The sequence below is a fragment of the Jaculus jaculus genome, chromosome 3 (assembly GCF_020740685.1).
Source record: "Jaculus jaculus isolate mJacJac1 chromosome 3, mJacJac1.mat.Y.cur, whole genome shotgun sequence".
NCBI classification, from domain to species: Eukaryota; Metazoa; Chordata; class Mammalia; order Rodentia; family Dipodidae; genus Jaculus; species Jaculus jaculus.
The window spans coordinates 150,203,344-150,346,028 of NC_059104.1; the positions used below are offsets into that span (position 1 = coordinate 150,203,344).

The 142,685-nt window shown below is 45.4% G+C and overlaps 2 protein-coding genes and 1 non-coding gene across 7 annotated transcripts in view; 2 read left to right on the forward strand and 1 right to left on the reverse strand.

The window, feature by feature from the left end:
• Positions 1-6,217: 6,217 nt before the first annotated feature.
• Znf592 (zinc finger protein 592) lies at positions 6,218-73,733 on the forward strand. The gene is made up of 10 exons (XM_045145010.1): positions 6,218-6,256; positions 30,884-30,989; positions 43,921-46,165; positions 61,229-61,407; positions 66,563-66,739; positions 66,982-67,141; positions 67,255-67,542; positions 67,786-67,898; positions 68,513-68,648; positions 69,839-73,733. The coding sequence occupies exons 3-10, from the start codon at positions 43,940-43,942 to the stop codon at positions 70,364-70,366; spliced, it is 3,807 nt and encodes a 1,268-aa protein (XP_045000945.1). The 5' UTR covers positions 6,218-6,256; positions 30,884-30,989; positions 43,921-43,939; the 3' UTR covers positions 70,367-73,733.
• On the reverse strand, positions 51,472-51,578 carry LOC123459613. Its single transcript, XR_006636372.1, has one exon. It is a non-coding gene; the product is annotated as a U6 spliceosomal RNA (small nuclear RNA).
• Positions 73,734-90,749: 17,016 nt separating the features above from the next.
• Positions 90,750-142,685, forward strand: part of Alpk3 (alpha kinase 3) — a 52,930-nt gene continuing 994 nt past the window's right edge. Inside the window, exons 1-14 of one of the 5 annotated variants that reach the window (XM_012948699.2) lie at positions 90,750-90,910; positions 98,160-98,198; positions 103,019-103,140; positions 118,772-118,889; positions 119,469-120,702; positions 128,672-130,748; positions 132,345-132,492; positions 132,813-132,940; positions 133,059-133,094; positions 136,261-136,541; positions 137,152-137,240; positions 137,930-138,153; positions 141,493-141,541; positions 142,108-142,685. The exon at positions 142,108-142,685 is cut by the window's right edge and continues 994 nt beyond it. In XM_012948699.2, the coding sequence (XP_012804153.2) occupies positions 90,765-90,910; positions 98,160-98,198; positions 103,019-103,140; positions 118,772-118,889; positions 119,469-120,702; positions 128,672-130,748; positions 132,345-132,492; positions 132,813-132,940; positions 133,059-133,094; positions 136,261-136,541; positions 137,152-137,240; positions 137,930-138,153; positions 141,493-141,541; positions 142,108-142,453 (5,037 nt within the window). In that variant the 5' untranslated portion in view covers positions 90,750-90,764 and the 3' untranslated portion in view covers positions 142,454-142,685. Of the gene's footprint in view, positions 90,911-93,727; positions 93,871-98,159; positions 98,199-101,783; positions 102,934-103,018; positions 103,141-110,529; positions 110,664-118,771; positions 118,890-119,468; positions 120,703-128,671; positions 130,749-132,344; positions 132,493-132,812; positions 132,941-133,058; positions 133,095-136,260; positions 136,542-137,151; positions 137,241-137,929; positions 138,154-141,492; positions 141,542-142,107 lie in introns of those variants that run through there. The other 4 variants (XM_045144934.1, XM_045144935.1, XM_045144936.1 and 1 more) reach the window with 4 other exon arrangements.

Below are 142,685 nucleotides of genomic sequence, written 5' to 3' on the forward strand. Positions count from 1 at the left end.
ACCAGGATGTAAACTCCACAGAGCCAGGAGGCTAATCTTGTTTCTGCTTAAATCCCCAGGGCCTAGCAGTTCCTGGCACAGGATAGGTACCACCTAATTATTTGTTGAATATATGAAGTTTTGCTAGGAAGGAGAAATATAGGATAATAACCTATACTGACAGAATTTGTAATGTTCCAATTCAATATAACTTAGACACAGCTTTGCTTAATCTCTTCCCTGGCTTAGAGTCTAGTTCAGTATCTTAATGAAACGGTTCCATTTATGGTTGTCAACCTTGTCTCAGCATGACTTTATCTTCCCTGTCTTTTCTACTGGGTTTACCTGCTTCCCAGGTTTAAATCTATATACATACATACATATACATATATGTGTAACATATGTTATTGTTAATATTTATATATGTATATATTATATATGTGTATGTGATGTGTGTGTATATATGTATGTATGTGTGTATATGTATATGTATGTGTATGCATATGTATGCATATATATATATATATATATATATATATATATATATATATATATGGAATGATTTTTTGTGTGTGGCTTTTCGAGGTAGTGTCTCACTGAAGCCCAGGCTGACCTGGAATTCACTATTTAGTCTCAGGCTGGCCTTGAACTCAGTGATTCCCCTATCTCTGCCTCCTAAGTGTTGGGATTAAGGGTGTGTGCCACCATGCCTGGCTTAAAAAATATATACATTTTTTTTTTTATTTTTCAAGGTAGGGTCTCACTCTGGCTCTGGCTGACCTGGAATTCACTATGTAGTCTCAGGGTGGCTTCGAACTCTCGGTGATCCTCCTACCTCTGCCTCCTGAGTGCTGGGATTAAAGGCGAGCGCCACCACTCCCGGCTTAAAAAAATATATTTTATTTCTTTGAAAGAGAGAAAAAGAAAGAGAATGAGAATGGGCATGCCAAGGTCTCTTGCTGTTGCACATGCTGAACTCCAGATGCCTGTGCCATTTTGTGTACCTGGCTTTACATGGCTACTGAGGAATTGAACTGGGCCAACATGCTTTGTGAGCAAGTGCCTTAACTACTGAGTTATCTCCCCAGCACCCTTTCTAACTTATTTATTTTGGTTTTCGAGTTAGAGTCTCTTTCTATCCCAGGCTGACCTGGAGTTCACTATGCAGTCTCAGGCTGGCCTAGAACTCATAACAATCTTTTTTCCTCAGCCAACCAAGTGCTGGGATTAAAGGTTTGTGCCACCAAGCCTGTCAGAGAGAAACAATGGGTGCACTAGGGCCTCTGGCTACTGAAATGAATTCCAGAAGTATGCCAAGCTTTTGTTTGTTTTTTAAGGTAGGGATTCACTTTAGCCCAGGCTGACCTGGAATTTACTATGTAATAGGGCTGGTCTTGAACTCACAGCGATCCTCTTACCTCTGCCTCCCAAGTGCTGGGATTAAAGGCGTGTACCAACATGCCTGGCTGAGCCCTAGGCTTTTGTTTTTAATTTTTGTTTTTTGAGGTAGGGTCTCACTCTGGCCCAGGCTGACCTGGAATTAACTATGCAGTCTCAGAGTGGCCTAGAGCTCACTGGAATCCTCCTACCTCTGCCTCCCAAGTGCTGGGATTAAAGGCATGCGCCACTACACCTGTTTTGTTTTTTTTTTTAACACTTTTTTTTCTAATATTTTAATTTATTTGATAGAGAGAGAGAGGGAGAGAATGGATGCGCCAGGGCTTCTCACCACTGCAAATGGACTCCAGATGCATGTGCTACCTGTGTAGCTGGCTTACGTGGTTCCTAAGGAATCAATCCTGGGTTCTTCGGCTTTGCAGGTGAGTGTCTTAACTGCTAAGCCATCTCTCAGGGCCCAGCCCTAGCTATTTATTTATTTGAGAGAGAGAAAGAGTAGATAGAGAAAGATTGAGCATGCAGGGCCTTGAGCCAGTGCAAACGCCAGATGCATGTGCCACCTTGTTGGCTTATGTAGGTCCTGGGGAATTGAACCTAGGTTCTTTGGCTTTGCAGGCAAGCGCCTTAACCACTAAGCCATCTCTCCAGCCCAAGCTCTAGCTTTTTAAAAATTTATTTGAAAGCACAGAGAAAGAGAGAGAGAGAGAGAGAGAGAGAGAGAGAGAGAGAGAGAGAATGGGCATGACAGGGACTCTAGCAACTGCAAACAAACTCCAAATGCATCCTACATTTTGTGCATCTGGCTTTACATGGGTACTGGGGAATCAAACTTGAGTTTTTAGGTTTTGCAGGCAAACACCTTAACTGCTGAGCCATTTCTCCAGCCCTACTTCTAGGTTTTTCTTTCTTTCTTTCTTTTTTTTTTTTTTTTTTTTTGGTTTTTTGAGGTAAGGTCTCACCCTAGCTCAGGCTGACCTGGATTTCACTATTTAGTCTCTGGGTGACCTCGAATTCATGATGATCCTCCTACCTCTGCCTCCCGAGTGCTGGGATTAAAGGCGTGCACCACCATGCCTGGCTCTAGCTTTTTTTAAACTCTAGATGAACTTGGTTTTCTAGGTTGTGATAGTTTTTTCTTTATATCTTGGGGATTGAATTTAGGACCTTGCACAAGCTGGGCAAGTGCTTTACCACTGAGCTATGCCCACAGTCCCAGTTCTTACAGGGTTATTCTGCTTTTGCCCTTTGACCCACTTTCCACCCTCCACCCTGCTGTTGGTGTCCAACGGCTGACCTTCGCAAACAGTTCATCTGGGCTTATTTGCCCTTAGGTATTTTGTTGGGTTCAACCAGTGGGAGATACTATAGAGAACTGAGAGAGAAAGAAAGGGAAGCAAGACAGTGTGCCTATAAGTTCCTGTTGGCCCTCCCTCTTAAGAGTTACAGGAGCACTGGTAAACTGTGCCATCTTTTTGGCCCTTAGGCTTCATAAGCATTTATAGGCTTTTTAAGGAAAATGTCTTCCAAGCCGAAGCTAGACCCAAGGGTGCTTCATGAGTCCCTGTCTCTTTCCCTATCTTTGTACATTGTTTCTCTTCAGTTACAAATTTTAAGAGTTCCATCTGTTTCTTGTTGTTTTTTGGCTAAAAAAGCAGAAAAGATGCACAATTGTATCTTTTAAGAGAACAATGAATCACAGGATTCTTCCTTTAAAGTAGTTCTTGGTACAGGCTAGCAAATTGTATCTTTAAATATGTAATCAAATGTTTCTAATTTACCAACCCTGTTTATACACTTAACCTTACACAATGCTGCACACCATCAGCACCCCCCCCCCTTTTCTTTGTTTTGTTTTTTCAAGGTAGGGTCTTGCTCTAGCCCAGGCTGACTTGGAATTCACTGTGTATTCCTCAAGCTCAAAGTGATCCTCCTGCCTCTGCCTCCTAAGTGCTGAGATTAAAGACATGTAGTACCAAGCCCAGCAGATTATTTTTACTAATTAATTTGCAAGCAAAGAAAGAGAGAACAGGTGTACCAGGACTTCTACCAATGCAAACTCCAGATGCATGCGCCACTTTGTGCATATGTCTTTATTTGGGTAGAGGGGAATCAAACTAGGGTCATTAGGCTTGGCAGGCAAGCAACTTAACCACTGAACCATTTTTCCAACCTTTCCAGTTGCTTTTTAAAAGGATTATGCTAATTTACATGGTCACAGCTTTCTCTGAATATACATTTCATCATCTCACTAGCATTGGAAAGTGCATATATACTATATATTTTTTTCTTTTTCTGTTTTCTTGGGGGGGGGTGGTAGGGTCTCACTCTAGCCTATGCTGACGAGGAACTCATTGTGTAGTCTCACGCTGGCCTTGAACTCATGGAGATCCTACCTTTGCCTCCTGAGTGCTGGGATTAAAGGCATGTACCACCGTGCTCACCTTTTGTCTGGTGGTATGTATTCACTGCACTTAAATTTTATTTATTTATCTTTGTTTTTTTTTTTTTTTTTTTTCAAGGTAGTGTCTCACTCTAGTCCAGGCTGACCTGGAATTCACTATGTAGTTTCAGGGTGGCCTCGAACTCATGGTGATCCTCCTAACTCTGCCTCCCCAGTATTTGAATTAAAGGTGTGTGCCACCATGGTCGGCTGTTTTTAATATTTTATATTTAATTGAGAGAGAGAGAGAGAGAACACGTGTGTGTGTGAGCAAGTGAGTGAGCACACACTCCAGGGCCTCCAGCCCCTGCAAACAAACTCCAGATGCATGTGCCACCCTGTTCACTTGGCTTATGTGGGTCCTGGGGAATCAAACCTGGGTCCTTTGGCTTTGGAGGCAAGCAAGCACTTTAACTGCTAAGCCATCTCCCCAGCCCTGTACTTAAAATTTTAAACGACAGTGAACCTACTTGGCCTTTGAGGGTCATCCAGGAAGCTGGTCAATGGAAACATGAATGCCTTCCAAACTCAAAAATTTTATCTTGGGGCTGGTAAGATGGCTTAGTCGTTAAGGCGCTTGCTTGTGAAGCCTAACGACCCAGGTTCAATTCCCCAGTATCCACATAAGGCAGATCACAAGGTGGCACATACGACTGGATTTTTTATGTAGTAGCTGGAGAGCCTGGTGGGCCAATTCTCTCTTGTTTCTCTTTCTCCCTCTCTCAAATAAATAAATATTTTAAAAAACTTACCTTCCATTGTCTTTCTTAGCTTTTGAGATAGTGTCTCTCCATGTCTTGCCCAAGCTCAATTTGAACTTATTGTCTATCCTCTTGTCACAGACTTCAATAGCTGGGATAACACCCATCCACTCGCTACCACACGTGGTAAAAATACATTCATCTTTATGCACTCGTTACATCTTGTAGGACAAGTACCCTTTTCTCTGGCTTCTACTTCCCTGCCTCCCACCCTCTGTTGTGGGATATGTACCCCAGTAATTATTCAAGCTCCTTTTGGCTCCTTTGAATTGTCTCCTTCAAATTGGAAAAAAAAAAAAAACAAAACTAAACAAACCTTTCCTTTACTTCTCCTTGAGCTAGGAGCCTAGTTTTCTCTGCTTCTCCCTGCCAAACTTCTGGAAAGAATCATCCCCCTTAACGGCCTTCATTGCTTCATCACCAATATACTACTCTATCCAAGTCTACAGCTTAGTCAGGGCCTGGCGCATCATAGCAGGCCCGGAGTGAATGTTAGGTTCCAGCTCTTTTGCAAAATGTCACCTCTTTCCCGAGTTTCTGCAGAAAGGACTTTGTCCATGCTTAGCAGTCGATGCCCACCAGCAAGTCATCAGGGCCTGTCTGCCTATGCCCCCATCCCGTCATCCCTTTGCCTTCGTGCCAGGTTCTTGGAAGGTCCTGCCCGTCTGGGCCACTCCTGCCCGCCTCTCCACAGTCCTCGCCCTGCAGTCACAGCTTCCCCGGTCACCCAAGAACCATATCCAGTCTCCCCTGCCGAGGTTCCCCCCCCCCCCCACCGGGTCACCAAGTCCTGCAACCGCCCTCGCCTCTGGTCCCTCGGAATGGCCCGAGGCAATAAATATGTCAGCGTGTCCCGAGCCCCCCGCCCCCGCCCCCAGCCTGTCCTTCTACCCGGTCGTGACCAGACACGTAGGTGGCACCTGAGCGCCAGGTCCACGCCAGCGCTTCCCCCCCCTCCCCGCTTCTTTTCACCGGACAGTCGTGACTAGGCCCCACTCGGCCAGAGGTGAAGAAGGGGAACGCCGTCCCGGCTCCGGAGGCGCCCGTCGTCCACCCGGGGCGGCGGCCGCGGCCGCACGTTTCCCCCGTCCGTCCCCCTAGCGGGCCGCCCGCGTCCAGTCAGGCCCCGGAGGCGCGTCCGCACGAGAGGCCCCGGCCGCGGGGCGAGGCCGCGGGAGGGGACGGGGGCCGCCGCTGGCTCCCGTTCCGGGTGTGTGGCGGGGCCGAGGGAACCGGAGGAGGCCGGCCGGGGCCGGGACAGCGGCCGGGGGTCGGGAAGAGCCCCGTCCGTCCGTCCCCGCCCCGTCCCCGCCCCGCCGTCGCGCTGCCGCTCGGGGCCGCCTCAGGCGGAAGGCGTGGAGGCCGGGTCCGGGCCGGGGCACCCGCCCCCCCCCTCCACCCCGCTTCAGCCGTACCGCCCTGGCCGGTGCCCAGGTCCCGAGTCGCCTTCCGCTCTCGCTTTCTCTCTCCCTCCCTCCCTCGTTCCCTCCCTCCCTCCCCGCCCGCGGCCTCAGCCAGGTCCCGCCGCCAGGCCGCCTCCCGCCCCCGCTCCGCCCCCGGAGCTGCAGCCCCGCCCGCCACCGCCGTCGCCATGTTGTGGCTCCCGCAGCCGGTGCTGGGGACGCGCGCGGCCGAGCCCGGGGCCTGCCGCCGCCGCCGCCGCCGCCGCCGCCGCCAGGTAAAGCGCCCCTTCCTCCTCCTCCTCCTCCTCCTCCTCCTCCTCCTCCCCGCCCCACCACCTCAGCGCCGTCGCCCGGGTAGGGCGAGGCCGCCGCCCCGGCCGCTCCACTTCGGGCGGCGAGCCGAGCGGAGCCGGCACCGGGCCCTGTCCGTGCTCGTCGCGGCCCGGCCCTGGTAGCCCCCGCGGACCCCGAGGCGGCAGCCGCTCCCCTCGCCCGGCCCCCCTCCCCCCGACCGACCGCCGCCTGGCGGGCCCCGGCCACCACCCCGCCCGACCCCACCCCGCCCCCCTCCCCCGGCCCCGGGTCGTTGGCTTCTTCCGCCGCCCGCCCGCCTGCCTGCCTCTCCCGGGAGGTCCGGGCACGCCGCCGCCGCCGCCGCCGCCGCCGTCCTGCGCGCGACCGGGCGGCTGCTTGTGGACGTCCCACCCCCCCCCTCCCCCGGTCCGGGTCGGGATAACGGTGCACTTTACCCGGCTGGGACGTCCTGTCAGCCCGAAGAGCTGGCGCCGTCACGGGACAGACACTTGGAGCGTCCACCCTCCTTGGCGTCCCCTCGGTCTTCCCCTTCCCCTCCGCCCGAGTTCTAAGCCCCGGGGAGGTTTCCCCCCACCCGAAACAGACAGGTCTCCCCGAGGCTCCGGAATAGGGGGCGGGGGTCCCCAGTGAGTGACCAGGCCCGTTGATCGGGATAGAATTGGTCTCTGCAGGGACTTTTCCTGCCAACCTAGGGGGGTGGGGGAGAGGCTTCCGAGTGACCTGGGGGAGGACAGGGTAGCGTTTGCTGGACAGATGGCCTCCTGGCCTTGGATCAGCATTTGTGAGGGGGAGGGGTCCGCATGACCTTAGGTATGCTTGCGTATGACAACTGCAGGATTATTGGAGCCGATCAGGGATTTTTTTTTTTAAACTGTTTTTATTGAGTAGGCCAGAGGTGGCATTACAAGTCCTGGATCGAAATATAAACGCACAGGCCCACCCAGGTTTCATGTTTGACATCCAGGACTAGCTGAGATAGGACTGTCTATAGGAGAGTGGGACTTGGGCGTTAAAAGGGTGATTTGGTCTAGGGGCTTGCCCACTTGCCGCCTGCCCTGTGTTCACATAGGGGACTGTTGGGTATACAGTGTGTGTCCGCACAGGATGTGGACAGATAGGTGCTTGGCCTGGGGTACTCAGTGGGATTTCAGGGATTTGTTTTCTAAACTGACAGGTATATCAGAGAGTAAAAGAGATGGGGGGAGGGGTGCTGGTGTTAGCGCTCCTCTTTTGACCATTTTCCACTATTTCTATTGGTTGTGGCTTTGGTTCATTTAGTAAGTTCCTGCTGCCCTCCATCTCACCAGACTGGCCACCAAAACTGTGGGCTTGAAGGACCTTTACTGCCTCAGCTGCCCTAGTTGTTGGGACATCAGCAAGGGCCAATTGTCCACTGTAATTTTTTTTTTTTTTTTGACTATTTACTATGTGTGATTGAGCTGAGTTTTCAGGATATGGTGGCAAACCAGGAAAGTACTACGGTTTTCATTTTGGAGTACTTAGCTTTGTGGCAAAGTCTAGTAATAAAGAAAATTCATCCAACAACAAATATTTGTGAACAAATAAGTGCCAGACATTGCTTTAAATACAGTGAATAAAACAATAAAAAAAAACAACTGCCTTTGTGGAGTTTTCATTCTAGTGCCAGGGAAGATAAAGTTTATATAGTATGTGCTGTAGTGTGTCACAAAACATTAAGGCTGTGGGGACAAAACAAAGCAGGGAAAAAGAAACTGAGGTGTTAGGGGTGGGCGTCTTTTTGTTGTTTGGGTTTTTTTTTTTTGAGGGGGGTATTCTTTGTATATATAGTCTTGCTGTGCCCAGGCTGGCCTCCTTTTTATAGATCCTTCCTGCCTCAGCCTTCTGAATACCAGGAGCATGGGGTGCCACCACCCCTGATCAGTGGGTGTTGGATTGAATTAGAGTAGCCCAGTAGGGGACCCCTAAGAAGGTGTCTTTAGTTTTTAGGCTTGTTTGTTTTTGCAGTGCAGGAATTGACCCAGGGTCTCACACGTGCTAGGCACTGGCAGTGCTGTGGAGGCCCAGCCCCGAGGTGTCTTTGGAATAAACTTTGAAGGAAGTAACAAACCAATAATTTCAAACTGCAGTGAGTATAAGGTGAAGAGTAGGGACTTGGTTTGAGTTGGAGCCTGAGGGAAAGCTTCCCGTTCAGGTCACGACCCAAAGGTTTAAGAGTTAACCAAGTGTGGAACAGCACTGAGCTTGGCAAGGTGGAGGAAGTGAAAGAGGCCCTTGGGGTTGGAGGAAGAAAGGGAGAGGGGTGAGGGGAGATAAAAAGTCTGTGGAGAGATGGGCCAGGTTAGATCACCCAGGCCTGGAGGATGTGTGTGTATGTATGTGTGTGTGTTGGGGGGGGGGATTGCTTTTCCACTTCAGTTTGGATTGTGTCTCCAAGGTAATTAGAAATATTTACATTTAAAAAAGGTCTCTGGCTCCCATGGGGGAATGTACTTAGAGATAAGGGGTAAGGTCTAGGTTTCTGTGCTGAGTAGCCTAACTCCCTGATATATTTAAAAAAGAGTCAGGGATATCTTTCCTCTGTGAGTGCTTTACCCAGCTCTTAGGGAAGGGGAAATGCCTCTTAGATGGTAGAATTGATGTGATTTTTTTGTTTATTTATTTATTTGAGAGCGACAGAGAGAGAAAGAGGCAGAGAGATAGAGATAGAGAGATAGAATGGGCACACCAGGGCCTCCAACCACTGCAAATGAACTCCAGATGCATGTGCCACTTTGTGCATCTGGCTTACATGGGTCCTGGGGAATCCAGCCTCGAACCGGGGTCCTCAGGCTTCACAGGCAAGCGCTTAATCACTAAGCCATCTCTCCAGCCCTTTTTTTTGTTTGTTTGTTTGTTTTGAGGTAGGGTCTTGCTCTAGCCCAGGCTGACCTGGAATTCACTCTGTAGTCTCAGGGTGGCTTCAAACGCATGGCGACCCTCCTACCTTAGGCTTCCAGTGCTGGAATGAATAATTTTTGTATATATTATATTTAATAATCCTCTGTACACCCTGGAGAAACAAGGTTGTCATACCCATTTTACAAGGAAACTAATGCACAGTAGATAGGTGATTTATCCAAGGTCACATTTGTAACGTAGTATGAATTCAAACCCAGGTCGGCTTGATTCCAGGGCTTTGGAGTTTACATTTTTCTTCTGCGACTTACTAACCTTAAGACCTTGAAGTGTTTAACCTCTGTTATGCCTCAGTTTCCTTATGTTCAATGCAAAGTACCTACTTTATAAGGTTGTGCCAATCAAATTAAGCCATGTAAACAGCTTAGCGCTTAGTTCAAATATTAGTTGCCTCAATTAAAATTCTAAAATATCCAGTTATATTGTGATTGTTTTGTATGAAATTAATTCAGTTTTGAATTTTGTGTAACTAGTTCTTTCTCCTTCCCTTTTTCTCTTAATAATGTAATGCCAAGTTCCATGTGATCAATCATTTAATATTGGTATCTCATTTCCTGCTTTGATACTAGGCTAGAACTTGCAGATACAAAATGAGAACCCTTAGATACCATCTCCTCTGGTATCTAGGAGAAGTCATATATTTTAAAGACTGAGCTATAATCTGTACTTAAATTCTATCTCTCTCTCTCTCTCTCTCTCTCTCTCTCTCTCTCTCTCTTTTTGAGGTAGAGTCTTGCTGTAGTGCAGGCTGACCTGGAATCCACTATGTAGTCTCAGGGTGGCCTCGATCTCACGGGGATCCTCCTACCTCTGCCTCCCGAGAGCTGGGATTAAAGACGTGCCACTACACCTGGCTAAATTCTCTTATATTGTAGCGGGTAAAGAACTGTAGGAAGCAGGTTGTAGGGACACAGGTATGTAATCCCAGCACTTGGGAAGTGGAGTCAAGAGGATCAGCTACAAAGGGAGTTTGAGGTCATCCCGGGCTACATGAGATGCTGTCTCAGAATCATCAAAAGGGCTGGGGAGATGGCTTAGTGGTTAAGGTGCTTGCCTGTGAAACCCAAGGCGGCTTGTTCCTATCTCCAGGTCCCACAGATAGCCCGATGCACAGTGAGGCGAGCATGCAGTGTGGCCCATGGGCACAAGGGGGCGCACACATGTGGAATTCATTCACAGCAGCTAAAAGGCCTGGCATGCCCATTCTCTCTCTCTTTGTGTCTCTCAAAAATAAAAAATAAAACAACAACAACAACAACAAAACAAACAAACAATATGTTGGCAGCACAGTAACAATGCCTGGGTAAGTTGGGAAGGCTTCAGGAAGGCGGTGACTTTTGAACTGGGCTTCGAAGGAAGAATGGAGTTTTGCAGGCAAGATTCAGTAAAGGACATTCTAGATAGAGAGTTCTGAATGAAAAAGCATGGAGCTGTGGAAAGACATGAGTGTTTAAAGATGAGGCTGGAAGGCAGAGTTAGGGCCACAAAAGACAGGTCAAGGAATTTGAATTTTATTCTGTAAATACAATACCAGAGAGTATTCAATACAGAAAGTTCATTTCATGATGGGCGTGGCAGCTGGGGAGCCTTGATACCATTATCACTGGAGAGCTGCTTTGTTTCTGTGGGCTCATTGGGCTTTGTGATCTGGGTCTTAGCTTTGTAGCTTAGAAATTGGGTTTTGTAGGATTTTCAGGTGATTGCATCTAGGCAGACTGACTCACTAAGCAAACTTGAAAGAGGTGATTGAGTAAACTTAGAATGCTAACTGACCATGGGAGATGAAACTGTAGAAGGACAGATGCTTCTGTCCTTTGGCCATTGTCTCCCCCTCCCTACCCTCTCTTGGCCAGGCCTGGGACAGCTAACAAACTCTTTTCTCAATTCCTGTTTGTCTTTCTCAGGCCCCATGAACCTTTTTCTTTCTTCTTCACTATTTAATGTAATCAATAATTATTACTAATCGGTGAAATGAATGATTCTGAATTGTTTGGGTGGAATCCTGTGATTGTGAAACTTAAGAGGAAGAATAACTTGAAAAAAAATACCAGGAGAAGTTTCCTATAACTGTGTCAGTGGAGGAGGTATGCAGATTCGGAGTGGCCAAGTAGTGGTGTGGGCAGATGTATTGGGTTGTTCTGGGAGCTGTGGCTTATGAATGTTTGCAACTAGTAGGGAGCTTTTGCTTGCACTTGAAGAGAGGTTTGTTTAGAGTCTTCAATTCCCTACACATGGAAGACAGAAGATAAAGTAATAATTTGTGTCTTCAACTGAGCCTTTTCATGGGTGACTGGAATCTCCTTGAAGTTTGAACTTCTTTTTACAATTCTTTCTGTTTCTGTAATACTGGGAAGAATGATAAATGCTTGAGGGTTCAGAATCTTTATTTTTCGTAAGTGAAAAACAAATCCAAATAGACTAACCCAGATTGTTTGTTCATTTTGGTTTTGGTTTTTCAAGGTAGGGTCTCACTGTAGTCTAGGCTTACCTAGAACTCATTACATAGTCTCTCAGGCTGGTCTCAACTCACAGTGATTCTCCAACTTCTGCCTCCTGAGTGCTGGGATTAAAGGTGTGTGCCACCATGCCTGGCCTAACCCAGAATATGTATTTTTCTTTTAAAACTAAGAAATTATATAAGAAGTACATATTCATGTGAAAAAATTAAGAAATACAGACAAAATGAAATAAAACTTGCTGATAAATCCTATATGTAGAGTACTGCTAACAGTTTACTCTTTGTTTTTTGAATTTTTTGAAAAAAGGTCTCGTGTAGCCCAATCTATCATGAACCTTGCTATATAGCTGGACTTCACTTCTTTTTTTTTTAATTTTTTTTTTTATTCATTTATTTGAGAGCGACAGACACAGAGAGAAAGACAGATAGAGGGAGAGAGAGAATGGGCATGCCAGGGCTTCCAGCCTCTGCAAACGAACTCCAGACGCGTGCGCCCCCTTGTGCATCTGGCTAACGTGGGACCTGGGGAACCGAGCCTCGAACCGGGGTCCTTAGGCTTCATAGGCAAGCGCTTAACCGCTAAGCCATCTCTCCAGCCCTGGACTTCACTTCTTAATATTATTTATTTATTTACTTGCAAGCAGAAGGAAAGAGGTGTGTGTGTATGGGTGTGCCAGGGTCTCTTGCCACTGCAAATGAACTCCAGATGCATGTGCCACTGTTGTGCATCTAGCTTTACATGGGTACTGGGGAACTGAACCTGGGCTGGTAGGCTTTGCACAAGCAAGCACTTTTTACCACTCCCTAGCCCTGGACTTCTTGATCTTCCCAAATGTTGAAGTGTTGGAATTACAGGAATGTTCCAGCTTAATTTTTGTTGTTTGTTTTTGAAGTAGGATCTCACTCTATCCCAGGCTGACCAGGAATTCACTATATATTCTCAGGGTGGCCTTGAACTCTTGGCGATTTTCCTACCTCTGCCTCCTGAGTGCTGGGACTAAAGGCATGTGCCAGACACCCGGCTTCCAATTAATATTTTGTTACTTTATTTTTTATTTATTTGAGAGAGAGAGAAAGAGGCAGATATAGACAAAGAATGGGTGCATCAGAGCCTCTAGCCACTGCAAATGAACTCCAGATGCATGGGTTACCTTGTGCATCTGGCTTTATGTGGGTACTGGGGAATCAAACCTGGGTCCTTAGGCTTCACAGGCAAGTACCTTAACCACTAAGACATCTCTCCAGCCCTTGATACTTAAAAAAAAATGTTTATTTATTTGCAGAGGTAGAAAGGAGACAGAGGATGGGCATGCCAGGGCTTCCAGCCACTGCCAAACTCCAGATGTGCTTTATGTGGCTACTGGGGAAGTGAACCCTGGTTGTTAGGCTTTGCAGGCAAGCACCTTAATCTCTGAGCCATCTCTGCAGCCCTTGATACTATTTATAAGCAGAGAGAGAAACAGAGAAAGAGAGAGAATGGGCGCATCAAGGTCTGTAGCCACTGCAACTGAGCTCCAGTTGCATGCACCCCTTTCTTTTTTTTTTTTTTTTTTGGTTTTTCAAGGTAGGGTCTCACTCTGGTCCAGGCTGACCTGGAATTAACTCTGTCATCTCAGGGTGGCCTTGAACTCATGGCGATCCTCCTGCCTCTGCCTCCCGAGTGCTGAGATTACAGGCGTGCGCCACCACACCCGGCTGCATGCGCCCCTTTCATGCATTTGACTTTACATGGGTACTGGGGAATCAAGCTTGGGTTGTTAGTTTTTGCAGGCAAGTGCCTTAACTACTGAGCCATCTCTCCAGCCTGATACTTTTTTTTTTTAATTAATTAATTTACTTATTTGAGAGAAAGAGTCAGAGAGAGAGAGAGAGAGAGAGAGAGAGAGAGAGAGGAGAGAGAGGGGAGAGAAAGAGCATGCCAGCGCATCCAGCCACTCTAAATATATGTCCCACCTTGTGCATCTGGCTTTACATGGCTATGGGGGGATCAGACCTGGGTCCTTTGGCTTTTCAGTGTTAACCAGTAAGCCATATCTCCAGTCCTCCATCCTGTATTTTTTGTTTGTTTCTCGAGGTAGGGTCTCAATATAGCCCAGGGTGGCCTCGAACTTATGGCGACCCTCCTACCTCAGCATCCTTAATTTTTTTTTTTTTAACTTATTTGAGAGCGACAGACAGAGAGAAGGAGGCAGATAGAGAGAATGGGCACGCCAGGGTCTCCAGCCACTGCAAACCGAACTCCAGACATGTGCGCCCCCTGTGCATCTGGCTAATGTGGGACCTGGAGAATTGAGCCTCGAATCAGGGTTCTAGGCTTCATAGGCAAGCGCTTAACCACTAAGCTATCTTTCTAGCCCCTTATTTTTTTTTTTAAATATTTTACTTATGTATTTATTTGAGAGAGAGAAAGAGGCAGAGAGAGAGAGAGAGTGAGTCACAGAGACAGAATGGGAGAGAATGGGCATGCCAGGGCCTCTAGCCACCTCAAATTTCAGACGCATACGCTACCTTATGCATCTGGCTTGGAGCTTCCCCTTGAAGCCTGTAAGCCAAAATAAACCTCTTTTTCCCAAAGCTTCTCTTGGTTGGGGGATTTCTACCAGCATTGCGAACCTGACTGCAACGCATGGGTACAGCAATTCTCCTACCTTGGCCTCCCAAATGCTGGTATTAAAGGCTTGTGCCACCATGCTCAGCTAACTTTTTTTCCTTTTCTTACAAAAATAGGACCATCCAAGATAGTAGAGTATTCTAAAAGTTGGTGTCCATGAGATAGAGCAATTGCATGTACCCAGAACTTGTATGTGTTTCCTCTGTGGGCATCTAGTCTAATAATGCTTGTCCTTCACTTTGCTCTAGGAGTGTAGAATAATGAGTTATTTATTCATTTGAGAGAGAGAGAGGCAGAAAGAGAAGGAGGAGAAGGAGAGAGAGAGAGAGAGAGAGAGAGAGAGAGAGAGAGAGAGAGAGAAAGAGAGAAAGAATGGCTATACTAGGACTTCTAGCCATTGCAAATGAACTCCAGACACATGCACCACTGTGTACATCTGGCTTAGGTGGGTACTGGGGAATCAAACTGAATCCTTAGGCTTTGCAGGCAAGTGTCTTAACCACTAAACCATCTCTCCAGCAACCCCCACCCCGGTTTTTTTTTTTTTTTTTTTTGAGGTAGGGTCTTGCTCTATTTCAGGCTGGTCTGAAATTTACTATGTAGTCTCAAGGCAATTTGAACTCAAGGCGATCCTCCTACCACTGCCTCTGGAGTGCTGGGCTTAAAGGGATGCACCACCACGCCTAGCTTGAATTTTTTTTCCCCCCAGAGTAGGTTCTCATTCTAGCCCAGGCTGACCTGGAACTCACTTTGTAGTCCCAGGCTGATCTCCAACTGACAGTGATTCTCCTACCTCTGCCCCCCAAGTACTGGAATTAAAGAAAGGCATGTGTCACCACACTTTGCTTTGGATAATGAATTTTTTTTTTCAGCCAAATTTACTTTTAATTGGCAGTAGGAAGGTACATATTGAAATGACATATCTGATCCAGTATATGCTTCTAAGGAAAATTAGTGAACATCATTCAAGTTTGGTATTACCAATAAACAATTGGACTGTCCTCTGCTCATTAAGTCTGTTATTATTTCCATTTCAGATTCTGAAGATGTTGTCTCAACAGATGATGGTTGCTCTCTTGTTCTCCTTAACATACTTCAGGAGACAGACAGGATGTGATGTCTGTGACTGTGACTGATTACAGAAAGCCTGCCATAGGTTGAGCGAGGAGGAGTATGTGTGCTTCTGGCCAGGAGCACATTGATTCCTGGCCTTGTGTCAGTATGTGTATGGGGCAGGGTGTCACTGACTTGAACATATCTGGTTTTGAGAGCTCTAGAATTAACTGAAACTTTTAAATAGTCCAGAGTAAAAATAAGGAACTTCCATGAGGGATTAGAGTTGCAGCACCAAGTAAGGGTAAACAAAGTGCTTGCCTTGCAAGCATGGTTACCTGAGTTCAGTCTCCACTACCCATGTAAAGAAGCCGGGCATGGTGGTGCTTGCTTGTAATACCTACCCTGGGGAGCAAGAGACAAAGAAGATTCCTGGGACTGTCTGGCCGGCCAGCTAGCCTCATTGGTGTGCTCCAGGCCCATGAGTGAACCTGTCTCAAAAAAAGAGCAGCAGGGGGATAGATAGCATTTCTGACCTCCACACGTTTGCATGCACACATACACACATGCACACTTGGGTGCATGTATATCACACACACATGTATGCATATATAAAAGAATCATCCACAAAAATAAATCCACAGGGGGAAAAAAGCGATAAATCTACAGGTTCATTCAGAGGATGCAAGAGGTTCACTTAGGTCTAACTCAGAATAAACATGCTTGTACTCTGGAGGACAAAGTACTGTGAGATCTCTACCTCTGGGGGGAGTTTGTGTGGTGTCTTTATTCTTTATAACTTCTTTCTATCACTTGAATTAATTAATTTATTAAATTGTTTCTTTGGGTAGGGTCCCACTTACTCTAGCCTTGGAACTCACTCTGTATCACCAGGTTGGCCTCTCATTTACAGCAGTCTTCCTACTCAGCCTCCCCAATGCTGGGATTGAAGGTGTGTACCACCACAGCTGACTCACTGGAATTTTTATTTTTTTAAATTAATCACTTAAATTAATTTTCAAATATTTAATTTAAATTAATTGAAATATTTAATTATTTTTTTTTTCTTGGGTTTTTGAGGTAGGGTTTCACTTCAGCCCAGGCTGACCTGGAATTTATTATGTAGTCTCAGGGTGACTTCAAACCCACGGCGATCCTCCTATCTCTGCTTCCTGAATGCTGTTATTAAAGGTGTGCACCACTACACCTGGCCCCTCAATGAATCTTTAAAAATATTTTTATTTATTATTGGTTTGCAAGCAGAGAGAGATACAGGCAGGCAGATAGACAGACAGAAAGACACACACACACACACACACACACATACACACAATGGGAATGCCAGGGCCTCTTTCTACTAAATGAACTCCAGATGTGTGCACCAGTTTGTGCATCTGTCTTTATGTGGGTACTGGGGAATCAAACTCAGGCCAGCAGGCTTTGCAAACCAAGTGCCTTTAACCACTGAGCTATATGTGCAGCCCCTATCACTTGGGTTTTATAAAGGCTTTTATGTATCTCATCTTTACAAAAATAACCAAATACCCAGTAGTTGATTTTGGAGACAAATACTGAAGACCTTAAAGCAAAAAATCAAACTGCCTACAAACTGTGTCTCTATACAACTGGTAAAATGTTGCAGTTGGCTACACCTCTGAGGGAAGATGCTTTTATTAGATATGTATTCTTGGTGGCAGCCCTGTCAGGTTCATTAGGCTAGCACCTCTGACTGGGATAGTTCTTGAATCTAGAGAGCTAAGGAAGCATAGTGTGATGAGTAGGATGTGACTTGTATGATTCTCTCCCCCCAACCCCACCAAGGTAGAGTCTCACTCTAGCCCATGTTGATCTGGAACTCACTCTGTAGTTCCAGGCAGGCCTCAAACTCACAGATCCTCCTACCTCTGCCTCCTGAGTGCTGGAATTAAAGGTGTGCCTGTGTGTATGTCTCCCCCCTACCTCCCCCGGGTGTGTGTGTGGGCTCGGGATTGAGTCGAGGGCCTTGTACTGATTTACATACCCACCAACATTTTTATTTATCAATTTATTAGAGAGAGAGAGAGAGAGAGAGACAGAATATGAGAATGGGCACACCAAAACCTCCTACCTCTGCAAATGAACTTGACAAAGAAGCACTTTGGGTATCTGAGCATTGGGGAAATGAACCCATTCATCAGGCTTTGTCTAAACTGTTTCTCCAGCCCATATTTACTTATTTATTTGTTTATTTTTGAGACATGGTTTCTAGCCCAGGTTGGCCTAAAACTTGCTTTGACTTTGAACTTTTCATCCTCTTGCCTTCACCTCCCTGTGCTGGGGTTATAATCATGTATTTTCACATCAGGCTTTAAAATTTTTTATTTGCTTATTTGAGAGGGGGTAGAGGGAGGAGGAAGGAGGAAAAAGGATGGGTGCACCAGAGCCTCCAGCTACTGCAAAGAACTCCAGACGCATGTGCCACTTCGTGCATCTGGCTTTACGTGGGGAATTAAACCTGGGTTGTTGCGCTTTGCAGGAAAACGCCTTAACTGTTGAGTCATCTCTCCAGCCCCACATTAGGCTTTTCCTTTCCTTTTTCTTTCTTTCTTTTGGTATGCACATGTGTAATAGGCAGATGTGTATATGATTGAGGGCAGAAGAGAACAGTCTTCTCCATTATTTCCTTGAGATGGTGTCTCTCACTGAATTTGGAGCTGCCATCAGACTAGCTGACCAGTGAACCCCAGTGACTCCTGTCTGCTCACCATAGGTCTAGTGTTACAGGTGTATGTGGCCACATCCAGCTTTTTACCTGAGTGCTGGGGATAGAATTTAGGCTTTCTCAGACCCTCATGCTTGTATAGCAAGTTCTCTTATCCACTGAGCCATCTTCCCAGCTAGCCAGTTCTCTCTCTCCCTCTCTCCTATTGTCTCCCTCTCTTTTCTTTCTTTCTTTCTTTTTTTTTTTTTTTCAAGGTAGGGTCTCACTCTAGCCCAGACTGACCTGGAATTTACTGTGTAATCTTAGGGTGGCCTCGAGCTCACGGTGATTCTCCTGCCTCTGCCTCCTGAGTGCTGAGATTAAAGGCATGCACCACCATGCCCGACCCTCCCTGTCCTTTCTTCTCTCTCTTCTCCCCTTTTCCCCTTCCTCCCTCCCTTCTTTCCTTCCTTCCCCCCTCTCTTTCTCTCTATGTTTTTTCTTTCATAAGGTTTTGCTATGTAGCATAGGCTACCTTCAAACTCATGGTCCTCCTGCCTTGGCCTCCTAAGTTTCAGGGTCACAGGCTAGTTTAGAACTGGCAGCACCTCCCCCCCAACGCTGCCTCCCCTGGGCTGGGATTACAGGTGTATACTATCTCTAAGTTTCTGATGTGGCCAGGGACCCTCTCCTGTGGACCCACTTAATTCATTCTACTACATATCCCTATGGAAGATAACAGAGATCTTACTATTATAACTTGGAGACCAAGAGGCTTAAAGTACGGGTAAAGCATGTGTAAGCCCCATGCATTCCTGGGAGTTCCCCACTTAGCAGGAACAATTCCTTCCTCCTTCTAGTCTTTGCATGTAAGAACATTGTATCCATACTGCCCAAGTCAGGTAGGCTGTGGCTTCACTTATATTCCCAGTTTGCTGCAGTTTACAACACTCACCTTTCTACTAAATCAGTTTCCTAGTCAAATGTGTTCCTTGAGAAAGCCAAAGGACAGAAACCATAGCAAGGAATTTTGAAGGTACGTGTCCACTGTAACCACAACCCGTATCTGGACTATCTGAGGGTTGAAAACACAGCTGAGGCTGAGTTTTGGCTTTCAGAGGAGAAGGAAGTGCATGGGTGTGCACTAAGCAGCTGTTCAGGTTTTTATGGGCTTGAAAGGACTGCTTTCTGTCTTGGCTTTGTTTGACAGACCTCTAGCCCTGAATTGCACAAAATGAGGTTGTAAAATGACTTCACTGATTAAAAAAAAACAAAAAAACTTCAGGCCCTTAAAGATATCTAGATGTATGATCAATATTACTGTTTTATTTCTTCCATTATATCCTTTCTTTCATTCTTTCAAATTTATTTTAGAGAGAGACAGTGACAGCTTGGGCATGGCAGGGTCTCTTGCTGCTGCAAATGAACTCTAGGTGTATGTGCCACTTTGTGCATCTGGCTTTATGTGGGTACTGGGAAATTGAACCTGGGCTGACAGTCTTTGAAAGCAGGCTTTTTAAGCTGCTGAGCCATCTTTCCAGCCTTCTTTCTTTTAATTGACAACTTCCATAACTGTAGACAATAACCCATGGTAATATCCTCCCTCCCCCCACTTTCCCCTTTGGAATTCCATTCTCCATCATATCCCCTTCCCCTGTCAATCAGTCTCTCTTTTATTTTGATGTCATGATCTTTTCCTCCTTGTAGGTAGTGCCAGGCACTGCAAGGTCATGGATATCCAGGCCATTTTGTGTCTGGAGGAGCACGTTGTAAGGAGTCCTACCCTTCCTTTGGCTCTTGCATTCTTTCTACCACCTCTTCTACAATAGACCCTGAGCCTTGGAGGGTGTGATAGAGATGTTTCAGTGCTGAGCACTCCCCTGTCACTTCTTTTCAGCACTATGTTGCCTTTTGGGTCATCCCAGTGGTCACTGCCATCTGAAGAGAGAAGCTTCTCTAACCAAAAGTGAGAGTAGCATTAATATTTGGGTATGAACATTAAGAGAAGTACTTACTGAACGTGCTCAACCACGTTTATTGCTGCTCAATTTATAATAGCTAGGAAATGGAACCAGCCTAAATGTCCCTCAACTGATGAGTGGATAATGAAGATGTGGCACATTTATGCAATGGAGTTCTACTCAGTGGTAAAGAAAAATGAAGTTATGAAATTTGCAGAAAAATGGACGGACCTGGAAAGGATTATACTAAGTGAGGTAACCCAGGCTCAGAAAGCCAAGCGCAACATGTTCTCTCTCATGTGTGGATCCTAGCTACAGGTGACTGGGCTTCTGTGTGAGAATGAAAATACTTAGTAGCAGAAGCCAGTAAGTTAAAAAGGAGACATAAAGGGAAGAGAAAGGAAGGGAGGAGGGTACTTAATAGGTTGATATTGTATATATGTAAGTACAATGATTGTGACAGGGAGGTAATATGATGGAGAATGGAATTTCAAAGGAGAAAATGGGGGGGGAATTAACATGGGATTTTTTTTATAATCATGGAAACTGCTAATAAAAATTAAAAAAAAAAAAGAGAGAAGTACTTACTGAACTGGGCATGGTGGTGCACGCCTTTAATCCCAGCACTTGGGAGGCAGAGGTAGGAGGATTGCCGTGAGTTCAAGGCCACCCTGAGACTCCTTAGTGAATTCCAGGTCAGCCTGGGCTAGAGTGAGACCCTACCTCAAAAAGCAAAAAACAGAAAAAAAAAAAAAAAAAAAGAGAAGTGCTTACTGGGTCTTTACAGGCTCTCATGTCTTTAAAGTTCCTATGTAAAATCAGGTGTCATGGCTCATTGGGAGGCTGAGGCAGGAGGATTGTCATGGCTCAAGGCCAGCCTGGAGTACAGAGTGAGTTCCAGGTCAGCCTGGGCTAAAGACCCTGCCTCAAAAAAGTCCACCCCCCCTTTCTTCCTCCCTCCCGGTATTTGAGAGAGTAGAGAGAGAGAATGGACGTTCCGTAGCCTTCAGCCACTGCAAAGGAGCTCCAGATGCATGTGCCCCTTTTCAGTATTTTGAGGTAGTATCTACTCTAGCCCAAGCTGGCTTTGAATTAAGGGAGATCTTTATACCTCAGCTTCCCCACTCAGTGCTAACCAAAAGTGAGAGTAGCATTAATATAGTGCTATATTATATATATATAAAAAATATAATAATATAATATAATATAAAATATATAATATTATAATAGTGCTAGCATATAAAAGGCATGAGCCACTATGCCCAGCTATTTTTCTTTTTTTCTTCCTCCTCTCCCTCCTTCTCTCTCCCCTTCTTCCTTCTCTTCTCCCTTCTTCCCTCCCTCCTTACTTCCTTCTTTCCTTTCCATTTTTAAATTTACATTTTATTCTATTGTCTTATTTATTTGGGAGACTGAGAAAGAGTCAGAAAGAAAGAAATACAGAAAGAGAGAGAGAGAAAAAAATGGGCATGCTAGGGCCTCAAGCCACTGCACATGAATTCCAGACAGGTGTGTTACTTTGTACATCTGGCTTATGTGTGTACTGGAGAATCAAACCTGGGTCCTTAGGCTTCACAAGCAAGTACCTTAATCATTAAGCCATTTCTCTAGCTCCTCTCTTTTTCTTTGAGACAGGGTCTCACTGTGTAGCCCCAGGTAGGCTTTGAACTGATAATCCTCCTGCCTCAGCCTCTCTGGTGCTATTATTATGAGTCACCTTGCCTAGTACAAGAATGTTTACTTGTATTTAAGATCTTGCAGAGGGCCGGAGAGATTTCTCAGTGGCTAAGGCTTTTGCCTGCAAAGCCTACTGACCTGGGTTCAGTTTTCTAGTACCCACATAAGCCAGATGCACAAGGTAGTGCATGTGTCTGGAGTTTGTATGTAGTGGCTAGAGGCTGTGGTGTGCACATTCTTTCTCTCTCTCAAAACAAAAAACAACAACAACAAAAATTCTACAAGAGTTTTTTTTTTTTTTTCTCTCCCTGCACCATTAACAATCTACAGTCAAGTATAAAGTTTACCCCCTTGGCCCAGCCCAGAGCTTGGTGCTCTGTGGAGTATAGGATGCTCATGTTGTAAAATGCATTTTGCACTTAGGACTTCTCCCACTGCAAGCAAGTAAAGAAATATATACACATACAAGCTGGGCGTGGTGGCGCACGCCTTTAATCCCAGCACTCGGGAGGCAGAGGTAGGAGGATCACTGAGAGTTCGAGGCCACCCTGAGACTACATAGTGAATTCCAGGTCAGCCTGAGCCAGAGTGAGACCCTAACTCGAAAAACAAACAAACAAACAAAAAAAAGAAATATATACACATACATACATACATATACATACATACACACACACACACACACACACACACTACACACACACACACACACACACATATTTTTTTTTTTTTTTTTGAGGTAGAGTCTTGCTATAGTCCAGGCTGACCTAGAATTCACTATGTAGTCTCAGGCTGGCCTTGAACTCACAGCAATCCTCCTACCTTGGCCTCCCTAGTGCTGGGATTAAAGGCGTGTGCCATCACACCCACCAAGTAGAGAACAATTTGTTTCTAGACTAGAAGTGTGTTAAGGGGGCTTTTCTTTCTGAGGGTGGTGATTACTGTCCACTAATCTGAGGTGGCTGGGATTACCTTTGGGAACATCTTTAGCACCCAAGTTATCAAGTGGCCATTTGGGAGGAGAGAGGTAGGGGAAGTTGTATAATTTCACCTTTCATTAGTTCACTTGCTCCCCCAGTCCCTACCCTTTTCACTTTGGGTGCAGGCCCTTTAACATGCTCAGAAAGAACTTTACCACTGAGCCATACCTCAGCCATTTGTCTCTTAATTGTTCCTTACTACCCTCATTCTATGCCATACTCCATTCCTCTGAGCCTGAGACTTTAGTATTTCCATCTTCAGAGTCTCTTTTTTCAAATATTTACATCCCCTGCAAGAGGTCATATTCTTAGTAGTTGTAGTTCACCATCAGATAGTAAACTAATTACCAGGAATTAATTATGTTAACAGAGAAAGACTGGGACCCATACAGACACTTGGGTAATAGGCCTCTGAAGAGAAATACTCTTACATGGCCGGAGAAGTAAGGGTAGGAAAAGGGTTTTTGTTTCTGAGACAGGGGCTCATGTAGCTCAGGCTGACCTTGAACTCCTAATCCTGCCTTCACCTCCCAAGTGCTAGAATCACAGGTGTAGGCTGCCATGAATAGCTAGAACTTTGCATGGCTGTCAGTTGCTGAAGGCCCAGGCTTCTAAGCCACCTCCCTTCTGTCACCACCCTTCTGACACTAATCCCACCTGGTGTCATCTGTTGATTGGGGTGTGAGGTACAATGTGGCTGGCATTGGGTATGAGGACTTTGAGGCATTTGAGATGAATCTTTAAGACTGGGAGGGGGTTGGTTATTAAAAAACAAAAACCAATTAACACACAAAAAAAGGAAAAAGAAAAACCAAGTAACAAAAAACAGCTGGAAAGATGGCTTAGTGGTTTAGGTGCTTGCCTGTGAAGCTTAAGGACACAGGTTCGATTTCCAAGTACTCATGTAAAGCCAGATGCACAGGGTGACATGTGTCTGGAATAGGCCGGGTGTGTGGTGCATTCCTTAGTTCCAGCACTCAGGAGGCAGAGGAAGGAGGATCGCCATGAGTTCAAGGCCACCCTGAGACTACATAGTGAATGCCAGGTCAGCCCAGGCTAGAGTGAGACCCTACCTCAGGGGAAAGCAAAACAAAACAAAACACTGGTTGGGTGGCACATGTCTTTAGTTCCAGCAGTTGGGAGGCTGAAGTAGGAGGATTGCCATGAGTTCCTGGCCAGCCTGGGCTAGAGAACCCCATTTAAAAACAAACAGGTCATAGCCGGGCATGGTGGCGCACGCCTTTAATCCCAGCACTCGGGAGGCAGTGGTAAGAGGATGGCTGTGAGTTCAAGGCCACCCTGAGACTACAGAGTGAATTCCAGGTCAGCCTGGGCTAGAGTGAGATCCTACCTCAAAAAAAAAAAAAACAAAAAAAAACAAAACAAAACAAAAAAAAAAACACACCACAACAACAAAAAAAAACAAAATAAACAAGTCTGGAGCGATGGCTTAGCAGTAAAGGTGCTTACCCAGGTTCAATTCCCCAGTACCCACATTAAGCCAGGCGTAGATGGTGGTCTATGCACCTGGAATTCACTTGCAGTGGCTATGGGCCCTGGCGTACTTATTTTCTCTTTCCTTCTCTCTAACACATAAATAAATAAAATGTTTAAAAAAACAAAGGTATGTATACTCAGTTAAATAAATTTGAGAACAAGCTGGGCGTAGTGGTGCACCTCTTTAATCACAGCACTTGGGAGGATAAGGTAGGAAGATTGCTGTGAGTTCCAGGCTAGCCTGGAGCCATGGAGTCAGGTCAGCCTGGGCTACAATGAGACCTTGCCTTGAATAAAACCAAACAAAACAAAAATCTGAGAGCATTCTTCAGGGAGAAAACAGACAGATCTTATTCTTTCCAGTGACTGATAGATGATAGGTCAAGGAGAGTGATTTTTTAAAAATTTATTATTTTATTTTATTATTCATTTGACAAAGAAAGAAGGAGGGAAGGAGAGAGAGAGAAGAGAAGAGAATGGGCACTCCAGCCACTGCTGAAGAACTCCAGATGTGTGTGCCCCCTTGTGCATCTTGCTAATGTGGGTCCTGGGGAATTGAACCTGGGTCCTTTGGCTTTGCAGGCAAATGCCCTAACTGATTAGCCATCCCTCCAGCCCTGAGAGTGATGCTTTTAAAATGTTAGAACACACCATTCCTCACTTGAAAGCCTCTTGCAAAGTAAAATTCAGTCTGCAGTGGCCTTCCATCCATTAATCAGATCTGCCTATCTCCATCCTCACCCCTACCACTCCTGCTTCAGGGCCTTTTTGTCTCTGCCTAAAACACCTTCCCCTGTATTCATAAGGCTTGTTCTCTCACTTCCTCCAATTTCTGCAATTGAGAAAGGCTCCCCCCCTCTCTTTTTTTTCCATGCAGGGGCTTGCTCTAGCCCAGGTTGACCTGTAACTTACCCTGTAGCTGGCTTCCAACTCACAGAAGTCCTCCTGCCTTAGCCTTCTGAGTGGGATTAAAGGTGGGAGATGCCACATGTGGGGAGAAAGGCTTTTTGACTCCATGACATACGAATCTGTGTCTTTCTCCTAGTATGTTGTCAGCTACACATGGTAGGAACTTAGTCTGTTCTGGAGCAAGGTTGGGCACATGGTAGGTGGTCAGTTAGTATTATCTTTTCTTTCTTTTTTTTTTTTTTTTTTAATATCTTCCAAGGTAGGGTCTCACTGTAGCCCAAGCTGACCTGGAGTTCACTATGTAGTCTCAGGGTGGCCTCGAACTCACAGTGATCCTCTTACCTCTGCCTCGCAAGTGCTGGGATTAAAGGCGTGCACCACCATGCCTGGTGAATATTGTCATTTTAAATTTTTATTTTAATTTTTGAGATGGTCTTACTTTGTAGTTCAGGCTGGCCTCAGCTCATAGCAGTTTTCCTGCTTCATCCTCCTGAGTGCTGAAATTACATCTGGCAACCAATATTGAGTGAAAGTAGATGAGGTGTAAGGAGGAGCTAGGAAACAGGGACCTCCAGGTTGATGATTGGTGCACTATAGCTATATTCTTACTAGGCATCTCCACCTATACCACCAGAGAAAAGCTATCCTTTCTGGTCTGCTGAAAGCTGTTTCCTATGGGTGCAGCAGTCTGCTTGGGGCTATCTTATGAAAATATATGAACGTGGGCTGGAGAGATGGCGTAGTGGTTAAGGTACATGCCTGTGAAACCTAAGGACTGAGGTTTGATTCTCCAGGTCCCATGTGAGCCAGATGCACATGGTGGCACATGCATCTGGAGTTCGTTTGCAGTGGCTAGAGGTCCTGGTTGTGCCCATTCTCTCTCCCTCTCTCTGTCTCTAATAAATAAATAAATAAGTAAAATCTTAAAAAAAAAAAAGAAAAGAAAATATATGAACATTAGGTACTACCTGACGTCCATTTGTTTCATCACCTTTCACATCTTCTCTTTTCATAGTTTTGTTGTCAGGACAAATTGTCTTCAACTCATAAACCTATTTTGGGAATTAATTGACTGGAAACACTTATTTTTAAATGGTTTCTGTTTCATTTGGCTTCTAGCCATTGTTTCTCAATCTTTTTTTTTTTTTTTTTTTGAGACAGTTTTACTGTGCAGCTCAGGTTAGCAGCATCAAACTTGAGATCTTCTTGCCCAGTCTTCTGAATCCTAGGATTATAGGAAGGAGTTACTATGCTTAGCAGCAAGTCATGTTTTGAGATTGGTGATTTTGATATGTGCATTACTTTCTTGAATAAATGTTTGAGGGATTCTTATATGCCAGACACTATTCTGGGGACATAGTGGGAAACAAAGTCATGGAGCTCATATTCTAATGATTTTGGATTTATAGGTAGTAAACAAAAAAATATGTATGAGAGTTGGTGAGATGTATATAAAGGAAAATAAAGCAGGTATGATTGATCAGAGGCTTAGTAGGAAGGCAGATTTCCTTTCTGTGGTACTAGAGCTTGAACCCAGGGGCCTCACAAATGCTAGGCAAGCACTGTACTACTGAGTTACATCCCCAGCCCTGAACTTCTATTTATTTACTTGTTTATTTGTGTGTGGTGTGTATGTATGTATGTAAGTTCATGTGTGTGGGCACACGTGTATGTACATGTGGGGGCCAGAGGTCAATGTTGGGAATCTTCCTTAGTTGTTCTCTATCTTATATCCCTTTTTTCCCCAGGGCAGGGTCTCTCTCTACCCCAGGCTGACCTGGAACTCACTGTGTAGCTCTAGGCTGGCCTTGAACTCACAAGATCCTCCTACCTCAGCATCCCCAGTGCCGAGGCTAAAGGTGTGTGCCACCATGCCCAGCTCCATCTTATTCTTTGACACAGGGCCTCTTTGCTTTTTTTTTTTTTTTAATACTTTATTTGTTTAAGAGAGAGGAGACAGAGAGAGAGAGAGAGAGAGAGAGAGATTGAATGGGCATGCCAGGGCCTCTAGCCACTGCAAATGAACTCCAGATGTATGCACCACCTTGTACATCTGGCTTATGTGGGTTCTGGGGAATTGAACCTGGTCCTTGGGCTTTGCAGGCAAGTGCCCTAACTGCTAAACCATCTGTAGCCCTGAGACAGGTCCTCTTACTGAACCTAGAGCCCACTGATTTGGAAAGACTGGTTAGCCACTGAGCCTCCAGTACTCCCGTGTCTACCTCCACAGCACACCACCATGTCCGACATTTTATATGGGTACTGGGGATCCAAACTTAGGCCTTCATGCTTGAGTGCAAGCACTTTACCTGCTGAGTTATCCCTTCAACCTCTGGATTTCCTTTTTTTTTGGAGGTAGGGTCTCACTCTAGCCCAGGCTGACCTGGAATTCACTATGGAGTCTCAGGGTGCCCTCGAACTCACAGCAGTCCTCCTACCACTGCCTCCTGAGTGCTGGGATTAAAGGCATGCACCACCATGCCCCATGATTGGATTTCCTATTTTAAATAGAAAAATAAAGCATATTATTTGGGAGGCTGAGGCAGGAGGATGCAAGTTTAAGTAAGACCAATCTGGGTCATTTAAAGACTTGGTCTCAAAAGAGAGGGGGGGGGGTCAGAATAATCATTGAGGAGATGAGAGCCAGCTGTGGAAGTGTCTGATGGAAGAAAAGTCAGATGGAGGGAACGAAGCAAATGTAAAAGCCCTGGTGGCCAGAGAGTGCTTAAGGAGTGAGGAAGGTATGAACTCTGGAACTTAATTAGTTTGAGCTGGAAGCAGGCATTAGGTCTGCTGCCTAGGTGTTTCCAGTGTGCATCCTGGCTGAGTATTACTGGTTTAAGGGTTCAGTAAGCTCTTTCTCCAGCATTTAATGGAGATTCAAATTCTTACTGTGAGTAGGAGCAGTCAGCCCCTCTGATGGGAAGGCTAAGGCAGAGTCCTGTGGTCTTCCCAGGAACAACAGGAGTCTCCCATAGTAACAAAAATTCTTTGGTTTATATATCACTTCTGGTTTGATTACCTCACTTCTCTGGGCCTCATTTTCCTTGCTTGTAGAGTGAGTGGCTTAAACTTAATGTTTTCCTAGAGTTTCTTTGGCTCTGACAGACTTCATGTTTCTAGTATTGTAAAAACCTCTAATCTCGAATGATATTCTAGAACAATGTTTACTAATCCTGGTCTTACAAAACTCTGAGGTATGTCATAATTACGACAAGGACTGTAGTGAATGTCTCAATACCAAACTGAAGGAAAATTTGTGCTACATCCAGTAGCATCCTAGGAAGATAGCATGTTGGGAAATAGAAATATGAAAGTTGACTCCCCAGTTTAGAGCTCAGAGTACAGAAGCATCTTGCTCCATGTAGGCAGGCAAGAGCCTGGCCCTCCTTTGAGTACTACTGTTCTTTCACTCACTGGTAAGTTCCTTATGAAGTAAGAATAGTAACTTATAAACTGTGAAGTTCCCGTACATCCAAGCCTGAGTCTCTAATCCGGATGATCCAGGAGAAGTAACCAGCCTGGGTCAGTAAAGCCTGACACTACTCAGATCTGTTAGGCCCTCTCTGCAGCCAGGCTGTTTAGTGTACATCAAACACTGGCTGGATAACCTGACAGTGTCTCATGGCTATTGCCACTGAGGTTAGCCTGGAGTAAATAACCAGGTACACTCATTGGAGCACCTTAGTGTGTATTCACCACTGAACAACAGACCTAACATATTCCTAATCCAGTCTCTGCCTTTTGTCCTAATTTAGATGTTACAGTTTGGGTGTTTTGTTTTATTTTTTATTTTTGTTTTTTTTTGAGGTAGGGTTTCACTCTAGTCCAGGCTGACTTGGAATTCACTATGTAGTCTCAGGGTGACCTCAAACTCACAGTGATCCTCCTACCTCTGCCTCCCAAATGCTGGGATTAAAGACATATGCCACCATACCTGGCTAGATGTTAGTTTTTGCTAGTTTACATTTATTTATTTATGAGAGAAAGAAAAAAAAATTGGCATGTCAGGACTTCTAGCTGCTGCAAATGAACTCCAGACATGTACCACCTTGTGCATCTGGCTTATGTTTGTCCTGGGGAATTGAACCTGGGTCCTTAGGCTTTGTAGGCAAGCATCTTAATGCTAAGCCATCTCCTATTCTTTTTTTCAAAGTAGGATTTCACTCTAGCCCAGGCTGACCTGGAATTTGCTATGTAGTCTCAGGATGGCCTTGAACTTGTAGCAATCCTCCTACCTCTGCCTCCTGAGTGCTGGGATTAAGTTTGCATTTTTGTTTGTTTGAGACAGGTTGTTATATAGCCTAGGCTATACCCTCAAGCTTGCTATCTAGCTAAGACTGATTTTAAATTCCTGATCTTCCTATTTCTACCTCCAAGTACTAGTATTACAAGTATGTACTACTGTGCTTAGTTTTGTTTTTTTTTTTTTTTTTTGAGGTAGGGTCTCCCTTTAGCCAACGCTGACTTGGAATTTGCTCTGTAGTCTCAGGGTGGCCTTGCACTCATGGTGATCCTCCTACCTCTGGCTGGGATTAAAAGTGTGTGCCACTATGACCTCTTATATGCTTAGTTTTATAGGGTGATTGAATACATGACTTTGTGCATGCTAGGCAAGCAGTCTTATCAACTGAGTAACATCCCCAGCCTTTCCTTGTTTTTTGGTACAGGCTGGCCTTGAATGCACTGTCTTACTGACTACTGGGGTTATAGATGCCCCACCATATCTCACTTTCATGCTATCATTTATTATTTTTTTCTTTTAAAAATATTTATTTATTTGAGAAATAGGGAGGGGGAATGAATGGGCACACGAGGGCCTCCAATCACTGCAAACAAACTCCAGACACATGTGCAACCTTGTGCATCTGGCTTATGTGGGTACTGGGGAATCTAACCTGGGTCCTTAGGTTTTGCAGGCAAGTGCATTAACTGCTAAGGCGTCTCTGCAGCCCTCATTCTATCATGTGTAAGCTCATGTACCTAATGGACTGTAAACTAGTGTTTCTAAACACTGGCCAGTTAAATCTGAATTTTGAGGGGTAGTGACCAAGCATTAGTAATTTCCAAAGTTCCCAAGGTGATCCCTCAAGTTCAGTTATAGTTGAAAACCACCTAGTTTTTTTGTTTAAATGTGTTCTGCTGGCTGTTCATATTTCTTCTCATTCTTCTCAATTGCTCAGTGCTTGTCCCCTTAGTCTTCTCCCCATCTGTGATTTCCCAGCTTTTACGTGCTCTCTCCTCTGCTTCCCCCATCCCTGCTCCCTGACATTTTGTTTTCTTAGCTTCAGTAGGTATCTTGAGCACTGGAGGACCTGTGTGGAGGCCTGGGCAAACCAGGGTCACATTGCTTGCTGCTTTGTCCTCTGAGTGCTGCTTCTCAGAAATCTGGAATGTGTGAGCAGGGGAAGGGAAGTTTGCCTGCTACTGAGGTTGGCATAGCACTTCACAAACACATGCATTTGTTGTGTGAAAGGCAATGTAATAAGAGCTTTACAAATATTAACCCATGGAATCCCTTTGACAGCTCCATTTTAAATATAGGAAGCTGACCACAGGTGCAGATTCTTGCCCAAGGTCACATGGCCAGCTGTTAGCTAGGATTTGAACCTAGGTAGAGTCTCTGCTCTACCATCATGCTGTGATAGGTGAAGGGTGCTGGGAAGAGTTTTGGGACCAGCTTTGAATTTATGTTAGAGGTTTTTCTCAGGGTTGTACTACACTGGGATGTTTGTTAATTAGTTTTCTTAAACTCTCTTTCCTTACTTTAAACATTTACTTTCAAACCCATTTAAAAAGCATTTTGTTTTTCTTCTTTCCCTAGGTGGTGTTTGGACACTAGACCATGTGCCTAGGTAGTTTTTCCTTTCTCCGCAGCTCTACTCCCCCAGCAACGCTCACCACACCCTTGTTTTGAGAACCTCACTAAGGTATGATGTCTAGGCTGACCTGAGCTGGCCTTGAAGAGCTGAGTTTGGACACAAGAGAGCTTTTCTGTTCCTTGGGCTTTGTTTTGGTGGTAAAATACACACAACAAAATTAGTAATTTTTATTTTAAATATTTTTATTTACTTGCAAGGAGAGAGAGGGAGAGAGAGAATGAGAGAGAGGAAATGGGTGCATTAGGGTCTCTTGCCCTTGCAAACAAACTCCAGATGCATGTGCCACTTTGTGCATCTGACTTTACATGGGTACTGAGGAATCAAACCCTGAACAGTCAGGCTTTGCTGGCAAATGTTTTTAACCACTGCCATCTCTCCAGCCCAAATATATAATTTTCATATGTAGAGTGGAACTTAAGTTCATTCTCTGTTGTGCATTACCACCATCTCCAGAACTTTATATCATTCTGTATTACAACTCTGTTCCATCAAACAATAGTCTCCTGGGCTGGAGGATGGCTTAGCGGTTAAGGCATTTGCCTGCAAAGCCAAAGGACCCAAGTTTGATTCCCCAGGACCCACGTTAGCCAGATGCACAAGGTGGTGCATGCAACTGGAGTTCATTTGCAGTGGCTGGAGGCCCTGGTATACCCATTCTCTCTCTCTCTCTCTCTCTCTCTCCTCTTTCTCTATGTCAAGTAAATAAATAAAAAAAAATTTTTTGGCCCATTTACTTCAATTTATTAAAAATATTTTTAAAAAAACAATTGTCCCTGTCTGCCTCCTCCACACTCTTGGCAGCTATTATTTTACCTTCATCTATGAATTAGCTTGCTCTGGGGACATCATATAAGTGGAACCATTCAGTATTTATTATGCCTTGCTTATCTCACTTAACATGTGTATTAGAATTTCCTTTTTCTTTATTTTTTTAAAAATTAAAAATATTTTAATTTATTTATTTGCAAGGGGAGAGAATAAGTGTTTGGACATGCCAGGGCCCAACAGGTGGTCTCTTGTTGCTGCAAATGAGCTCCAGATGCATACACCACTTTGTGCGTGGGGTACTGGGGAATTAAATCCAAACCAGCAGGCTTTACATGCAGGCACCTTTAACGACTATGCCATCTTCTCAGTCTTGTCTTTTTAGTATTATTGGTTGAACATAGAGCTTTATGCATGCTAAGCAAGTACTCTACCACTGACCTCATCCCTAGTCCCATTCCTTTTTATTTTATTTTTTTATTTTTTGGGTTTTCAAGGTAGGGTCTCATTCCAGCCCAGGCTGACCTGGAACTCATTCTGTAGTCTCAGGGTGGCCTTGAACTCACAGTGATCCTCCTACCTCTGCCTCCCTGGTATTGGGATTAAAGGCATGTACCACCACTCCTGGCTCCCCCATTCCTTTTTTAAAATAAATATTCCATTTGTGTATATTCTTCAGTTTGTTTAGCTGTTCATTCATTCAAAATTTTTGGGTATTATGAATATTTCTGCTATGAATGTGTGAACATGGGTGTGCAAATATCTTGAGGATCTTCTTCCTGCCTCTCTTCGTGTGTGTGTGTGTGTGTCTGTGTGTTGAGATAGGGTCTTGCTGTGTAGCTCAGACTAACCTTGAACTTATTATTTTCCTGTTTCAGTCTCCTAAATGCTGAGATTACAGGTTTGCACCTCCACATTCCACTACTATGCTCAGAGTTTATGCCCAGAAGCAAAATTGCGGGGACATGTGGTGGTCTGTGTTTAATTTTTTGAGGCATTCCCATGTTATAGTGGCTATACTACTTTATATCCCTTCCAGTGATATATGTGGATTCCAGTTTTTTTTTTTGAGGGTAGGGTCTTGCTCTAGTCCAGACTGGCCTGGAATTCACTATGTAATCTCAGGTTAGTCTCGAATTTACATCCTCCTACCTCTGCCTCCTGAGTGCTGGGATTAAAGGTGTGTACAACCATGCCTGGCCTTGGATTCTAATTTTTCACATTCTTATCAACAGTTGTTATTTTCTTCTGTTAGTTAATTATTATGTCTTGGTGGGGGGTGTAACCTTCATGCTTATCTAAGTTTGAGCTATGGAGTCCACTAGGCAAGTTGTTATTGTCCTGAAAAAATAATTTCACATAAACCTCCATATGTTCCTTACCCAGATTCAACAGTTAATGATTTATGGCCTATCTTGTTTCATGTGTGTGCCCTCCCTGTTCTCTTCTTCCTGTTCTGTGTTATGTTAAGGTAAATTCCAGATAGTATTCATTTTATGTGTTTCAGTATATGTCTTAAAGAGAGAAATATAATGCTTTAATGCTTTGTTGTTTTGAGATGAATCTCTGTGTTGTCCATACTGGCCTCAAGCTCCTGGGCTCATGCAATCCCATCTCAGCCTTCCTCATGCAATCCCGTCTCAGCCTTCCATGTAGCTGGGACTACAGATATTTGCTACCACATCTAGCTAAAATGAGGGCTCTTCATATTCCATTTTGTCTGATGGTAAAAAGGCACATAATGACCAGTGGGCACATTGTTTTCTATCATTCCCTTAGATCAATAGGGATATTACAGTGGACACACATGTGGACACATCTGGATGGATGTTGGGTATGGTGAGAAGCTGCCTTGGCTGGGGCCTTGCTTCCCTGCAGAAGGCTGACCACTCTTAGGGCTGAGCAGTCATGCTGAGAGGATGCTCAGATCTCTATGGAGAGAAAAGAGAAAGAAGGAACCCAGAGAGGTAGAAAGGGGGAGAGAGAGGGAAGGCAGGAGAGCATGAGCATGAGAACACTTAGTATGGAGGAGGGAATGAGGGAAGGGGAAGAAAAAGAAAAGAGAAGTTGAGGAGACAGCTCAGTGGTTAAAGGTGCTTGCAAAGCCTGCCAGTCCGGGTTCAATTGCTCAGTACCCACATATAAGGCCAGATGGATCTGGAGTTTGTTTGCAGTGGCAAAAAACCCTGGCATACCCATATTCATATTCTCTTTCTCTCAAATAAATAAATAATTAAATATTTTTTTAAAAAAGTACAGAGTGTTCTCACCTTTCTGGCTTGCCAGGCATGGTGGCTTATGCTTATGATTCCAGCACTCAGAAGGCTGAAGCAAGATAAACACAGGTTCAAGGTCATCCTCAAAAAAAGAGAAAAAAAGAAAGAAAGAAAACCAACTTTTTGGTTTTATTTTACATAATGAGAAAGTGATGTGTATTAAGTAGAGACATACTTCTAATTCTGAATTTTGGTCTTTTTCTAGCTGTTTATATGTAGTTCATTGCTGGGCAGTGAGCCACAGCTTCCATTCAGTCCTTTCACAAGGATGGCCTGCCCATACTGTGCAGGGCATTTGTGGCCAGCCTATGATACTCAGTGAGTATCTTAGTCTGTTTTCTGTTGCTATAACAGGATGCCATTGACTGAGTGATTCACAAACAGCAGAAATTTATTTGGCTCATGGTTCTAGAATCTAGAGGCTGGGAAGTTCAAGATTGAAAGGCCACCTGGTGAGGGCCTTTCTGCTGTGTCAAGGGTTACTGGGTATGTATATAAGGCAGAAAATCTGGCTGATGTGCTTTTTATTAAGACTCACTTCTGCCTTCCATGATCTGTTCATGAGGGCAGAACCCTCATGGGCCTAATCATCACCTCTCAAAAGCTCTGCCAAGCTCCACTCCTTAATGACACTGTGGCCATTAAATTTTGACATGAGTTGTGGAGGGGAGATTTCAAACCGTAGCAGTAAGCTAGGCCTGTTGCATGCTTGTTTTTTGTTTGAAACACAGTTTCATGGAGCCCAGGCGACCTCCAGCTCCTGGTCTACATGCCCCCACCTCCAGAATGCTGGGATAACAAGCATATGCCCTGCTTGATTTTGATTTATATATATATTTAATCTTTTTTTGGTTTATTTTTATTGATTTATTTGAGAGTGACAGACAGAGAAAGAGGCAGAGAGAGAGAGAGGATGGGTGCGCCAGGGCTTCCAACCACTGCAGACGATTTCCAGATGCATGAGCCCCCTTGTGCATCTGGCTAACGTGGGTCCTGGGGAATTGAGCCTCAAACCAGGGTCCTTAGGCTTCACAGGCAAGCGCTTAACTGCTAAGCCATCTCTCCAGCCCTTGATTTATATTTTTGACCTATAATGAATGGGTTTCTTGAAGCAAAGCCCCGTTATAAGATGAGGATCAATTGTGTATGTGTCTGGGCACTGGTGAAAAAAGGAGAGAGAAGGGGAATGACTGAGTAGAACACATAGGAGAGAAGATCTCCATGAGCTCCAAACTCCTATGGTGATTTTTTAAAATTTTTTATTAACATTTTCCATGATTATAAAATATATCCCATGGTAATTCCTATGGTGATTTAAGGCAACCACAAAGATAGACCAAAACTAGCAGCATGCTCTTTGTATCCTTGCAAATGTTTCACATTTTGAATCTTTGCAACTCTCTCTTGCTTATTGAGGTTGAACCTCAGGACCACATGGTACCTGGGATGGGGAAGGATGGATTGGTCCTAAAAAATGGCTGCTTTCTCCTCTTGGGAACCGAGGTTTGGGTTCTAGTAGGTCTGAAGTTACTGACTTCTTGATTAAATTTTGGGGTTCCCACTACTAAGAGGTGGTGCTTTTACAAGATTCAGCATGAGGGATTCCTCAGTATGGTATATGAACAAGGGGAGTCCTATCTCCCTTTTTTCCTCAAGTGTCTGAGTTCTTTCTCACAAAGTGGAGTGCCCAGGTAGTGCTGACATCTGTTTGCAAATAAAGGTAAAGCAGATGACAAAATAACATGTTTATCTAAGTTTCCAGCTCTGTAGACTTTGCTGTCTAGCCCATTTCTGCTTTTCTTGTCAGCTTTATACTCCTTTATAATTCCTGCTCCCTCTAGTTCTATCCCACTTTGTTTTAATGTAACAGCTACATTGAAGTAAAACTTACATGCTGTACAGTTTCAGTGGGGCTTAGTCTATTCATAGAATTGTATCCCCTTAAGACTCCGGACCATATCCTGTGTCCTCTTCTTCCCTGTGGTTCTCAGAGCTAGCCTTCCACTCGACTGGCATCACATTGATTCCACCACTCAAGACAGATGTCTCTGTTATGGTGACCTTGACCAGTAGGTGTTTTTTCACAGATAAAATATTTAGAGTTAGGGCTTGAGAGATGGCTTGGTGGTTAGGGTACTTGCCTGCAAAGCCTAAGGATCCAGGTTTGACTCCCCAAAGCCTACATAAGCCAGATGCACAAGGCGGCACATGTTTCTGGAGTTTGTTTGCAATAGCTAGAGGCTCTGGTATGCCCATTCTTTTTCCCTCTGTCTAATAAGTAATTTAAAATCTTAGATTTGGGGCTGGAGAAATGGCTTAGTGGTTAAGGCACTTGCCTGCAAAGCCTGAGGATCCAGGTTTGATTCTCCAGGTCCCATGTAAGCCAGGTACACAAGGTGGCACATACATCTGGAGTTCATTTGCAGTAGCTAGAGGCTCTGGCACACCCATTCTCTCTCTTTCTGTGTCTAATAAATAAAAAAAATAAAAATACCTTTAAAAAAATAATAAATTTGGAGTTCAACAGCTCTTGCAAGAGCCTAGGATTCATAGACACAGGCTACTTAGGTAGGTCCATTTCCATTGACAAAGGCCCCATCACACCAGAAAGGTCTTTATTTCTTTTATTTTTTGTTTATTTATTTGAGAGTGATCAGACAGAAAGAAAAAGAAAAGGCAGAGAGAGAGAAAGAGGGGGGGAGGGGGAGAGAATGGGCATGCCAGGGCCTCCAGCCACTGCAAATGAACTCCAGATGCATATGCTACCTTGTGCACCTGGCTTACATGGGACCTGGAGAATCAAACCTGGATCCTCAGGCTTATGTGGGTCCTGGGGAATCAAGCCTCGAAATGGGGTCCTTAGGCTTCACAGGCAAGCGCTTAACCACTAAGCCATCTCTCCAGCTCCAGAAAGGTCTCCATTTATGAAAGAGACTGACAGGTGTGTGGCAATGTGTGTTAAGTATGCATGATGCTGTGGGTTCAATCCTCTAGTACAGTCCCTCCAAGCATAAAATGTGAAAGCTATACACAAGCATGCTGCATATTTAACAAATGTTTAACTGATAACAAACTTCCTTGTAGCCAAGCCTTGTGACACACTCCTTTAGTCCCAGCACCCAAGAAGTCGAGGTAGGAGGATTACTGTGAGTTTGAGGCCAGTGTGGGGCTACCGAGTGAGTTTTTGGTCAACCTGGGCTATAGTGACACCCTGCCTTGAAACAAAAAAGTAAAATAAAATAAAAAAGACAAAATAAACCTTATTTGCCAATCTGACTATTGTTGCATATCTCAGCTCGGGACAGATGTGTTTATGTAATCCCCCCCACACACCTTTTTTTTTTTTTTTGGTTTTTCAAGGTAGGGTTTTACTCAAGTCCAGGCTGACTTGGAATTCACTAGGTAGTCTCAGGGTGGCCTTGAACTCACAGTAATCCTCCTACCTCTGCCTCCTGAGTGCTGGGATTAATAGTATGCACCACCGCACCCTGCAATTCTTTTGTTGTTGTTGTTGCTGTTTGTTTTGGTTTTGGGTTTTGAGATAGGGTCTCACTCTAGCCCAGGCTGACCTGGAATTCATTATGTAGTCTCAGGGTGGCTCATGGTGATCCTCTTACCTCTGTCTCCCAAGTGCTGGAATTAAAGGTGTGTGACACCACGCCTGGTAAGTTTGTGCAATTCTAATGGTGGGTTAATTTCTAGTAAACATTGTGGAGTTTATAAACTGACTAGGGAAATGGGAATTATAAGTGCTGTGAAGAAAAAGCAGAGTAAAGGGGTAGAGATTGGAGATGGGGATACAGGGGTGGTCATGGAGAGGACCTGACAAAGAGACACAGGATTAGGAATTAAAAAGGCATGAAGAAGCCGGGCGTGGTGGCATATGCCTTTAATCCCAGTACTTGGGAGGCAGAGGTAGGAGAATCACCGTGAATTTGAGGCCACCCTGAGACTACATAGTTAATTCCAGGACAGCCTGAGCTAGAGTGAAACTCTACCTCGAAAAACCAAAAACCAAAAACAAAACCAAAAAAAACCATGAAGAAATAAGTCCATAAAGATAGAGGCAAGGGCCTTTCTTGACTTGTCTTCATCTCATTCTGTCTTTCTCTATGTAGCCCAGGCTGTCCTTGAACTCAGCCTCCTGAGTGCTGAGATTATAGGCATATGCCACTGTGTCTAGCAGGCAAGAACCTTTCAATCAGAGAAAGTAGTGAATGCACAGATTCTGAGGCAGGATCATTTCCATAATGCTTGAGGAATAGTAAGGAATCCTATGGGTGCTGTGACAGACTGCATATGAGAGACACCTGGGTAGCACAACAGTGAAGTCTAGGGTTGTGCAGGCTGCAGGAAAGACTGGGTCCTACTCAGGATGAGACAATGCGGTTGAAAGTTTTTGAGGAGAACAGAGCCATGATCTTACATACATTATCAAAGGAGCTTTCTGCTGCTGTGTTAAGTATGTTTGGTATAGACCAGGGTGAAATATAAACTGGTTAGCAGGCCTTGATGGGAGTTCAGGACAGGTGATGATGTATTGCTGGTGGTGAGTAATGGTTGAATCTGGATATATTTTGAAGGTATAGTTGATGGTATTTGATGGATTGGATGAAGGGTATGAAGGAAGGATAAGTTTTGGCCTCAGCACCTACATGGATTATATCATTTGCTGAAGTAGGGATGAGAGAGAGAGAGAGGCAAAGAGAGAGAATGGCTACACCAGGGCCTCCACCACTGCAAGTGAACTCCAGATACATGTGTCTCCTTGTGCATCTGGCTTATGTGGGTTCTGGGGAGTTGAACCTGGGTCCTTTGGCTTTGTAGATGAGCGCCTTAACCGCTAAGCCATCTCTTCAGCCCAGTTTTTTTTTTTTTTTTTTAATTTACAGAATACTTACTAGTTCTTGTAATCAAACCCAGGTACCTAAGATGTACATGTTTACTACAGTGCTTTTAAGTTTAACATTTCTAGACCAATTTAGCTATTAATTTTTTGTACAATGCCAATTCAACATGCTAGACTGGGATTTTTTTTATAAAGTTGACAGCACAGCTAAAGTTTCCTAAAATTCAATACATACATACATACATATATACATATATGGCAATATGCTCTGCGTCAGTAGCAACAACAGTTTTTCCAGGTTCTGCAGTCATCTGAACAGAACTATAGAGACATCCAGCATATGGTCATTTTTAAAAAGCAGTAGTCTGTAGCAGCATTTGAAAGCCATTGGACCCATAATTTCTGAGGTCCCCTCAGCTCTTACATGACTCTTGTCATGCCTGCATAGACTTTTATTTGAGGAAAGTTGTATCTTTGGTTGGAGTGGAAAAGGCATGGCAATGGGAATGGTAGAAAGATATCTTGGACAATACAGACAAGGACAGGTGCATTCCCCAGGGCTTCAGAGAGGTATTGAGGAATGTTTCTAGGATTGGTAGGAGATCATTGCTGTCCTGACACTGGGAGCCTGGTGCATTAGGTCTTGGATAATTGCAGTGAAGAGCCTGACTCAAGCTTTGAAGAGAAAATTCAAAATTCCATCTATTGAAGAAATTGAATTGAAGAAACAAGGCAGCATGAAGGACTCACAGAAGGCATTCCAAAGGAAGGTTCTGGAGCTGAAGCTGGGGAGGTTATCAGGCAGATTAGGGTTTGGTGCTGGATGGGCTGGATTACCATGTATTTCTACTCTAGAGAGGAGAAGCAGCTTGGACCCTGACACAGGTGAGATAAAGAGTCTATGGACGTAGTTCAGTTCTAGTTGGTAGAGTGTTTTCTAGCATGCATAAAGCTCTGAGTTCTATCCACATATAACTGGGCGTGATGGCACATGCCTGTAATCCTAGCATTTAGGAGGTAGACACAGGAGGACCAGAAGTTCAAGGCCAACCCCAGTAACATAATGAATTCCAGGCCAGCCTAGGCTACATGTGACTCTGGAGAAGGTGGGGGAGAGAGTGGTAGTGGGAAAAGAAGGAAAAGAAGAGGAGGAGGAGAGAAGAGGGGAGGGAGCCCTTAGCATGGTTAGAATGAGAGGTACCCTGAGGAATGACTGAAGGTGGGCAGAGAACAGATTTGACTGGTCCTTGTACAAGGCTGAGCTTTTGGAGCTTTAGCTAAGGATAATGGGGATTTTGAGCAGTGATGTCTCTGATCCAATGTATGTTTTATAGCAATTGTTATGATAAAGTGAGCATCTGGAGAGGTAGAGACAGGACAAGACAATTGAATCTTTCTTTCTTTTTCTTTTCTTTTCTTTTTCTTTTTCTTTTTCTTTTTCTTTTTTTTTTTTTTTTGCCTGGGCCTATTGGGACAGCTGTTTTCTATCTTGCTGAGAATCTCTGGCCTGTTTTTTTGCAAATGGTTTGAGCACCAGGTGTCTCATGGAATGCAGCATTGCCCACTAATTCAGAACATCTGTGACTTTGGGTCATTTGTCCTATAAGTGGGTCTAGATTATGTATTCAGGAGAGCTGTAATATGTGTGTGGAAGGATCTGGTCCTCCTTAGGGGTATAGAAGTTTTTTAGTTCTACATGAATTTCTCCTGCATGTTGTAGTCTCATTTGTTCAAGAGACTTGGAGATTCATAAGGTTAGTTTAATTTTCCATGTTAAATCAAGGCCTGCTTGTGGTCTTCTCACAAGTAATTAGTGATAGCATGCTGAGGGGTGGGGTGGGGAGCCAGTTCCTATGGTTCTCAATTTCTTATTATTTCAGCTCTACCACTCCTAGTTTGGGGCTTTGGTCTGAGTCCAGAAATATGGCCCATCCCCATTTCCTTTGATCCAGTTGGTGGTCACTGATTTCCTTTCAATACTACCCATGGAAGCACTCTCTCTCTGATCATTGTTCTGCCAGTCCAAGCTGGAGCTCCTTCAGGTCTTGGGAGCAGCAGTTTGCTTTCAAGCGTGCTTGTTCTCTCTGTCTTCCCCTTGTCTAGCTTCCATTCCAGGTACCAAAGTTGCTCTACCTGACACCCACCTACACAGTCTTCCTGTGGTCTTAACTTCTACTAACCAACCCCCTCTCCTCATTTTCCATCTCTTCCCTTTCCCTCTGTTTCTTTCTCCTTTTCCCCTTCCTTCTGACTCTTCTCTCCCTTGGCATCCTGGCATCTCATTTTGAATTCTTCTTCTTTTGTCTCCCCCCCCACCATTATCCCCTGGGATGCTCCTTTTTTTAAAAAAAAAATAGGCAGTTCAAAATAACTTTGATTTGCATATTTTAAAATGTGAGGTGTGGTAGTTCATGCCTATAATCCTAGCACTCAGGAGGCTGAGGAAGTACTTCTATGAGATAAGACCAGCCCAGGCTACACATTTTCAGCATAAACATGGTATAAAGCATATAATCATGGAAGGTTTTGGGGTGCTGAAGCAGATTTGGGATGTAAGGGCTGACTTGGGAAGGTAGAGAAATTCTTCCATTCTATCACACTTGAGCTATGAAGTTTCATGTGTCAACTAGTTGTAATTATGGTAATTTTCTAATACTGATAGCCTCTTTCTAGGGTCTTAGTTTGCTTTGTCGTAGTTGTTCTTTAGCTCTGTTTCCCCAGATAATGAGAAACAGGTACATTATGTTAGAATAGAATTGCAATTCTGAGCCAGGCGAGATGGCGCACACCTTTAATCCCAGCACTCAGGAGGCAGAGGTAGAAGGATTGCCGAGAGTTCGAGGCTACCCTGAGACTGCATAGTGAATTCCAGGTCAGCCTGAGCTATAGTGAAACCCTACCTTGAAAAAACAAAAACAAACAAAATTACAATTCTGTTTTTTGTATATTAACAGCATTTTGCCTAGCCAATTTGATAACTGTGTGATGCCTTGAGAATCATTGTTAATAGCCTATCCACAGACCAATAGCAATTTCAGAGTAACAACAACAAATTCCAAGGAGTTAAATGTGTTTGGGCTGGACAGATGGCTCAGTACTTAAGGCACTTGCCTGCAAAGCTTAACAGCCCAGGTTCATTTTTTCAGTACCCATGTAAAGTCAGATGCACAAAGTGGCTCATGTATCTGAAGTTTGTTTGCAGTGGCCAGAGGTTCTCATGTGCCAAGACACATTACTTCCCCTGCACCTCCCCTGCCCCCTGTCTCCTTTTTCAAATGAAAAAAAAAAAAAAAAAAAGGCTAAAGGGATGGCTTAGCAGTTAAGGTGCTTGCCTGCAAAGCCAAAGGACCCAGGTTTGATTCAGTACCCATGTAAGCCAAATACGCAAGTTGGTACATGTATCTGGAGTTCATTTGTAGTGGCTGAAGACCCTGGTATACCCATTCTCTATCTGTCCTTCTCTCTCTTTCTCAAATAACTAAACAATAAAAAGTTAAATAAAAATATTTTTCAGCCAGGCATGGTGGCACACACCTTTAATCCCAGCACTTGGGAGGGAGAGGTAAGTGGATCGCTGTGAGTTTGAAGCCATCCTGAGATTACATAGTGAATTCCAGGTTAGCCTGGGCTAGAGTGAGACACTACCTTGAAAAAACCAAAAACAAAACAAAAAAAACCCAAAATATTTTTAAAATATGTTTGCTAGCTGGGGATGGCTTCAGTGGTTAAAGGTGCTTGCTTACAAATGTTTGCTAAATAGATAAAAAATACCTTAGGCGATAGAAAGTCAAGTCTGATGCATGAATCAGAAAATTTGTGGGTTTTTTTTTCTTTTTCGGTTTTTTGAGGTAGGGTCTCACTCTGGTCCAGGCTGACCTGAAATTCACTATGTGGTCTCAGGCTGACCTCGAACTCAAGGTGATCCTCCGACCTCTGCATCCCAAATGCTGGGATTAAAGGCATGTGTTACCACGACCAGCAGAAAATTTGTTCGTCCGTCTGTCCTTCCTTCCTTCTTTTTTTTTTCCTCTCTTTTTCTTTTTTCTTTCTGTCTCTCTTCTTTCTTTCTCTTTTTGTTTTTTTTGGGGTAGGGTATTACTCTAGCTCAGGCCGACCTGGAATTCACTATGTAGCCTCAGGATGGCCTCGAGCTCACGGCGATCCTCCTACCTCTGCCTCCCGAGTGCTGGGATTAAAGGCATGCACCACAATTCCGGGTTTCCCTCTTTTGTTTTTGAGTCAGGGTGTCAGTTTATCCCAGGGTGACCTGGAACTCATTCTTTATCCCCAGACTGGCCTCAAATTTATAGTGATCCTCCTACCTCAATCTCTGCAGTGCTGGGACTATAGGTGTGAGCCACCACGCCTGGCTAATCAGAAGTTTCCTAAAGTGTTGAACAATCTTTAAAAATAATAATAAAGCCAGGTGTGGTGGTACACGCCTTTAATCCCAGCACGTGGGAGGCAGAGGTAGGAGGATCGCCATGAGTTCGAGGCCACCCTGAGATTACATAGTGAATTCCAGGATGGCCTGTGCTAGAGTGAGACCCTACCTCGAAAAACCAAAAAAAAAAAAAAAAAAAAAAAAAAAAAGATGAAGCTGGGCATCATGGTAAAATACCTGTAATCTCAGCAATTTGAAGACAGGAGGGTTCTCATGAGTTTGAGGCTTGCCTGGGCTAGAGTGAGACTTTGTCTCAAAAAATAAACAAAAAAATTTAAAAGCTGAATGATTGGCTCTTTACTAGTGCATATGGTTATGGAGTGAGAGATTGGGACAGTAGGATCAGAGGACACACCCCTTTCTTTTGGCCATGTACCCAGCCAGAAATTTTTAGTTATAAAGGTTTAAGACCTGCCAGAACAGCATTATAATAAGTTTCTCTTCTTTCATCCTTCCCAATCCTTCAGCAGTTTAGAAACCTCTTAGAAAGAAACCCAGATGTGTGATTTCCTGTCATAGAACATGGGGTTATGCATACTAGCTGCATGTATGCAGTAGTATGATGGGTATTCAATGCAGATGACACAGAACCAAGTACAGAGTTGCCTTGGTGGTCGTTGATTCTTTTATCTGTTTCTATTACAGCCTTTGCCCGCATCCAGCCATGGGGGATATGAAAACCCCAGATTTTGATGACCTTCTGGCTGCTTTTGACATCCCAGATCCCACCAGCCTTGATGCCAAGGAGGCCATCCAGACTCCCAGTGAGGAGAATGAGAGTCCGCTTAAGTCGTCAGGCATGTGTATGGATGAGAGTGTGTCCTTGTCTCATTCAGGATCAGTCCCAGATGTGCCAGCTGTGAGTGTCATTGTCAAGAACACTAGCCGCCAGGAGTCATTTGAAGCAGAGAAAGATCATATTGCTCCTAGTCTCTTACACAATGGATTCCGAGGCTCAGATGTGCCTCCAGACCCCCACCACTGTGGGAAGTTTGATTCTACTTTCATGAATGGAGACAGTGTCAGGAGTTTTTCTGGCAAGCTGGAGCCTCCCAAATCAGAGCCATTACCCACCTTCAACCAGTTCAGTCCAATCTCCAGTCCAGAGTCTGAGGATCCCATCAAAGATAATGGGTTTGGGATAAAGCCCAAACATCCTGACAGTTATTTCCCACCCCCTCCTGAGTGCGGAACTGTGGGGGGCCCAGTACTGGAGGCTTTGGCTAAATTCCCAGTCCCAGAGCTACACATGTTTGATCACTTTTGTAAGAAAGAACCCAAACCAGAACCTCTGCCTTTGGAGAGCCAGAAGGACCACGACCAAGGTGGGCAAAAGGTAGTGGAGCCTCACAAAGATCTGGATTCCAGTCGATTCTTTGGGGAAACTTTGGAGTTCAACAGTCACCCTAGCAACAGTATTGGAGAGCACAAGAAGCTTGTCCCAGACCTTAACACTTGCTCGTCTGTTCCCCCTAGGCAGCGTCTTAAGCCAGCTCATTCCAAGTTGTCCTCTTGTGTTGCAGCCTTGGTGGCCCTGCAGGCTAAAAGAGTGGCCAGTGTTACCAAGGAGGATCAGCCTGGCTATACAAAGGATTCCTCAGGGCCCATTAAAGAGGGTTCTAAAGGCAGCCCTAAAATGCCCAAGTCACCAAAGAGTCCCCGTAGCCCTCTGGAGGCCACTAGAAAAAGTATCAAGCCATCGGACAGCCCTCGGAGCATCTGCAGTGACAGCAGCAGTAAAGGCTCCCCTTCTGTGGCTGCCAGCTCCCCACCAGCAATTCCCAAAGTCAGAATCAAAACCATCAAAACATCATCAGGGGAAATCAAACGGACCGTTACAAGGATCCTGCCAGATCCTGATGATCCAAGTAAGTCCCCTGTTGGGTCACCTGTTGGGAGTACCATTGCTGAGACTCCAAGCGAGGTGCCAGGGGATGAGGGCACAGCCCTGCCTGATGAGCACTTTCCTGAGGCAGGCACAAATTCAGGGAGCCCCCAAGGCGACAGAAAAGGGGATGAGACCATGACAAAGGCCAGTGACTCTTCATCTACCTGCCGCAGCTCTGGGCCCCGGGTCCCAAAGGGAGCTGCCCTGGCCTCACAGATGAGCAAGAAACAACAGAGCACAGCACCACAGGCATCAGCCCAGGCTCCTGCCAATCTCTTGCCCAAAGCTGTGCACTTGGCCAACCTGAATCTGGTCCCCCACAGTGTTGCTGCATCTGTAACAGCCAAGTCCTCAGCCCAGAGACGGAGCCAGACTCAGCTCACACAAATGTCAGTGCCCCTGGTACACCAGGTGAAAAAGGCCGCCCCACTAATTGTGGAGGTCTTCAACAAGGTCCTCCACAGCTCCAACCCTGTGCCCCTCTATGCGCCAAATCTCAGCCCACCTGCAGACAGTAGGATCCACGTGCCGGCCAGTGGGTACTGCTGCTTGGAGTGTGGAGACGCGTTTGCCTTAGAGAAGAGCCTGAGCCAGCACTATGGTCGCAGGAGTGTCCATATTGAGGTGCTGTGCACACTGTGCTCCAAGACTCTACTTTTCTTCAACAAGTGCAGCCTGCTCCGGCATGCCCGTGACCACAAGAGCAAGGGGCTCGTCATGCAGTGTTCTCAGCTGCTTGTGAAGCCCATCTCTGCAGATCAGATGTTTGTGTCAGCTCCTGTGACCTCCACAGCACCAGCAATCCCAGTCCCTTCCTCCTCCCCCAAACCTGGCCCCTCTGTGGACAGTGCCAGCCCTCCACTTCCAGCCTTGCCGCTTTACCCAGACCCTGTGAGGCTCATTAGGTACGGAACCAAATGCCCTGAATGTCACAAGCAGATGCGGGATTACATGGTCCTAGCTGCACATTTCCAGAGGACAACGGAGGAAACCGAGGGGCTGGTAAGCAGACCCTCACTGTAATGGGTGTCAGGCCTCTGGCTCAGACAGGTTCCATGATGGGGTGTACAGAGAAAAACCCATTGAAGTGGGCACAGTGATGGAATCTTATGAGTTGTAGAAGAGGACTTGCTTGATGGTTAGTGTCCTATCTGAATATATAGTGTTTGATGCTTGTTTGGCAAAATTGTCCTACCTATAAATGTGCATGAAAATGTAGCAAGTTTAGCAGGAGTGGTGGTATATTTTGTAATCCTAATATTTGGGAGGCTAAAACAGAAGGATTGTGAATTTGAGGCTAGCCTGCTAGTGAGACTCTGTCTCAAAAGAACAAAGATTTCACAAGTCTTTATGGACATGTTCCATGTTCCATTTAACTCTTTGTAGGGTCCATGGTTGGGCCTATGTTTGGGCTCTGCTGGATGGTCTCCTTCTGGCTACTGGCAGATGATTTTGACATGTGCCCAAAGAACTTAAGAATCACTGCTTTGTGCCTCAGTCTAAGACCTGTGCCTTTTTTTTTTTTTTTTTCAAGGTAGGGTCTCACTGTGGTCCAGGCTGACCTGGAATTCACTATGTAGTCTCAGGGTGGCCTCGATCTCTCGATGATCCTCCCACCTCTGCCTCCCAAATGCTGGGATTAAAGGCGTGTGCCACCACGCCCGGCTCTTTTTTGTTTTTCAATATACTTTATTTATTTATTTACATGAGAGAGAGAGAATGGGCATGCCAGAACCTCCAGCTACTGCAAACAAACTCCAGACCCATGTGCCTCCTTGTACATCTGGCTTATGTGGGTCCTGGGGAATCGAACTGGGGTCCTTTAGCTTTGCAGGCAAATGTCTTAACCGCTAAGCCATCTTGTCCAGCCCAGATCTGTGTCTTAATATCTTGTTTGCTTACAGTGGAAAGAGCTGTTTTGCAGAGTCCTTTGGGAATAGGGCCAGAGGAGGGGCTACAATGGAAGGAAGGATAGTAGATGGGCATGTGGGTCCCATGACAGAGGCTTGGGGCATCCCTCTTTCATCCATGTTGTCATCACTCCACAAAAGCAGGGCTTATCCTCCCTATTCTTATTCTTGGTTATGGTTGTTGAGATCTGTTGTTTTTTTTTTTTTTTTTAAGGCACTTAGTACTTAGTGCTGAGAATACCTTTTAGAGCCCTTTGTGTTGGTAACCATCTACATTAGTAGCTTTCACCAAGAAGAAAGTCTCTAACTGGGTGTGGTAGTACACACACACATATCTCAATACTTTGGAGATGGAGGCAGGAAGTTTTTATTGTGTTTTTTTTTTGTTGTTGTTGTTGTTGTTTTGAGGTAGGGTCTTGCTCTAGCCCAGGCTGGCCTGAAATTCACTATGTAGTCTCAGGGTGGCCTTGAACTCATGGTGATCCTCCTACCTCTGCCTCCAAAGTGCTGGGATCAAAGGCATGTGCCACCATGCCTGGTCAGGAAGATCTTGAGTTCAAAGCCAGCCTGGACTAGGAAGTGAGACCCTATCTTTGTTTTTAAATATTTTTATTGATTTTCAGGAACAGAGATGGGGGAGGGAATATGAGAATGAATATGGGTATGCCAAGGCCTCTAGGCACTGTAAACAAACTCCAGATGCATGTGACACTTTGTGCATCTGGCTATACATGGGTACTGGGGAATCAAACTTGGGTCATTGGACTTTGCAGGCAAGCGCTTTAACTGCTGAACCATCTCCCCAGTCCTCTGTTTTGTTTTGTTTTTAATATTTTATTTTTATTTATTTATTTGACAGAGAAAGAAGGAGAGAGAGAATGGGCACGCTAGGGCCTCCGGCCACTGCAAATGCCCCTTGTGCATCTGGCTAATGTGGGTTCTGGGGAATCCAACCAGGGTTCTTTACTTTGCAGGCAAATGCCTTAACCACTAAGCCATTCCTCCAGCCCAAGTCCTCTGTGTTTTTTTTTTTTTTTTTCTTTTCTTTAAAGAGGCCTCAAATGAAATTTTTTCTCGTGACACAGTCAAGCCTGTTTCCTCACTCTTCCTTCCTCTGCCAAGGCTGCAGAAACCTGGGTGGAAAATAGAATAGTGTTGCTATTGGCAGCTGATGAGCTTTGTGTGTTCCTGCATGTTGTGCTGCTCAGGGAATGTCAGCAGGAGGCAGTAGCTCATGGTGACAACAAGGGCAGCAGTCCATACCCAAACAGCTGTGATGTACAACAGACTGGGGTTAAAACAGGGTTAAGAACCTGGCTGTATCAGTGCCTCAGAGGGACCAATTCAGTGACTGCAGAGGTAGTGACAGTGCTGTGTGTGATTTAAGTTGGGCCTGCAAGATTAGGTTTGAAAAGGGAGTGTATAGATTCCAGCTTTGAGGAACACAGGTCTGAGTGAGTTGAAGGAATTGTTGGGTGTGGCTGGCCAATGAGTGCTGGGTAGTGGTAAGAGATTGAACCTGCTAAGTCTACAGGGCTGCTGCTGAGGACTCAGCCTCAGTCTCAGTGTGTAGCATCACTTATGGCCTCTAACCTTTGCCTGTCCCATTTTCCTTCTGATGAGTCAGATGACATGTGGTCACCTACCCTTCCCCCAGGGGCCTCCCTGTTCTTGTTTGTCTTAGTGTACTTGAGTTGGCTATGGGTCATGACTCCTTTTTCTGAATTTTGTGATTGAAGACCTTTGTCAGTAGAGGTCTGGTGGCTGAGCCTGTGATTTTTATTTATTTATTTTTGAAGCCAGGTCTCACTGTAACTCAGGTGGGCCTGGGATTCACTCTGTAGCCCATTCTGGAATCAAACTCTGGATGATCCTCCTATCTTAGCCCCCTGAGTGCTGGGATTAAGGATATCACCACACCCAGCCTGTGATTTTTTTTTTTTCATACTGTTTTTACAGATTTTCTAAAGTCTGTGAAGGTATAAATCACGATAGTCTGGTACGCATCCCATCCTACATTTTCTCTGACTTGTTCTTCCCTATGGGAGCCACATAATGACACACCCAAACGGGTTTGAATAGACTGCCCAGGAAAGCTTCTCTTAGCTGAGCTTGCTTGAATCCTTCATAACATCTCTTGCTGCTAAATGTGGCTTCTGAGTCTCAGAGAGTGGGTAACTCTTGAGATCAGAAACTAGCCTTGATGGCTACTGGGCTTGAGTTTCCCTATCGCAATGTCCAGCTTCAGGCCATACACCCAGGGCAGGAGGTACCCAGATGGGATGGGGAGTGCTACACTGGAGCAGGGGCTATAGCTAGCACAGCATGTTTGGGCTTCTGTTTTCCTCCCGGAAATGAGCTCCCGAACCAGCTGCCTCCCTTCACGTTGACAAAGAGAAGCTTGTCATCCTTTCCCTTACATTCCAAGCCATCTGTCTAGGGCAGAAGGGCAACACAGGGATTATACCTTCTTTTTTTAAAAAAACTTTTTTTGTTTTGTTTTTTGAAGCAAGGCCTTGTGTAATCCAGGCTGCCCTTGGACTTGATAGGTAGTAGCTTCAATCTTCAGATGCCCTCCACCATAATTTTTTTTTTTTTTCAAACAGTCTCTCACTGTACCTAGGGCTCACTGATTCAGCTACACTAGCTAACCAGGAAGCCCTGAGGATGCTCCTGTCTCTACCTTCCCAGAGCTAGAATTACAGGCACTTGCTACCATACCTGATGTTTACATGAGTGCTAGGAATCCGAAGTCTGGTCTTCATGTTTGTGCGGCAAGTTCTTTACCAACTGAGTGGTTTTTGTTCTTTTTGTTTTGTTTTGTTTTAATAGGGTGTTACTCTGTAGTCCAGGCTGGTTTGTTTCAAATTCCTGAATTCTAAGATTCCAAGTATGGGCCAACACATCCTGGTAGTCTATTCTTCTTCCCTCCCTTCTCTTCTCTTCTTAATATTTTATTTTATTTATTTATCTCAGAGGAAGAGAGAATAGGTATGCCAGAGCCTCTAGCCACTGCAAATGAACTCCAGACATATGTGCCACTGGCTTTATGTGGGTGCTAGGAAATTGAACCTGGGTCCTTAGGCTTTGCAGGCAATGCACTTTAGGTACTGAGCAATCTCTCTAGCCCCATTTCTTTCTTTATTCCTCCCTCCCTCCTACCTCCCTCCCTTTCTTCCTTTCTTTTTTATTTTTATTTTTTTGTTTTTCGAGGTAGGGTTTCATTTGCTCAGTCTGACCTGAAATTCACTCTGTAGTCTCAGGGTGGCCTCAAACTCACAGCAATCCTCCTACCTCTGCCTTCTGAGTGTTGGAATTAAAGGTGTGTGTTACCTGTTTTATTTAACTTTATTATTTATTTATTTGAAAGAGAAAGAAAGAGAATGGCACACCAGGGCCTCCAGCCATTGCGAACGAACTCCAGACGCATGTGCCCCCTTGTGCATCTGGTTTACATGGGTCCTGGGGAATTGAACTGAGGTTCTTTGGCTTTGCAGGCAGACGCCTTAACTGCTAAGACATTTCTACAGCTCCCTTTCCACCCTCTCCCCCACCCCCCGGCTCCTTTTCTTTTGATTTTTATTTTTTATTGACAATTTCCATAATTTAAACTATATCCCATGGTAATTCCCTCCCCCCTCACTTTCCCCTTTGAAACTCCACTCTCCAGCATATCCCCTCTCAATCAGTCTTTTTTTTTAAAGTTTTTTTTTTTTAATTTATTTGAGGAAGAGAGAGAGAGAATGGGCATAGGCATTCCAGAGCCTCTAGTCATTGCAAATGAATTCCAGATGCATATGCCATCATGTGCATATGACTTACATGGGTACTGTGGAATTGGACCTAAATTCTTAGGCTTCACAGGCAAGCAACTTAACCACTAAGCCATCTCTCCAGCCCAGCTTACATTTCTTTTTATTTATTTCTTTTTAATTTTTGTTTATTTATTTGAGAGTGACAAAGAGGGAAAGAGACAGAGACAGAGAGGGAGGGGCGGGCGGGAGGGAGGGAGGGAGAGAATGGGCGCATCAGGGCCTCCAGCCACTGCAAATGAGCTCCAGATGCATGCACCACCTTTTGCATCTGGCTTATGTGGGTACTGGAGAATTAAGTCTTGAACCGGGGTCCTTAGGCTTCACAGGCAAGCGCTTAACTGCTAAGCCATCTCTCCAGCCCCCCAGCTTACATTTCTTTTTTTTTTTTTTTCATATTCTACTGCATCTCTTGCTTTATTTATTTATTTATTTTTGGTTTTTCTTTTTTTTTTTTAATTTAATTTATTAGTTTTCTTTTCAGCAAATACAGGCAGTTTGGTACCATTGTTTAGGCTCATCTATGACCTACCCCCTCCCATTGGGCCCTCCTTGTGGATGTAAATGGGTCATGCATTGTGGAGTTAAAAATATGGAACGCTTCACGAATTTGCATGTCATCCTTGCGCAGGGGCCATGCTAATCTTCTCTGTATTGTTCCAATTTTAGTATATGTGCTGCCGAAGCGAGCACAGCTTACATTTCTTAATTGTTCAATTTATACTAGTACTTTTTCTTACTCTACTCCACTAGAACTCCACCCTCTTTTTTTTCTCCTTTTTTTTTTTTTTTAGTTTTTTTCTTTAATGAGAGAGAGAGAGAGAGAATTGGCATGCCAGGGCCTCCAGCCACTGCAATCAAACTCTGGACACATGCCACCTTGTTGTGTGCATGGGCAAACTTGTGCACGTGTCACTTTGTGCATCTGGCTTATGTAGGATCTGGAGAGTTGAACATGGGTCCTTAGGATTTGCAGGGAGGCACCTTAACTATCTCTCCAGCCCTACCCTCTTATTTGTTTATTTATTTATTTACTTACTTACTAGAGACAGCTAGGGAGGGAGAGAATGGATGCACTAGGCCTCTAGCTATTGCAAGTGAACTCCAGACACATGTGCCACCATGTGCATCTGGCTTATGTGAGACCTGGAGAATTGAACCTGGGTATTTAGGCTTCACAGGCAAGTGTCTTAACTGCTAAGCCATCTCTCTAACCTTCTTAACCTTCTTTTTTTTTTTTTTTTAATGTTTTTATTTGAAAAAGAGAGACAGAGAATGAGTGTGCCAGGGCTTCCTGTTGTTACAAATGAACTCCAGGCACATGGGCCACTTCATACATCTGGATTTATATGGGTGCTGGAAAGTCAAATCTGGGCCATCAGCCTTTGCAAGCAGTGCCTTTCTTTAATCATTGAGAAATTTCTCCAGCCCATACCACCTTATTTTTTTTTCTCATGGCATTAATATGTTGAAGGAACTGGGTCTTGTGTCTTGACAATTGTCCAGGACAATTCTGAATTTGATTGCTTTTTTAAAATCTATATCACATATTTTATCTGTAAACTAGAATTCAAACAAAAAAAAAAAAAAAAAAAAAAAAAAACTTGATTAGGCTGTGCATGGTAGTGCATGCCTTTAATCCTAGCCCTTGGGAGTCAAAGGTAGGAAGATCATTCAAGGCCAGCCTGGGACTACAGAGATAGTTCCAGGACAGCTTGGCCTAGAGTGAAACCCTACCTAAAAAAAAACAAAAACAAAAAAAAAACACCCCCTAAACAAAACTTGATTAGATTCAGATTCAGTTTAGGAGTATCCTTCCTAATTCATGGCTTCAGGAGACACAAAGTGCCTGCTGGTCTTACTTTGAATGATGCTAGCCTTGTCAGTGGGTTTAGGTGGTGAGGCTCAGATTTCTTCATCATGAAGCACTTCACCTTTTCCCTCTGATTTTATTATCTAGTAAGCAGTAGAATCTAGTTTTATTAGGAGTTGCAAAAGTGTGCTTTTGAAGTCTTACTCTTTTTCCTATTAGCTGAAGTTTTATATAAAAATCTTCCCTTTTCTAGGCCTTTTGGCTACTCAAAAAATGTAGTTTATGTTGGAAAATAAGATTGTTTGTTTCCTTTAATGAGCAATCTTCAGAGTAGTGACTTGATGCTCTGACAATCTAGTGGTATTTTTATTTATTTACTTATTATCTATTTTGAAATTTTTGTTTATTTATTTGAGAGCGACAGAGAAAGAGGCAGATAGACAGAGGGAGAGAGAAAAGGCGCGCCAGGGCCTCCAGCCACTGCAAATGAACTCGACATGTGTGTCCACTTGTGCATCTGCTAACGTGGGTCTTGGGGAATTAAGCCTTGAACTGAGGTCCGTAGGCTTCTCAGGCAAGTGCTTAACCACTAAGCCATCTCTCCAGCCCTAGTGGTATTTTTATTTTGGGATACGGTCTCATGTATCCCAGGTTGGACTCAAAATTGATGTTTAGCATAGGATAACCTTGAAGTTCTGATCCTCCTGCCTCCACGTCCTGAGTGCTGGAATTACAGGTGTGTACCACTCTACTCAGATTATCCATCCTGGGGATGGAATCCAAGACTTTGTCCATGGGAGCACTCTACCAACTAAACTATATCACCAGTCCCTAATGGTGGTTTTTTTATTTTATTAAAAAATATTTGGGGGGACGGCTAGAGAGATGGCTTAGTGGTTAAGCGCTTGCCTGTGAAGCCTAAGGAGCTGGGTTTGTGGCTTGATTCCCCAGGACCCATGTTAGTCAGATGCACAAGGGGGCACACGATTCTGGAGTTTGTTTGCAGTGGCTGGAGGCCCTGGCGCACCCATTCCCTTTCTTTCTGTCTGCCTCTTTCTCTCTCTGTCTGTCGCTCTCAAATAAATAAATAAAAATTTAAAAATAAATAATTTTTTTTTTGAGTTAGGGTCTTGCTATAGCCCAGGCTGACCTGGAATTCACTATGTAGTTTCAGGCTGACCTCTAACTGTCAGTGATCTTTTTACCTCTGCTTCACAAGTGCTGGGATTAAAGTTGTGCACCATCATGCCTGGAGCTAATGATGATGCACACACACACACACACAATATCTTTCTATTTATTTGGAGAATAAATGGGCATGCCAGGGTTTCTAGCCACTGCAAATGAACTCAAGATGCATGTGCCACCTTGTGCATCTGGTTTTCTATGGGTACTGGGGAATCGGACCTGGACCAATTGACTTTGCAGGCAAGTGCTTTAACTACTGAGCCATCTCTCCAGCCCCCTTAATGGTGTTTTTAAGAGACTCAGTTTTAATATTTGTTTTTAGACTGGTAGAAAGCATATAACAAAGTTTTTGGTTTTTTATTTTTTATTTTGGTTCATGACAGTAGGATCTCATTCTAGCCCAGGCTGACCTGTAATTCATTATGTAGTCTCTGGCTGGCCTCAAACTGACAGCAATCTTCCAACCTCTGCCTTCTGAGTAGTAGAATTAAAGACATGCACCATCATGACAGCAGGTTTCTATATATATATTTTAACTTTTTTTGTTTATTTTTATTTATTTGAGAGTGACAGAGAGAGAGAAAGAGGCAGAAAGCGAGAGAGAGAATAGGCACACCAGGGCTTCCAGCCACTGCAAATGAACTCCAGATGCGTGCACCCTCTTGTGCATCTGGCTAACGTGGGTCCTTAGGCTTCACAATCAAGCGCTTAACCACTAAGCCATCTCTCTAGCCCATGGTTTCTATATTTTTTTGTGTGTGTTTGTGTATGTGTGTATGTATGTGTGTTTATATGTGGGCAAGTGCACATGTATGTATGAGTGCATGTGGAGACCATAGGACAACCTTGGATGTCATTCCTTAGGAACTGGGGTTCCTTACAGGTTCTGGAGATGAAACTCCAGTCCTGATGCTTGTAAAGTAAGCAGTTTACCAACTGAACTACCTCCCCAGCCCTGGAGTTTCCACTTTTTAAAAATTTTTTTATTTATATATTTGACAGAGAAAGAAGGAGAGAGAGACAGACAGACAGACAGACAGACAGACAGAATGAATGGGCATGCCAGGGCCTCTAGCCACTGCAAATGAACTCCAGATGCGTGAGCCTCCTTGTGCATATGGCTAACATGGGTCCTGGGGAAAGGAACATGGATCCTTTGGCTTTGCTGGCAAACACCTTAACCACTAAGCCATCCCTCCAGCTCCTGGAGTTTCCACTTTTAATTGTTCATTTTAATAGTGATAAGTACATTCACAGTGTTGTGCAGCTAATTTCTAAAACGCATTTCATCTTGTAAAATTAAAACTCTGTGCCCATTTGACTCTATGCCCATCCCCCCTCTTCTCAGCCCCTGAGAACCATCTTTCTCCTTCCTTCCATCCACCCATTCATCCATCCATCCACCCACCTACCTACCTACCTACCTATCATTTCATTGAGTCAGGCTCTTATGTAGTTCAGGCTGGCCAAGGATTATCTTGAACTTTTAATCTTCCTACTTTCACTTCTCAAGTGCTGAGATATAGATTTGTGCCACTACACTCAGTTTAGAAGAAATTTTTTTTTTTAAGATAGAGTCTCCTTCTCACCGTTCTATTTTCTGTCTCTATGAATTAAACTATTCTCGATATATTATGTAAGTAGAGTCTTATAATATCTGTCCATTTGTAACTGACTTATTTAACATGTCCTCAGGGTACTTCTTCAATATAGTATTTGTCACAATTCCTATTTTTTATTAGATTAAACTGGGTATATTGACATATACCTATAATTTCCACATTTGGGAAGCTGAGACAGAGAGATCTAAAAAAACACAAGACTCCTTTGTGTATATATATTCCTTGTATTTTGTTTACTCAATTTATGATGGATACTTGGACTTCTGTTTTGGCCAGTCTGAACAATGCCAATATTATGAACATGTGTGCATTAAGTTTGCAAGGAGACAGAGAATGAGAAAGAGAGGAAATAGGCACATTAGTGCCTTTTGCCACTGCAAGTGAACTCCAGGTGTATGTGCCACCCTGTGAATCTGGCTTTACGTGGGTAGTGGGGATTTGAAACCAGGATACCAGGCTTTGCAAGCAAGCACTTTTAATTGCTGAACCATCTCTCCAGTCCCAGTATATTTAAAAAAAATGTTTTTATTTATTTGAGAGAGAAGGGGGGGGAGAGAGAAAGTATGGGCATGCCAGGGCCTCTTGCAAATGGACTCAGGTGTATGTGCAACCCTGTGCATCTAGCTTTACCTGGGTGCTGAATAATTAAACACAGGCCATCAGGCTTTGCAAGCAAGCACCTTTAACTATTGAGCCATTTCTTCAGTCCCCCTAGTATCTTTTTTTCATAATTAAAAAGTATTTTATTTATTAGAGAAAGAGATAATGGATACACCAGGGCCTCTAGCCACTGCAAATGAACTCCAGATGCATGCACCACTTTGTGTATCTGGCTTTACATAGGTAATGGAAAATAGAACCCTTAGGCTTTGCATGCAAGTGTTTTAACCACTGAGCTATCTCTCCAGCCCCATAGTATCTTTTTTAAAAAATTTGTTTATTATTTATTTATTTATTTATTTGAGAGCGACAGACAGAGAGAGAAAGAGGCAGATAGAGAGAGAGAATGGGCGCGCCAGGGCCTCCAGCCACTGCAAACAAACTCCAGACACGTGCGCCCCCTTGTGCATCTGGCTAATGTGGGTCCTGGGGAATTGAACCTCGAACCAGGGTCCTTAGGCTTCATAGGCAAGCACTTAACCGCTAAGCCATCTCTCCAGCCCCAGTATCTGTTTTTTAAGTCAGTGACTCATGTAGCTAAGACTGGCCATGAACTCTCTATGTCACTGTACCTGGCCTTAAACACCTGATACTTTTGTATCTGCTGGGATTGTAGGCAGTGCCATCCTGCCTAGCAAGTATATAAATGTCTGCTTAGAACTGCTTAGGACTTTTCTTTTTTTGTTTTTCGAGGTAGGGTCTACTCTAGTCCAGGCTGACCTGGAATTCACTATGTAGTCTCAGGATGGTCTCGAGCTCACGGCGATCCTCCTACCTCTGCCTCTAGAGTGCTGGGATTAAAGGTGTGTGCCACTATGCCAGCTAGGACTTTGCTTTTCATTCTTTGGGTTATATGCCCAGGAATGGCATTGCTGGATAACTTGGTAAATCTGTATATAATTTTTGAGGACCTGTCATAGTAACTGCACCATTTTATACTCCTACCAGCAATGTACAACAGTGCTGATTTATGTTTACTGTTTTCTGATGCCTTTTTTTTTTTTTCCGGTTTTTCGAGGTAGTGTTTCACTCTAGTCCAGGCTGACCTGGAATTCACTGTGGAGTCTCAGGCTGACGTCGAGCTCACTGCAATCCTCCTACCTCTGCCTCCCAGAGTGCTGGGATTAAAGATGTCTACCATCATGCTGGGCTTTTTTTTTTTTTTTTTTTGATTTTTCGAGGTAGGGTTTCACTCTAGTCCAGGCTGACCTGGGATTCACTATGGAGCTATGGAGTCTTAGGCTGGTGTCAAGCTCACCATGATCCTCCTACCTCCTCTACCTCCCAGACTTCCAGAGTGCTGGGATTATGCCAGGCTTTTTTTTTTTTTTTTTTTTCTTTTTTGAGGTAGGTTTTCACTCCTGCTCAGGCTGACCTGGACCTCTTTTTGGCTAACCTCAAACTCACAGTGATCCTCCTACCTCTACTTCCTGAGTACTGGGATTAAAGGTGTATGCCACTGCACCCAGCTCTAATTGACTTTTATATCTCCTCCTCCTTCATTTTTTTCTTTGGAATTTTGGGGTAAGGTCTCATGTAGCCCAGGCTGGCTTCTCTCTCTCTGCAGCTGAGATGGACTTCCTTCTCTGACTGCTGAGCACTGTGATCACAGTTGTGTGCTACTGTGTGTGTCACCACGCTCAGCACAGTTACTCTCTTTTGATGCTCAATTTATTCTATTTTTGGTCGAGAGCTTCCTTGAGCTTGTTTTTCTGTCCTTTTAACATAATACTTCTTGAGAAACTTCCTAGTTTTAGTCCCAGTAAGGTGTCCTGGATGCATTTCTTTTGCTAACCATAGAATTGGTATTATTCTAAGAAGCCAGGTTTCTTTTAGCGAGGAATCAATTGTATTTTAGAGGCCACAAGTATCTAGTATCTGGGGACTAGATAAGCTTCTTCCTACTGGATTTATCTTCTTGGGCCTTTTCAATAGTCAGAGCTGGGAAAAACGTACTTTTCACAGAAGGAAGGGAAAACTACAAATTTATATTGATACTCATATTTTAAAAATTTATTTGTGTGAGAGACAAATAAGCAGAGAGAGAGAGAGAATATGAGCATGCCAAGGCCTCTAGCCACTGCAAACAAACTCCAGATGCATGTGCTACCTTGTACATCTGGCTTATGTGGGTATTGGGGAATCAAACCTGGATCTTTAGGCTTTACAGGCAAGTCCCTTAACCAGTAAGCTATCTCTCCAGCTTGATACTCATTTTTTAAATGATGGGATTATTTATTCTTTCTTCCCTCTTACCTCCCCACTTCATCCCTCCTACTTTTCTGCTCCTTTGCCTTAGTTTGGGGGCTATTTTATTTACTTATTTTACTATTTTTTTTTTTTTTTGAGTCAGGGTCTCACTTTAGCCTAGGCTGACTTGCAATTCACTATGTAGTCTTAGGGTGGCCTCAAACTCACAGTGATCCTCCTACTTTTGCCTCCTGAGTGCTGGAATCAAAGCATGCACCTACCATGCCTGGCTTATTTTACTTTTTGAGGGGAAAAAAAAAAAAGTTGAAGCAGGCAAGCTATAAATCTTGGAAGTTTTCTGGAGGAGAGAGATAGCTAAGAAGAAGAGAGATAGTCATGCCTTTTGATTTAGGATCCAAGAAAGCAGGTTAAGTTCAGGACTGGAATTCAGAATGCAGCTGCATGGGATGCTGAGCAGGTCTTAGAGAAACAGCTGGAAAACCCAGGGGGCAAGACAAGCATGCTTAAGATTTTGCCAAAGAATAGAGAGAAGAGGAAGAGTTGTACTTTTTGTATTAGAACCCAGAAAACTGGGCAAGTTTTAACAGTGAAGATCTATAAACAACTGCCTTTGCCCCCAACCCCCAGACAGAATCTTATCTATGTAACTGAGGCTGGCCTGGAATTTGCAGACGTCCACCTTAGTCTCTTTAGTGCTAGGCTTATAGGCCTGAGCCCCCCTGCCCAGCTTCATTCTGTTTTTTTTTTTTCTTGCTGCATATTTTAATTTTTTTAAATTTTTTATTTGAGAGCCACAGAGAAAGAAAGAGGCAGAGAGAGAGAAAGAGAGAGAGAGAGAGAGAGAGGGAGGGAGAATATGGGTGTGCTAGGGCCTCCAGACACTGCAAACGAACTCCAGATGTGTGTGCCCCCTTGTGCATCTGGCTTACGTGGGTCTTGGGGAATCGAGCCTTGAACTGGGGTCCTTAGGCTTCACAGGCAAGTGCTTAACCACTAAGTCATCTATCCAGCCCACCTGTTGTTTATTTATTTTTTTAAATTTATTTATTTGCAAGGAGAGAGAGAAGAATGAGTGCACTAGGGTCCCTTGCCACTACAAATGAACTCTAGATGCATGTGCCACTTTTTGTATCTGGCTTTACATGGGCACTGGGGAATCAAACCAGGCTGTCAGGCTTTGCAAGCAAGTACCTTTAACTGCTGAGTCATCTCTCCAGCCCCTTACTGTGTGTGTAGAGTATATGTGGAGTATGATATGATGCCTGCTGTGTATGTATGTGCAGATTTAATGACCTGTGCACATGCATGCTCATCCACCAGTTTCTTGGAGATAGAGCTGCCATTTTTGCTATTTCTGGTCAGCAAGTCCTGGCAATTCTCTGCCCCCTGCCAACCTAAATGGGGTTATGGATATGCATGGCCATGCCCAGCTGTTGATGTGGGTCCTGGGTAATCCAACTAGGGCAGTCTCCAGCCCTCATACTTGCATAGCAAGCACTCTTGAATTGTTAATCCATCTTCCCAGTTCCCTTTCTGGGCTTTTTCATTAAAACAGAGAGCTTAGAGCCAGGGATATAGTTCAGTGGTAGAACACTTGCATAGAATACTAGCACAAAGCTCTGGTTCAGGTCCCATACCATAGGGAAGTGTGTTTTTTTTTTTTTTTTTAAGAGAGAGAAGTGGCCCACCAGGGCCTCAGCCATTGCAATTGAACTCCAGACACTTGCACCACCTAGTAGACATGTGCAACCTTATGCTTCTCTCACCTTTGTGCGCCTGGCCTACATGGGACCTGGAAAGTCGAACATGGGTCCTTAGGTTTCTCAGGCAAGTGCCTCAACCACTAAGCCATCACTCCATCCCAGGAAGGTTTAATTTTGTGTGTGTAAATGTGTAGGGTGTGTGTGCGTGTGTATATGCATTTTCATTTCATGTATGTGTGTGGGGGTGCCCATGTGTTCATATGTGGAGGCCAAAGATTGACATCAATATCTTCCTCTCTTACTCTCTTTACTGAATGAGGTATGGTCTCACTTGATGCCAGAGCTGATTTAGCTAGTCTAGCTAGCCAGGCTGCTTGGAGGATCCCCATCTCCATTTTTCAAGCACTAGACTTACAGGTTGCTGTCACCCCACAAAAAAATTTTTTTTAAATTGTAATTATATTGATGTGCATACTGTATAGAATAACTCACTTAACAAAGCAGTATTTTGATTTTGCATCATAAAGAGAGAGCTTTTCCTGTTTCCTCTAACAATTTTTCCCTGTGAGCCCCTTCATTGAGCAGTCTATGTGTCCCCTTTTTTACTAAGAAGATAGGAAAGGCCTGCCTGGGATTCAAGCACCAGGTAGTCTAGTGCTGTCTTCCTGTAAACTAGGCTCTGCCCATTAGAGGAAAGAAACCCTTTCAGCCCTAGAGGTATACAGGGAAGATAGGGTCAGGTCTGTCTCTATCTAGTAAGGTGGTAACACTTGCTTGAGTGTCAGTATCATTGGTTGCATAATGTCCAAGGGCATCACAAATGTTGGTTTTTGGGTTTTTTGTTTTGTTTTTTCAAGTTAAGGTCTCATCTAGCCCAGGCTGACCTGGAATTCACTATGTAGTCTCAGGGTGGTCTCTAACTCATGGCAATCCTCCTGCCTCCTGAGTGCTGGGATTAAAGGTGTGCGCCACCACACCTGGTACAAAATGCCCCACACAAATATTTTAGAGAGTTGGAAATGAGGATGGTTGAGGAAGGAGAGGAGAATATTCCAACTTTCACCCTAGGAGAGCCACACAGCTCTAATGGGAAAGCCATGGGTCTGTGGCACGTGCATCATCTGCTTTCTTGGTGTTCTTTCCTAGACTTGCCAGGTATGCCAGATGCTGCTGCCCAACCAGTGCAGTTTCTGTGCGCACCAGCGGATTCATGCACACAAGTCCCCCTACTGCTGTCCGGAATGTGGGGTCCTCTGTCGTTCTGCCTACTTCCAGACCCACGTAAAGGAGAATTGCCTGCACTATGCCCGCAAGGTGGGCTACAGGTGGGTGCTACCTGGCTCATTGTCCTGGTATTGCCCAGTGGCCAATTCTTTTCCTAACCTGGAACTTATTTTATACTCAAATTTAGTTTTAAGAGCTCAATAGGATAAGAATGTTGACTAGTTTATAGACAGACATTTTTTATTTTATCGAGGATAGCAAGGGTAAGAGGAAGAAGATTATAGAGTTTTTAAAAACACTATATTAGTCTGGTCATGGTGGTGCATTCCTGTAATCTCAACATTTGGGAGCTGGAAGCAGAAGGATCAGGAGTTCAAGATCAGCCTGTGTTACATGAGACATGAGACATTATCTTAAATAACCAGGCTAGGGAGAAGGCTCGGTGGTTAAAGTGCTTTCCATGCAAGCATGAGAAACTTTGGACCCCAACACCCACATAAAACCTGGGCATGGCAGCACACACCCCTGTTATTCCATTGCTGGATAGCTAGTCTGGCCAAATAGGCAAGCTCTGTGTTCAGTGTGACACCCTGCTTCAAAAACAGTGGAGAAGGCTGAAGAGATGGCTCAGCAGGTAAGGTGCTTGCCTGCAAAGCCTAACGACCAGGGTTTGATTCTCCAGTACCTGTATAAAGCTAGGTACACAAAGTGGTGCATACATATGTGAAGTTTGTTTGCAGTAGCTTGAGATCCTGGCACACCCATTCTCTTTCTGTCTCTGCTTGCAAATAAATAAAAAAGTTAAAAATAGGGTTAGACAGATGGCTTAGCAGTTAAGGCACTCGCCTACAAAGCCTAAGGACCTAGGTTTGATTTCCCAGGACCCATGTAAGCCAGATGTACAAGGTGGCGCATATGTCTAGAATTTTTTGCAGTGGCTGGAGGCCCTGGCACGCCCATTCTCTCCCTCTCTGCCTCTTTCTCTCTCAAATAAACATGTTAAAAAAGAAAAAAAGTGGGCTGGAGAGATGGCTTAGCGGTTAAGCGCTTGCCTGTGAGGCCTAAGGACCCTGGTTCGAGGCTCGGTTCCCCAGGTCCCACGTTAGCCAGATGCACAAGTGCACAAGGGGGCGCACACATCTGGAGTTCATTTGCAAGGCTGGAAGCCCTGGCGCGCCCATTCTCTCTCTCTTCCTCTATCTGTCTTTCTCTCTGTGTCTGTCGCTCTCAAATAAATAAATAAAAAAATTTTAAAAAAAGAAAAAAAGTTAAAATATATTTAAAAAAATAAAATAAAGTAGGTAGAAATTGCAAAAGATACTCAATGTTAACTTCTAGCCTACACACACGCACACACACACACACACACACACACCCCACATGTTTATGCACCCCCCCACAAGTACTCACACATATAAATATGCATACATGTATGTATGTGTGTGTGTGTGTGTGCACTTGCATGTACGTGCATGCCAAGGTTTCTTGCAGCCACAAATGAATGACTGCCTGTCCACTTCTACATGGGTGGCTGGGGAATTGAGCCCAGTCTTGCAGTCTTTGCAAGCAAAGCCTTTAATAACTGAGCCATTTTCCCAGCCCCTGTTGCTTTTTCTTTCTTTCTTTTAAAAAATATTTTATTATTTATGAATGAGGGGAGGGGAGAAAGAGGGAGAGAATGGGCATGACAGAGCCTCCAGCCACTGCAAACAAACTCCAGACGCATGTGCCACCTTGTACATCTGGCTTAAGTAGGTCCTGGGGAATCGGACCTGGGTCCTTAGGCTTTGCAGGCAAACGGCTCAACTGCTGCACCATCTCTCCAGCCCTTCTTTTCTGAGTATGTGTGCATGTTTACGTGCGTGAGTACAGGCAACATGTATACAGGTTAGCCCTTGTCTTCCATCTTGTTTCAGGCCAGGTTTCTGTGTTCATCTCTGTGCTCACCAGCTAGCTGGCCCACAAGCTTCTAAGGCATTCTTCTTCTTTTTTTTTTTTTTTTTAATTTTATTTATTTGCAAGTAGAGAGAGATGGAAGACAGACAGATAGAATGGGTGTGTGAGGGACTTCAGCCACTGCAAATGGACTCCAGATACATTCACCATTTTGTGCATTTGGCTCTATGTGGATACTGAGGAATCAACGGCGGTCGTTAGGCTCTTCAGGCAAGTACCTTAACCACTGAACAATCTCTTCAGCTCCCCAAGGGATTCTTTTAAGTCTGCCTCCCTTGTTGGTGTTGGCTGGGGTTATAGGTGCTCCTGCTAAAGTGTCTAGCTTTGCATGAGTTCAGAGGAACTGAGCTCAGGTATTTACACTTAAATGGTAAGTGCATTAGCCATGGTTTTTGTGAGGTGGGGTCTCATTCTAGTCCCGGCTGACCTGGAACTTACTGTATAGTCTAGGCTGGCCTTAAATTTTTGGTGATCCATCTGCTTAAGCTTCTAGAGGACTAGGATTATGGGGATGAGCTACCTCTGGGCTGTTTTCCTTTTTTTGTGAGTGTATTTGTAGGAGTGGAAAAGTTTATATGTAACTTCTTGAGGAGCTACCAGATAGTTTTCCAAAGCTGTTCTTGCTATCTTTGCCAATATTTGTTAGTTTGACTAAATTCCTTCTTAGGTACATAATTTGCAGATATTTCTTCCCACTCCAGTCCCAGCTGACCTGGATTTTACTCTGTAATCTCAGGCTGGCCTCAAACTCATAGCAATCTTCCTACCTCAGCCTTCCAAGTGCTGGGATTAAAGGTGTTTGTCACCACACCTAATTTAAAGATACATTTATTTATTTATTTATTTTTTAGGTAGGGTTTCATTCTAACCCAGGCTGACCTGGAATTCACTATGTAGTCTCAGGGTGGCCTCGAATTCACTGTGACCCTCCTAACTCTGCCTCCCCAGTGCTGGGATTAAAGGCGTGCACCACCATGCCTGACCTGCACATGCTACTTAAAAAAAATATTTTTTTATTTATTAGGGGAATGGGGAGAGTATGGGTGCACCAGGGCCTCCTGCTACTGCAAACAGACTCCAAATTCATATGCTACTTTGTGCATCTGGGTTTACGTGGGCACTGGGGAATTGAACCCAGGACAGCAGACTTTGTGTCTTTAAGCGGAGGTTGGAAAGAGAGAGAATGTGAGTATGGGCATCTTAGGGCCTCTTGCCACTGCAGGCAAACTCCATGCATACACCACTTTGTGCCTCTGGCTTTACGTGGGTACTGGGAAATTGAACTTGGACTGTCTGGCTTTGCAAGCAAACGCCTTTAACTGCTGAGCCATCTCTCCAGCCCCATGTTTTTACTTTCAATGAAGTTTTTCAAAGAATATGGACTGGATAATATGAACTTTAATTGGCTTTTGAGAAGAGTATATTTATATTATTTCTGTAGAAATTTAGTCAAACTGCACAAATAAATCTGTGTGAGTGGGCATGTGTGAGAGACTGAAAAGGGAGAAAGACTGCCTATCTCATGTGTAGTTGGCCACTTTAGAAATATGTGGGTGTTTTCCTTTTTGTAACATCTTTTGGTATGGAAACACTTGTGGGCCAGAAGTTGTTTTACATTTTTTAACTTTGTTTCTGACTCTGGAGATTGAAACAAGAGCCTATTTTTTTTTTACTTATTTGAAAGAGAAAGGAGGGAGATAAATAGAGAGAGAAATGGGCATGCCAGGGCCTCCAGATACTGCAAACAAATTCCAGGTTCAGGCACCACTTTGTGCATCAGGTTTTAAGTGGGTACTGGGGAATTGAACCTGGGTTCCTGGGCTTTGCAAGTTAAGCCATCTCTACAGCCCTATTTGTTTTTGAAAAGGGTTTCGCTCTAGTCCAGGCTGACCTGGAATTCACTATGTAGTCTCAGGCTGGCCTCAAACTCACAGCAATCCTCCTACCTCTGCCTCTTGAGTGCTGGAATTACAGGTGTGGATAAATTCAGTAATGAATACTCTTCATTACAAATAGCTTTCTAGTTCTGTGGGCTTACTAATTATTTGCCAACATGATTCTGTTGTCAGCTAAGAAACTGAATTTTTTTGTAAGAGTCTCATGCTATAGCCCAGGCTACCATGTAGCTAAGGCTGGCTTTGAACTCATAGCAATCTTTCTATCTGAGCCTTGCAAGTGCTGGGATTATGGCATCAGCTACCATGCCTGGCTAAGAAACAAACTAATTTATTCATTATTTTGTTTTTTTGAGGTAGGGTCTCACTTTAGCTCAGGCTGACCCGGAATTCAATATGTAGTCTCAGAGTGGCCTCACACTCATAATGATCCTCTTACCTCTGCCTCCTAAGTGCTGGGATTAAAGGTGTGCACCACCAGAACAAACCTTTTGTTTTTGTTTTTTTGAGGTAGTGTCTCAGTCCAGGCAGAATCAAAATTTTAAATTTGTTGTTGTTTATTTTTACTTATGTAAGAGTGACAGAGAGAGAAAGAATGGGCGCACCAGGGCTTCCAGCCACTGCAAACGAACTCCAGACATGTGTGCCCCCTTGTGCATCTGGCTAATGTGGGTCCTGGGGATCGAGCTTCGAACTGGGGTCCTTAGGCTTCACAGGCAAGGGCTTAACCACTAAGCCATCTCTCCAGCCCAGAAACAAAATTTTAATGCTACTTCATTACTTTAAATTTAAACGTACACAGCCACATAGATAGTGCAACTACAGAATGGCTCTGTCCTCACAGCAATTCCCCCTGGATAGTGCTACTCTATGTAACATCCCCTGAGCTCAAAAGAGTTTGTTCGAATGTAGCGGTCATTGCTGGGCACACTGCATTGCTGACTATGTATCGGTTGAGGGCCATCCCTGCTGTCTGCGCGGCAGTGCGTGGGAAGGCAAAGGCTTTCTGCAGCTTCCTTCTGAAAGACTCCCGGGGCTTCTGCAGTTGCAACACATTCTAAATTGATGCCATTGCCACTTGCATCATCACTAAACCATCCTCCTCCCTCTCCATTCCCGCCACCTTCTTCTCTTGAGTAGCCTACAGTTTTTAGTATACAAGAGGATGGCTGTTGCAGAAGGGTTAGGATTTCTTTCCATTGTCTACCAGATATGGACTTGAGCTCATGGGGGCTTGGGGTTCCACATTGTACAGATTGCAGCAAGCATGCTGTCAGGATGTGCACGCAGAGGCTGCAGCCTACATGCTGGAGTGAATGTGGGGCCCCTGACATGGCTTGGCTCCTGCCCTGTCACTCGTCTAGCACTACCCCGGGCCTAACCCTCCCCCACCTCTGTTGTACAGGTGCATCCACTGTGGTGTCGTCCACTTGACCTTGGCCTTGCTGAAAAGCCACATCCAGGAGAGACACTGCCAGATTTTTCACAAATGTGCATTCTGCCCCATGGCCTTCAAGACTGCCAGCAGCACCATGGACCACAGTACCACCCAACATCCCACCCAACCCCACAGACCCTCACAGTGAGTGCAACAGCAGGGCAAGCAGGCCCCTGGGGCAAAGAGGGTGGCATGGATACTATAGAAGTGGTATGAATTTGGGTTAGGCACTGAGGCCATGGCAGAGATGTATGGGATCTCCTGAAGATGTCCCATGTCAGGGAAGGATGCTTGCTGGCTCAGGAAGAGTTGACAGGGTGGAAGGGCTGTGTCTTTCTGCCAGTGGAGCCCTAGGCACCTCACACCCCTGGGGCTTGTCTCAACAGGCTCATTTATAAATGTTCCTGTGAAATGGTCTTCAACAAGAAGAGGCACATTCAACAACATTTTTACCAGAATGTCAGCAAGACACAGGCAGGGGTCTTCAAGTGCCCAGAGTGCCCACTCTTGTTCCTGCAGAAACCGGAGTTGATGCAGCATGTCAAGGTGGGGTGCTTTGGTGGAGGAGGCTGGGGAGAAGGGAACATGCTTCAGGCTGGGGGTCTGACTCTGTGCATCTTTCCCCTTGCCCAATCAGTAATCGCTCTCCCCATCCCCAGAGCACCCACGGTGTTCCCCGGAACGTGGATGAGCTGTCAAGCCTTCAGTCTTCAACAGACACATCCTCTAGTCGCCCTGGCTCAAAAGCTCCCACTGAGCCCCCAGCCACGAATGTGGCTGCTCGAGGTAGTTCCCTGCCTGCTGGTCGTTGGGGCCGGACAGAAGCCCATCGGAGGGCTGAAGCCAGACCCCGAATGAGGACTACTGGTTGGACCTGCCAGGAGTGTCAGGAGTGGGTTCCCGACCGAGAGAGCTATGTGTCTCACATGAAAAAGAGCCATGGTCGAGTAAGTGCAGCTACGTGGCAGCACAACCATGGACGGATTCCCTGGGCCTGCTGTCCTATTACCTTAGGACCCTCTTCTGTAGCTGATCCCTTCAGGTCCCTGATGCTTTGGGCAGGGTGGGTACTACAGACCTTGAGGTCTTTGGGTGTGTCTTCCTTTCTGTCCATATCCTCTGAGAAGAAAGATGTACCCAAAACTATCTTAGGGTTCTGTTGCCTAGGGACCTGTTTTTTGTTTTCTTAGATTCTGAAGCGGTACCCATGTCGGCAGTGTGAACAGTCTTTCCACACCCCTAACAGCCTGCGCAAACATATCCGCAACAACCATGACACAGTAAAGAAGGTCTACACTTGCGGGTGAGTCAGGAGGTGCAAATGAGGAGGCCTTCTGAAGTTTGAAAGGCCATTTCTGTGGCCCTACTGGGGCTTTTCTCTGCTGTGAGATCAAGTGCTTCAGGCAAGAGACAATGAGTTCCTAAGGGGAAGATGCTGTGGCTAAGTCAGAAATCAAACAGGTCAGAAAACAGCTTCCAGGGCCTTCCAGGTAGATCCTTGAACCATTCCTATCCCACTCTCCATCCCTGGACTCACTCAGTGGTGAGAGGTCTGACATTTGAACATAGATTTGGTGATGTGACCACATTCCCCTATGCCGACCATCTGCCTAAGTTCTAGGACATGCCATGGCCCTTTCATACGGACTGCTGGTTTAGTACTAGGGCCTCTGGGTGGAGCTGTCAGGGAGTGAGATAATGGTTGAGGGTCTGGTATTAAGCATGTAAGCCTTTTGATATGCTGTTTGCCCCTGTAGCTGTCTTGCTAGCTGGATCTGGTTGGAAATGCCTACACCAGCACCAGATAGTCCAAGAATATGACAGTCTGCCTGCTTGATCATCTCTCCCTTCTGGTATGTGTAAAGACACTTGGGGAACATGAGGGTGGTACTCACCTCTCTGATTGTGCTGCTACAGGTACTGTACTGAGGACAGCCCCAGTTTTCCTCGGCCCTCCCTCCTGGAGAGCCACATCAGCCTTATGCATGGTATCAGAAACCCTGATGTGAGCCAGACGTCCAAAGTCAGACCTGCAGGCAGACATTCCTCTCAGGTGAGTGTGGACTGGCTGCTTTCTAGAGTTGCCTACTCAGTGAAGCCTGGGGCTGGAAAGGCATTAAGAGGGCTACTGAGAGCTGGGCATGGTGAGTAGAGTGAGACCTTACCTCAAAAAAAAAGAAAACAAAAAAAAAAAACCCCGAAAAACTACTGGATCCCATCAGTACTTATGGCCACAAGACAAGCAGAATGACATCTTTCCTCTGGAACACTGCATACATGTAGAGGACAGGACCCACAGAGCAATTGATTGGCCATTTTATTTCTGTTTTCCCGTCACTGTGATCCTGCTTCTGCCTCCTAGCAGTCCTGTGAGACAGAGGCAGGCAGGACTGTCTTCTTGTTAGGGGAAGATCATCACTTCTTTGCTCCTCTGGTTGTGGGAAGCCAAGAACCTGCTATGCTGGTCTCTTTCCCTATTCCCTTAATCCTGTCACATGACTCCATTCTGTTTCTGGTGAGCTTTTGGAGCACCCTGATTGTACTCAGTGGCTAAAGGCACTTTCCTGTAAGGCCTGCCAGCCTGGGTTTAATTCCCTAGCACCCACACAAAGTCATTCATTTGTTTATGGCAACAAATGACCCTCACATATTAGCCAAGTGTTGTGGTACCCTGGAGTAGCAGGATCACCCTGAGTTTGAGACCAGCCTGGGCTGTGTATAGTAAGTTCCAGGTCATCCTTGGCTAGAGTGAGACCCTAACTCAAAAAACCAAGAGAAAAAAAAAAAATGAGAGAGAAAACAGGAGACCGAGGCACTGGGTGTGGCCTCCGACGTGGCTCATAGAGAGAAAGGGAGACCGTGGCACTGGGTGCGGCCTCTGACTTGGCTGATAGAGAGAAAGGGAGACCATGGCACTGGGTGCGGCCTCCGACGTGGCTCATAGAGAGAAAGGGAGACTGTGGCACTGGATGCGGCCTCTGATGTGGCTGATAGAGAGAAAGGGAGACTGTGGCACTGGGTATAGACTCTGACGTGGCTGACGAAGCTAAAGCCCTCAAAGATGGAGCTGCTCAGGCCAGGTTTCATTCTTTCTTTACTTGCTGGTGGATTTGTATTTTTTAATTAAATATTTTAATTTATGTGTGTGTGTGCACATGCGTGTGCCACATGCAAGCACACATGCACACACACACACACATCCAGGCTCAGTCTGGTCTCTGTTTACATTGTATTTCCTTTCAGGTGAACCATCTGAAAAGACCAATAAGTGAAGCAGAGGATGTTCCAAGCACCAGGAATGGTGCAGCTGTCTCTTCCACCAAAAGGCACAAGTCCCTGTTTCAGTGTGCAAAATGTAGCTTTGCTACAGACTCTGGGCTTGAGTTTCAGAGCCATATACCTCAGCACCAAGTGGACAGCTCCACAGCCCAGTGTCTCCTTTGTGGTTTGTGCTACACCTCTGCCAGTTCCCTCAGCCGCCATCTCTTCATTGTTCACAAAGTAAGAGACCAGGAGGAGGAAGAGGAAGAAGAGATTGTAGAGGTGAAGGTCGAGTCAGCAGATCCTGAGGAGTGTTCTGGGGAGGATGTGGCCATGGAAATGAGAGAGAATGGACTGGAAGAATGTGCCAGTGAACCTTTGGTGGCTGACCTAGAGGCAAGGAGATCACTATGCCTGGACCTGGAGGAAGATGGTGCCCAAGATGCTCAGAATCAACCACAGGCCTCTCGGGACCAGGACAGCCATGCACTATCCCCTCCTCAGGTGTGACCAGAGGCTTTGCAGTGGTGGTGTTGGAACGGCCATGGCGTCCTCCATTTGCCCTGCAGACTGTGGGAAATAAAAGGCTGTGCCCCAGGGTTTGTGTGGCCACTGTGATCTGGAGCAGTGTTTGCTCTGAGCTGTGATTCTAGATGTTTCCTAGCCCCAGGAAATGTAGGGTCACCCAGGACCCTCACAGCTCTGAATTTATTTCTGTTATTTATGGCTTTGTGCTGCTTCTTGGTACCCCAATTCTCATCTGTGTCTTTCTAACTCCAGGCTACTCTGTAGTGCAACCCCAGTGCTGTCACCTCAGCTTGAAATCCCTCAGTGACTGTGTTCTTCTGGGTCCCCCCACTTGCTGCCTTTAGCAGGGGACTCCTCAGAGCTCTATTTCCCAGCAGGCCCCAACTCTCCTTCCAGCCTTCACAGCCTGAGAAGGGGGGAGGGTTGAAGGGTACTGGCACAGTCCCTCGGGGAGAGTTCTTCCCAGCCTGGCTTGGTCTCCTTAACTTTCCTTCCTGTCTTCTTTGGTTCTTTTCCTCAGAAATAGTCCTGGGGACTTAATTGTCACACTGGCTCATGTCTCTGGGTGGGAGAAACTTTAGTACACTTCTGCTTGCAACTGGGATCAGCAGGAGGTGTGGCCAAAGTAGGCAGGTGCTGAGAGCCAGCCCCTTTTCAGAAGAAGCTGCAGATGGCTGTCCTCTCTGCTGCTGGCCTGTATTCTCTGAAGTGGGGCTTGGGGCACCCAGATGTTGGGATATTTGTATTCTTGCTCCTGTGCCATTAGAGAGGCTGCTGCTGTAGGCAGGCCAGCCCCTCTTCCTCTCTGCCACACTCATGTTGCTCAGACTATATTTCAATAATAAAAAAAAAAATCTTCTTACCATGCAGGCAGGCTCTTGTATTCCTCTTCAAGTGAGCTGGCCCTTTCTTGTTCCACCTCAGGCTTTTCCCAGTTTTCCCTTGATTGTCCCATCTCTGAAGAAAAACAGTGTTCTTGATGTCCATGGAAGCTCCAGGCTTGGCCGCTTGTTAGGAAACCAGGAGCCCCTACTTCTTGGTTCTCTAGAGAGCAGAGGGAGCACCTCATTATTGGTTATGAGACACCACAGCCTCCCCTGGCCTACTGGCATTGGCTTAGTCCTATTGAAATTTTGGGTAACTTTTTCTCCATAGGGTTTTCAACCTAAAAGACTCCTTTATTGGTGAGGGGTTGGAAAGGAGGAATTGTGCAACCTTCTGACAGCATTCAGAGATGGAATTGCTGCCACTGGCATAGAGAATCCAGATATGACAGAATTTAAATTACATTTGGGAGGTAGAGTTTTTCAGTCATGGTGGAGTTAAGTGCTTGCCCAAGCACAAGGAATACTCTGTGGGAGGTATATTCCATCTTCTGACCCAACTGGCCTGGGGTTGGCCCTAGCAGGATCTAGTGCAGTACAGGGAAATGAGTGCTGGTTGGGTTGTTAGAGGTGATCCTTCAAGGGAGGCATGAATATCAGTTATGAATTAAGTTGGGTAAATATGCCTGACCTTTTCAGAATGTGTTTCTCTCCCCTCCCCAAATGCCAAATTTTTAGTGAAAGGCTAATGGTGGTGGGAAAGGTTGGTGCTTGCTTCAGCTCCAGAGACTGCTGCCTGTACCATTTTTAATGAGTGTTCTTTCTGGCAAGGCTGTCACCTCCCTTTTCCCCCTGCTGGCAGTGAGGCTGAGCCAGCTCTATTGCAGCTGTCTATAAAGCCTGAGCAAGCCTCAATTGTTCCTCTCCTAGTTCCCATTGCAGTGAACAAATATGTACCCTGGCTTCATTCACAAGAACAGGTTCTTGAGGCTGATAAAGGGCTTTGTGGTAGCTGAATTCCTTCTTGTTCAGAAACCATGATAGCTAGAGCACAGGTGGAGGAGGTGAGGAAACTGAGGGTCTGCCTGACACTAAACATGTCTTCCTGGGGTGGAAGAATGCCAGACTGACTGCTCAGTAGTAAGTCTGGGTCATGGCCTGGGTTCTGCCTGCCTTTAACCGACTCCTAACCTCACAGCCCCTGCTCCCAAAATAGAGCGAGTAGCTCCCACCCACCTCTGTCATGGGCTTTCATGAGACCATGAGTGGGTAAGCACTTTCTAGGTTCTAGAGTACTATGTATTTGTGGGGAGAATGCACTTTCGGGCTTGGAGGGTGGGGCACTCTTCCTCTGCTCTCACTTGGATTCTGGATATCAGTTAAGAAGTGGCCTGGCACACCTACCCCTGATCCAGTAATCATAACGATAATAGTATTTTAAGCCCTGCTTATGTTCCCAGCATTTTGTGGGGACTCATTTAATCCTTACATGGATATCAGTTATTCCCTATTTTACAGAGAAGAAAACTTCCCAGGGAAGTTAAATGACAGACATGTTGGGCCACCTATAATGTTGGTGCTGAATCAAGCTTGTCAACCACTGTTCTGCCTTAGTGACCAAGGCTGCTTTGGCTGCTGTCAACCTGTCAGTGGTATGCAGCCACCCAAAGCCCACTTTTCTACTTTCCAAACAGGTAGGGTGCCCTTGCCCTATAGTGTTAGGTCCTCCCTAGAGTCCATCTGTGCCTTGTCACCCCAAGGAGGGCCCTACACATGCACAGGCAGTGTCCTACAACCATCCATTCTCACTGGGGTTTACTTTGTTGTTTGAAGACCATTTCTTGATGACTATCGAGAAGAGGTTGCCTGACTCTCCCAGGGAACACATGAATCTCTCAGAGCCCAATATCTTCTGATCTCTTTCATGATGTTTTTAATGGTTGTACTATCATTTGTCACCATGAGAGAATGCTTGCTGTAACAGGCACTTAACTGCTGCAGTGAATACTCTACTGATCAAGTTAGATAAGATCCCTACCCTCTAGAAACTACCATTGAATACACTGAGGCTTGACAAATGACTAGTATTTATTCTCTAAATGCTTTATCTCTGTAAAATGATATGCCGAATTACCTTGAGCTAACTATATTGTAGAAAAAAAATCTTTCCCCCTTATGTAAACGGTCTGGGTTTTAAATACTTACCAGTTGTGGCCCAAAGTGTTCCATTCTTCTTTGCCCTTTCACAAACTGAGACACCTCTGTCTTTTTCACCACTGTACATTCAATACCAGGTAGCTCTTATTTTTTGTTTGAAAAATTGATACATATATATGGGAAGACATTCAACAATATGAAATGAAAAGTGAACTTCCCGATGGAGGTCAGTCTCCAATCCCCTCGCCAGAGTTAATCACTGTTATCTATATCTTGTGTATCCCCTCTTGAGCAATTCTATGCATTTGCAAGTTTATAAATATGTATATTTATATATCTATTTTTAATACAAACAGTAGCATTCTATACTCAATGTTCTGAAGCTTGCTCTTTTCATTTACATAGTATTTTGGAGATTGTTCCAAACTCATACACTGGGTCAATGTTAATTCTTTCAAAGCTTCTAGTTCAGTTTTTTTTTTTTTTTTTTTTTTTGCATACAATAGTTGTTCAAAGAATGTATGGATGAGGACTGGAGAGATGGCTCAGCAGTTAAGGCACTTGCCTGCAAAACCTGATGACCAGGTTCAATTCCCCGGTACCCAGGTAAAACCAGTATGCATCTGCAGTTTGTTTGCAGTGGCTGGAGGCCCTGATGTGCCCATTCTCTCTGTCTCTCTTCCCTCTATCTGTCTCTGCTTGCAAATCAATAAATAAAAATATTTTAAGAGAAGAATGTATGGATGAATGAGTGAATGCATGTGTGAATGAATCTGAATCAATTGGCAATTGCAACTGCAGCTACAGGTCAGGATCTGACCTGATCAAGGCAGGACCTTCTAGATTCAACAACATGTCCTCTTGCCTTCTTCAAGGGTTCAGGCTGCCATTCACCTTTTCCAGCAGATGACACAGCAGCCTTAGGGAGTAAGTACAGGATGTCTTGGGCCACAAAGCAAAGAGCAGAGCCTAAAACTCTGTGTACGTGTGAAGGTCAGAGGTTGATGTTCATTTTCCTTACCTCCCTCCCCTTTCTTCTCTTCTATTCTTCCTCTATTGGGGGGACGGGGAGGTACATGCCAGGGCCTCCTGCGCCTGCAAATTTCCAGATGCCTGTGCCATTCTGTGTGTCTGGCTCTACATGGGCACTGGGGACTTAAACCTTGGTCTTTAGGCTTTGCAAGCAAGCCCCATCAACTGAGACATTTCTCCAGCCTCATCATATTTTTAAAAATATTTGTGTATCCAAAAATAAATAAATAAATAAATAAATATATATATATATATATATATATATATATATATATATATTCATTTTAGAGAGAAAGAGAGAAAATGGGCATGGTGAGAGCCTTTTGCCACTTCAAACGAACTCCAGACACATGTGCTACCTTGTGTGTCTGGCTTTATGTGGGTACTGGGGAATCAAACCTGGTTTGGCATGCTTTTTAAGCAAGTGCCGTTAACCATTGAATCATCTCTCCAGTCCTCCACCTTATTTTCTTTTTAAATATATATATATATATTTTTTTTTTTTTTGTTGTTGAGAGAGAGAGAAAGGGGCAGGGGAATGGGCACACTAGGCCTCCAGCCACTGCAAAAAAAAAAAAACAAACAAAAAACTCGAGACACATGTGCTACCTTGTGCATTTGGTTTATGTGGGTTCTGGGGAATTGAACTTGGATCCTTTGGCTTTATCAGCAAACACCTTAACAACAAAGCTATTTCTCCAGCCCTTTAAAAAAATATTTTATTTATTTATGAGAGAGAGATTGGGTGCACTAGGACCTCTAGTACCAAAACAAACTTAAGATGCATTCGCCACCTTGTGCATCTGGCTTACGTGGCTACTGGGAAATCGAATCTGGTTCCTTAGGCTTTGTAGGGAAGTGCCTTAACTGCTAAGACACTTATCCAGCTCCTCCACTCTTACCTTTTTGAGACAAGTTCTCTTTCTGATTTACTCAGAGCTTACTAATAGACTAGCTAGCCAGGAAGCCCTGAGTGTCCTCCTGACTGTCTCCTCACTGCTAGGGTTACAGGCATATGTGGGCTTTTATGTGGGTGCTGGGATTCTGAACTCAGGTCCTCATACTTGTGAGGCAAGCACTTTGCCTGCAGAATCATCTCCCCCTGCACCTGACTGTGCTGTTGACATGTAAAGAGTATTAAACCACTCTTCAGTTTACCATGAATTAAACTAGGAAGCTACATTGTCACCTACTTTCCTCTTGGATTTTATAGTCTGTGGGCAAATTAGTTTGGGATTGTCCCCTAAATCCATTCTGCAGGACTGGGTACTTTTGGTATCTTAGAAGGATGAGTTCCTAAGAAGCTCTTTGCCTGTGGAGGCAGTTTCACATTTCTTTGTTTTGTTTTGTTTTGAGGTAGGGTTTCACTTCAGCCCAGGCTGATTTGGAACTCACTATGTATTCTCAGAATGCCCTTGAACTCACAGAGATCCTCCTACCTCAGCCTCCCGAGTGCTGGGATTAAAGGCGTGCGCCACCAGGTCCAGCTCTTTATTTTATTTAAAGCAAGGTTTCACTAGCCTGGAACTCACTCTGTAGCCCAGGCTGGCACATGAGCCTATTGCTACTAAAAAAATGAACAAACACTAGAAATATCACTCTTTTCTGTCTGGGTTATGTGGAAAGCTTGGAAATTGTTCCTGTGTCACAGGCTCTTCAAATAAGCGCCTATAAAAGCTGAGCCCTTTCTAACCTCAAAATCTCTCTATTAATCTCTCCCTCTGTCTCTCTTTTTGTTTGTTTCTTTCAAGATAGGGTCTTACTTTAGCACAGGCTGACCTGGAACTCACTCTGTAATTTCATGCTGAACTCAAACTCATAGCAATCCCCTTACCACTCCCTCCTGAATGCTGGGAATAAAGTGTGTGCCACGATGCCCAGCTTTTTTTTTTCCCCCCTGAAGTAGCATCTCACTAGCTCAGACTGAACTGAAATTCACTATGTACTCTTAGGGTGACCTCAAACTCAGTGATCCTCCTACCTCAGCCTCCCAAGTGCTGATATTAAAGGTGTACACCACCAGGTCCAGCTCTTTATTTTATTTGAAGCAGGGTCTCACTCTATCCCAGGCTGACCTGGAACTCACTCTGTAGCCCAGGCTGGCCTTGAACTCATGGCATTTCCCTTACCTCAGCCTCCCAAGTGCTGTGATTAAAGGTATACACCACTGTGCCTGACTCTGTCTGTCTTTCTCTATCTCTCTTTTATTATTTTTCAAGGTAAGATCTCACTCTAGCCCAGGCTGACTGGAATTCACTATGGAGTCTCAGGCTGGCTCGAACTCACAGCGCTCCTCCTACCTTTGCCTCCTGAGTGCTGGCATTAAAGGTGTGTGCCACTACGCCTAGCTATATCTTCTTGATGCAACTTCAAGTGTCTTTAACAGCTTCTTGCAGAAAATGGCACCTAAGAGTCTCACATCATACAGTGTCTTCCTCTCTGAGCAGATTCATTTTAAAAGTTTGCCTCAGGGCTGGAGAGAGATGGCTTAGTGGTTAAGGAGTTTGCCTGCGTCCCTAGGACCCAAGTAAGCCAGATGCACAAGGTGGTACATGTGTCTGGATTTCGTGTACAGTGGATGAAGGCCCTGGCATGCCCATTCTCCCTCTCTCTCAAGTAAATGAAAAATTTAAAAATAATAAATAATTAGAGCTGGATGTGGTGGTGCACGCCTTTAATCCCAGCACTCTGGAAGCAGAAATAGGAAGATTGCCATGAGTTAGAGGCCACCCTGAGACTACATAGTGAATTCTAGGTCATCCTGGACTAGAGTGAGACCCTACTTTGAAAACACCAAAACAAGAGTAACAATATATGTTTTTTTAAAAGCTTGCTTCAAGCTATTGTGCCACAATTGGCCATACTTCATATGAGATCTTCTTTTTTTTTTTTGGTGGGGGGGTTTGAGGTAGGGTCTCACTCTAGGCCAGGCTGACCTGGAATTCACTATGGAGTTTCAGGGTGGCTTTGAACTCACGGCAGTCCTCCTACCTCTTGCCTCCCGAGTGCTGGGATTAAAGGCATGCGCCACCACGCCCGGTTTCATATGAGATCTTTGAAGAACAAAGTGTCACAAATATTGACTTCCTTCTGGCCTTTGAACTTCCTAGATCTTATTTTGCTATTTTGGAGTCCATGTGGATTCATGTTGAGGTGGCCTTTCCAAATGCTGTGGCACAGGCTTGAGAGGATTTCTGCAGCATCATTAGCTTCAACTCCAGTCCTCAAAGCTCCCCAGACTAGTGACCCGAGTGAGTCACATGACTAGCTCGACAGCTTAGTCAGATACCTGTGTACTGCTTCAGTTTCCTCTTTCCCTTCCTTCTCTTTATTTCACTAAAGTAAGGTTCTAGCTTTGAGCTTAACACAGCCAAATCTCTGATGACCCTACTGCCCATGAGAACATACTGCCTCACACTACAGGCAGCCCTTACTGCAGGCTTACTGTAGTGGGATTTGGGATGGGGGGTGCACACGTTGTTGCTGGTTTTGTGGTCCTGGAGGTTGAACCTAGGGTCACTACACAAATGCAAACCAAGCACACTATCACTGAGCTATATTCCCAGCCATTTTATTTATTTGTTTATTGTTGGTTTTCCAGGAATTCACTATGTAGTCTGTGGCTGGCCTCAAATTCACAATGGTTCTCCTGCTTCTGCCTCCAGAATGCCAGAATGCATGTGCCACCATGCCAGGCTCCTAGCCCTTAAAATATTTTTCTTTAACTTATTTTATTTGTGTTTGTGTATGTATGTGGGGGGTGGGAGATGGGTGTGGTGCACTGGGATCACGGATGCATACACCACTTTGCATCGCCTTTAGGCCTGGGGAATTGAACTCAGGCTGGCAAGCTTTATAAGCAAGCCCCTTTACATCTCCCCAGCCTGTTTTTATTTTTATTTATTTATTTGACAGAGAGAGGGAAAGAAAGAATAGGCGTACCAGGGCCTCCAGCCACTGCAAACAAACGCCAGATGTGTGCACTCCCTTGTGCATCTGGCTAACTTAAGTCCTGGGTAATCAAACCTGAGTCCTTTGGCTTTGCAAGTCAAGTGCCTTAACCACTAAGCCATCCCTCCAGTCCCTCCTCGGCCTCTTTTTATTTTGAAGCAAGCTGGCCTTGAACTCACTCTGTAGCCTAGGCAGGCCTCTACTTTCTATCCTCCTGCCTCAGCCTCTAAGTGGCACAGGCCTGCCCCACTAGGACTGGCTACAATACTTTTGATTGCTTGTCTGACCTCTGTCCTGGAGTTGCTGCAGCCCCCAAACTGAGCCTCAGCTCCAAAAGGGTGGAGCCTCCAAGTCCTGACATTCTATCTGGGGACTGAAGCTGTGGCCACAGCTGTGTTTTGGTCAGTAGATACCAATTAAAGGGTTCCTGGCAACAAGAAGCCACTCCTGACGCTATCCAGTTTGATTGGAAGGGAAATTCGAGGCCAACAGTGGTGCCCAACCAAGTATCTTCCCCGGTCTACTTGCTCCCATTCCATGCCAGCCTGCCACAAATCCAGGCACTTTGCAGAAGACAGGGTTATTCTGTTCATGGGACAAAAATTAGTCAGTAGAGCCCAGAAAACCAACTATCTTCAACTGGGCCTCAGCCCAGGCCTCTCTGCAGAGCAAAGTAGCCTCCGCCTTCTTTCTTCCCTTTCTCTCTCTCCCTACTAGGGTAACCTAGGGGCCCAAGAAATCTAGGCAAGTGCTACACTACTAACCTGTATTCCTAGCCCTTTATTTCATTTCATTTCATTTTGAAACAGGGTCACACTAAATTGCCCAAGCTAGCCTTGAACTTGGAGATCTGCCTGCCTCAGCCTTCCAAGTAGTTGGGACTATAGGCCTGTGCTTCCAAGGCTTCTTTTTTTCTTTAATTTTTTAAAAAAAAATTGTTTGCAAGCAAAGAGAGAGGAAGGGAAAGAGACAAACTCCAGATGCCATTTTGTGCACCTGGCTTTATGTGGGGACTGGGGAATTGAACCTAGGCTGCCAGGCTTTGCAAGCAAGCGACTTTAACCACTGAGCCATCTCCTCAGCCCCAATTTTTTTAAAATATTTTATTTATTTGAGAGAGGGAAAGAGTCAGAGGGAGAGAGAGAATGGGCGCGCCAGAGCTTCTAGCCACTCTGCAAATGAATTCCAGATGCATGTACCACCTTGTACATCTGGCTTATATGGGTCCTGGGGGAATCAAACTGAGGTCCGTTGGCTTAGCACCTTAACCACTAAGCAATCTCTCCAATTTTTGTTTTTTTTGAGGCAGTCTTACTTTAGTCTAGGCTAACCTGAAACTTACTCTGTAGCCTCAGGCTGTCCTTGAACTTACAGTGATCCTCCTTACCTCAGCCTCCCAAGTGCTAGGATTATAGGCATGAGCACTGCACCCAGAATTTTTTTTTTTACCCAGAATTTTTTTAACTTTTAAAATATATTTTCAGTTTTATCTTCAAGGAGAGAGAGAATGGGTGCAGCAGGGCCTCCAGCTACTGCAAAAGAGCTCTGGACACATGTGCCACCTTGTACATCTGGCATTACATGGGTACTGGGGAATCAAACCTGAAGACTAAAGAGATTTGCTTAGTAGTTAAGGTGCTTGCCTGCAAAGCTTAAGGATTCAGGTTTGATTCCTCAGTACCCACATAAACCAGCTACACAAGGTGAAACATGCGTCTGGAGTTTGTTTGCAGCATCTAGACACTCTACCATGCCCATTTTATCTCAAATAAATAAATTAAATTAATGAAAAAAAAGTTTTTTTTTCTGTGTAAGGCATGGTGGCACACACCTTTAATCCCAGCACTCGGGAGGCAGATGTATTATTGGACTGCAGTGAGTTTGAGGCCATACTGAGACTACATAGTGAATTCCAGGTCAGCCTGGACTAGAGTGAAACCCTACCTCTAAAAAACCAAAAACAGCCGGGCGTGGTGGCGCACGCCTTTAATCCCAGCACTTGGGAGGCAGAGGTAGGAGGATCGCCGTGAGTTTGAGGCCACCCTGAGACTACATAGTGAATTCCAGGTCAGCCTGAGCCAGAGTGAGACCCTACCTCAACCCCCCCCCCAAAAAAAAACAAACCAAAAACCCAAAAGCAAAACTTTTTTTTATTTCCAGGTCTTAAATAAAAACAAACTTGAATACCTTCCAGCAATAGCTGCTACAATTATTGCTCACCCATGGACCCTTGGGACACTACTGACAAATCAATCCCCCACCTCCATCACTGCTCTAAAAGTCAAGCTCACTGTTGAGATATTAACTTGATAGGACCTAGAATCACCTAGGAAACCAGCCTCTGCACATGCCTCTGAGATTATTTTAACTGAGGTGGGAAGGCCCACTTTAACTGTGGGCAGCACCATTCCATGGACTGGCGTCCTGGACATGTGAAAAGGAAAGAGCTGGCTGAGCATTAGTATTCATCACTGTCTGTTTCCCCTTCCTCTCCAGATCTGGTCTCATTCTAGCCCAGGCTGACCTGGAATTCTCTATGTAGTCTCAGGATGGCCTCAAACTCATGACAGTCCTCCTACCTGTGCTGGGATTAAAGGTGTGCACCACCAAGCCTACTCTGCTTCTTGATTGCACATGCAGTGTGACCAGCTGCCTGCAACCATGCCTTCCCTACCATGGACTGTAACCTTGAACTGTAAACTGAAATAAACCCTTCTTAAATTGCTTTAGCTAGGTATTTTACTGCCGCAACAAGAAAAGTAACTAATGTAAATGTTCCTAGGTTTTAAATTATTTTTTTAATTCTTCAGCCTAATCCTCCTACTTCAAAAAAAATATTTATTCAGGAGAGAGAAAGAGAGAATGGGCACGCCAGGACTAATAGCCACTGCATACGAACTTCAGACACATGTGCCCCCTTGTGCATCTGGCTTATGTGGGCCCTAGGGAGTCGAACCCAGGACCTTATGCTTCACAGGCAAATGCCATAACTGCTAAGCCATTTCACCAGTCCTCCCCCCCCCACTTTATTTTCCTGTGCTTAAAGGTTCAGCTCAAGACCTTGAGCATGATAGTCAAAATGTTCTACCACTGGGCTATAGCCCCAACCAACCCTTCCATGACTTCTATACCTTGACTTTGCAACCCTCCTACTTTAGCCTCCCAACCTCTACCCAACCTCCTATCTCTATCTTCTTTTCCAATCTTACGTTTTTAAAAAAATGTTTTTATTTATCAGCAAGCAGAAAGAGAGAGAGAGAATGAGCACGCCAGGACCTCCAGCCACTGTAAAGGAACTGAGATGCATGTGCCACCTTGTACCTCTGGCTTTATGTGGGTACTGGAGGAATCGAACCCAGGTCATTAAGCTTTGAAGGCAAATGCCTTATCACTGAGCCATCTCTCTAGCCCTTCTTTTAATTTTTTTCTTATTTGAGAGAAATTGAAAGAAAGAGGCATACAGAGAGACAACAGCTTCTTTTAATGTTTAAGACAAAGTATAGCATAGCCCAAGCTAGCCATTCACTCACTACTTATCCAGCTATAACTCTCAACTCCTGATCCTCCTGCCTTGACCCCATCCCTCACCCCCGTGCTGGGGTTACTTACAGATTTTGCCACCGTGCCCAGCTTTGGGGCCACTTAGTAAATCCTATCCAAAAACCTCTTCAGAAGTAGCCTAGTAAAGAAATGTGAAGCCGGGTGTGGTGGCACTGGCCTTTAATCCCAGCATTTGGGAGGCAGAGGTAGGAAGATCACCATGAGTTTGAGGCCACCCTGAGACTATATAGTGAATTCCAGGTCAGCCTGAGCTAGAGTGAGATCCTACCTTGAAAAACAAAACAAAAATAAATAAATAAATGTGAGGGTTGGAGTGATTGCTCCGTGGTTAAGGGGCTTGCCTGCAAAGGCTAACAACCTGAGTTTGATTCCCCAGTACTCACATAAAGCCAGATGCACAAAGTAGCACATGCATCTGGAATTCATTTGCAGCATTTGGGGGCCCTGGCACCTCCCACTCTCTCTGACCCTCTTCTATCTCTCTACTAGCAAATAAATAAATATTTTTTAAAAAGAAGAAGAAGAAGCTGGGCGTGGTGGCACATACCTTTTATCCCAGCACTCAGGAAGCAGAAGTAGGAGGAGCACTGTGAGTTCGAGCCAGCGTGAGACTCCATAGTGAATTCCAGGTCAGCCTGGGCTAGAGTGAGATCCTACCTCGAAAAATAATAAAAGAGAGAGAGAGAGAGAGACAGAGTCAGGCATAGTGGTATATACCTTTAATTGCAGTACTTGGGAGGCTGAGGTCAGAGAAATGCCATGAGTTCAAGGCCAGCCTGGGCTAGAGTGAGTTCCAGGTCATCCTGGGCTAGAGTGAGACCCTGCTTCAAATAAAATAAAGAGCTGGACCTGGTGGTGTACACCTTTAATATCAGCACTCGGGAGGCTGAGGTAGGAGGATCACTGGTGAGTTTGAGGTCATCCTAAGAGTACATAGTGAATTTCAGTTCAGTCTAAGCTAGTGAGACCCTACCTCGGGGGGAAAAAAAAAGCTGGGCATTGTGGCACACACTTTATTCCCAGCATTCAGGAGGGAGTGGTAAGGGGATTGCTATGAGTTTGAGTTCAGCATGAAATTACAGAGTGAGTTCCAGGTCAGCCTGTGCTAAAGTAAGACCCTATCTTGAAAGAAACAAACAAAAAAAGAGAGAGAGGGCTGGAGAGATGGCTTAGTGGTTAAGCGCTTGCCTGTGAAGCCTAAGGACCCTGGTTCAAGGCTCGGTTCCCCAGGTCCCACGTTAGCCAGATGCACAAGGGGGCGCACGCGTCTGGAGTTCGTAAGCGAGGCTGGAAGCCCTGGCGCGCCCATTCTCTCTCTCTCCTTCTATCTGTCTTTCTCTCTGTGTCTGTCGCTCTCAAATAAATAATTAAAAATATTTAAAAAAAAAAGAGAGAGAGGGAGAGAGTAATAGAGAGAGAGAGAGAGATTTTGAGGTTAGAAAGGGTTCAGCCTTTATAGGTGCTTACTTGAAGGGCCTATGACACAGGTGCAATTTCCAAGCTTTCCACATAACCCAGACAGAAAACAGTGATGTGTCTACTGTTTGTTCATTGTAGCAAAAGGCTCATGTGCACATGGGTATGCACACATACAAATAAATACAAATTTAAGAGCAAAAGCAAAGAGATGCTTTATGGTCAGTGTTTCCATACCACTGCAGGGCTGTGACACCAAAAAGGAGCTGGACCTCTGTGGCTTCAGAACAGAGTTCACATTGGAATAATAGACAAATCTACTTGAAATGAAGTGGGTTACCTATAGAAAGAGCATATTTCATTTCCTGGTGCTATCATGCACGGACTGGGGCACTATCCTAGACAGGGCTGAGGCCTGGCAAAAGCAGGGTGAGGATGGAGTTGGAGGGGGGTTTGATAATGACAAGCTCCCTTTCCTAACCAACCCTGGTTAATCCTGACCCTGTTTCTTCCCTTAGCACTGTGACCACATGTCCTGTTCTGCTCCTCACTTTTCCCCACCCCCAGGCCAGGGGACTAACTCAGCTTTTTAGGAGCTCATGTTAACCCTCAGGCACTGGCATCTGGCCATTCTTGTTGGACATGCCTGGTCTGATCTGTTTCAACTCTAGCCATGGGATTGCTTCTGCCTTGCTCAGGAGGCCAATGTCTGCATTTTATAACCCAGTCCTGATAAACCATTACTGCTTGATAAGGACACTGGGCTCCCGTTGGGCTCCTCTAAGAAGTTTGGTAGGGAAAGGCAGGGTAATATCTCAGGGAAAAGCAAACATTTGATAATCTTCATAGGCTCAGGGGAGGGAGGCCAGGCAGAGAAACACAGAAAGCTATGAGAGCAAGCTGCTGAGAAGGCCAGAAGCTTGCGGGCCTTGGACGGGAACAACACACTTTTAAGCAGAGGTTGGTATGACACAGGGATGATAAAGCTAGCCTTTTCTCCTTCAAAGCTGATGTTCTTGCCCAATAGTCACGTTTTCCTTGTATTTTGCTTGTTTGTTTTGTTTTCTGAGATTGGGCCTTGCTATATAGTCCATGATGGCCTCAAACTTACAGAGATCCTTCTACTTAACCTCTCAAGTGCTAGCATTATAGGCATAAGCCACCATGCCCAGATTCTTGTGGTTTCTTTTCATTTTTTTTAATTAATTTCCATGATTATAAAAAATATTCCACAATGTCCTCCCTCCCCCCTTTCCCTTTGAAACTACATTCTCCATCATATCCCCTCCCCCTCTCAATCAGTCTCTCTTTTATTTTGATGTCATGACCTTTTCCTCCTCTTATGATGGTCTTGTGTAGGTAGTCTCAGACACTGTGAGGTCCATTTTGTGTCTGGGGGGAGCACATTGTAAGGCGTCCTACCCGTCCTTCAGCTCTTAAATTCTTTCTGCCACCTCTTCCACAATAGACCCTGAGCCTTGGAAGGTGTGATAGAGATATTGCAGTGCTGAGCACTCCTGTCACTTCTTTCTGGCACCATGATGCCTTCTGCAGATTCTTGTGTTTTGAAGAAACAGTTGATCATTGGAAATGAAGGTTAAAGGGAAGTTGGTACAAAGGATTCTAAGACAACACTTCATTCTAGTTATAGGTGGCAAAAGATGCTATGAGAGGAAATCCAGATGTCTAAGTAGGAACAGAATCAAGTGTTACTGTCATCTCAGCCACACACAACAGTTTACTTGTAATCTATATACATATATATTATTTATTTATTTATTTTTGGCTTTTGAGGTAGGGTCCTGCTCTAGCCCAGGATGACATAGAATTCACCATGTAGTCTCAGGCTGTCCTTGAATTCACAGTGATCCTTCTACTTCCACTGGGATTAAAGGTGTGAGCCACCATCCCTGGCTAACATTAACTTTTTGACAGATTTGTTCATTTATTTTATTTATTTATTTTTCTTTTCACAATTTTTATTAACATTTCCATGATTATAAAATGTATCCCATGGTAATACCCTTCCTCCCCCCTCCCGCACTTTGCCCTTTGAAATTCCATTCTCCATCATATTACCTCCCCATCTCAATCATTGTAGTTGCATATATACAATACCAACCTATTAAGTACCCTCCTCCCTTCCTTTCTCTTCCCTTTATATCTCCTTTTTAACTTACTGGCCTCTGCTACTAAGTATTTTTCTTCTCACACAGAAGCCCAATCATCTGTAGCTAGGATCCACATATGAGGGAGAACATGTGGCGCTTGGCTTTCTGGGCCTGAGTTGCCTCACTTAGTATAATCCTTTCCAGATCCATCCATTTTTCTGCAAATTTTATAACTTCATTTTTCTTTACCGCTGGGTAGAGCTCCATTGTATAAATGTGCCACATCTTCATTATCCACTCATCAGTTGAGGGACATCTAGGCTGGTTCCATTTCCATTTATTTTATTTTGAGGCAGGGTCTTACTAAGACTTTGAGGCCAGCATGGGCTACAGAGTGAGTTCCATGCCAGCCTGGGCTAGAGTGAGACCCTGCCTCAAAACAAATAACAAACACAGAAAAATCAAGGGGCAAATGCAATGCCATCCCTGAGGAAAGTATAGATGCAGTTACAGTTCATTGTACTTTGTGTCCCTGGGGATCTGGAGCTGGGGTGGGAAGGAACAGGATAGCACAGAGAGGGGAAGCAGGTGGTCTGGAGTTGCCCTAGAGCCAAGTGCAGGCTTGGGAGGTAGAAGGATGATAAAGGCTGGGATTTTAGAAGTGGAAGAATTCCTAGTGACCAAGCTTGAGTGGTAGACATTTGACTGGGTGGTTAGAGGGGAGAGTGAAGGTCTTGGAGAGGACAAGGTCAGTGTGCCTGCTGCCAGGGTGTTGTCTGAGTCGTCAGGGAAACTAGGTGGATGTCTGGGCCAGTCTGCCACACAGCTACACTCAATGAGTAAAACAGTGTTTTGTGTAGACCAGGTGGGCTTTGAACTCACTATGTAGCCAAGGATTACCTTGAAGTTCTGATTCTCCTGCCTCCACCTCCTGAGTGCTGCTAGAATTACAGGTTTTGTGGTTAGAGGTCAAACCCAGGGCTTTGTGCATGGCTAGGCAAGCACTGTACTGTATTTTTGTTTGTTTGTTTTCAAGGTAGGGTCTTGCTCTAACCCAGGCTGACCCGGAATAGTCTCAGGGTGGTCTCAAACTCAGAGAGATCCTCCTACCTTTGCCTCCCGAGTGCTGAGATTAAAGGCGTGCACCACCAAGCCTGGCCTTTGTATTAAAAAAAATTTTTTTGTTTTTATTTTTATTTATTTTTTTGGGAGTGACAGACAGAGAGAAGGAGAGAGAGAGAGAGAGAGAGAGAGAGAGAGAGAATGGGTGTGCCAGGGCTTCCAGCCACTGCAAATGAACTCCGGATGAGTGCACCCCCTTGTGCATCTGGCTAACGTGGGTCCTGGGGAATCGACCCTCAAACTGGGGTCCTTAGGCTTCACAGACAAGCGCTTAACCACTAAGCCATCTCTCCAGCCCTGGATTTTGTATTTTTATTTATTTATTTTTCAGGTAGAGTCTTGCTCTAGCCCAGGCTGACCTGCAATTCACTATGTAGTCTCAGTCAGGCAATCCTCCTACCTCAGCCTCCCATGATCTTTGTTTTTAATAATTTCATGTAGAGGGCTGGAGAGATGACTTAGTGGTTAAGGCACTTGGCTGTGAAGCCTAGGAACCCAGGTTTGATTCTCCAGGTCCCATGTAAGCCAGATGCACATGGTGACACATGCATATGGAGTTTGTTTGCAGTGGCTAGAGGCCCTGGCGTGCCCATTCTCACTTTCTCTCTTCCTCTCTCTGTCTCTAGTAAATATATAAATAAATATTAAAAACAATTTCATGTAGAGGATGGTGAGGAATATGGAGTGGTATGCTGATAGCTCATACATTTTGGACCAAGTATTAGGTCATACAGGTCATAGTTGATGCATGCATCAGAGGGTTGCCCCTTTGAACTTTGTTAGTGTTGGAAGAGAGAGCTGAGTAGGAAGAGGAAATGCTGAACTAAGTAAAAATATAAACTACATTCAAATTCACCTGAACCTTGGTGAGAAGGCACTTAGATAGCTGGGCCACAGAGTCCTGGGTGACTTTACAGTCCTCTCATAGAGAGCTGTATGCCCCATTAACATTAAAGACATCAATAGTCCTATAATTATATGTTGTACTCTGAATTGTATTAAGAGCTTGTTGGAGACAGACATCCAGAGATCATGTGACCCTGGTTTCTAGCATGTATACCTTAGCCTAACACATGGGTAGTTTACAAGATACAAAAGAAGCAAAATTTCAGGTAGGTTTGCAATATTAGAAGGATGGCCCTCTAGATAAGAGATTTTAGTATGTGCACTTCAGGAGACCAAAGAACAAAGATGAATGGCGACATGTGATCAGGAGATGAACTTGGACTCATCAGGAGAAAATGCTTTCATATTGGCCAAAATTCTTTTTATTTTTTAAACTATTCTTATTTATTTTGAAGCAGAGAGAGACAGACAGACAGAGAGAGAGAGACAAAGACAGACAGAATGGGCACATCAGGGCCTCCAGCTGCTGCAAACAAACTCCAGGCACATGTGCTATTTTATGTATCTGGCTATATATGGGTACTGGGGAATAGAAACTGAGTCATTAGGTCTTACAGGTAGGAGTCTTAACCACTGAGTCATTCCTCCAGCCCTTGGCCAGAACTCTTGTATTCCATGGACAGAGCAAAGGAGAAACATTTTTTGGCATACAAGTTTGAGGAAAGTTTAAAAATGGTAAAGCTATTCAAATCAACACATAGCCTGCCATGACATGGAAGGTGGGATTAGCACTTCCAGTGCAGGCTGATGTACCTGGTTTTGTGTAGGTAGCTCCTATTTGGATGGCTCCCAATCTCACCAATCCTGAGTGGCCACCCCCATCCCTCTCTGTTGTGCCGTGGACTCGGTTAGCCTGCTTGGATTGCTGGATCTGGTGTTTTGATCAGTGGTGCTGGATGGCCGGGGGTGGAAGAGTTCTCTGGTGGTTCGCAGCATTCAAATTTGAGGAAAGTTTGAACTGCCCATCTGTAGGAAGGCCAGAGACTAAGCTAGACCTCAGGAACATCTGCAACCAGGAACCTGAAAGCTGTGATAAAGTTGCAGGCCTCACCTCTGTTTCTCTCTGTCATCTCCCTTTTTCCTCACCATACACTGGCCTCCTCCACACAGCAGGAAACATGGCTGCTGAAAGCTCCAAACTTACACCTTACAGCTTTCTGCCATGAGGAACAGGCTTGGGCTGGGGAGATGGCTCAACAGTTAAAAAGCTTGCAAAGCTTGACAGCCTGGGTTCAATTCCCCAGTAAAAAAAATAAAATAAAATAAAGCCAGATGCATAAAAGGATGCATGCATCTGGAATACCTTTGCAGTGGCAAGAGGCCCTAATGTGTCCATACCTTTCCCTCACTCTCTCTCTTTCTAATACGTTAAAAGAAGGAAGAGGAGGAGAAGGAGGAGGAGGGGAAGGGCATGGTGGTGCCCATGGGGTTATGGGTTATGAGATGTGAGAGCAGTAGTCAGTTATTGTAAGGGTGGGATAATAATGCCTCTGGACATTCTCTTCTACTCCGTGGTTCTTTCTGACCCCTCTCACACAAAAGTCCCTGAGCTGTGGTGGGTATTCTTGAAGTCTACTTTAGTGTTGAGCTCTCAGCAGCTTCTGGATTTCTGCTTTGGTATGTCTTGAATATCCTCAGTGTCTGTCTCCATCACCCTGGCACTGGTTGTCAGGATCACCATTGAAGCAGCATGCTTGCTCATCTTGTCAGTTCCTCTGTGATTTCACCTGGGCCCTGGCAGATGTGGGAGGTGTGGTTTATTGCATCGGTTATTGCTGCCTTCTGAAAAAGAAAAAATTCTCCAACAAAGAATGAGGTTGCATATTTATTTATGAGACAGAGAGGAGAAAAAGAGGCAGATAGAATAGACAGAGTGGGTGTGCCAGGGCCTCCAACCACTACAAACGAACCCCAGATACATGTATCACTTTATGCATCTGGCTTTACATGGGTACTGGGGAACTGAACCTGGGTCCTTTGGCTTCACCGGCAAGTGCCTTAATGGCTTAAGCCATCTCTCCAGCCCCTTGTCAAGAACTTAATTGGCACAGCTTGGGTCTGTGGTCAGGAGATGAGATACCATGAATAGGCTGGCTTGAATCAGATGCCAATGCGCAGAAGCCATATATGGGATCATATAGGAAGATAGTTGGCACACAACTGGGGGAAAGCCATCTCCACAAAGAGTAAGCATGTGGATACAACTTAAAGAGCAGAAAAGTTGTACTCCATTGCTCCCAACTTTCTGGCAATTACAGCTATGCAGCTGCAGACACTTTTTGGAGGAGCAGGGATTACAAGGGACATATAATTGGTATTTGGCCAATCCCAATAGCAAGTGCCAGGATTAGGCAGTGTTTTAACATCTTTCTCTGAAAAACTAGAAAAATAATTTTTCTAGTCATCTCACGTGATCCATAGTCCCTCTTCTGCCCCAGGAAAATGAAGCCTGAAGGAGTTGAGGAGGTTCCTCAACTGTGGATCCCATTAAGTATATATACTGGATGCAGGAACTGATGTGTCTTCTGGACACAAGATTATGTATCCGGTAGTTTGGGGCTGGTCGGGACGCAGATCGCTGGTGGAGGCGATTGCGTTTGTCTAAGCTCTGGACCAACAGCCGCTGGCCAGGTGAGGCTGAGCGGCGCGCTCTGGCCAGGAGGGCGGCCTATTTCTGGAACTATCCTGAACTCCCAAGCCAACTCAGAGAACTGCAGGTTTCCCTTCTCTGGGGCCTCTTCCCAGACCCTGCTTCTAGAAGCTTCTCTTGTGAAAAGCAAGCAAACAATAAAACGGGGAGTCAGAAGAAGGTGACGGGAGGCTGGGGAGTCTCGGTCTGTGTGTGTGTGTGGTGGCGGTGGTGGGGTTCCTAGGAATCACAAAGGGGCACCTTCCCGGTTCTACGTAAGGACGGGCCAAGGCCGGTTCCTCTTCGAGGCCTCCGGAGGGTGTCAGCGGGGAAACCACGCGGCCCGAGGCCGGCGCAGCTGCCAGAGCCGCGCGTCGCGGGCCGGCTGAGGAGACGGACGGAGGACGGAGGCTCGGGCATGGCGGGGGCGGGAGAGGCCCCGCGCTCCCGGGAAGCCGCGCTAGCTCGCCCGCCCGCCCGCCCGAGCCGGAGCCGGAGCCCGCCGGGGGAGGGACAGCAGCAGGTGACGGCGGCTCGCCCCTGACGCCGCGGGGCTATAAATAGGGGCGCTCGTCAGGCCGGGGCGGGAGCGAGGGCCGGCGGGCCGGGGCTGGAGGCCGGGCGGCGGCGGCGGCGGCGGCGGCGGCGGCGGCGGGAGGGTCTGTGGCGCCATGGGGTCGCGGAGGGCCGCGAGTCGCGCCTGGGGTTGGGGAGGAAGGTCGGGGGCGGGGGGCGACGACGGCGAGGACGACGGGCCCGTGTGGACCCCCAGCCCGGCCAGCCGCAACTACCTGCTCAGCGTGCGCCCCGAAACCAGGTGAGTCCGCGCCCTTCCCGGCTCCACGCCCGGCCGGGGACCCCCCACCCCCACCCCCACCCGTCGCGCCTAGGCCCGGCCTGGTCTCCCGGGTGGCGGCTGGACCCGCAGATGGACGCCCGCCCCCATCCCCTCACGTGCCCCCGGGGCGGACGGGGCCTCGGAGGCCTGGGTGCCGACCGCGCCCTCGAACTGCCTCAAGCCCGAGGCCCCAAAGGCAGAGGACGTAGGAGCAGGCCAGCATGGCCGCTCACCCTGGCTCCTCCTCGAGGCGGCCTCGGGCCCGAGGCAGTGTGAGAGGCCCGCCGGGGGTGATTTCATCGAGGCTCTCCTTATCTCCCTCACCCCCATACCAGGCTACTCCCTGCGCTGGATTCCACCGTTAAAGATAAGGAGCGGCTGAAATTCCTCTCGCTGCCAGGGCGGGGGTGGGGAGGGAAGCGGCCAAGGGTGCGCTGCTTAAGTCAGGGTAGGAACAAAACCTTGTCGTTCACTAAGGCCTCTCCTCTGGGCCTAGGGATGTGTGTTGTGTCTGGTAAAATGAAGGGGTGTGATGAGGTGCTGCTTGGCCCCTATTCTGGGATGGCATGGGTCTAGGGCTTTAAAGGGCCGAGGGAGTCAGTTACCCTGCTCAGTTTTCAAGAGGATGGGGAGGGAGGGGTAAGATAACCAAGGGCCGAGTGGAACTGATGAGCCCCTTCGTTGGCCTAACAGGAGTTCAAGAAGTGGTGAAGGTTTTGTTTTAGAAGCTAGCCTACCCGTAGATATGAGGACATGCTGACACACAATAGATAAGCATACACACAGACAGACACTCAAAGGCGCAGGCACTCAAGGACATGTGCACTGCCGTGGAGACAGACATTGCCTGCCCCTCTGGGCAGATCAGGTTTGCAGCTCAGTTTACCTCTCCTCTTGAGGGAAATGTGACCGTTTGGCTATTGGGATAGGTGGTGTCTTCTTAACTCCAGAAGTTGGCTTATTGTGTGTTATGCAGAAAACACCTGTTCCTCTGAGGTGCTACTTACACACCAGTGTTCGGTGCTCACAAAAGAACCCCAAAAGACAGGCATCAAGGACATTCAGGAAAAGTCCTGGACACTTCCTCGTGGATTGGCTGAGGCCTATTGACCTTGGAGTTGGAAAAGTTCAAATGTAACCGGAACCTGTTTCTGCATAAACTCGTCAAATGGTGTCACATGTCTGGGGCAGGGCTAAGAACTGGTGTTAGTGACTGAGTCAGACTCAACCAGGTCCCTGGGCTGCCAGGAAAAAAAAAAATGCCCCCTTTCTCAAGTACTGGTTCTATCGAAACATTGCAATGGAATGTGGACATTTATTCTAGTCCTCGGTGAAGCTGACTCCCTCGTGTGAACCTCACATGTGTCTCCTTTGACACAGTGACTTGTCTGGGCTTTGCTTCTATGTCTAGCCTTTGCCAGTACTGGTGGAACAAGTAGAAAAGAAGCAGCCAGATCCTTCTTGGAGACATAGAAATGGAGAAAGGGAAGGAAAGTGGCTTGAAAACAAGGTGAACTGAGGAAGGCATAGATCTGTGTGTTAGGAACCAGGCTGGAGAATAGGCATAGGGCTGCGGCCTGGCTGAGCAGCTGTATAGGACATTTTCATAGTTTGCCAGCCAGAGAGCTGGAGGTGGGAGAGACATGCCTGGCTTGAGTCCTTGGCTCTCAATGAGGATGCTATTAAAAGGAGGCCCTTATTATTTGGAAGCTCAGGACAGGAGAGAGGGTTTTCTTAGTCTTGGGACTGCTTTGCCCTGTAGCTTTTCACTTCCTGCCAGCTGGCTACAGAACCCCCCAACAGGTCCTGACAAGAAGAGCCAGATTTTCTTGGTTTCTGGAAGTGCTTTTGGTCAAAAAGAATTGTGAATAGGGTTGCATTGGGGATTTGAGGTGTGGGGGTGGGGGCGAAATTCCCACTTCTCTGGCAAGATCGTATGTGTGTTGGATGAGGCAGCAGCACTGTGGGTGAGGGGAGAGGGTGAAAGAGACAAGTGGGGGGGATTTCTTGAGGATTTTGTCAGCTGTGTGCAGCTCCAGCCCACAGAGGAAAAAGCTTATACTACCCCAAGGGTTCTGACTGAGAGAGGAAACGTTCTTACTCATTTTGGCTCCAACATTTTCTAGGTCTGCCTTAAACAGATGTGTTGTGAAGCTCTTAGGGCATTGTTTTCATGAACCCTGAGGATGGCCCACCCCTGAGAGCTGTGGAAGTTGGATGGGGCTCCAGAACTGTTGGTCTAGGATGTAGAACTTATTTCTTTATGTATTCCTTATCACCCTCTACCCAGTAGCTCTTCCAGGGGTTTATGGTTCAATATCAGTCTAAGGATATTTCCAGTGCTTACTCAGGTCAGAGGCATGACGATAGTTCCACTTAACTGTCTGCTCAGATAGGCAATTCTTAGCCTTGAGAAGATGTGGTGTGGATAGGCTAGAATGTTCTTATCCAGTGTTCACAGAAACAGTGGAACTGTGATATTACTACAGATGGCTTTGAAATAATCCCTACTTTTCATCTTGGGTTAGGCAAGATGTCTAGGGTGCTTAGGGAAACTGAGGCATCAAGTCAGAACTTTCTAAAGGCCTTTTATGTCCCAAAATAGTTGAAAAGCATGAAGAATGGGAGGTCCCCAGCTTACATGCCTATCCTGGTTCCACTAGGCCTTCTTGCTGTCTTATAAGGAGATCTTTCCTTCCTGAGCCCTGCGTTCCTGTTCTGTAAAGTGAGAGTGGCATAAAAACCTGTAAAACTTTCTAATCCAACATTTAATGCCCCTGATTCTGAACCCCACAGAAGCAGTAGATGGGAAGGTGTCCTGCCTGAGCGAAAGCCCTGAGCCTAGCTCTGGATCAGTCCGCAGTGCTCCAGGAGGTCTTCTGCTCTCTGAAGACCAAGTGCCTCTATAGGCCTGGATTCTTGCTGGCCTAACATATAAGGTGAGGCCTAGAGAAAGCTGTGCAATGGGGCCAGGGCATAAAACAGCCTGAGGAACTGGGGGAAAACTCTATCCCAACTCAATCTCTTGCCTAGGAATTTATCTTTTTCCTCTATAAATTAATAAGTGGACTCTCCCTACTTACCTTCCCAGGGAATAAATTCAAACCCAAAGAAGGAGACATCTCTCAATACTAAGGAGAGAGACAAAGGAAATGTGTGGCCAGGAAAGGATGGAATTGGCCAGTGCCTTGGAATCAAGGGAGGTTTTGCCCATTCAGTCTCCAGAGGTTCCCCTCTGCCCTCCCCCCCAGGCAGGCTCTCACTATATCCCAGGCTGACCTGGAGCTCACTCTGTAGCCCCAGGCTGGCCTTGAACTCACAGCTGGAACTAAAGGCATGTGTTACCATGCCCAGCTCCAGAGAATTAAAAGAAATAATTTATTTATTTGGGAGAGCGAAAGACAGAGGGAAATAGGCAGAGAGAACAGGCATGTCAGGGCCTTCAGCCACCACAAATGAACTCCAGACACATGTGCCAACTTGTACATTTGGCTTACTTGAGTACTGGTGAATCAAACCTGGGGACGTAGGCTTTGCAGTCAAGTGCCCTAACCACTAAGCAATCTCTCCAGGCCTCTCCAGAGATTTTTATTTATTTATTTTTTTTATAAAATTTTTTTTTGTTCATTTTTTTTTATTTTATCTATTTGAGAGCGACAGACAGAGAGAGAAAGACAGATAGAGGGAGAGAGAGAGAATGGGCGCGCCAGGGCTTCCAGCCACTGCAAACGAACTCCAGACGCATGCGCCCCCTTGTGCATCTGGCTAACGTGGGACCTGGGGAACTGAGCCTCGAACCGGGGTCCTTAGGCTTCACAGGCAAGCGCTTAACCACTAAGCCATCTCTCCAGCCCCAGAGATTTTTATTTTGTTGTTGTTTTCAAGGTAGGGTCTCACTCTAGCCCAGGCTGACCTGGAATTCACTATGTAGTCTCAGGGTGGCCTTGAACTCACAGCGATTCTCCTACCTCTTCTTCCTGAGTGCTGGGATTAAAGGCATGTGCCACCATGCCTGGCTCTCCAGAGAATTTTTAAGGCTGTAAGCAAAAGGCTGCTGTGTTCGTGTGTCCTCTTTCCCTCCTTTCCTGGAACAACAGCTCCCTTGGAGGGTGGGGCAGGACCATTCCTGTTTGAAAAAATATTTACCCCTTTTTCATTCTATAGTCCTCCTCTTCCTTTTCTCACAGAACAGTAGTAAATATCTGTTGTATGTCTGGTACTATGTTAGGAGCATAAGAAACTACAAAAACAACCTAGATTTAAAGGTTGAGTGGGCGGGGTTATGTGAGCAGAAGGAGAGAAGTGATAGTCATGGATGTGTACATACCAGTTAAGAACAGGTTTGGCTTCAGTGGAACTTGAGTGTTGGGAAGGAGCGAGCAGTTCAGGGCGGACTTTATGAGCTGAGAAAAGGAGTTTGTTCTGAAATTTTGTACTGTGGGGATTACTGCAGCATTTTTGTCCACAGGAATTTTAAGGCTGATCATGGTGGTGCATGCTTGTCATCCTAGCACTTGGGAGGCTGAGGCAAGAAGGTCACTGTGAGTTTGAGGTCAGCCTGGGCTACATAAGGAGACTCAATCTCAGAAAGCTAAAAAATGCCACGTTACAAACCTGTTAGGCAACTTCTGCTATTGGTGCAATAGAGGCATGGCTTTCATGGGGGTAACCAACTGCTTTCTGATTGAATTTGAAGCCTATTCCACAGGAAGGACTCCATGCCCAGTACTGTGAACCTGGCCAAAAGCTACTATTTATTAAATGTACATGTTGAGCATGTCAAACTGTTTGCTAGATATTCCTATGCTCATAGATAAGTGCTGCTCTCAGCTTTGGTCAGAGAAGCTTCTTTTTGTAGTAGGTGGTGGTTATTGCAGACTCAAAGTGGCAGAGTGCTGAGAATAAGTAATTGTTGAGTGAGTGCTCAGCCCTAAATAGGACATCTGTATCACCCCTCCAAGTCTCAGGGAACATCTTGGAAGAGGGAATGGAAAGACTTTAAGAGCCAGAGGGAGGGGAGGAGTGTTGTAGAATGCTGTTTCCCAGACATGGACATGACATAGCCATTATACTCAGGAGCTCACAACAGCTGTGGTTGCCTGCATGAGACTGGGCCTGTCAACATTCTGTCATGAATGTGTAAGCAGCTCACGAGGCCACACCCCTCCCTGTGGAGCTGTTGGCAGTTAATGGTTGCTGGGGGCAGGGGAGACATTTTCTTCAGTGGTTGTTGTAGTTACCTTTGTGTTGCTGGGACTAAACACTCAATCCAAAGCAGCTGATGGCAGGAAAGCTGTTTACTTTGGCTTATAGTCTCAAGGGGAAGTTCCATGATGGCGAGGGGGCGGGGTGCATGGCATTAGCAAAGGCTGGACATCACCTCTACCACAGCAGGTGGAAACAGCATTAGGAGAGTGAGCCTAACACTGGCAAGGGGAAATTGGCTGTAATACCCACTAGCTCACCCCCAACAACACACATCTTCCAGCAAGGCTACCAGCTGGGGACCTATCATTCAGAATACGGGAGTCTATAAGGGATACCTAATTCAAACCACCATAATGGTATAGCCATTGGTAAGTTGTCCATGCTCCTGTAAACAACCTTAATTAAACTTATTGAGTCACTGAGAAAACTGAAGGGAAAAGGAAAGGAGGAAAGACCTGCAGGTAGAAGGGATGACTCATTGGAAAGAGGAAGGAATTCAGTTTGAGGGGGAGAGGTACAAGAGAGGGTAATGGGGTAAATATGATCAAAATACATTATAATAAATGTATTAAATTGTCAAAAATATATGCAGAAACTCAAAACAAACAACCCAAGCTGGGTGTGATGGTACACACCTGTTGTCCCAGCACTTGGGAGGTAGAGGCAGGAGGATTAAGGGTTCAATTCCAGTCTTGGCTGTATATCAACTTGGAGGCCAGCCTGGAACTATAGAGTGAGTTACAGGTCAGCCTGGGCTAGAGTAAGACCTTGCCTGGCAGGGAGCACCCAAAAAGCTGAAAACAAAAGCAACCCCTCCAAACAACAACAGAAAAACCCAAACCCACAGAGAAGAGTGTATCATATGAGGGGTTCAGGAGGAAGGAGGTTGAGGTCTTCAAATGTGGAGTTACCAGGATATAGATCAGAGCATGCTAATAGGGGTAGAATTTCAGAAAAAAATAAAGGCTAAGAACTGTCGGTTGGATTTGGGAGACAGAGGAAAGGGAGGAATTCAAGATAGCAGGTTTTGAGCTTGATTTTGGGAGAATGCTGGAAGTATCCTGAAACCCTAGAGCACTAGAAGTGTTGGGGAAGGGGATGAGTTCAGCTTTGTGGTCATAAAGAGATGGAACATTAAGCTTTCTGTGGTTAGAAGTACAGATCCTGAGTGCTATTGAATGCCTGGGCTGCCAGTAAAGAAGGGAGAATCGAAGGGAGTGAGTAGGATGGTATCATGACTGTTACCATCTCCCAAAGAGTTGGGGTCTAAAGCCCCACTGGAGATACTTGTGTTATAACACATAGAGGGAGAGGTAAAAGTTGCTCATTCAAAGGTCTGGAGCTCAACTAAGGGACACCCTGAGTGGGCCTTTACCCCCAGTGGAGAATTAAGGCTCTGGTTAGCACCCCAGGGCCGATGAAGAGCCTTCAAGCAGGATGGGTCCTGTGCTGGTTTGCAGGACCTGGGTGCCTCGGCTCCCTGCTGAATTAACTGCTTTGTTTTCCTCATCTTCACTCTTCCAGCTGGTTTGCCTTGCTCTTTAACCATACTTTAACATATTAATGGTAGGTGTTCTCCAAGCCATCAGTCTCCTACTCTGCCTCTGGTGATTTCCAGGAATGTTGTGCTCTCTTCCAAAAGGAAAGGGTTGAAACAGATGCTGTCCCCAAGCTGCTGTGCTGTTGGGTGGGAACAGGTATAGGCCCCCACTTGGGAGCAGTGACTCAAATACTTGAGGTACACCCTTCTCAAAGCACAGCCCTCAGGGGCCTCCTTCCTGTCTAACCAATCTCCTGGATTCTGCTACACTTAACAAGCTCTTGGTTTCAGATATATTGGTGTCTAATGGAGAGGCCACTTGCTAACTGGAGCAGGCCAGCTAAGACAGCTGGTCCCTTTTAATAGAAAGGTCTCTGGGTTCCAGATGGTGGCTGGTTAATACTTCATAACTATTGTTGATTTCGCCTCCTCCTCTCCTTGCTTTTTGGCCTAATGATTCCATTTACTGTTTTTGCTTAGCTTATCAAGCAACCGGTTGTCTCACCCCAGCTCTGGAAGGTAAAAGCATATTGCATTACATTTCTCCAACTGCTTTTTCTTGGATCTGGGTCTTGAGGGGCCATCAGGTGACTGCTTGTACACTAACCAGGCTGCATGGGGGGAGGGGAAGCTGAATGACAATGGGAGGGTATGAGAGGGTACTCACCACGTGAGCATGGGTCTCAGGGACCAGAATTGATGCTTGCATGGGCCATTTGAAAAGGGTACAGGAATTCAGGAATAAAAATGTGGGCAGGAGTCTCACATCTCATCCCTTTGGAACAAACATCATGGAATAAAACAGGGAGTCACCAGTCACATAACCCACTTTTCCCCCTTCTTATATTTTCATGTTTTTTGCCTATGCAACTGCATATCTAGGTTTGATACCTTATCCATCTTCTAATTATGGCCTCTGCCATCACATTGTTTTTTCTGCAGTCCTGTAAGTTTCTTTGTTTTTTGTTTTGTTTTTTAAAGTGGGGTCTCACTGTAGTCCAAGCTGACCTGGAATTCACTCTGTAGTCTCAGGCTGGCCTTGAACTCAGTGATCCTCCTACCTCTGCTTCCTGAGTGCTGGGATTAAAGGCGTGTACTATCACAACTGACTTTTTTTTTTTAAAAGCCACCTCCTCTTCTAAATTTTCCTTTGTTTTGATTCTTTTCTACCCCTACAAACATGACACTCTGTGAAATCAGAGAATACCATATTACTGTATTCTTGCTTGATTCTCTGAATCTGCTGTGGAGCCAGAGTGGGGCTTGTGCAAGCTCATGGTCAACGTTTGCTGGCTGAAAAGCTGCCCTCTTACCTCCTAGGCTGGGGACAGCTCTCCAGCTCTGGCTGAACTTACTGTTACCACCAGAGTGGGAACATTTCCTGGCTATTTTCCATCACTTGGACCCCATCCTAGATGAGTAGATTCAGGAAGAATTGACTACAGTTTCATTGCACAGAAGAAGGTTTCTGACTACCTGTTTTTTAATTTATTTATTTTGCATAGTCTAGGCTGATCTGGAACTTACTCAGTAGCCCTAAGCTGGCCTTGAACTCACAGTGATCTTCCTACCTCTGCTTCCCAATTACTGGGATTAAAGGTGTATGCCACCACACCTGGCTCATTTTTTAAAAAAATATTTTATTTGGGGAAGGGAGGGAATTACCATGGGATTTTTTTTTTATAATCATGGAAAATGCTAATAAAAATTTAAAAAATATTTTATTTGACAGAGAAAGAGGGAGGGAGAAAGAGAGAGAAAGGGCAGGCTAGGGCCTCCAGCCACTGCAAATGAACTCTAGATGCATGTGCCCCCTTGTGTATCTGGCTAACATGGATCCTAGAGAATCGAATCTGGGTCCTTTGGCTTTGCAGGCAAACGCTTTAACCGTTAAGCCATCCCTCTATCCCCCCCATTTTTTGAGGTAGGGTTTCACTCTAGCCCAGGCTGACCTGGAATTCACTATGTAGTCTTAGGGTGGCCATGAACTCACGGCAATCCTCCTACCTCTGCCTCCTTCCCGAGTGCTGGGATTAAAGGCATGTGCCACCACACCCAGCCTGGCTCATTTGTTTGTTTTTTCTTTTTGTTTTTTTTTTCGAGGTAGGGTTTCACTCTAGTCCAGGCTGACCTAGAATTCACTCTGTAGTCTCAGGGTGGCCTTAAACACATGGAGATTCTCCTACCTCTGCCTCCTGAGTGCTAGGATTAAAGGCGTGCGCCACTACGCCCAGTTGCCAATGCTTTCTGTCCCCATTTTCTAAACCACTCAGATATGGGATAAACTCTGGGTATGCTCCATTCAGTCATCTAGAAAGGCTGGAAGTCCACACACATCTGGAAATGGTCTTCCCAACCCTGGCACCTCCAAGTCCTTTTAACTTGGTGATTTCATAATCATATCATGAACTAATAAACACAATGAGAACTGTCTCAAAAAAAATTCTGTGAGTTGTTGAATATGTAGCATGAACATTCACTCTGGAGACAGGGTATCTTTGTGTAGCTGAGGCTGGTCTTGAACTCATGATCCTTCTATGTCTGCCTCCTGAGTTCTGAAGTCTTAGACATGTGCCCCCATGTCAGGCTTTTCCAGAAGGACTTTCTTTGTTTTCTTACTTAATCAGTAGCTGAAGTGGTATTTTTAGACATGTCCATACAACTTTCTACCTTAGAGCCTAAGCTGAATCCTGGATCCAAGCTTACAATCATGAATGAGGTAGGATTCAAATTTTGTATTCAAATTAAGTTGGGCTATTTGGCCTAGAAATTTTCTAGAAAGCGTTGATTGAAATTTAATATTCCTCAAAGTCAGAAGTTGCTATTACTAGGATAGCAACAAGAATTTTTTTGTTTTGTTTTTTGTTTTTCGAGGTAGGGTCTCACTGTAGCCCAAGCTGACCTGGAATTCACTATGTAGTCTCAGACTGACCTCGAGCTCATGGACATCCTTCCATCTCTGCTTTCCTGAGTGCTGGGATTAAAGGTCAAGGCCCCTAGCATTGGCTAGCTCATTTTACTCTAGGCTACACCCAAACTCTAGGAGAGGCTCCTGTGTGCTGAGGACCTCTGAATCCACGGGGGTTTGGCTGTCTTTTACATCTGGCATGTACGGAGCTCTACTATGTCAGGGCTTCTCCTCTGAGGCCTGACCTATCTGTGTGTGTATGTCCTCCTCCTCCATGCACCAGCTTCTCTGGAGATGAAAGTGGAGGGTGAAGCCAGGCTTCTCAGTAAGGGTGGGATGGGGACACTTGGGCTTATAGTCTGGCATGTTCAGGGAAGTCCTTGACACCCCCCCCTTCATCTGATGTCACTATGCCCAGCTATAAGAAACATTTAATTTGTTTTGTTTTGTTTTCCAGGTAGGGTCTCACTCTAGCTCAGGCTGACCTGGAATTAGTCTCCGGGTGGCGTCAAACTCATGGCGATCCTCCTACCTCTGCCTCCTGAGTGCTGAGATTAAAGGCGTGCGCCCAGCATAAATTTTACATATATATAATTTACTAGAGAGAGAGAGTGAGAGAGACATGGAGAAAGAATGGTGTGCCAGGGCCTCCCATCACTGCCACCATGTACATCTGGCTTATGCGAAGCCATCTCTCCAGCCCAAACAACATTTTTAAGCCTGTAAATCCCAGTTACATGGAGGGTTGAGGTAGGAGGATCACAAGTTCTAGGCTAGTCTAGGTAATGCAGCAAGACCCTGTATCAAGGGGGGGTAAAGGGGAGGGAGAGAAAGAGAAAAACATTTTAATTGTTACACTTCCTGAATGTTGGGGCACTGATAGCCTAGACCCTAAAGGTAACTCTATTTCTGAGTGACTTTAAAGGGAAGGAAAAGAATCTTATTACACTGTACAGGATGCAAGGATGCTTGCAGAAAGTGCTGCAGAATGCATCCAACTGCAGGTCTGACCTGATGTCAGGTGCTGTCGGGAGTAATTCCCCAACCTCGGTTAACTTTGGAAGGAGGACTGGTAACTCCCTGAATGCATGGAGGTTTGCATTCTTGTACAGAAGTCACAGCTGTACACCATTAGTCCAGAAGCCTTGATTCTAAATGTTCTTCCTGGGATGCAAACTTCTTTTCTAAAACTCAGGTTCAGACTAATATTCATAGAGAAAACACACTGAGCATGGAGCCCCTCTCCACAAAATGTGAACTGTTATACATGCCTGTTTGCTTGCTCTCCCGTGAATTTTTATCTGCTCCTGGAGGAGAGTCATGGACAGGTAAACATGGCTCCTGGGGCAGACCCTTTCCTCTGAGACCCAGAGACAGACAACTTGGAATGATTTGTTTGTCTACACAGTTCTTTTTGCTTTTGTTCACTGCTGCCCGCTCCTACTTTCCTTCCTGCTGCTCATACAGGGTGTGTGCCCACAGAGGGGAGGAGGGTTGGGCACAGCTTGTGCACCACACAACCTGGCTATGTGGTTGAGCTTCACGCCTGGGAACGCTGTCTTTGCTGGCCCATGAAAGGGTTTGGCATGGTGGTTTGCTTCCTGTGCCCAGGAAGGAGTGGACTGTAATCCCTGAGGATTGTTGGTGAGTTTGGGGTAGACTCAGTAAAGGCCACAGATGCTCCTGAGTTCTGGAAGAAGATGGACTGTTACATGGGAACTAAGAGTTCTGGCTTTCACAGGAGTCAATCTGTTTGTGGCTTGGCAGTCCTGATAGTTGGTTGTGGAGCTGCCAGCCCTGTTTTCGCTTCATGATGCATCCATGGATGGAGCAAGGAAGTCACAGCTGACTGTCTAGTACTGGCCCATATCCCTGTTTGGGATCAAAATTCATTTGAGTTTCTCTTTTCTGACACCCTGCAAATTAGAGTTCCCTTTTGGGTCAAGGCCCCTAGCATTGGCTAGCTCATTTTACTCTAGGCTACACCCAAACTCTAGGAGAGGCTCCTTTGTGCTGAGGACCTCTGAATCCATGGGGGTTTGGCTGTCTTTTACATCTGGCATGCACGGAGCTCTACTATGTCAGGGCTTCTCCTCTGAGGCCTGACCTATCTGTGTGTATGTCCTCCTCCTCCATGCACCAGCTTCTCTGGAGATGAAAGTGGAGGGTGAAGCCAGGCTCCTCAGTAAGGGTGGGATGGGGACACTTGGGTTTATAGTCTGGCATGTTCAGGGAAGTCCTTGACACCACCCTCCCCTTCATCTGATCTGGCTACAAGGCTCAGGTTCTCTTGAAGAAAGACTGTTCAGGTATTGGACCTTTGGCCATGGATGACAGATACATATGGTAAGACTTAAATGCCCTGGACAAGGCCTGGTTGGTGTATATTTTGTAGGGAGGGCTGCTCTGAATAATTCTTTGCCTTTCCTAGGAGCACCTTCTGCTCCATCATTGCTCAGCTCACAGAGGAGAGCCAGCCACTGTTTGAGACTACACTCAAGTCCCGGGCTGTGTCTGAGGATAGCGACGTCAGGTTCACCTGCATCGTCACAGGTAACGAGACTGTTGGTGTGGTCCCCACTAGGGGCACTGCACAGAGCAGGGCCTAAGATAGCTGGAGGACAAACATGGAAGAGTTGGGGGGAAGGGTTTGTGTACTAACCTGTGTAAGGTGACATTTGCTTTCTTAGCTTTCCAGTTTATTTTCCTGTGTGGACTAGTGTCCCTTTATTTTCTTCTGGACCCACATATATGCCTTGCTTTTCTTCAAAAACCTGTACCCCTCCTCAGGCACATTCTCATAACTGATGAGTGAGCTTTGAGGCCATCCTCTAGGACTTCCATTTTATCGTTGAGTCCTTTGTGATTTAGGAGTATTAAGGCTGAAAGACCTGTAATGATTCCAGCTGCAAGCCCTGGAGGCAAATTGTCTGGCTTGGAATTCTGGCTCCTCTTATTCTCAGTATATGGTATAATCAAGTTGTATAACCTATTTGCTGCCTGATCCATAGATGGAGGTAATAATAGTATGAGATTGCATTAGTACCTGCATAACAGGTAGAATAGCACCTGTCATACAGACCATACAAGTGTTAGGAATCAAGATTGCAGTTGCTTACATTTCAGTGAGCATGGTGGATGCTGAAGCAGCAGTTTGGCTGAACAGGAAGCAGAGTGATACACTTAGAAGGGGAGGATAGAGGGCTGGAGAGAGAGGGGGCTCAGTGGTTAGAGGCACTTGCTTGAACAGTCTAACTGCCCAGGTTTGATTCCTCCAGTACCTACATAAAGCAAAAAAAAAAAAAAAAAGTGGTGCATGCCTCTGGAGTAGGTTTGCAATGGCAAGAGGTCCTGGAGTGCCCATTTACTCTCTTCTTCCCTTCCTCTCTCTCTCCCTCTCTCTCTCCTTGAAAATAAATAATAAATAAAAGACTTAAGCCAAGTATGGTGGCACCCAGCACTCAGGAGGCTGAGGTAGGAGGATCGCTGTGAGTTTGAGGCCAGCCTGAGACTACATAGTGAATTTCAGGTTAGCCTGGGCTAGAGTGAGACCCTACTTTGAACCTGCCACCCCCCCAAAAAAAAAAAATAAGAAAAGAAAAGGGAGGATAGAAGCTGAAAGTGGTAGAAAGCTGGCTATAGGCATTATTCCAGCACGGCCTCCCTCGGCACCATCCTGACCTGCCTCAGGGTCTGCAGAATATTCACTCTCATAGGTGCCCACCACTGTTGTAGTCAAGTTCGCATTGCTGGCAGAAATCATGCAACTAAGAGCAGCTTGTGAGGAGAAAAGGTTTATTTTGGCTTACAGACTTGAGGGGAACCTCCATGATGTCAATGAAAATGATGACATGAGCAGAGGGTGGACACAACCCCCTTGCCAACATCAGGTGGACAACAGCAATAGGAGAGTGTGCCAAGCACTAGCAAGGGAAAGCTGCCCATTATACCCATAAGCTTACCCCCAACAATACTCTGCCTCCAGGAGGCATTAATTCCCAAATCTCCATCAGCTGGGAACCTAGCAGTCAGACCATTCAAGTTTATGGGAGACACCTGAATCAAACCACCACCCACTCCTCTAGCTTCACAGCTGCCAGTTCAAAGCTTCCCAGGCTTCCTTCTAGAACCTCCTCCTGCCCCCCCCCCCCTTTTTTATTAATCCATGGCATGGGTGGTTTCTAGCTGTGACATTCCCTTATTCTGGGGGCTTGTTTACTTTAGCCAGCTAAAGAGCTTCTCTGGGTTTGAGTTTCCGTGAGCAGTTGTTTCTCTTAGCCAGACCCTACAGGGCCAGGCTGAGAACCCTCTGCTGGAGGAACACAGACTCCCCTATATACCTTTGATGGCATGGTACAGTTTGCAACTGATTTCTTACCAAACCCTGTGAAGTAAGTGCTATTATTAGTCAGTTTTGCATAGGAAGAAGTTGGAGAGGCTAGGTGATCCAGACCCACATGACTAGGGAGGAAGAGATAGTGAGAGATAGTGCTTTTGTCCTCTGCAATGTCTGTGCCTGGTTTCCTGTGGCTTGGTGGCACCAACAATATCCTAGGGTAAAAAGATTACTTCCCCACTCCATTCCTTCTAAGATGCTACTTTCTCTATTTAGAATGTCCTTAATCTTTGTTTTTAAAGAAAATTAGGGAGTGGATATGCTACTCAGCTGGTAGAATGTTTGCCTGGCATTCACAAAGCCCTGAGTTCCATTCCCAGCACCACCTAACACCATAAACTGGGTGTGGTGGTGCATGCTTATAATCGCAGCACTAGGGAGTTCCAGGCAGGAGGATCAGAAGTTCAAGATCATCCTTAACTATTTAGTGAATTGGAGGCCAGCTTTTTTTTTCTTGAGACCCTGACTCAAAATATAAATAAATCAACCTGAGCTATAGACCCTACCTCAAAAAAAAAAAAAAAAAAACCAACAAAAAAATAAACAAAAAGGAAAGGAAAAAAGATAACATTTTAGTTTATCAAATTAATTCATGTACTGGTTTTTTTTTTTTTTTTTTGCTTGTGCGTGTAATGTGGTGTGTGTGTGTGTGTATTGCTCTTACTATGCTCCATGTACTTGTTTGTGGTGGCCAGAGTGGAAAGCTGGTGCCCAGCTCCATTGCTGTTCCATCTCTTCTTTGCTGGAGTCATTGATCCCAGAGCTTGCTCCTTTTGCACGAGCTCTGGTGCTTCCCAGGTTTCTGCTTCCCTGTAGGACTGGAATTACAAGCATATATGACCAAGCCCAGCTGTTTAACATGAGTTCTAGAGATTTAAATTCGGGTGGTCTAAGGCCCCATTAGGTCCTTATGCTTGTACAGGAAGCTCACTTAACTGCTGAGCCATTTCTCTAGTCCTCATATGCATAGTTTATACTTCAAATTATACTAAAAGGTGTTTATCAAAATATGGTTCATTCTTTCTACCAATTTGCTGTCTGAATGCAACCTTTTTCAACTTTTAGCTGTCTCTTCTGTCATGAATATCTTTCCATAATGTTGAGTACTATGTAAGTACTTTAACTTTCAAGTGTGCAGTTTTAGATGCCCTCTATTGTCTGTTATGGTAGATAAGGATATACCGTAATTTTCTCAGTTTCCTCTTACTTGGCTTCTCCATTATAGTTTTCTTCCTAATTTTTGCTTAAATCAACATTTACTGCACTGGGATATAGCTCATTGGCAGAGTACTTGACTAACAGAGCATGGCCCTGAGTTCCATTCCAAAAACCACAAAAACATTTAATTTCTTTATCACATTTGCCTTTTTATACCTATGTGATATGTGTGTGTGTGTGTGTGTGTGCGTGCGCATGTTCATGCGCTCGTGTGTTTGAAGTAGGGTTTCACTGTAGCCCAGGCTGACCTGGAACTCACTCTGTAGTCCCAGGCTGACCTTGAATTCATAGCAATCCTCCTACCTTGACCTCCCAAGTGCTGGAATTGCAGGCATGCACCACCATGCCCAGCATCTATGTGATATTTATGCTGAAACATAACATACAATTAAAAATATTTTATTTTTATCTGTTTATTTGAGAGAGAGAGAATGGGCGTGCCAGCTCCAACTGCTGCAAATGAACTCTAGACACATGCACCACCTTGTGCATCTGGATTACATGGGTCCTAGGGAATTGAACCTGGGTCCTTTGGCTTTGCAAGCAAGTGCTTAACCACTAAGCCATCCTGCCAGACCATAATATACAATTCTATACTACAATAGTACACTATACTCATGCCATCTATGAGTATTTCTACTGTACATACTTTACTATAATTATGCTGTTAGCATGTTATATAATAACTATGCTGAATGATTATATTTCTTTTGCTTTTTCTTAAAACTAGTTATTTTCTTTAGTATTTTGGATTTATGTATTCACTGAGATGGGAATCTCACTATGTTGCCCAAAATTGGTCTGGAACTCCTGGGCGCAAATGATCCTCCTGTGTCAGTCTCCCAAGTGTTTGGGACTGCTGGCATGTACCACCCACCCAGCTGCTAAGTTTTCCTTTTCCTATATACATACATACATGCATACATACATATATTGAGGTGGGGTCTCACTTTAGCCCAGGCTGACCTGGAACTCATTCTGTAGATCAGGCTGGCCTTACACTCATGGTGATCCTTTTACCTCAGCCTCTCAAGTGCTGGGATGAAAGGCGTAAGCCACCATACGTGGCGGCGGCGGCTTCTCCTTCTCGTTCTTCTTCTCCTCCTTTTTTAATATTTGTTTGAGAGAGAGAGAGAGAGAGAGAGAGAGAGCGCGCGCGCGCGCGCGCACACACACCAGGGCTAACCACTAAGCTACCTCCCCAGCCTCCAGCTTCTTTTCCTATAGTTTCTAATAGCCTCTGAACTGTACCATCAGGTGAGGTCAGTTTCCATTTTCTTTGGCGCTATCCTTCTTGGAGGTCTCCATTCTTCCTTTATTCTAACTGCTAAAAGACCAGCCCTGGGTCATTTTCTTGCCTTCTCCTAGGTTTGATTTAGCTTCCTGACTATCATGTCATCTTCTTGGTTTACTTTGTTGCTTTACTGCAATACTGCCTCCAGTAGTTTCATCAAGTCCTGAGGAGATGCAACACGTGGAAGCATTGTAAAGGCAGCCTCTAGACCTATTTCTCCTTTGAGGCACTCTAGTGTGAGTTAGTTTCATTCTGTGTCTTCTCATGCATACTTATCTGCCTAGTATCTCTCTTCATCTTTAGATATATAATTGATTTTTTGAGTCTTTTAGTATTCTACTTTTTTTTTTTCAGTGCTGGAGATGGAACCTAGGGCTTTACATAGATTACACAAGTACTCTATTATTGATTTATATCCCCAACCCAACATTTTCCTGTCTCTCTCTTTCTTTTTTTTGTCAAAGTAGCATCTCACTGTAGCCCAGGCTGACCTGAAATTCACTCTATAGCCCCAGATTGGCCTCATACTCATACCTCTGCCTCCTGAGTGGTGAGATTAAAGGTGTGTGCCATCATGCCCAGCTATTTTTTTGGGGGGTGGGAGGAAGGTTTCAAGGCAGGGTTTCATGCTAGCTCAGGCTGACCTGGAATTCACTATGTAGTCGCAGGGTGGCGTCAAACTCATGGTGATCCACCTACCTCTGCCTCCCGAGTGCTGGGATTAAGGCGTGCTCTACCACACCCGGCCCAAAAATATTTTTTTAAGAAAAGAGAGCCAGGCATGGTGGCGCACGCCTTAATCCCAGCACTCGGGAGGCAGAGGTAGGAGGATCACCATGAGTACAAGGCCACCCTGCGACTACATAATTCCAGGTCAGCCTGAGCTAGAGTGAAACCCTACTTTGGAAAAAAAAATTTTTTTTTTAATTTATTTGAGAGAGACAGAAAGAGGCAAACAGAGTGGGGGTGGGGAGAATATGAGTGTGCCAGCGTCTCCTGCCACTGCAAATGAACTCCAGACATATGCCTATAGCTTTATGTGGGCATTGGGGAATTGAATCTGGGCTGTTAGGCTTTGCAGGCAAGCTCCTTTAACCACTAAACCATCTCTCCAGCCCTCTTTTTTAAAAATCTTAATTATTTATTTGTGTGTGCATGTGAGTATATTTGTGTGTGTTGGGGGGGGGTGAGGAAGAGAGAGAATGGTACACCACGGCCTCTTTCCACTACAAACTCTAGACAACTGTGTCACTTTGTGTATCTGATTTACATGGGTACTGGGAACTGAGCTCAGGTGGGATTGCTTCCAAGCAAGTTCCTTTAACCACTGAATTATCTCCCCTGCTCCTTCTCTCCTTTCCTTCTTCCCTTTCTCTCTTCCCTTTCTCCCTCCCTCTTTCTTTCTCTCTTTTTTCTCTCTTTTGAGACAGAGTTTCATGTATCTCAGGCTAACCTTAAACTTGCTGTGTAGCTGAGGATAGCCTTGAACTTCTGATCCTCCTGCCTCTACTTCCTGAATTTACAGAAGTTACAGTTGTGTGCCATCATGCTCAGTTTCATGGGGTACTGGAGATAGAACCCAAGGCCCCATGCACAAGTACCTTTACTCATGGGACCATAGCCATAGCTCCATGGTATTTATTATTTATTTCCAGGTAGGGTCTCACTGTAGCCCAGACTGACCTGGAACTCACTCTGTAGTCCCAGGTTGGCCTTGAACTCACAGAAATTATCCTATCTTTGCCTCCCAAGTGTTGGGATTAAAGGTGTGCACCACCATGCCCAGTCGTCTTTTACTTTTATGTCCTCTGGCTCTAGCCTCCTGCTGGAATTATAGGTGTGCACCATCAGGCCCAGCAGCCTGTGGTTTTTTTTTTGTTTGTTTTTAATATTTTATTACTTATTTATTTGAGAGAGAGACACACAGAAAGAAAGAGAGGCATAAAAATATATAGAGAGAATAGGCATGCCAGGGTCTCTGGCCACTGCAAATGAACTCCAGACAAATATGCCACCTGTGCATCTGGCTTTACATGGGTCTGGGGAATCGAACCTGAGTCCTTTGTCTTTGGAGACAAGTGCCTTAACTGCTAAGCCATCTCTCCAGCCCTGTTTTTTGTTTTAAGTGTCTGATATTTTAGTGCTTAACTGTTTTGAGTGTAAGTTACTTTTCCATCCGTTTTTTTATTTACAAAATTTTGTTGCTCCTATTTCTTTTCTTGCCTGTTTCTCCTAGTCTCCTGGCTTTATTTGTTTATTTATTTATTTTTTGTTAAAAGAAACCAATTGGGGCAGGAGAGATGGCTTAATGGTTAAGGCACTTGCCTGCAAAGCCAAGGACCTAGTTTTGATTCCCCAGGACACATGTAAGCTTGATGCCTCTGAAGTTTGTTTGCAGCAGCTGGGGGCCACTCATTCTCTCTCTCTCTGTCTTTTCCACTCTCTCACATAAATAAAAATTTTAAAAAAGAAACTCATTTAGTATAGTCTTTGTAGGTTTTCAGAATGGTGTGAAAGTAGATGGCATTTTTTAAAAATTTTTTGAGGTAGGGTTTCACTGTGGTCTAGGCTGACCTGGAATTCTCTATGTAGTCTCAGGGTAGTCTTGAATTCATGGCAGTCCTCCTACCTCTGTCTCCTTAGTGCTGGGATTAAAGGCATGTGCCACCATGCCCAGCTAGATGGCTTTTTAAAGTTTTTTTTTTTTTTTTCCCCAAGAAATTCACTGCTCCTTTGCTCAACAAGTTCTTTTTCATCTTTCATGACATAGCTAAAAGGCTGACTTCTGGAAAATTGTTTCCAGCACTTCTGGGAACACACTAGTTCTATCCTCCATTAGCACAGCTTCTTTTCCCTGACATCTCTCTCTCCAACAAGATCATGAGCTTTTCAAGGACAGGGTTCATACTAGACATGTAGATGCCTCTTTGGAGCTGCCACGGTGTGTATTTACCAGATGTCCTCAGTGATCCCTGATCCTGTTGATGATAAAATTAGTCTCTCCACTTTGTTCACTTCCCATTGTTCATGTCAGCTGCAGCTTGGGAGCAACAATAGCAGCGAAAGCATCTGCTGTGGGGACTTGAGTGAGGTTCCTCAAGAGAAGAAGGCATCAGGGATGTTGTCATGAACTGTCAGAACAATGTGGAGATGCCAGACATGAGCCAGGTATACATAATTTTGGGATGTTAGGGCCATCATGGTAATAAGCTTTTCTTTGTTTCAAGCCTAACCCAGTGGGGTTAAACTTTTACTCCCATATCTCATGATGACCAGTCAGGGCCGTGGTCTTTTGCTGAGGAGCACCTACCATATGTAAGCCATACAGTTTCTGGGACCCTGACTATCTCTAACATCTACTCCTTCATCCACTATTGTTCTTTACTCTCTGGCCCCTACTCTTCCACACATACACCCTAGATCTCAGGTGACTTTAGTTTTATGTAGCAGGATTAGAAAGGTAACTGACTACCACAGTATACCATAAACAAGCAAGGAGGTAATGTAGACTGCAAGAAAGGGAGAAGGGAAGGCAGAGAGGGGAATCAAACCTGAGTCCTTAGGCTTCACAGGCAAGCACCTTAATCGCTAAGCCATCACTCCAGCCCTGTTCCTATTGTTTTATAACAGAGGGATTTGAGTCCTTGCTCTTTTGCTTACTAGTAGATGACTTTAGAAGAGTCTTATTTCAGAGAGGGGATGCAGAGGGATTCCAAGAACAAAGGAAATTGGATGAGACATTGAATTCCCCCAGCCTGGAGGTGGTCTGTACCCAGATCTGTGGTTGACACTGACTGCTATGTGAGGCTGCTGTGCTGTCCCTGGCTTGTATCCATGGAGACAGAGTGACCACACATGCCTCACTCCTTGCCCTCCCTCAGTAGCTCACCCTGAACAGAGTTGAGCTGAGTTGGCCCTGACACCAGGCACAGGTGATGCTTTTCTGCTGGTTGAAACCTAGTTCAGGTAAGGGAGCATCATCGAGCAGTGAAGAGTGGGCTGTTCTGAGAGGGAAGCTTTCTCAGTCTTGCAGAAGGAACACAAGACCCTGGAGTTCTTTACACTCAGAGTGGGTGCATGGGAAGATAATAGTCTTGGCTGGGCTGTATGACTTCTGGCTCCCTCAGTACCCCTCTGGCTGGGGTGCTACTGTCCTTGAGATAACCTATCTGTGCAGAGCAGGATGGTCTCCCTCCTGTGTTCTCCTTAGCTCTGGGGTGCATTCTTTGTTGGTGTGTGTGTGTATGTACATGAGCACACACACATGCATGTGAGCTGGAAGAAATAAATATCAACAGCAAGTAGGTTGGACCAAGAGATTGAGTCTTTAGAAAGAACTAAGTTCTGGCAAAACAAACAAACAAAAAAAAAAAACTTGCTTAATGAAGTAAATAAAACATGATGACTTCTGGGAGCAAAAATTCATATATTGAAGCTATGCATGGTGGTGCACATCTTTCTCTTTTTTTAAAATTTTTATTTATTCATTTATTTATTTGAGAGCGACAGACACAGAGAGAAAGACAGATGGAGAGAGAGAATGGGTGCGCCAGGGCTTCCAGCCTCTGAAAACAAACTCTAGACGCGTGTGCCCCCTTGTGCATCTGGCTAACGTGGGACCTGGGGAACCGAGCCTCGAACCGGGGTCCTTAGGCTTCACAGGCAAGCGCTTAACCGCTAAGCCATCTCTGCAGCCCAGGTGGTGCACATCTTTAATCCCAGCATTTGGGAGGCAGAGGTAGCAGGATCGCCATGAGTTCAAGGCCACCCTGAGACTACATAGTGAATTCCAGGTGTAGAACTAGAGTCAGACCCTACATAAAAAAAAAAAAAAAAAATCATATATTGATCCCAGACCTTTCACTGGAAAGAGCTTTGGCAAAAGGGAAAGAAAACCTGGCTGTGCCCTCCCTGTGTGACCCCATATAAATTGGGTTTTCTGAGCCTCATTTTTCTTTAGTGTAAAAGAGGTATTTTTTCCTGTCATTTAAAATATTTTAAAAATACTTAGATGGCTTAGCCATTAAGGCACTTACCTGTGAAGCCTAAGGATCCATGTTCGACTCTCCAGATCCCACATAAGCCAGATGCACAAAAGTGAGGCAAGCGCAAGGTTGTGCATGACCACTAGGTGGTGCAAAGGTCTGGAGTTTGATTTCAGTGGCTGAGGCCCTGGGGTGCCCATTTTTTCTCTCTCTCTCTCTAAGAAATATTTATTTATTTGAGAGAGAAAGAATGGACACCCCAGGGCCTCTAGCCATTGCAGACGGACTCCAGACACATGCTCCACCAGCCCTGTTCATGTTGTTTTATAACAGAGGGATTTGAGTCCTTGCTCTTTTGCTTACTAGTAGGTGACTTCAGAAGAGTTTGAAACGGAGGATTAGTAGCTACCTTCTCCATAGCTGCTTGTTGATTTAGATGAGGTATCACATTCAAAGTGTTCAGTTTAGTTTCCTTCCTGACACACTTATTAAGTCTTCAGTAAATGTGAGCAGCTTTTGTTCAGGGTTGTTCCTGAAATTTCCTATCTGAAATTTCTTTGAGAACTAAATTTCCATTTCTGAGGCCAGACATGGTGGTTCACCCCTTGGGAGGCTGAGGTAGGAGAATTGTCAGTTCATGGTCAACCTGTGGCTACAGTGTGAGTTCTAGGTTGGCCTGGGCTAGAGTGAGACCCTGCCTCAAAAAAAAAAAAAAATTGTTTCTATCTTTTTTTAATCTGAGCTTCTCCAGACTGGGAGTGGTTGGGATGAAGTGGCAAGTCTCCAATTTGGGTTTCCCAAGCAAGTCTGCTGGCTGTGAAACAAAGTTCTTGGGCTGTGAAGGGGCAGAGGGCAAGCTACCAGCTCAGGTTTCACCCTGAGCTCCCCTGACCAGAGCCAAGTGTGTACATGCACACCTGCCTGGGAGGTATGTCTGCAGGGAGTAAAGGACTCAGCCCCTTCTGGCTTTTGTGTACCCTATTTCAAAACACATTACCTACCAGATAAGCAATGTGCACCCCAAAAAGTTGTCTACAAGGCCATTGCTGCTATGTATCCCTAAGCTGCCTGGTTGACCCCCTCCCCCATTGTGTGTATGGGGGATGAGGCTGTAGCCATAGTTCAGTGTGGGCTGTCCAGCACCTTCCTCTTTGTCCCATAACTGTGCTTACTGTCTGGACTCAGATGCCCTGGAGGCGGAGGCTATGCTGGGCAGGTCATGAGGCAGGGAGCTCTGAGTAGAGCCCTGTTGAGGGTGAGATCATCCCACAAGATGGTGAGGACACCTGTGCTGGCCCTGGCCACATGCACAGTGATGTAACTGGGGGTTTTAGTTCCCAGTGGAAACACGGGGCTCGCTTTACAACTAGCACTGTCCAGTTTGTTCTGGCTAAGCCAGCTGCAGCCTTGCTTCCCTTTCACTCTGCTGCTATTCACAGTTCCCTAGCATGCCCTTTTCCTTCCCTCACATGCCACTGCTTTGGTTCATATGCCAAGTATGCCATTCTCTGCCTTTTTTTTTTTTTTTTTTTTTTTTTTTTGGTTTTTCAAGGTAGGTTCTCGTTCTACCCCAGGCAGACCTGGAGTTCACTATGTAGTTTCAGGGTGGCCTCAAACTCATGGCGATCAAAGGTGTGTGCTACCACACCCAGCTCATCCTCTTCTTTTTTTTTTTTTTTAATATTTATTTGGGAGAGAAAGAATGAGCACACAAGCAGCCTGTTGCTGCTGCAACAAACTCCAGACACCACTCTGGATGTCTGGCTTTACGTGGGTACTGGGGAATAGAACCTGGTCCAGCAGGCTTAGCAAGCAAGCCTTTAACCTTGGAGCTATTCCCCAAGCCTCACTCATCCTCTTATTCCTTTACTTGCTCATCCAGCATATTCTTTTTTAAAATATTTATTTGCTAGCAGAGAGGTGGTGGGAGAGGGGAGAGACAGACAGAACAGATATGCCCGGGCCTCCAGCCACTGCAAATGAACTCCAAATGCATGTGCCACCTTGTGTATCTGGTTTACGTGGGTACAGGGAATTCAAACCTAGGTCATTGGGCTTTACAGGCAAGCACCTTAACTAACGAGCCATCTCTCCAGCCCCCATCCAGCGTGTTCTTATTAAGTAACTACTATGCACCAGGGTACTGTCTTTGGTAGTGGAGATATAGCAGTGAACATATATGATTCCTGCTCATATGGGTCCTGAGTCTAGCAGGAAATATAGAGCAGGAGCTGTTACAGTGTTATGATTTGTTGACAGAAGAAAAGTGCAGGTGATACTAAAGCTGACTCCAGGGGAAAGCATTGGAGTTGCACAGCCACATATTCTGAATTCTACCCATCTTTCAAGTCTAGTTCAAGAGCCACTCACTCTAAAAGCCTCCCCTAGCTCCCCAGCTAAGGATATCTCTACACCCTGAACACTTAAAAAATTTTTTTTTGTTATTTTTACTTATTTATTTGAGAGTGACAGAAAGAAAGAGGCAGTTTGAGAGAGTCGGCACACCAGGGCCTCCAGCCACTGCAAATGAACTCCAGACACATGCGCCCCTTTGTGCATCTGGCTAATGTGGGTCCTGGGGAATTGAGCCTTGAACCAGGGTCCTTAGGCTTCACAGGCAAGCACTTAACCGCTAAGCCATTTCTCCAGCCCTACACCCTGAATTCTTTATATATGATTTATATGTTCATTTTTAAATATTTAATAAGTGTAGATTCAATACAAGGCACTGTTCTAGGAACTGTATACACAACTGAAAAGCAGATAAATCCCTGTTGTCACAAAGGTGATATTCCATGGTGAGGCATTGGACAAGATGCACTTGAACCAACACACTTGTGATTGTACAGTATATCATGTGGCAAGTGTTCTACAAAGAAAAACATTAGGAGGGATAGGGAATGCTGACAGGGAGGGCTGCTGGCTCACCCTGGGTTTAGGGAAGGCTGTAAGGAAGCAGGTGGGAAGCAGAGCTCTGTGTAAGAACTGAGATGTGGCTTCTCATAGTGTGTTAGGACGGTGGCTGGGGTCCAGAGAGCAAAGGGGAATCAGGGAGGAGATGAAGCTGGTGCAATAATGGGGCCCAGACTATGAGAACCTGAGTGAGTTAGGAGCACTTAGGATGTATTAAGCAGGGTGGGTGTGAGCTGATTCTCAAAAGCCTCACTCTGGCTCTTGTGCTGAGAATGGGCTGAAGAAGGTCAGGATGGAAGCAATGCGGCAGTGAGGAGGACACTTTAGGAAGGGATGGAGGTGATGGGGACCAGGCTGGGGCTAGGAAATAACAGGAAGCAATCAGGTGTCTGCTACTTTACCTGACTTTAGTTTTTTTTAAAAAAAGTATTTGTTCATTTACTTATGAGCAGAAAGAAAGAGAGAGAGTGAGTGTGAGTGTGTGTGTGTGTGTGTATGTGTGTGTGTGTGTGTGTGTGTGTATGGGCACACCAGGGCCTCTTGACACTGCAAACGAACTCCAAATGCATTTGTCACTTTGTACATCTGGCTTTACGTGAGTTCTGGGGCATAGAACCCAGGCCATTAGACTTTGCAAACAAGTACCTTTAACTGCTGAGCCATCTCCCTAGCCCTCACCTGGTTTTATTTTATTTATAGGGTCTTATTTTGTTTTATTCATAGACATGCTCTCACTATGTAGACCAGGCTGGTCTGGAATCTACAACATTCCTGTCTCGGTCCCAGAGTGCGAAGGAATTTTTCTGTAGAGGAGAGAGCAGAGAAATGGGGGCAGTAGCTAAAGGAGAGTTAGGGGCCAAAGGACACTGTTTGTAAAGAACAACAACAGTCCTGTAGGCTCATATGCTCACAGGAACAATATAATGAATTGATGATGCAGGAGCAATTGCTGGACAGATGGCCTTGATTTTCTTTTCTTTTTGGTTTTTCGAGGTAGGGTCTCACTGTGGTCCAGGCTGACCTGGAATTAACTATGTAGTCTCAGGGTAGCCTCGAGCTCACGGCAGTCCTCCTACCTCTGCCTCCTGAGTGCTGAGATAGATGGCCTTGATTTTTGAGGTATGGAATCCAGTAAGGAACATTTTGTGTAGGAATGTGATTTCTCCACAAATAGCAAGGAGAGGAGAGTTTGTGTCATGCCAGGAGCACTGCTCCCTTGGGTGGACACCTGTCTGACAACAAGTTCCCAGAGAGTAAACCTGTGGCTTCCATGCTTTGTATATGCTTCAGAGAATGGCTGTTAGGAGTCTGACATCTACTAAGTTGTGTTGACTAGTGGGAGTTGGTTTTGGGAGTGGCAGAATTCATTGGTAAGGCCAAAGGGCCTTCTTATTTTTTATTTTTATTTTTTGGGTTTGTTTTTTGAGGTAGGGTCACTCTAACCCAGGCTGACCTGGAACTTACTCTGTACTCCCAGGCTAGCCTTAAACTCACAGTGATTCTTACCTATCCTTCCTGAATGCTGGAATTAAAAGTGTATGCTGCCAGATAAGAGAGTCTTCTTAAAACAAACAAACAAATAATTATTTGCTTGTTTGTTTATTTATTTGAGAGAGAGAGAAAATAAGCACACCAAGGCCTCTAGCCACTGCAAATGAACTCCAGATGTATGTACAATCATCTGGCTTACATGGGTTCTGGGGAATCACCCTGGGTCTTTAGGCTTCACAGGCAAATGCCTTAACCTCTAAGTTATCTCTCTAGCCCTTATTTATTTAGAGAGAGGGGAACAAAGGGCAGAGAGAGAGAAAGAAAATTGGTGCTCCAGAGCTTCCAGCCATTGTAACAGAACTCCAGATGTATTTGCCACCTTGTGCATCTGGCTCTGTGTGGTACTAGGGAATAGAACCCTAGCCCTTAGGCTTTACAAGCAAGCACCTTAACCACTGAGCAATTTCTACAGCCAGAAGGCCTTCTTTAACTGCTGAGCCATATCTCCAGGCCTTCTTTAACTGCTGAGCCATATCTCCAACCCACAGAGGGCCTCCTTATGGAATGGGGCAGAGGAGTATAGCTGTGCTCAGATATGATTGACATCAGGAATTTTCTTTTTTCAAGGTGGGGGGTCTCACTCTAGCTCAGGCTGACCTGGCACTCACTCTGTAGTCCAAGGCTGGCCTTGAACTCACAGCAATCTGCCTGCCTCAGAGAATTTTCTTTTTTGTTTGTTTTAGACGCAGTCTCACTCAGAGTGGTTTGGAATTTACTCCGTAGCCCAGGCTGGCCTTAAACTTGGATCATTCCTCCTGTCTCAGTCTCCTGACTGTTGGGATTACAGGTGAAAGCACCATGCGTAGAATTTGAAACTGGAATTTGAAAGCATGTTGGGACTCTCTGCCTTGCATCAGTTTAGTCTCTTATCTCTCACTTACTGTAGACCAGTATTATCTACTTCCTTTTTTCCTCCAGGGTGCAGTTATTTTGCTCTAAGATTTGTGTAGTCTTATTTAGCTTTTATTACTATTATGGTTCTGGGAATTGAATCCAAAGCCTTGTGCCTGCTAGGCAAATGCTTTGCCACTGAGCTATACCTTCAGAACCCATTATCTAGTCCTTAGTTCATGCTACAGAATATAGCTTCCCTCCCTGTCCCTTCCAAATTATGTTTCCAGTCACAATGGTAAGTGTCTCTCCCCAAATCCTAGGTTAAATGATTGTATTAGATTAGTGGCGTTAGTGTCTATTAATGGGCTAGTCATCTGTGTCCAGGGAGGCAAGAGGCGTGTGACTAATAGCTAAGAGCTTTTCCTCATGGGTAAGCTGGGAGTTCCCAGAAAAAGATAATAGATTCCTCATTTAGCCTTACTACAGTGACTGGGTGGATAGGTAGGTGTGAATAGAATAGATGGGTCTTAAGTGAAAAACTGAATGAATGAATGTTTTAGCTGTGTTTGTTAAACAATACAGTTTAGGAACTTGGAATGAAAGGTGGATTCTTGGTCAGGGATGGCATGGTGGGTTTTAAGGAGTGACCTTTCTAGACTTGAAAATATAGAATGGGCCACTATAGAAAGAAAGTTTGGCACAACTGATGAACAATTGCTGGAAATTCCTTACTTCCCCTCCTATTAGAAAGCTAGGAAATTTCTCCTCCCTAGTTTCTTCCAGCTGGAAGGGGAAATATTTTCAGCTTTGACAGGTTCTGGTTTCAGAAAACAGTCTGAGCTATTCATGGGCCTGTGCTTCCAGCAGGCCTGCAGCACAGGGTCCTGCCCAGTCTCTTCAGGCAGCCTGGGGAAGCCCTCGTCTCTGTTTCTCCTCCCACTGTTTTGGAGCTCACCTTACTGTCTGTCACCCAATCTCTTGCTTCCTTGTCAGGATACCCAGAGCCAGAGGTGACCTGGTACAAGGATGACATGGAACTGGACCGATACTGTGGCTTGCCAAAATACGAGATCACTCATCAAGGCAACCGTCACACACTGCAGTTATACAGGTGAGGGAGAGGGACCTCCTCTGCTCTGCTCTCATGAGGGCTCTATCCTGGATCCTGCCATTGGCATGCAGTTGTCTGCTTGGAGATGCCCAGGCACTTGCTGGAGTTAAAGGGCAGGGTCCTGATGCTGAGCTGATAAACTGCCTTGTCTGCCAGTGTCTGAGATCTCCTAAGGCCATGGTGGGAGTGCTTCTGACAGCCATGAGCTGAGTGCAGCCAGAGGAGGTCCTGACCCACAGAAACATTTTCCATGAGGTCAGCAGCCAGAAAAAGCAACAGTGTCATCGTTATTTCACTAAGGGCTGTGTGGTCATCTGCTTCTGAAGGGAGCTCTTCTGAACCCTAAGTCTAATCCCTCTTGGGACAGCATGACCTTGGTCAGCTGCCACACTCTAGTGGCCTCAGTTTCCTCCACTGTAATGGAGGAAATATGGTGGTGTCTAAGGTACGGCATGGCCTTTAGGGCAGGGCTTGGATGGGGAGGAGGCAAATATTAAATGCCAGAGGCCCTGGCTGTGGGGAGGGAGCGGTGGTTACTTCCCTGGAAGGAGAGATGGCACCTCATGCTCCTACCTCTAGGTGCCAAGAAGAAGATGCTGCTATCTATCAGGCCTCTGCCCGAAACACCAAGGGCATTGTGTCCTGCTCAGGAGTCCTGGAGGTAGGCACGATGACTGAGTACAAGATCCATCAGCGCTGGTTTGCCAAGTTGAAGCGTAAGGCCGCAGCCAAGATGCGGGAAATTGAGCAGAGCTGGAAGCATGGAAAGGAGGTTGCAGGCGAGGCTGACACACTGCGCAAGATCAGCCCAGACCGCTTCCAACGAAAGCGGCGACTAAGTGGGGCAGAGGTGCCGGTCCCCTCAGCACCAGCTACAGAGGCTGAGGAAGGGTCTTCTGCAGCTTGGCAGGAAGGAGAGATTGAGTCTCCTCAGCACCCAAGTTTGGGCCTGATCAATAGTTTTGCTTCTGGAGAGGTGCCTACCAATGGGGAGCCAACTCCTGAGAACGGGGAGGATGGGGAGCATGGCCTGTTGGCATACATATGTGAGGCTGTGGAGCTGGGGTCCCAGAGAAGCCCCCAAAAAGAGCCTGGGGCTAAGAAGAAAAGGAAAGATGAGGAATCTAAGCTGGGTCTGCGGGAGCCAGAGTTAGAGAAGAGAGACCGAAGCCAGTGCTCTTCAGAAAATAGTGTCGTCAGCTCAGACAAGTCTGATTCTGGTGGAACACAGGGTTGCATGGACACGCAGCCTGTTCAGAACCGGCCTGGGTTCAGGTCAGCACAGGGGCCTGTGTCTTCTGGAATAGAAAGAACCAGGAAGCCAGCCTCTGCTATGGACACTCAAAACAAGGCCCAGATTGCTCCAGCTCCAGCCTCAGCCTTTGTCCCAGGCACTGTCTCAGACCAGGAGGTTTATTTCTCCCTGAAGGACATGTACATGGAGAGCACCCAGGCAGGCAGGGCCCAGGGAGAAGAGAAACCCCCATCCCCAAGTGCCAGAGGCCCTAGAGAGAGTTCTTCAGGCAAGGCACCCATCAAGCCTGGAGGTGAAGGAGTCTCTGGTCAGCCCATACCTTCCATGGTCCCCCAGCCCAATAGGCTTTTCAACAGGAAGAGATTTGCCCCGCCGAAGCCCAAAGAGGAGCCCAGTACCATCTCTTCTACAAGTCAGGCTCTAGGACCTGCAGCCCAGAACTTAGGGAAGGCCCCACATCAGGCCTCTGTCCAGGTTCCAACACCCCCTGCCCGCCGGCGACACAGCACCCGTGACAGCCCCTTGCAGGGGCGAACAGGCCACAGGACTCCAGGGGAGGTAAGTCTGAGGGTGTGTTTGGAGGCTGCTCTGGGAAGCTGACCTCATGGAAACTCTTGCTGTAACAGCTTGGCAGCCAGTGAGTGGTGGGCTATTTATAGAAAGGTTGGGGAGGGGATGCAGTGCCTGCTGGGAGCAGGGGACCACGTGGCCTTGCTTGGCCTTTCTCCAGATTGAAGTATGGAGGCAGCACAGCCTCACTGTGGGTCTGTTTTCTGAGATTATGCCGGTTACCAGTCAAGGGTACTATAATGCCCCCCAAGGTGAGAAAGTGAAGATACTGTTCTCTGAGGGAGGAAGAGCACCATTGAAGTTTTCTGTAGCCATACTGAGGCCACAGTGCTTCACAGGAGAGATGGAAGTATACTGTAGTATGCAGCAGGTAGGTCTCAACATGGAGGTTTACTAGATTTTTTAAAACACAGTGTGTTAACCCTCACCCCTCCAAAAGAATAAAAAAGCCAGGCATGGTAGTACACATCTTTAATCCCAGCATTCAGGAGGCAGAGATAACAGGATGTCTGAGTTCAAGGCCAGCCTGGGACTAGAGAGTCAGTGCCAGGTCAGCCTGGGCTAGAGTGAGACCTTAACAAAACAAAACCAAACCAAATAACTATATCTGTATATATATAGAATGTTATAATCCAAGCACTTGGGAGGCTAAGGCAGGAGGATTGTGAGTTCATGGCCAGCCCAGACTATATAGCAAGACCTTGTTTCCAAAAGAATCAAAAACCACTGGGTATGGTGGTGCATGCCTATAAACCCAGCACTTGGGAAGCTGAGATGGGAGGATTGTCATGAAATCAAGGTCAGCTTGGACAACAGAGTGAGTTTTAGATCAGCCTAGACTAGAATGAGACCCTGCCTCAAAAAAATATCAAAAACCACAATGAGGGCTAGAGAGATGGCTTAGTGGTTAAGGCACTTGCCTGTGAAGGCTAAGGATCCAGGTTTGGTTCCCCAGGACCCACATAAGCCAGATGTACAAAGTGGCACATGCTTCTGAAGTTTGTTTGCAGTGGCTAGAGGCTCTAGCATGCCCAATCTCTCTCTCTCTCTCTCTCTGCCACTTTCTCTTTCGTTCTCAAATAAATTATTTATTATTTTCTTTTTTTTTTTTTGTTTTTCGAGGTAGGGTCTCACTCTGGACCTGGAATTAACTCTGTCATCTCAGGGTGGCCTTGAACTCATGGCAATCCTCCTACCACTGCCTCTAGAGTGCTGGGATTAAAGGCGTGCACCATCACACCCGGCTCCTTTTTTTTTGAGGTAGGGTCTCCAGCTCAGGCTGACCTGGAATTCACTGTGTAGTCTCAGGGTGGCCTTGAACTCATAGTGATCCTCCTACCTCTGCCTCCTCCCAGAGTGCTGGAATGAAAGGCATGTGCCACCACACCCGGCCCTAAATAAACCATTTTAAGAAAACAATGACACTTAATCCTTTGTATGTGGATGAAAATAAATAAAACTTCAAAAGCCAACCACTTCTAACACTGGTTGTCCAGGAAATGCTGGTTTCATCTGAGTTTATTTGAGGTTTTGGAATCAGATATACCTATGTGCATGTTTGACTATCCTTAACAAGGTATGATGTTGGGCAAGTCATAAAGTCAAAATAATGATAATAATAATGGCCACTTCAAGGCTGTTGCAAGATCTGGAGTGCATAGCATAGGGCCTAGTACATATTATAAGCAAGATTAATGGCAACAGTGTAAAATGTTACTGTGATGGGAGATAGAGACGAGCTGTTTTACTTGGGAACAGGCAGCTATCCTTTTCTGGGGAGCAGGTAGCCAAGAGGAAACAATGTTTTGTGTGGAGGAGGGGCAGTTAGTATCCCCCTTGGGTCTGCAGTAAGGAGTTTGAGAAGCAGGATTCAAAGGAGGAGAGGCGGCCAGGTTTTCATGCTCCAGGGGTGAAAGGGAATAGATTCCCAGGAGTTACAGAGCCCATGTTACACCACAGGGCAGAAGGAAGATAGTATTTGTAGAGGTTTCCAGAAAGAAGGTAGATGGTTAAAATGGAGTATATGCATTCTATGAAAATATTGTCTGTTGGGAATTCTGATTGTACTGTGTGTTTTGTAAATCTTTTTGCTAAATCTAAGTGGAGATAGCTTCTGATTTGGGCCGGAACTCGGCTGAGACTGTTTCTAAGGTAGAGGAAACAGGAGTCCAGAACAGAGGTTCTCTGTGGGAAGGCAGTGTTTCATAAGCATGTGAGCAGAGGACAGATGGCTTTTTAGAAGAGTGAATGGGAAACACATAAGGGACAAGTTCATTTAGCACCTTAGGGAGGGCAAAATGAGGAGGAAGGTGCTTGGTGGAGACCACTGATGGGCTTTCCCATGGAGAGAGCATACATAGAGGTCGAAGGGAGAGCTCAGGATCAAAGTGACAGTGATATGGCTTTATTTCAATACATTCTGTAAGGTCAGTAGTATAGAGGGCTTTGGAGTGGAACAAACCTCAAGGACCTCAATCCACACTCTGGATCTGTTCATGGCTTTTGCCGGCCTTGTGCTAGGTGTCAGGTGATATAGGCCATTGGTGTGGTAAGGGAAAACTTGGTGGGGCTGTTCCACATGCCTGACAGCCCATAGGCTGGACAGTAAGACCCTTCCAGAGAGATGGTTCTTGTAGGCCCTAGGGAGCTCATGTAGGAAGTGACCAGGCTGGGTGCTAACCCCGTATGCGAATCTGCCTTCTCTGCCTACAGGGGTAGGAAACTCCACACAACAGCTGTATTCTCCTGGGCAGAGCCAGGGCAGGAAGTGCCAGCCTACCTTCCCTAGGGCAGGGAGGGTTGTACAGTATAGACCCCTCAAAGATTGTATGGTTTTAACTTAATTGATTCATTATTTTTGTATGTGCATTGTATGTCTCATGCATGTGTGTTGTATGCACTATGTATATGCTGATGTGGTACTCTGTGTGCTTGCCTACAGCTCCAATGGGCTCGCCTGTGGCTGCCAGAGGAAAAGAAAGTTATTGGGTGTTCCCTGCCATCACTTATGTACCTGTTTTTTTTTTTTTTTTTGGTTGTTGTTGTTTTTCTTGTAGTAGAATCTCTTATTTATTCTGGAGCTTGCATTTCACAAGCCCCAACAACTCTGCAGTTTCTCTTCTCCCTCACAGGGCTGAAGTTACAGATGTGTGTGCCATCATGACCAGCCTCATTTTTTTTAAACTTAAAAACATACATGTGAGGGGCTGGAGAGATGGCTTAATGGTTAAGGTGTTTGTCTGCAAAGCCAAAGTTCAATTCTCCAGGACCCACATAAGTCAGATGCACAAGGGGGTGCTTGCATCTGGAGTTCGTTTGTAGTGGCTGGAGGCAGGCCCTGGTGAGCCCATTCTCTCTCTCTGCCTCTTTCTCAAATAAATAAATAACAAAAAATTATTAAAAATACATGTGAAATGTCATATATGTATGTGTATGTATGTATATATGTAATACTTGTTTGTTTTTTTTTTTGACATTGGGTCTTGCTGTAGCCCAGACTAACCTGGAATTCACTATGTAGTCTCAGGGTGGCCTTGAACTCACAGCAGTCCTACCTCTGCCTCCCAAGTGCTGGGATTAAAGCTGTGTGCCACCACACCCAGCTCTTTTGTTGTATTGGTTTTTCAGTCTTACCCTACTAGATCTTTTAAGAATCTTACTACGTTTTCTTTTGGCTTGTGTATGTGTGTAATGTGAGGCGTGTGTGTGTTGTGATGCACCATAGGCTCTTTTATAGGAGGCAGGGGAGGGACTTGCCTACAGTGACTAGAGCAGAACATCTGGTACCCAAGCCATCATTCTTCCCTCCAGTCTTTTTTTTTTCAAGATTACATCTTACTCTAGCCCAGGCTGACCTGGAACTCATTCTGTAGTTCCAGGCTGGCCTCAAACTCACCGCAGTCCTCTTACCTCTGCTTCCCAAGTGCTGGGATCAAAGGCATGTGCTACCACATTCTTAAACCATCACACACTTAAACTAAGATGAATGAATTTCTAATGAGAAAATGCTATGGCTAAGTAAGAAATCAAACATGTCCTGAACTTTTTCTATCTTACTCTTCAGCTCTAGACTCACTCAGTGATGAGGGGCCAGGCATTTGAATGTAGAGACAGTGGTATGACCACTGTATTAACCATCTACTAAGGTTCCAGGATATGCCCTGGCCCTTTCATACTGACCAGTACTGGGGCCTCTAGGTGGTGCTGTTGGGGAGTGAAGATAATGGCTGAGGGCTTGGGGTCAAGTTTGCCAGCCTTCTGATTTGCTGTTGTCTGTCCTGATGCTGTCTTGCTAACTGGATCTGGGGGAAAAGGAAGCGAACTTGAGAAGCTGAGGTAGGAAGATCGCTGTGAGTTCAAGGCCAGCCTGAGACTAGTTGTAGGTCAGTTTGGGCTAGAGCAAGATGCTACCTTAACACCCCCCCCCCCCAAAATAAAGGCAAAGAGATAGTGGTAAGACACTATATAAAATTACAGTAAAAATAAAAATGTACACAGTAAAACATATTAATAAAAGAAGGCAGGAAAGTGGAAACAATGAATGAAAAACAGAAGAAATGCTATAATTCAGATATTAAATGTTCCTCAAAGATCCATGTGTTGAAGGATTAATCCTTAGTTTAGCATTATCTGGCAGTGGTGGAAATTTAAGATGTGAGGCTTAGTGGAAGGTTTTTAGTCTTTGGAGACATGCCCTTGAAGAGGAAACTGGGACCTCAGCCTCTTCTGTCTTTTCCCTGAGGTGATTGGCTTTGCCTTAACCATACTCGCTGTCATGATGGTTCTGCTTCATTATAGGCCCAGCAGACCACAGACTGAAACATCCAAAATCATGAACCAAAGTAAATCTTTTCTCCTTGTAAGTGTATTATTTCAAAATCCATTATTATGTGCTAACCTAAATAATTAGTTTAAAAAATAAAAAGAGTTACATGTAGTGGCTCATACCTGTAATAGCAACACTTGAATTATGTGCCTTATTTCTTTTTGGTTTTTTGAGGTAGGGTTTCACTCTAGCTCAGGCTGACCTAGAATTTAGTATGTAATCTCAGGGTGTCCTCAAGCTCACAGCGATTCTCCTACTTCCCCCTCCTGAGTACTGGGATTAAAGGTGTGTGCCACCATGCCTGGCTACTTAGTTTTTTTAATATTTTAAAAAATTATTTATTATTTATTTGAGAGAGAGAGAGAGAGGCAGATAAAGAGAGAATGGGCATGCCAGGGCCTTCAGCCACTGCAAACAAACTCCAGACATATATGTGCCACCTTGTACATCTGGCTTACATGGGCCCTGAGTTCTTTGGCCTTTCAGGCAAGCACCTTAACCTCAAAGCCATCCATCCAGCCCTTCATTTTTTTGAAAAAATCACACTCTAGGGTCTAGGGAGATGGCTCAGAGGTTAAAGGCACTTGCTTGCAAAGCCTTCCAGCCCAGGTTCAATTTCCCAGTACCCATGTAAAGCCAGATACACAAAGTGGCACATTCATCTGAAGTTCGTTTGCAGCACCGACATGCACATGCACACATGTGTGCTTACACACACACTCTTTCTTTTCTCTTTCTCTCTCTCTCAAATAAATAACAATATTAACCAGGTGTGGTGGCATATGCCTTTAATCCCAGCTCTCAGGAGGCTGAGGTAGGAAGATCACTGAGTTTGAGGCCAGCCTGAGATTACACAGTGAATTCCAGGTCATTTTGAGATTAGAGAGTGAGACCTTACCTTGTAAAACAAACAAACAAAAAATTAATAATAAATCACACTCTAGAAAGGAAAGATAATAGTTTCTGGGTCTCATTCCAGGATGTATTCAAACTCTTACTGAGGTCATATTCTTTGAGATTGTCATTAAGATTACAGAAATAATAGAGAAATGAGATGACCAAAGTGTACAAGGAAGGGGTTGAGATCATTATCAAAGGGGAAGAGGTAGAGATCATTGAACTGCTTACAGTCCTGTCTGGAATAGAGATGCACTTGAGGAGTTTCCAGGAGAGTTCTTCACCTTCCACTATCCAAAAAGATTTGTTTCTTCTTAAAGATCTTGAAGCAAATCTTGGCAGTTATATAGATCCTCTAGGTCTCCGATATTATTTTCTCATTCTTCATGTCCATATGGCAAAACATCTTGTTTCTAAGATATGAGAGTCTCAGGAACAGCTCCCTCCCCTTCACAACCTCCTCCCCCCCAAAAAAGTGATGGGGAATCAAAGAGATGCCTTTGTTGAGGAGGAACTGAAAGATAGATATGAGTATGAGCTATCTGAATCTATCCATATCTGGTGACACTTGGTTTGGCGTTTCAGTTTATGATAATCATCCCATCATCTAGTCATATAACCTAGTCAGAGTTCATCTTATTCAGATAACCCCATGCTTAGCATAGTCCTCTCTGCAAAACAGCAATCAACATCTTTTCTCTGCATTTGCATGTGTTGGAAATGGGTCTTCCCAGATGCAGTTTCTCCCAGAAAAGCCCAGGTTACCATCCCCCTTAATGAAGAAGCACTGAAAAGAAAGTCACACTACAAAGTGCTCCTGGAAAGGGTCTAGGGACCACTCCTCAGAAACTGCACAGACTTGAGAAGGTCCACAGGTGAAGATCTTGACAGGGACAGTACCAGGAAAAGAGGGGCCCCAGGGGAGAATGTATCAGAGAAGGGAAAGGCAGAGGGACAATGGGAAAGATCAGGAAGTCATAGATTACTTCCTTGACAGAGTCTGGAAAACAAGTTTAATTATTCAGAAGGAGGTGACACAGAGGAGAAAGAGGGTTATTATAGGGCAGGAAAGAGAGTCCTAGTTTAGGATAAAAATCTTGCTATTGTATCTACCAGAATAGTGGAGAGGGGTTAGGGAAGAAAAAAATCTTAAACTGGAAGAGATTAGATATGGAATGGAGAGGCCTAGCACTGAAAAACATAAACCCAAGGAAGAGACAAAAAGTCTGAGAGAATAACAGCAAAGAATGAAACTCAGTGTCTGAGCAGTCTGTGAAAAGCTTAAAGACCTCATTAAGTACAGTCCCCCTCTGCACGTGACTCTGGATGCATGAGGAAGGTCTAAATTCAGAGAAAAGTTTGCTTAGGATCAAAATGATAGCCGGTGATTTGCCTCATCTTGCAGTCAAACTCTAAACAGTTGCATCTGTTCCTCTTGACGATTCTAACACAGCTGCCTCCCTGACTAAAGATGGCTGCTTGCTGGTACATTTGTCCATTCTGTTAAGAATCTTTAACCATATTTAGTTGCCTCAAACTAGCAAAACCACCTCAGAGTCATTTATATAACACATTATACCTTGGTTCATCATGTTGAAGAGGAATACTTAAGTCAGCTGCAGTAATCTTGAAAGGGGGTTTCACTTTGTATTGAAAAGCCACTGAAGAACACAGTACCCAGCCAAAGGGCCCTGAAGAACATGCAGAATTGACATCTCCTCAAGTTCCATGGAAGCATAACCATTTAGCAGGGGAAGAGAATTGTTTTTTTTTTTTTTTGTTTTTTTTTTTTTGGTTTTTCGAGGTAGGGTCTCACTCTGATCCAGGCTGACCTGGAATTAACTGTAGTCTCAGGGTGGCCTTGAACTCACGGTGATCCTCCTACCTCTGCCTCCCGAGTGCTGGGATTAAAGGCGTGCGCCACCACGCCCGGCTGAGAATTGTTTTTTTAAATATATATTTTATTATTTACTTGCACCAGGGCCTCCAGCCACTGCAAACAGAACTCCAGACACATGCACCACCTTCTGCATCTGTCTTACATGGGTATTGGGGAATTGAACCTAGGTCCTTAGGTTTTGCAGGCAAGCACCTTAATCACTAAGCTTTTTTTTTTTTTTTTTTTCCCCAAGGTAAGGTTTCACTGTAGCCCAGACTGGCCTGGAATTCCTTATGTAGTCTCAGGGTGGCCTATGGATATATAATTAGTCATTGCTTTTGTCCATGTGTTCTCAGGTTCAAGAGTCTCAGGCAGCCATGGTTACCACTGTATCTACCAGCAGCAGCTCTCATACAACAGACTCTGTTGGTTGCAGCATCTCTGAAAAACAAAGTGTCATCGAGCCCATGGATACAGAAACTCAAGAAGATAGGAGAACTGGAGGCAGAAAGAATATATGGGCAGAAGGAAGGACCCCAGGAGACAGAGCACCAGCAGCCCAGGAGACACAGGCAGATAGAAAGATACAGGTGGACATTGGGACACAAGAAAGTGAGAGTCCACAGTCAGACAGGAGTTTACAGAAGGATGTGGTAACACACAGAAGGATGAACAAGGAGGTAGGATGCACACAGGCAGATGAGAGGCTGAAGGAGGGTAGGAAAGTGCAGGAAGATGAGAGGATGCAGGAAGACATGAGAGACACAAGGATGCAAGAAGAAAAGGAGACACAGTTGGAGGGCAGCATGCTCATGGCTTTCAAAGACCAATCAGAGAAGCAGCCTGTGACCGGCCTCAGGCCACCACCCAGAGTTCCCAAACTCCCACCATCAGAGTGTTCTAGATCTCCGCAAGTTATGGAACATTTGGTGCAGAGCCCAGAAGCATCTTGTGACTTAGAAAAGCCTGGTTTCATGCTTAGATCTGAGGAACCAGCAATAACTGCCTTCAGAAACCAGGAGAACTCTGTACTAGATCCCCTGACAGACAATCTTGTGTGCCTAGCACAGCTGCCACCTGAGGGGAACTTGGAACAAGTAAGAGGAGAAGCATGCCAAAGGCCAGAGTGGGCAGGCCAGGTGAAGGCCAAGCCAGAGAAGAACGTATTCCAGTGCCCCAAGGAGGAGCAGCCCAGGGAGATGCTATCTGTGGGTTTGCATGGTGGCCCTTCAGCTAGCCTGAACCAGGAGGTGCCCACCTTTTCCCCCTCTCTTACTGGAACTAGCCTGACCAGTAGCCCACAGGAGGGGCTACAAAACACCCCAACTTCTCAGCACATAAGTGCAGATGCCTTTCTGCCCTCTAAGGACCAGGCCATGCTGAGTTCAGCTCCTACACTGCACCTGGGGCCAGGGCCTCCTACTCAGAGTTTCACATCAGAAACCATGGCCACAAGCAGTGAAGGTGCCTGTGCCAAGAAATCAGATATGGAGGGACGGTCCCCAGCTCCCCGAAGCTGTGACCCCGGCCTCATAGATTCCCTAAAGAACTACTTGCTTCTGCTGTTAAAGCTGTCCAGCACTGAGACAAGTGAAGCCAGGGCAGAGTCCCAGGCAGGAGCTGACGCTGAAGGCCTAGCACCCTCCTCCACTTTGGCACCTACTGTTGAAGTGGCAGGGCTGAGTCCCCGGACATCAAGGCGCATCCTGGAGCGTGTAGAGAACAATCATCTGGTACAGAGTGCACAGAGCCTGCTCCTGAGTCCCTGCACCTCCCGCCGCCTTACTGGCCTCCTGGACCGTGAGGTGCAGGCTGGCAGACAGGCCCTGGCTGCTACCCAAAGCTCCCAGAATTCTGGCTCCAGCCTCCTGCCAACCCCCCTCACTGTTCCTGCCATTGTGGTAGGTGAGGAGGGATCCAGTGGTGAGGGAGAGGATTCCCAAAAGGGGGCCTTCCAGGATTGCTGCACAGGTGGGCTGTTGGAAGAAGTAGGTGGGCAGGCAGTGAAGAACAGAACACAGGAACCCTGCCAAGAGGAGGAGGTCCCAGGGGAGGCTTTGATGGGTATCCCTGCAGCTACACCTGAGGAACTGGCTCTGGGGGCCCGGAGGAAAAGATTTCTCCCTAAGGTCAGAGCAACAGCAGATGGGGAGGTAACCAAACCTGAAGAAAGGGAGAGTCCCACAGTTTCTCCCCGGGGTTCCAGGAAGAGCCTGGTGCCTGGGTCTCCTGGGACTCTAGGGAGGGAGAGGCGTTCCCCTACCCAGGGCAGAAAGATCAGCACGCTGGAGGTACCCCGGGTAGAGGACCAGCCCACAGCAGGAGACCTGGGCTCCGGCTCCAAGGCCAGTGGACTGGATTCTGAACCTGTCCTGGATGAAGGCAAGCAGGAAGCTCTGGCCAAGCCCAGGAAAGCCAAAGACTTGCTCACAGGTGAGCACTGGGAAGGGAAGGCCGCCAGAAAGCTGTAGCTGTCACATTGCTGCTCCCAGCACCACCTCACCAGTGCAGAACACCCTTGCTAGGGATTGGCAGATTCCCTGTGGAATTCCCTATTTCATGAGCTATCAGAAAAGTCTGGTGTTTGTCTTAGTTCTGCTTCCCTGCAAAGTGGGTCTGATAATGGCACAAGGCCTTGTGACAATGTGAGAGTTGAGTGATACAGAAGAAATCACGTACTAGGTGAGGTGCCGTGGTCCAAACCTGTCATCTTAGCATTCTGGAGTCTGAAGTTGGAGGACGAAAAGTTCAAGGCTTAGGGCTGATGTAGTTCAGTTGATAAGAGTGCTTGCTTAACATGCACAAAGTCCTGGGTTCAGTCCCCAGCATCACATAAGTTGGGTGTGGTGGCACATGCCTGTAATTCAAGTACTCTGGAGGCAGAAGGATAAGAAGTTTAAGGCCATCCTTTGGCTTCAGAGCAAATTTGTTTGAGGCCAGCCCCCACAGGATACGTGACACCCTAGAGAGAGAGTGGGGGTAGTTGTAAAGGGAGTTTTCACACCTAGTCTAGTATACATAGACCTCATCTCAAAAAAAAGAGGGGCGGGGCCTGGGGCTAGAGAGATGGCAATGGCTTAGCAATTAAGGCATTTGCCTGAGAAGCCTAAGGACCCCGGTTCAATTCCCCGGTACCTACATAAGTTAGATGCACAAGGTGGCACATGTGTCTGCAGTTCATTTTCAGTGACTAATGGCCCTGGTGCACCCATTCTCTCCATTTGCTTCTTTCTCTCAAATAAATAAATAAATAAAATATTTTAAAAATAAAGGGCTGGAAAGATGGCGTAGTGGTTGAGGTGCTTGCCTGCGAAGCCTCAGGACCCAGGTTTGATTCCCCAGAACCCATGTAAGTCAGATGTACATGGTGGTGCATGCATTGGAATTCATTTGCAGTGGCTAGAGGCCCTGGCATGCCCATTCTCTCCCTTTCCCCACTCTTTCAATAAATACACCACAGGAAAGCTGAGCATGGTTGTGCACACCTTTAATTCCAGCATTCAGGAGGCAGAGGTAGAATCACCATGAGTTACAGGCCAGCCTGGGACTACTGAGTGAGTTCCAGGTCAGTCTGGGCTGGAGGGAGACTTTACTTTGGTAAAGAACAACAATAAAAACACAGGAACTTAGCACAGAGTGGGGCAGTGGCATCCTAGCTCCACCATCACCATCATTCCCTCTATCAGCTTGTTCCATAATTACACAGTGTAGAGCAGAGTCAAACCTAGTTTTGTAGAGATAGGGGAACAAAATTCAGTGCCTTGCTTGACTGCTTATCCCTACTGATGTACTTAGCTGTGGCCTGGGGTGGGGTTGGAGACTCTTTCTGGCCTAAGATGTGTTCTGGGGGCAGAGTGGAAGATAGCTGGAGCTATGGAATGCTGGGTTTGTGAAGAAACAGATTTTGTTTTCTCTCAGCCTATTCTACCAGGGGCACCCAGGAACGCAGGAGTTTGCCTATAGAGGGACACATGAGACGATGTTGGGGACGTGGCTTCTCTTTGTAACTGGACTCTTTCTTGCTTTCAGCCCCACAGGTGATCCGGAAGATTCGGGTGGAACAGTTTCCAGATGCCTCTGGTAGCCTGAAGCTGTGGTGCCAGTTTTTCAACATTGTTAGTGACTCAGTCTTGACATGGGCCAAGGATCAGCACCCAGTGGGTGAGGTGGGCAGGAGGTAAGCTACCTGGATACCACCTCCACCTGACCTGGCTCCCTAATTGTTATAGTCAGGTTGGATATTGTCCTAATTTCCTCATTTATTCCTCACACATAACCCTACTAGTGAGAGACAGTAAGTAGATGCCAAGTAGATGATAAAATTGCACAAAGGCTTAGAGGTCTTAAATTACTGGCCCAAAGTCACAGCTAGTAGGTGTCATGATTGTAAACCAGACCATTTCCTGACCGTGGACCCTCTTACCACCTCTGAGAGTGGGGTCTCAGGCCCTGTGTCACAGTGATGGCCCTCATGAGAATGGTCTCCACTCTCTGCAGTGCAGGGGATGAGGGGCCAGCAGCCTTGGCCATCGTGCAGGCGTCCCCCGTGGACTGTGGTGTGTATCGATGTACCATCCACAATGAGCATGGCTCGGCCTCCACTGACTTCTGCCTCAGTCCTGAGGGTGAGTGTCTCTGCAGCCTGGCTCTGTGCAGTGGTAGCAGTCCCCTGGGCAGAGATAATACTCTGCCTGGGCAGGGCAGCCTGAAGGCAGCTGCTTCCTCTTCTGTCTCTCCTTACAGTGTTGTCTGCCTTCATCTCCAGGGAAGAAGGTGAAGGTATGTTGCCCCTCTGGGGAGGAGGACAGGTCTTTTTCACAGCCCTACCCCCTGCAGAGGGACCTTTGTTAAGGGTTTGGACTCCTTCCCAAAACCACTTGCTGTTACCCTTTGTCTCCTAGTGTAGGATACAGCTTGGGGAAGGTGATGAAGGAGGTCTGATAGTTTAGAAGGTTGTGGGTGGGAAGTGGCTGAGAGGAAGGTACTTACAGTATTTAATGCAGTCCTGGGCCCTCAGTCTGCACCAGAATCCTTGATCAAGGGTAGGACTGACCACTAGGTCACCTAGTCTCTCTCATGGTGTTCTGTAGACTCCTACATTGCTTCTCAGTCTCTACTGTGAGATATCCTACATGTCTAAGAAGGGCCTGGGAAACATTGCATTTTCTGCAAAACTCTGGTGAGATAACCCCAATGTTTGCCAAATATTTCAAGGGCTTGAATATCAGAAGAGAGACTGTTTTGGCTCTATAGGACATATGCTATCACCCCTTTGTTCAGTTATCAAATAACATTTAACTGCTGTGAAACACAAACCCATACCAAGAACCTTGGAGTGATTCCTTAATATCATCAAATGCCAACTTTCCCTAGTTGTCTTACATGTGTGATTTGAATCAGGACCCACTAGTTTATTTGACTGATAAAGCTTTTGTGTCACTTAACATATGACAGTTCCATTTCTTTCTTTTTTTTAAATTTAATTTTTATTTATATTTAGTGAGAGAGGGAAAGAGAAAAAGGCAGATAGAGAGAGAATGGGTGGGCCAGGACCTCCAGCCACTATAAACCAACTCCAGACACATGCACCACCTTCTACATCTGGCTTACATGGGTCCTGGGGAATAAACCTGGGTCCTTAGGCTTCACAGGCAAGCATCTTAACCTCTAAGCCATCTCTTCAGCCCCTAGTTCTATTTCCTTTCTCCTATTTGTTGAAGTCACTTATATGCAAAGTTCTTATTTTCTAGTGTTGTTAATTATATCTTCATTTGCCATGTTCTATTCATATACTTCTTCTAAATTGATCATTCATATACTTCTTCTAAATTAATCATGTTAAGAGGTTTGGCTGGATTCAGGTATAATTTTTTACAAGAACAATTTGCAGACCAGGTATGTTGTTGTAGCCTATATCCCTGACCCTTGAGAGGCTGAGGCAGGAGGAGGCAAGGCTGGCTTGGCTTATGTACTTCTGCATTGTCTCAAAGAAACAAAACTGCCAGGCGTGGTGGCACATGCCTTTAATTCTAGCACTTGGGAGGCAGAGGTAGGAGCATTATGTGAGTTTGAGGCTACCCTGAGATTAAATAGTAAATTCCAGGTCAGCCAGGGCTAGAGTGAGAGCCTACATTGAAAACACACACACACACGCAAATAGGAAGAAGGGCTGGAGAGATGGCTTAGCTTACTGGTTAAGGAGTTTGCTTGCTAAGCTGAAGGAACCAGGTTCAATCCCCCAGTACCCTCATAAACCAGATGTGCAAGGTGGCACATGCATCTGGAGTTTGCAGTGGCTAGAGGCCCTGGTGCTCCACTCCTCCCTCCTTCTCTCTCTCTCTCTGCCTTATTCTCTCTTTCTCTCTCAAATAAATAAATAAGTAATTTTTTACAAAGGAAGAAGATTTATAAGTTCACATACATGGTATATATTTCTTTCTGCATCCTATCCAGAGGGACATAAATGCTAAGATTGCTAGTTGGGTTATCTCTGTGTGTGAAAAACATATCCAGCAACTTCCTTTGTTATCTGGATGGTCTTAGCATTCACTGCTTACTGCCTGTATCCATTATCACACTAGGAGTTACCTCGTGAAGGTATTCTATTCTATTCATTTTGTCTTCATTTATTAGCTGAAATATTTTTGTTGAGAAAATTATTTGGTTACCCTGATACGTACCTATCTTAACAGAAAATGAAGGATAAGTATTTTCATTTTTCTGTGTACTTAATCAAATTTCAAATAATGAGTTGGTATTCTAGAATCCTCCAAAGATGACCAAGAAGGGTAGTTTCTTTTTCCAAAGGGACTAGGATTTATTTTTAGTCACTGTTATGAATAGGTAAATAGTAATACAGTACAATAACTATTCTTTGTTGCTAAGATTGCTTCATTTTTGGGCCCCTCTGGTTGGCTCCTGTGTCCTTTGCAAGTCTCCAGTAGGTGCTTTATTTGCTTGCTTATTTATTTATTTGAGGGAGAATGGTGCACTAGGGCTTCTAGTCAGTGCTAATAAACTCCAGACACATGCACCACCTTATTCCTCTGGCTTATGGGGGGACTAGGAAATCAAACTTGGGTCCTTAGGCTTCACCAAGCAAGCTCCTTAACCACTAATCTATCTCTCCAACACTGCTTGCTTATTTTTGTGGTGCTGGGGATCAAACCCAGGGCCTTGCACATGCTAGGCAAGTACTCTACCACTGAACTATAGCTCTACCTCCCCTATTTTCTTTGTTACTTATTTTGAGGCAGGATCTCACTAAGTTGCCCAACCTGGCCTTGAACTTGTGATCTTCCTGTCTTAGTCTCCCAAGTAGCTAGAATTATATAGGCTTGCCTCACCAGTCCTGACTTTTCAGAAGTTTTTTTTTTTTAAATTTATTATTTTGTCATTTCTTTGTTTTCTATGTCACAAAATGTTTTAGGTCCATCCTTTACATGTCCTGCAGAGCCATAGATACAATCATTTCTTCAAAGGTCTCTGGTTCCTTCTTGTGGAAAGTGATGCCCACAGTCATAGTTGAGATCAGCAGTGCTCATGCTCACTGTTACTGTACTAGTCCTGCAGGCTTTTTTTTTTTTTTTTCCATGAAACATGTTGGTTGAGACTGAGTCACTGATTTATTTGACCAGGTTAATTCTAATCTTCTGTATTGACTGTCACTACTGCCGCAAAGCCCACCTTTCCACAGGCACTTGCTAAGCACTTCCTAAGAGATGAATACCACAGAAGCCCTGTTAAATAATAGGCTGAATAGTTTCTGCTCCAAACAGCTCATAGCTCTGAAGGGAACTCCTGGTGTGCATCTTAAGAGCAATCATGGATAGGACGTGACCATACTGAGTAGACAGAGCGTGAGCTCATTCTAGCCTTTTCCTTCCCTATGGCCCAACATTGAGAGGTAGATTTGAGTTTCTGCATTTCTCCTGTTTCCCTTCAGTTGGAGAAGAGATTGAGATGACCCCCATGGTGTTTGCTAAGGGTCTGGCTGATTCTGGATGCTGGGGGGACAAGCTTTTTGGGCGACTGGTGAGCGAGGAGCTCCGAGGGGGTGGACATAGGAGTGGCCTTCGGAAGGCCTCCCAGGCTAAAGTCATCTATGGGCTGGAACCCATCTTCGAATCCGGTTGCACATGCATCATCAAGGTATCCAGCCTGCTTGTGTTTGGACCCAGCAGTGAGACATCTCTCCTGGGCCGAAACTACGATGTTACAATCCAGGTACTGTCCCATACTCCTTCCTTTTCATGCCTCATTGCTATACTTTCTCACTTCCTTGCTGTCCGTAGCCTGGGTGCCATGTGGAAGCTGGTGGGGAGGCGGAAGCTACCCCATCTTACTTAGCCTCCTGAAGCTCCAAGGACAGGCTTTGAGGAGTGGTTAAGATGCAGCCAGAAATCTAGATTCTTGGCCTCAGAGAACTTGAGAGCCAAAATCATTTGGAACCTAGTTTTAAATTATCTTTTTTCCCCCAGCAGAAACCTTTCCCTTTGCTTTAAATTCAGTCTCATTGGAGCCTTATTTACATTTGAGAGAAAAGGAGAGGGACCCTGGTGGGGCCCCTGGGGCACTGTCCCCTAGCATTAGGGCTCTAGGAAGCACACTTCAGAAATCACTTTGGAACCTCAGTTTGCAAAGGAGCTCACTGCCCCTTGTTATTCAAACAAAAATATAGAACAGAGAAGGAAGCCTAAAGGAGTGAACCTCAGTTTCTGCAGGCCTGGAATTCTCCCTGTAGTCCCTAGCAGGTGGCCCACCCACTCGGAGCTAGGCATGCCAGAGAACTGTGGAGCTTCCTTGCTGATTGGACTTGTTTTCCTTTAATCCACAGGGGTGCAAAATTCAGAACATGAGCCGAGAGTATTGCAAAATCTTTGCTGCTGAAGCCCGGGCAGCATCTGCCTTTGGGGAGGTGCCTGAGTAAGTTCACAGCAGGGGAACATACAGCATGCAATGGCCTTGGGCTTTGGCAGTGATTTCTCAGCCTCCTAGGACTATGCTGATTTCCAGCCAGGTGCAGATGGCCTCACAGCCTCACCACAGTCAACCCAATGGTCTCACAAAACCTGGAAGTAACAACCTCAACATGCCTGTCCAATTGAGTCTCCTCCCACCATCCTCATTCCTGTTACCTTGAGCTCTGATTTTGCCATTTACAGAGCTTGGGCACAGCAGATTCTGTGGTTCTGTAGAGGGAGGGGGTAGGCGACTGAGTAGGATGCTAATGTGGTAGGTGAGTAGAGTCAGTGTAGACCTTTGTAGGAGTCAGCTGTAAATGATTCCCGCACATCTGGTCTGACTGGCATTGAACCACAGTCTAGTTGAATACTTTCTAAAGGTTTCCTCTCTGTTTTACACATACTATCCTCTGCCCTCCCTCAAGCACAGTCTGCCTGAAGCCCTAGAAGGGTTTCATTCTAGTACCACTGGCCTCAGAGAATGGTCAGAACTCTGAACTCAGTGGCCTCCATTCCTTTTCTCTCCTGCTGTCCTTCATGCACAGAGCTGGGCATTCATTCTGGGAAGGGCCCTTCTTGTAAATCCAAGAATACAGAATTGGAGGGAGGGGCTCTCTGGACTCCAGCTTACTGTAGGGTGCAACTGTTTAGGATCATCCCACTCTATCTGATCTACCGCCCTGCAAACAATATCCCATATGCCACCCTGGAGGAGGACCTGGGCAAGCCCCTGGAGTCTTACTGTTCTCGGGAATGGGGCTGTGCTGGGACTCCATCAGCATCTAGCAGCTCAGAGGCCATGCAGAAATGCCAAACCTTCCAGCACTGGCTGTATCAATGGACAAATGGCAGCTTCCTTGTCACAGATTTGGCAGGTATGAAAGTGCATGGATATGAAAGCATGTGGAGTTGAGCCCACTAGTGCATGCTTGGTAGTCCACTGAGCACTTTAGTTATTTTTTGCTTTTTACAATAGTCATATTGCATGGATTTGACAGGGACCATTTTAGCACACGGTCCTCAGATGTACTAGGTCCTCATGTAGTCAGTCCATAATGCAGTTGCATTTAAAGGAGGACAGTCTAGGCCACTTAAAATTAAAGCAGAAGTTATTTTATAAAACATATGTGTATTTATTTCAGTGAGAAAGAGAGGGTGTGTGTGTGTGTGTGTGTGTGTGTGTGTGTGTGTGTATGTATGTGAGCACCAGGCTTTTGCCACTGCCTTCTATGAGGCAGGATGATCAGGAATTTTAGGTCATTCTTAGTTACATAGTAAATCTGAGGCTAGCCTAGGCTACATGAGTCATTGTCTCAAAAAAACTAAAACAAAAAAGTCAAATACTGTCTTGTATTCATTAGTAGTAGCAGAAAGCCTTGGCACCACCCATATGCATACATACATATATACATACATACATATGCAAATAAATAATTTAAAAAAATAACTGATTGCTGCTCCCATAATGCATAACCCATAACCTCATAGAGAATACCTGCAACCCCACAAAAGAGGGTCTCCAGCAGAATGGGGGCAGGGGTGAGGGGAAAAGAGGGTACCAACACATGATGTATCCATATGAAATATGTTGATGATGATGATAATAATAATAATAATAACAACAACAACAACAACAAAGCCTCTTTTGGGCTGGGGAAATGACTCAGCAATTAAAGGCACTTACTTATAAAGCCTGCTAGCCCAGATTTGATTTCCTAGTACCCATGTAAAGCCAGATACACAAAATGGCACATGTGTCTGGAATTAATTTATGGTGGCAAGAAGCCTTGGCATTCCTAGCCATATTCTATCTCTCAAATACATGTAAATTAATTAATTAAATCAAAATTGTTTTATTGTCACTCTTCATCTGTTAGCTTTTTATTTTTTTAATGTTTTATTTTTTTGAGGTAGATCTACTATAGCCCAGGCTGACCTATAACTCACTCTATAATTCCAGGCTGGCCTTTAACTTACAGTGATCCTCTACCTCTGCCTCCTGCCTCCCAAGTGCCGGGATTAAAGGCACCTGCCACCATGCTTGGCCTTCTGTTAGCTTTTTTTTTTTTTTTTCTTTTTTCTGTTAGCTTTTTAAGTATAAGCCAACTTAGTCTTGTTTCTTTCCTTTTTTTTTTTTTTTTTGATCTGGTTTCTTTTTTATTTTTTAATAACATTTTTATTTATTTGCAAGCAGAGATTGAAAGAGAAGCAGGAAAGAGAAAGAATAGGAGTATGGGTACAGCAGGGCTTCCTGCCAGCGTGAACAAACTCCAAGTGCACGCATCCCTTTGTGCATCCAGCTTTGCCTGGATACTGGGAAATTGAACCTGGGCCAGCAGGCTTTGCAAGCAAGCACCTTTAACTGCTGAGCCATCTCCCTAGCCCCTTTAGTTTAATCTGTGTATCTTTGCAACAAGCTTGACTTTTCCTTCCTCCTTTGACTAGCCCGCTTAAGGTCTACTCTCTCCAACTAGAACTGGGCAGCAGAAAGGAAAAGATTAAATGCTCTACAGTGGGAAGACAGGCATCTGGGAATATCACACATTATTAAGCCTTGTCTTTGAGATAAATGAGAATACCAAAGACCAGATAACACTCTAATGTGTCCCCTATTTGGGTTAAGATACATACATCTATCTACCTACCTACCTACCTCTCTATTATCATTAATTTTTTATCCAACATTAGAAATTGTCATTGTCCTCAGGAAGCTGTGAGAAGTAGACAGTTTTTACCATGAGATGATAACTTGAACTGAATCTCTGTTTCATAAACAAGTAAACTGAAGCTTAGTCTATAATTCTTGCATTTGGGGAACTGAGGCCAGAGACAAGCCTGGGCTATACAGCAAGATGCTGTTGTAAACAAAACACACAGAAAACAAACAGAGGTCTAAGAAGTCATGTCATTCAACCTCTATGCACATTCCTTTCACTTTCTAGGCATGATGTCTTCTTACCTACCACATTCAGGAAGGCCTTTTGGAAACTAAAATTCTATGCGAATCTCAGGGATTGTTACTATAACCTGAAATGGAATGTGATAAATGTTGAAAGACAAATGTCAAATTGATATTTATTGCATAACTAGTCTATTTCAAACATGAAATTAGAGTCCTCTACATTGTAAGCTTCTTAACATCTCATAAGGTGGGCATTATTATCCTGTATTTTATAGTTGAGGATTAGAGATATTAAGTGGCTTACTAAATTCACACAGCTCATAAGTGATGGAGCTGAAATATAAATTCAGGTCTGTTCGATTCTACAGCTCATACTTGTTTTACTCTGTCATATGAAGATACTCAGTCCTGTGAGTGAACAGCAACTCCCTGGAGAAATATTGGATAGTTTAGAAATGGTAAAAATAATCACAAACTGAGCATATGAATGCTAAGACACTCACTGACCAGGGTAGGGGATATTTTTCTCACTATCATTTTGCTAGGCTTTATTCTACCAAGGCTGTCATAACCTACTCCAACTCCTAGCTTCTTGGAATATTTCCTGCTTTTATGAGAAGTGTAGAGGCCAGTCTTATCCAATGTTACATTTCTCTTGGTCTTCCTCTAATGTACTCTTTAATTCCTATCTTCTTTCTCTTTGTTGTATTGACTACTAACTTGTTGAGAAAGTTTTGGTTCACAGCCAAAAGACAGTTGGGTTTGTGGATAGGCAGGCTTGCATAGCTGAAAGAATTTGGCTCAAGGAGTCAGAAAAACTGAACATTCACTTTAACTCCCAATAACTACTATACATAGTGCTTAATCATTGAATGATTAAGGATGACTTATCAAAGTCTTAAACTCTGAGCTATATTCTCACCTTTCAAATGAGGATATTATAAACTATTAATGAAGCCGGGTGTGGTGGCCCACGCCTTTAATTCCAGCACTCAGTAGGTAGAGGTAGGAGGATCACCATGAGTTTGAGGCCACCCTGAGAGTACATAGTGAATTCCAGGTCAGTCTGATCTACAGTGAGACTCTACCTCAGAAAACAAAAAACAAAACAAAACAAAAAAATCATAGACTATTAATGATATAGAGAGCCTGCATACATACTGGTAAGGCTGGCTGGTGGTACTCACCTTTGAGAGGATGCGTGAAGTCATGCCTCCACTGAACTCTGGGGAATTCTTTTCTAAAGAGATGTCCATGATGGTCTAGAATCTGGCCAGGATGGCATCACCCCTCCACTTTTCTATCTTTTCAGGGGTTGACTGGAAGATGACTGATGTGCAGATTGCTACCAAACTGAAAGGGTGAGTAGTTCTTGGGGATGGAATGCCCTTGGAGGGTCTTCTCAGGATGCCAGATATCCTAATTCCTTATTTCCATTCCTGAGATGCTGGGCTTGGGGCCATATATTCTCTGTCATACCCATGGCTATGTGGTAATACCCAAAGGGCCATTGATCCCCAAGCCCATATCCTTGACTCATAATGCCCACATATAGGGGTTGCTGCGACTCTGGGCCCTCAGTAGGCTCCTCTACTTCCCTTTTCCCTGAGAATATTCATCAGGGTGAAGATGAGCAAGGGCCCTGCAGTTAGACTAACTGGACTATTGTTCCCAACTCTGCATCAATTTAAACTTAAAAGGCAGACCATCCTCACACCACAGGATGGCCAGGTTGATGAATCCAGTGTTTTACGTTATATGGAGCCTGTTTTAAATTTAGAGTTTGGGGTACCACCTAAGGTACCACTCTAGGGAGAATGGGAGAGTGTACCCTGGAACAACACCTTTAAGATAGCCATCCCAAAGCCAGCCACCATGAGCCTGTCATTCTGGGTGGGGCGCATTCAGCTCTTCTGTTTGGCTGCAGATACCAAGGCCTCAAGGAGAGTTGTTTCCCTGCTTTGCTGGACCAGTTTGTCTCCTCACATCAGTGCAACACCTACTGTGAGATGCTGGGGCTGAAACCCCTCAAGGGCCCTGAGGCTACCCATCCTCAACTCAAGGCCAAAGGCTCCAAGAGTCCATCTTCTGGCAGGAAGGGCTCCCAGCTGAGTCCTCAACCCCAGAAAAAAGGTGTTCCCAGTCCTCAGGGTACCCGGAAGAGTGCTTCAAGCTCCAAGGCCACTCCTCAGGCCCCAGAGGCAGTTGCTGTCCAGTTATTAGGACAGCTTCCCACCCCAGAGGGAAGCTCCAAGGCCCAGGGCATGCGGTAGCCCCAACATGAGGCTGGGGTCTCCAACCAGCAACAGACCAACTAAGAAGCATCTTGAACCACATGGAGACGTTCTCAATACAGAACTAACCAGAGATGGTGCCCAGAGGAGATACCTCTCAGGGACCTCTCTGAGTAGCTTCTCATTGGAAGGCTTTGGGCATGGCACATGGTCCCCTGGCCACCCTTGGTGCCATTGTCACCCAGGGATCCTGGCCTGGTGGGCCCGACCT

What these genes read in the sequence shown, in the direction of transcription:
- Znf592 (XM_045145010.1), top strand. Translation starts at nt 43,940, where the DNA reads ATGGGGGATATGAAAACCCCAGATTTTGATGACCTTCTGGCTGCTTTT. An exon ending in CGGAGGAAACCGAGGGGCTG is followed by an intron (nt 46,166 to 61,228) that starts GTAAGCAGACCC and finishes GTTCTTTCCTAG; the next exon opens with ACTTGCCAGGTATGCCAGAT. An exon ending in CAGGCAGACATTCCTCTCAG is followed by an intron (nt 68,649 to 69,838) that starts GTGAGTGTGGAC and finishes ATTTCCTTTCAG; the next exon opens with GTGAACCATCTGAAAAGACC.